The 141,477-nt window shown below is 49.2% G+C and overlaps 3 protein-coding genes and 1 pseudogene across 11 annotated transcripts; 1 reads left to right on the plus strand and 3 right to left on the minus strand.

The window, feature by feature from the left end:
* Nucleotides 1-359: 359 nt before the first annotated feature.
* PKNOX1 (PBX/knotted 1 homeobox 1) lies at nucleotides 360-59,918 on the minus strand. 6 transcript variants are annotated; one of them, XM_088023747.1, is made up of 12 exons: nucleotides 59,831-59,918; nucleotides 29,977-30,045; nucleotides 28,282-28,389; nucleotides 25,245-25,372; nucleotides 22,864-23,035; nucleotides 20,934-21,104; nucleotides 17,271-17,367; nucleotides 16,007-16,104; nucleotides 9,928-10,056; nucleotides 6,731-6,807; nucleotides 3,725-3,897; nucleotides 360-1,659 (listed from the first exon to the last, which is right to left on the minus strand). In XM_088023747.1, exons 3-12 carry the CDS (start codon nucleotides 28,330-28,332, stop codon nucleotides 1,448-1,450), a joined length of 1,308 nt encoding a protein of 435 aa, XP_087879873.1. In that variant the 5' UTR covers nucleotides 28,333-28,389; nucleotides 29,977-30,045; nucleotides 59,831-59,918; the 3' UTR covers nucleotides 360-1,447. The 6 variants fall into 6 exon arrangements, with proteins under 6 accessions (XP_087879873.1, XP_087879870.1, XP_027982262.1 ...); XM_088023744.1 differs by having other exon boundaries at nucleotides 17,271-17,370; XM_028126461.2 differs by lacking the exon at nucleotides 59,831-59,918 and adding an exon at nucleotides 58,946-59,033 and having other exon boundaries at nucleotides 17,271-17,370.
* Nucleotides 59,919-62,019: 2,101 nt separating this feature from the next.
* On the minus strand, nucleotides 62,020-62,500 carry LOC114226415 (AP-3 complex subunit sigma-1-like; annotated as a pseudogene).
* Nucleotides 62,501-85,830: 23,330 nt separating this feature from the next.
* NDUFV3 (NADH:ubiquinone oxidoreductase subunit V3) lies at nucleotides 85,831-96,932 on the minus strand. Of its 3 annotated transcripts, none has more exons than XM_028126517.2 (4): nucleotides 96,793-96,932; nucleotides 95,514-95,573; nucleotides 88,208-88,568; nucleotides 85,831-86,061 (listed from the first exon to the last, which is right to left on the minus strand). In XM_028126517.2, exons 1-4 carry the CDS (start codon nucleotides 96,838-96,840, stop codon nucleotides 85,898-85,900), a joined length of 633 nt encoding a protein of 210 aa, XP_027982318.2. In that variant the 5' UTR covers nucleotides 96,841-96,932; the 3' UTR covers nucleotides 85,831-85,897. The 3 variants fall into 3 exon arrangements, with proteins under 3 accessions (XP_027982318.2, XP_027982317.2, XP_027982319.1); XM_028126516.2 differs by having other exon boundaries at nucleotides 88,208-89,311; nucleotides 95,514-95,634; XM_028126518.2 differs by lacking the exon at nucleotides 88,208-88,568 and having other exon boundaries at nucleotides 95,514-95,634; nucleotides 96,793-96,928.
* A 12,447-nt stretch (nucleotides 96,933-109,379) lies between these two features.
* WDR4 (WDR4 tRNA N7-guanosine methyltransferase non-catalytic subunit) lies at nucleotides 109,380-131,864 on the plus strand. Of its 2 annotated transcripts, XM_028126532.2 has the most exons (11): nucleotides 109,383-109,489; nucleotides 111,407-111,472; nucleotides 112,251-112,394; nucleotides 116,499-116,655; nucleotides 117,367-117,479; nucleotides 119,709-119,769; nucleotides 123,391-123,489; nucleotides 125,238-125,302; nucleotides 126,222-126,405; nucleotides 127,324-127,393; nucleotides 129,630-131,864. In XM_028126532.2, the coding sequence occupies exons 1-11, from the start codon at nucleotides 109,401-109,403 to the stop codon at nucleotides 129,809-129,811; spliced, it is 1,230 nt and encodes a 409-aa protein (XP_027982333.2). In that variant the 5' UTR covers nucleotides 109,383-109,400; the 3' UTR covers nucleotides 129,812-131,864. The 2 variants fall into 2 exon arrangements, with proteins under 2 accessions (XP_027982334.2, XP_027982333.2); XM_028126533.2 differs by lacking the exon at nucleotides 125,238-125,302 and having other exon boundaries at nucleotides 109,380-109,489; nucleotides 126,247-126,405.
* Nucleotides 131,865-141,477: the final 9,613 nt, after the last annotated feature.

The following is a 141,477-nucleotide window of genomic DNA, read 5'->3' on the forward strand; positions in this document are numbered from 1 at the left end:
AAGACCACGTAAAGACTTGATGAAACAAGGTAGCTTGTTTTCACTCTGAGAAAGAGCCCTACTTGCAAATACATGAAAACAAAGGAAACAAAACCCAGTCTACTCTTTTGGTTTGTCTTGTCTTCCTGTCACCAGGAAAACAGAAGTCCTAAGATTATTCCAAATCTCATGTGATCAAGTCAGAGGGGGAGGGCTCTGGAAATTCCAAAGCAACAAGGGACAAGGAGTAAAAACGGACACCAGGACCAGTGGTGGGAGAGTCATGCTGTCACCCCAGTCTGGGTCACCATGTCACTTCGGGGCGATGTTAATTACGAAACAGAGCTGAGCGTGGGTTATTGGCCCTCACTCTGAGCCAGTGGGGTAGAGGACATTTTATATTAGTTTATAATAAACATTCTATGCAAACATATGGCTGACTAAAACATCCTAAAACAACACACAGCTAAGTGGCAGAGTAACCATTTAACTGTAGTCAGATTTAAATCAGACAGAAATACAGGTGGTAAGAGCTGTTAACCAATTACTGGCCACCACTTCACCTGACTTACCTAGTCCTATTTAGCAATACCTTTAGATCTATGTTCAGATCGAGTGTAAGATGCAGTCTGAGCATTTACATATTAACTAAAATTTGCAGGTATCAAAATTTCATTCAACAGTTGTTTCTTTCATAGTAGTAAATATAAATCACTACCCTGGGATGGCAGAGAACCATGGAATGCTAGCTAACTTGGGGCAGGTTCACTAAATTTGGTCGGTTCAGAACATTCCAAATCGAAATAATAAGCATGTATTGTTTCTTCTCTAGAAATTTTATCCTCAGCATAGTCATAATCCAATTCATAACGAATTTATAAAAATAGCTTTTTTATCCAATAATTCCAGCAAGGTAAAAATAGGAATTTCTTTTTATCTATAGCAAATGAAACAGGCTCACGGAATGTGCGAGAACCTAAGCGTATTCAGACCGCCGCACGCCCACCACGGAGTCACGCCTACTTTATTGTTGTGCGGTGTCCGCCTCGCGCCGGCAGCTTTAAGATGCAGAAGCTTCTTTCAAATCCATGGGCCACACAAAGAAATCAGCCCACTGAGACCTGCTTCAACCACAGAACTAAACTAAAACTGCATAATTTTTTAGAAAATGGCAACACTATTCCTTAATCTAATTAGGGGCTCACAGGGGTGTTCGTCATTCATCACATTTTTAGCGTTAAACCTTTAAAGAATTTCCTTAAAAACCCGCACACACACGCACGCACACACTTGAAAGAAGTCGCTGCACCAGCAAAGGTGCTCTTGAAGCATACTATGAAATACAAAAGTGCACTCTTCTCTATCTACATATAAAACATATTAGAAATAAAACTGTGTAAAATGTTTGCTGTGCAAACTATAAAAAGTCAGGCCAGCCCGCCCCATGGTTCTGGGCCACGCTGACCCCCTACTGCAGGGAGTCGCTGTTCTCCAGCACCAGGCCACTGATGTGGGTGGGGGCGAGTGCAGCCCCACTGTCCCCCGTGCTGTCCACAGACTCGTCCTCGCTCTGCTCCGCCATCATGACCTGCTGCACTGCCAGCGTGGCGCCATCTGAGGACAGAGACTGGAGGCTGTCCACATTCATGCTCACAGGTGTGGTGATCGTCACAACGGCTCCTGGGGCAGAAGGTTAAAATTAGCACCCACGCAGGAAGACACTTTGTGACTCGGCGGGGCACTGTTTGCTTATCTGACCTCGTATTAAGACCCCTATATATGTTTCTGGGACGTTCCACAGGGATTAGGAAACGGTCTCTAGAATCAGCCTCCGCCCTTCCTTAGCTAATACACTCTAAAAGCTCTTGGTCTACAGAAGGCCTCAGGGGTCAGGACTATAAAGAACACAGACACACAGGGCAGAAAAGAGGTGCCGCACGGAGAACAAAAGAGACCAGGAACCTCATAACATGCGGGTTATAAGGTTATAAGGTGTGCCTAACAGCGAGGGACAGAAGCTACAGGAGCATGCCGCACACACACGGGGGGCGGGGGGGGGGGCCTCGTGCGCTCATCTGTAAAGGCCTGCAGAAGTAGTGATAGGTGATGGCGGGAGACGACTGTGTCATACACCACAACCTGGGAAACACTTTCATTCATTCACTCTGGTCTGTGCACAGTGTATCATGTCACATATGCAGTGGGAGCACAGACGGGAGACTGGTCATGAGGATGGTTTCTGGAGAAGACAGGAGCCAGGATGGAGGAAAAACTCACTCTTCACTGGATAGTTCTGTCTGCACTTCTTCCTCAAAATACAGTACTGTCTTTTCCAAGGGTGGGGCGGGGAGAGGGAGAGAGAACTAACACCTTTGTAACTAATTCTTGGATTAAAAGAGAAAACTGAAAACATAAATTATTTAAATATAAATAGAAGACCACTGCATATCAAAACCCAAAGGCTGAAGCCCCAGCTTTAAATGCACACACCACAACTCAAGAAACAAAATCAAGCATGGTTGACAGCCCACCGTGAGAGGCCCGCCCCAGCCCTCCGGCCAGCAGGGCTGTGGAAAGCCGCCCGGGTACATTCGGGGGAGGACAGGCCCACACACACACATACAGGAAACAATCACGCCCTGGGAGAGAACCACCTGAGAAGATTCGAGGACACTGTCCAGGCCTCTGAGAGCTGGCTGCATGGGGGCCGGGGGCAATCTAGTCTTGCCTTGGTTTGAGTAGTCAGCCTGAGACTGAGCACCCCTGCCTGGGTCACCTTACAAGGACTAATCACAAAAGCAAGGCACAAGAGGGTCAGAGCGTCCCAAGTAAGTCACTGCTCAAAGAGAGCTCAGGAGGACTTGCCTCAGTGCAAAAGCACCAGCCCCCAGCAAGGTGACAGTCACGGGGCCTGGCATCCAATCAAGATTACCAGGCCCGCACACAGGCAGGGAGACAACCCACAGTGAGGAGCAAGCTCAGTCAGAAACCAGTGCAGGACGGCCAGATATTAGAGCCCGCAGAGAAGGACATCAAAACAGTTACTGTGACTGTTTTCTATGAGGTGGCGCCAGGAAAGGTAGCAAAGACTCTCCCGGAACTTCTGGAGATGAGCACGACAATGTCTACCCTGAACACACCCGCGGTGGGACCGGTGGCTGGTGAGCCACAGAAGAAGAGCTTAAGGAAGCCCAAAGACAGACACAGAAACCATCAAAATGGCAGAAACAAGAAACAGAATCTCAAACCCGGGAAAGCGCACCAAATGGGCAACAGGGGTCCCTGAAGGGGTGGGGGAGGGGCGACAGAACATATATCTGAAGAAATAAAGGCCCCCAAGTTCCCTAACTTCGTAGCAGCATACTGCCGAGAGAGGCCCGGTCAGCGGGACTAGCAACAGCAGGACCGGGCCGGCAGGGGCTCACTGCGGGTAAACAAATCAAGGCCCAACGCCAGGTGGTGAGGAAGGGACTGCTCCTTCCTGCGCACTGAAGTCTGAGGGAGGAGACACACAGCAAGGGGGGAACGGGAGAGAACACATCGCGGACACCGGGCCCCTGAGATGCAGGCACTGCATGTGCGACTCTGTCACGGGGCTCTGCACGTAACATCACATGCACAACACTGGAGCTGTGCCCGCGTCCCAGAGCTCACAGCATCCCAGGCAGCCAAGGCCGCCCCGCCCCCCCCACCCCGCTGCCCTCCTCGCCCGTCCCCCCCCCCCCCAAGCACCCAGGCAGCCCACCTTCCGACATGGCCAGCTCGCCGGGTGGCGGCTGTGCAGTTCCGGAGGCGATGGAGTCAGGCCAAAACCTCTGGACCGGTCTGTTCTGAGCAGTTTTCTTCTTAGTTTTTGGAGTTTCTGAACAACTAGAATCCAACATGGGCTGAAGAATCCGTCTTCTGGCATTGATGAACCTGGGCATTGAGGGCGACACAGGGACCCGGTCACCAGGCCGGCCCTCCTCTAGCCCTCCCGCTGAGCACGGCCCCCACCGCCCTGGGCGTCTCGCCCCCTCACCCAGCAAACAGCGACCCCACACAACCCCGCAGTCCCGTCCCTCCCAGCCCTCGGGGTGCGGATGGTGCCCGATGCCACTCGTGGTCACCTCCGCGTGTGCGGCTCTGGGGCCCGAGCTGCGGCCCTCGAAACCACCCCAGGTGATGGGCTAGTTACGGAGGGGCCGCTGTCCTAAACCCCTCAGCTGTGCCGGCGCTGCGACAGTGGCCCCAGGCAGCCTGGGCAGGGATGGGCAGCTGCGATGGGGACCTGACCCCGCACCAGCAGAGCGGCGGTCGCACGCGGTCGCACGTGGGAACACGCTTCATGGACGTTAAGTATGTGCACGGAAAGCCTGCCTTCTTCAGCCCTCACCCTCCCAGCACCCAGCCGGTGCCCTCGGACCTGGGAGGGCAGCGGAGCTCCGGTCCACCGCCCCCGCCAGCCAGAAGTCTGCGGCTGTTCGGACCGCACACTCGGATATGGTCACGGCTGCACCTGCCATGCCTAGGGGCAATTCTGCTTCCTCCTCTAGGACTACGAGGGAGGAGAGGTTTCACCTCTCGCTGGAGCCAAGCCTGCTCACCCCCGCAAGCTGGGCCCTGATGAGAGCAAGGAGCCATGTTCAGGGTGTAAGAGAAACACAAGCTCCTCGGGAGACTCGGGCTCTAGGCTGGTCCTGGCGGTGTGACCCCCATGCCCCACTCTCCATGCAGAGCAGAACTGGGATGCACCTGCTCCCAGGCCACTTAACATTAGCATCCCAACACTCACGGGGCACCTGGCTGGCCCAGGTGGAGCATGCCACTCGTCTCCACCGAGAGCAAGCCCGACATTGGGTGCAGAGATGACTTAAATAAAGTTCAAAAAATACAATGAAATCCTAGCATTCAGAAGCATCTTCAAGTGCAAGAGGACACATCCTCCGATGGAAACGAGGGGACCGAAGCCACAGAGCTCCAGGCAATGACCTGGTCCCAGGAGCACAAGCAAGGTGGGCACTGGAAGTCACCGGGGAGCCCTGGCAGCCCCCAGCTCAGCACTGACCCCACCACTGCCTGGGAAGGGAAGCCCGCTGCTGCTCAGCATGTGCCTCTTCAGCCTCCGCGTTCAACACTGCTAGGTGGTGGGGTGCAAGCTAATGGGGTGTTCAAGCTCAGGCCAACATGTGATTTTTGTAAACATAGAAGGAAAGTCACAAAAAGTAGTAGCAGCTACAAATATGAAAAGTTTCTAGAAATTTTATGCAAGTCATGCTAGTAAACTGTTATTAATGTAAAAATTAAAAGCCGACGTCAAACCTTCCAGATCAGACAATTCTGTTAACTTAATAGAGCCACAAGTTAGGGAGCTCAAGGAAGTTAATAGATGAAGAAAAGCAAGAAAGCTGAGCAGTAACAAAAGCATTCAGAATGTCCAAAGAAGTGACCCTAACGTCCACCCCCAATCAATCAATCGCCCATCCTTAGGGCTAAACCCAGACTGGAAGTGTCACCCGAGAAACGTGAGGAAACCGAGTGTACTAGGGCCATGGCAAATGTCGCAGCAACATAGGTGAAACCTTTGTTTTTGCTAACCCTATTTAAAAGACTTAACAGGAAATAATTCAAAGAGCATGGCCTATTTTATTGGCACCCAAAACAATGGCCCAAATGCAAGGTAACAAATATTTAGTGCAACCCAAAGCATACCTCCTGCATATACGACTGCGTATGTTGGGAGATGTTGTCGTTTACATGGGAACTTACCTGACCTTGCTCAAGTTTAAATTCTAACAGTTAAAAAGGTAGCAGTGTTTACAAGTGGTAGAATTTGTGCTTTCTTTTACGGATGCCCATTTTATAAGCCGAACCTGTTTCCCACGTCTGCGTGAGTGAGTACCAATGAGACAGATGACTGACCCACAAGTGGAAGTGCACCCCTCGACATTAGTGCCCTTCGTCGTGGTGAACAGCTGTGATCTCAGGCGAACGCACGTGCTCGGGGTCCCAGCGTCCACAGTAGTATGTGATGCCGAAATTACAACAGGATATTTCATTTAATAAAGTCGACACTGCCCCAGGCATTTCCCTCTTAGGACCCCGACTCCTGCTGAAGGGCTGCCTCCCCCCTCAGAGTTGACCAAAGTGACACAAGGTTTCCAAAGGTGGGGGAGCCGTAGGGTGGGGGGGGGCACCAGAGGTCAAGATGCCTCATCGCCACCATGCCCCACCCAGAGAAGCTCATCTACAAAAACATCATGTTTCTGAATGAACGTGGGGACTTAGGTGTAGTAGTAACACAATGGAGAAACACTTTTTTTTTTTTTGAGAGCGAGCGTGTGTGCAGGTACAAGCAGTGTGGGGAGGGGCAGAGGCAGAGGGAGGGAGAGAATCCCAAGCAGACTCTATGCCCAGTGCAGAGCCCGACACGGGGCTCGATCTCATGACCCCAAGGATCATGACCTGAGCCAAAATCAAGAGTTGGACGCACAACCAACTGAGCCACCCAGATGCCCCTGGAGAAACACATTTCTAACTGGACAAGCAGGATGTAGATGAAAAGTCTATAGTGAGCATTAAATGTTTAAGTTGGAAATGTGTGCTGATTTATTCTCAAATGTCCTGCCACCAATTATCCAGTACTCTGATAACACAGTGTTGCTAGTTAAAAGGACTCAGATAACTTTCAACCGAATCCCACTACTTATTAGCGTGTTTTCGAGGGCTCTATCATGCCGACGGCACAATTCAGAGAGCAGGCGCATCTTACCAATTGTTAACTTGGAGTAGAGTCAAATTTGTCTGAGCAGCAATCTGTTTTTTCTCATCTTCTGTCGGGTAGGGATGCTAAAAATAAAAAGAAGGTTTAGCATGAACTGAAAAAGGCACTCAAGCTTATCTAGGTAGAACAGAAACATACAAATAATCATCAGTAAAAAACTCGTTAGTAGCAATAATGCTTTCTGCCAAAACCTCTTGTCTTATGATTTCTTTTTAGAGATGCCCCAAACGGAAGGAAGTCTTTCTCCGCGCCGCTCAAGAACGCGGCAGGTGAAGCGCAGGCGAAGGCGTGGTTAGGCCGAGTGAGAAGGCTCAAAGGGGTGCCACTGCCCGCCACGGAGCTGCACTCTGCTGATCTGTCATTTAGGGACAACTTCACTGAGGCCAAGTTATGAGCCATACACTGGGGACACAGCACGGGTGTCACGCTGCACGTCCTACAGTAAATCACTGATCCTCACAGTCACTCTGTCCTACAGATGAGGAAGCCAAGGCCAGAGGGTGTACACACTCCCCATCCTCCAGCTGGGTAACAAGGGGGACGCAGGGAAGGGGCAGGGCAGGCTGCTTCCAGCCCGACACATGGGGCGACATGCTTCTGTCACAGGCGCTGAGAGAGGAAAGGGACACGGGCGTGCACGGATGGCTTTTCAGGACCCGTGCTAGGTCAGTGTGTGCAGTCTGTGAAGAGCCGAGCCCAGGGCTGGGGTGGGAATGCCTATTATATTGCTCTTTTCTTTTATGATGAAAACATTCCACTTAAAAAAAACAGAATTAAGCCAGAAATTACATATCAAAATTGACAGAAGGACCAAAGGAAATCACTTCTATCTATAGTAATAAGTGATTTCTCCATGGCTGATTACTGTCCACGTGTAGAAACCAGTAAGACAATGACTCTAAAAGCCATGTGCAACGAAATCCCTTATCTTGGACTGCCCGGGACCCCAGAGAACACTGGGGGGTGGGGGGGGGCGCAGGAGATACCATAAGTAACACTCAGTGAATGGGACAGTCGCTGCACACTATGGTCACCCCGGTGACCGCGGTGTCGTGCCATGCCGGTCTCCCCAGTGGCGTCTGTTCCTTCGGACAGACAGCGACTCGGGGTGATGCCAGCGCATATGGCCCCGAGGTAGGGATTACGGAAATGCGAATACTGTGCCTGCCGTTTAAAAGCTCATAAAATAAAAGGGGACAGGAAACCCAGTGCACTAACCAGGAAAAACCCCACCGTGCGGCAGGAACTGTCCTCCCGTGTTAGGAAGGCTGCAGGAGAGGACTGTGTTTCAAAGAAACAAGGGCCAAAGGAGGCAGAAAATGCCTCATAGGGAAAAAAAAAAAAAAGGAACATTTTACTTCAACCTACAAGCAGGGTTTACTGTTTTAGGAACTATGAAGACACGAAAGGACACCGGGAGGACGATGGCCATCCTACACTGGTCTGTGCTCCTATAGCACGGACACGCACGCGGTGGGGCCGTCCCGGGGGACAGCAGTGGGGGAGCCTGCTCTCTCACTTGCCACCCCCTGCCCGGGTCTGCCGAGCGCCCCGGGCCCGTGTACCATGGGAACCAGCTGTGTAATGTCCCAGCAAACACACCAAGTCTTCCCACCACTAGAATGAACAGCGCCGAACCATGGTGTCCGTAACGCCTTTCCCTTTCAGGACAACTTTCCGGAAGCGGCCGCACCGCTCAGAGCCAGCACTGTTCTCCCCAGACCCATGCTGCTGTGTCCTGCACGCGGGGATGGCTCGGCAGAGGGCAGAAGAGGAGAGAAGCTGGGGGTCCTAGCGCTCCAGGAGGGCCGGCCAGGAAAGGGAGAGGGGTCCTGCTCAGCGACATCACGTGCTGGTTCCAAGCCTGGAGTCGGCAGCTACCTAGGACTGCTGTCTCTCGGGGAAGGAGCCTGGCGCCAGTTAGAGAAAAGGGGGTGCCGGTCGGCAGTGACAAGGGCTAAAAGCCCAGAAGACAGGGGATGATGGAGACTGGCAGCGGCCCCGGGGCTCAGAGTCAGGGCGAGGACGGAGACCGGCGCCAGGAGCACACGCAGGCCCCGGGCCCAGGCAGCGGGCCTCCCCAAGGGTGCGTGCGGAGAAAGGGCACAAGGACGCCCCGCCGACAGCCACGGGGCACTGGGATGCAGGTGAGCAAGGCGGCCTGCGGAGGGAGCGGTCAGCAACCAGAGACACGAGTGGGGGCCAGGGGCAGGGAGGCAAAGGGGCAGAGCCGGCTGACGCAGCACAGAAGTCGGGAATAGCAGGCGGAAAGCTCCGGCCGCAAAGCTCGTTCCCGAGGCTGCCGGGCAGCTCCCCGCTAGACCCCGCTGGACCTCCTGACCTTCCGACCCTCCGGACACCCAAAGGCCTCTGCGTCTGTGCCCACACACCCCTGCGGGCTCCTCGTCCACCTGGACAGGGCCGTACGCAGCAGACAGTAGCCACTTTCCTGCCTCTGTCTCACCACATGCTCCCCTGCAAGCCAGCGTGGTCAGTCCTGACCCTGGCCACTAGCCTGGGCTGTCACCCCTGAAAGCTGCTCTGGGTCACGTGCCTCCCCCAAGTTCAGCGGCAGGAGGACTGAGGGTCTCAGCTGGGTAATAAGCAAGTCTTGCGCAGTAAATGGACGAGCAAGTGTGTGCTCCCTAAGACGGGCATCTTCACGGGGAGGGTGTGGCCATGACCCAGGTGAGTGAACAGGTGTGCAGACACTATGTGCGTGGGCCGGTGCTGTCTGCAGGCCAAACGCCGGCTCAAGGTCAACAAGCTCATGTGCTGACCCCTCTGTCCACAGCTCGATATTCAACCTTACCACATCTTCCTCTCAAATCTACTATCTAAAACGTCACTATCTCCCCAGGTTTTGCCCGAATTCCTCTTCTCTCTGCCCACTTCTCGAACCTCACCTCACTGGGTCACCCTCCGTGGCACGTGGATGATTAGCATGAGCGGAAGGTACTCTCTTGTCAGCAGCGGGGCCCTCCTGGTTAAGTCCCTGAGGCAGGGACCTCCAGAGTGTGGTCACCCTCCTCTGTCCCACACTCCACCCTAACATTGAGACAGTCAACATGGCACCGACACTCAACACCAGGCCCCCGGAGCAGACAGTACATTTTTTCCAGAAAGGAAGCCAGCAAGCAAGCATCTCAGGGCACCGTTGACTGTGGAAGCACTTGCGTTCTTACCCCTATGTGCTGAAAGAGCCAAGATCTCATCACATTGGTAGCGTGCTTCGGCAGAACGCCCCTTTTATTCTTAGATGAGCCATCATCTTGATGCAAGATGCTTAGATCTTGGTTTAACTGTAACTGAAGCTTTTAAACAATTGAAAAATAACATTAGAAGGCACAGGAAATTATGACATAGGCAAGTAGTTTACGACTTCAGATGAAGATAACCAAAGGTCTTACAGAGAAATGACATATGGCAGCAGAGATGTGTGTGCTGGGCCCCATGGGCTCACCCGTCGGGGCGCTCCCTCTGCATTCTCACTACTGACACCGCTGTCTCGCGGGCAGTGGCCCCCTCGTCCGGCAGGTGAGACAGGAGCCCAGAGGGCCTTGGGGCCACTGCCCTGCAGACATGTGAGGCCCACGGCCTTCTCGCCCACCACTCGTGTTCACCTCGCACCCTCTAGTCACGGACGTGACAACACCCGCTCTCCTAGCCTAGAGATTCCAAGCAATCAGCAAGAACGGGCAGGAAGCAGAAGGGCCGCTGACGAGAGGCGGCCACGTGGGCTGAACAGAGGGGAAAAACACAGACGCGCACACAGTGCAGACACGGGGCTCACAGGGCAAAGGGGCCAAGGCACCCGCCTCTGGCCCAGAAGCCTCCGGAGCCACCACAGACACGGCCTCCCTTGCCCCTTGAGGACAGCATGGACACATTCTGCCCATTCCCTTTCCACAGGAAAGGACACTCATAACACTTCTTAGGGGACTGTCTTTCCCACAAACGTGAGAAAGATTTGATGTCTCTAAGAGCAGGCCTCAGCCCCACAGGCCCCAGGCGCTGCACCTCACGCCCAGCTTCCCTGGGCAGATGGTGTCACCAGCGCTGAGGACACAGGCCAGGAAGAAAACCACCACAGCTCCCAGGGCCTCAGCACAGACCCGCCAGGGGCACCTCGGCTGTTGTGCATGCGTGAATTCAGAACTTACGTAGGAACCTGACTTTTATTTATAAAGGCAAGAACATCACCTTCAGTGTAATGTATCCACAGACACCCTTTTAAGGATTTGGAATGTGATTGTGGAGAGGTCACTGTATTATTTGTACTTCCTCTGGCGTGACATCATTTCAGATATATTCTCTAAAAGCCTCAACAACATCGAAACAGACACAACTTATGACTTACAGGGAACAGTAAGACACTAGCTGTAGCTAACATTTCTTAAAAGCCAAGATTATTATTAAGGGCATAAGTGTTTTTTGAAATGTATGTCTTTGTTAAAGGACTGAAAGCAAATGGTATTAAGCACCCCCTCTATGGTCGTGTTTGTGTGTACAGAAAAAAGAACAGGCAATGAACTTTTAATACTAGCTCCAAAGCACCAGGGCCAAAATTTAGCTCATCTGCCTTATTTGTCTCAATTAATATATGATGTTCTTCATGAAATTTGACATATGCCCAGTGTTGCTTTTTTCGTGCAGGGTTAAAGCAAATGTGGGCTCAAAAAGTGGGCGAAGTGACAGTTAGCTGTGTGATTCGACCTCACAGATGCTACCAAGGGGCCCGAGGGCCAACAGGGCTGCGTGAGGAAAGCCACGGCCTCTGCACGGAACAGCCGCTGCCCTGGTGAGCTCCAGCACCGCCGGGGCCTGGACGAGCGGCGGGCGGGTAAGAGCCTGGGAAACTGGCTGGCAGTCTGTTTAAGAAGCAGTGAGAACCCCCCACACGCCCTCGCCATCATTCCCTGCAGATGACTGACCTGCCCCCTGCCCTGCAGGAGACCGGGGCACACTGAGCAATGGACAGCGGGAGTGAGGGGCAAGGCCAAAGAGTGGGGTAGGGAAAGTCTACACGCAAAATGGGAGACCCCGGCCCGCCCCCGCCCTCGCAACCGGGCCTGTGCCCCAGGCAGGAAGTCTGAGAGTCCTTCTCTGGAGACACTGAGTAGAGGAGACACTCCAGAGGCCAGCCCGTGGAGAAGCTGGCTTGCCGTGGCCCGTACCTGCCACGCACCCAGTGGCCTTCCGGCAGCTCATGCTGACAGGTCCGAGGACAGCCAACTGTCCCCAAACACCCGAAGGCCTCCATCACAAACAGCAGACACCAGAGCTGAGATGCAGAGGGAACAGAGAGAAGGCTTCAACCACCCATGAAGCACAAACAGGAGCTACCTCAAGAGAAAGCACAGAGGGAACGGAAGAGTCTAAGAAATCCAAACTGAGGAGCGCCTGGGTGGCTCAGTCGGTTAAGCGTCTGCCTTCGGCTCAGGTCATGATCCCAGGGTCCTGGGATCGAGCCCCACATCGGGCTCCCTGCTCTGCGGGAAGCCTGCTTCTCCCTCTCCCACTCCCCTTGCTCGTGTTTCCTCTCTCGCTGTGTCTCTCTCTGTCAAATAAATAAAATGTTTAAAAAAAAAAAAGAAATCCAAACTGTGCTGAAGAGGTCAACCTGCATGGATGGGTTGGAAGATAAAAGATCTCTCAGAAACCAGACAATGAGAATACAAATAAAAAATGACACAAAAATGCAGAGATTCAGTTCAGAAGGTCTAATGTGCTTGGGGTGGGGGTAGGGCTATCTCAGAGACGTCAAGGAGAGGTCTCAGACTCCAGGACATGAGGTTTTCCCAGGGCTCAGCAACAGCTCGGAGAAGAGACGTGGCTGAGAGGAGAAAACAGCAGCCCGGAAAGCAGCGAGCGCTGACCTCTTCCCAAGGTGGCTAGAGCCCCCGACGCCATGCTCCCGGGCCCTGCTGACGATTTCTTCCGGAAACTGTCCTGGGAAACAGCCTGCGTCAAGTACGAGACCAAAATAAAGTCATCTTCAGGTTTGCAATGTCTCAACAGAATGTACTTCCCATGCACATTTTCTCTGGAAGTTTCCAAAGTGGGGAGTAAAGCCAAGAAAGTAGAGGATGTAGGCTCTAGAAGGGACTCCTCAAGGCGATGTCCAAGGAAAGTTTGAGAACATACCCTGTGCCCAGCCTGGATAGAGAAGAGCCCCGGAGAAGGGAGGTGGAGAGCTTCTGGGGGCCCGCGGTCCCGATGTGCCTTCTGGCAGGTAGGTGTTGGCCGTGGCACCGGGACAACAGTGAAGCACTTGCGAGCTCGGCCAGACACATCTGAACCAGAGAAGCCCTGGGATCACAGGTACACACTCAGCTCCGCAGAGACCAGGTGATGTTCATACTGACAACAGGTTGGCCGAGCTGTGTGGAGAAGCACGGGCAGGGCGGGGAAGAGCCGCCGCCGAGGGGGTGCACGGACGGAGCACAGGCCCCAACCATGACAGAGCGCCCAAACCAGGAGCTTCAGGGGTGAGTTAAGAGGGAGGATTTTTAGTGAGAAACGGTAGGAAATCAGCAGGATCAAAAAGCAGCTGCCCGAGGGGAGAGGAGGGAACAGGGTGGGAAAAGCGGTGCTTGGCTCCAAGCCTCTCAGCATCCTGCACACTGAGCTGGACACACAACCACCTGATACAAAAAAGCAAGATAAGAGTAAAACGGAGGCAAAAAACCTTGTCACAGGCCAAGTAATAGCAAAAACCTAAAATATATAAATAACAACTGTACAAATAAGACTCTCCCAGGAAAGGGGGAGGAGCTAGAGCGGGAGGAAATCCGTGAAATCCCCCTGGTTACTTCTCTCTCCTCAAAAATACGTTTTTAGAAGTAGAAACACCTTTCCATAGAGATGCCCTAGGAAGAGGCCAAATCCTGCCTCCTCCTGACAGGCCGTAGGTCAGAATGTGGCCCACGGTGGCCAATTCTCTCCTGGGGGAGAGCGGCAATGTTACCATCCGCCTCAGCTGCGCCCACAACGCAGCCAGACGACGGGGCAGGACGGGCAGGTGGGGAACGGCATGGGAGTGACCGCCACCACAGTGCTGCCATGAATGACGCTGGCCAGAGTGACCACAGGAGCCAGGACAGCAAGCAGTTTTCTCGATCAAACCAACCCTGACAGTTTCTGACACAAAAATAGACAATGTCACTGGTGAAGTTACTCTCCCCAATTACCTGAAGCCCAGTAAGAACCAATCCCCCCCCAAGAAAGAGAAAAAGGGAAGAAAAGAGCCCAGAGCAGCCCAAACAGCTACAATTAAAATCACACGTACCACGTACAGGTTTTATTCAAAGAACACCTGCACCCAGAGCCCTCAATCTGTTTACTCTTCTGTTGGAAACCCAGGGCAGCTCGTGTCTTTGGCTTCCTGTCCCTGCTGCCCTAGAAGCCGGACTCGGCAGGAGAATGACGGGGAGGGGACAGGCGCACAGTGGACTGAGCACCGGAGCAGAGACAGCTCACAGGCTGCAAGGAGGGAGCTGTGTTCACCTGTCTGCCTGACAAGGCTGGGGAGGGTCACAGGCATGTTCTGTGTCAGAAGGGGTTATGCTGAAATACAAACTCTATGTGTTTGCTAGTTAAACTAGTCCTTTCCGTCTATAAGAAAATGCAGTGAAGTAGAAAACTTTCTTTTTTCCCTTAAAGATTGATTTATTTATTTGAGAGCAAAGGGGTGGGGAGAGAGAGTGAGCATGCAGCAGGGACGGGCAGAGGGAGAAGGAGAGAGAATCCCAAGCAGACTCCCAGCTGAGCACAGAGCCCAACGCAGGGCTCAATCTCACGCCCCTGAGACCGTGAGTGACCTGAGCCGAAATCAAGAGTCAGACACTTAACTGACTCAGCCACCAGGCACCCCGGAAAACTTTCTTCTTAAGCAACAGGGCAAATAAACCTCTACTACATAAGGAAGACACCTCACTCTAAAAGCAGTTCCATGTGGTACCAGGAAGAGCTCTGCCAACCAGACACCACCTCATGCTCACAGCCGTGGTAAATAGGAAGCTCCAGGGAAAGCAGGCTGGCTGGAGAATCTAGGGACAACGCTGGTGGAGTCCAGTCCCTCCTGCACCCATTGCTGGGCCTGGTGAGACCCCATGTGCCCAGATGACAAGGCCCCCTGCCCTAGCTCGACTCTGTCCATGCAGTGAGAGGCAGTAAGTCCTGGATTGGCGGTGCCAGCCCGTGCCCCCCCCGCCCACCCTCTCGCCTCTGCTGTTTGCTTGAGGGAGACACAACATCTCCGGGGCTCGGCCTCCAAGTCGTCCGTGAGGTTGTGGGAAACATCTGTGCGGGCTAAAGACAACTAACATAAAGAATCTGTATTCCTAACTACGAGCTGACAACAGAAACATTATCTTTCGGACTTAAACCTAGCTCAATGTGGAAAACAAGGGTGAGTGTGTGTGTGCATGCGTCTCCGTAATCGACAGTGGCCTGGCAGTGGAAAACAAGGGTGTGTGTGCATGTGTGTGCGTGCGTGCTTCTCCGTGATCGACAGCGGCCTGGCCGACCACCAAGTCGACCCCGTCTCACCACATAGACACAGAGAGAGCAGTGTGACCTCAGCACAGCACAGCACAGCACATCCATGTGCTGCTTCTGCCCGTGAAGCGGCCTCCTGCGCTCTCGGAGCTGGGGTGCCTGGGGGAAGCGAGAGGCCGAGGGAGGGCAGGAGGAACACACCAGCCGCCTTGGGGCAGGGCCTCCACTGGGCAACTGGGAGTGGGGAAGGGGCAGCTCTTGCTCAGCTTTCGCACCAGGCTGTGGGAGGATGTTAAGGAAGGGCCCCAGCCAGCCTGAGGACCAGCCCGGAGTGGCGCTCTGGCCCAGCGGGGGCACAGAAGGGCCTTGCCATGGGCTGCAAGACCTGCCTGCTGGGTCTGCTGTCAACCTGCATGGCGGCGGGAAGAGCGTGTCCACACTGCCTCGAGTCTCCTGATCCAGAGACAACCACACAATCCAGTGTTCAATTGGACGACAGTGGTTGCTGAGGGGAAGGGGTCATGGATGACTTTTTTCCTGCTGCCTTAGACTTTCTGAACTTTGCAACTTTTTTACACCGAGGAAGACAAAGAGTAAACAGGAGACAAAACATGGACACTGAGATTAACTGGAGACTGCTACCGGGAAGCCAGCTCGAGACAAATGATCTTCAGGCAGAGGGAACAGATCCAGCCTGGGCCTACCGTGCCCCACGCCTGCGCGACGCACCCCCAGACCCTCCCACGGGAATGGCACACGCACCTGGGAGTTCTGGATCCTGATCGTGCCGGGCGACAATGCTTGTGTCACTACTTGGCCTTGAGGAGTGACAACTGTGACAGGCTGATACACTGTGCCACCTCAAGAAGGAAAAAATTAAAATACTCTTTAAGTCACAACGATTTAAAACCGTATTCTCAATATACTCAATATACGTATGAAAGGAATAAAACCTTTAGTCTGATGTGGTTTTTAAATTGTTTCAAATGATCAATACTTTGCTGGCTGACTTGTCACTATAAATTATTAAACAACTTCCTTGGACAAGTAGTGTTCCAGCATCTATAGTGAGGTCTGGCTCTGTGTGGGGGGAGGCACTCAGGGGAGGGCATGGTACTGTAAGGGGTGTGCGGGCCACTGTGCAGGAGGTACGGCAGTGTGCAGGGGGTGGGCACAGTTCAACAGAGCAGGGCAGTGTGCAGAGTGAGGGGCAAGGCAGTGGAGGGGACAGGGCAGTGGGGGGGGGTGGGGCAGGGCAGTGTGTCAGGGGGGCGGGCACGGTCAGGGGGCACAGTGCAAAGCGGGTGGTAAGGTGTCCCACCGCACAGGGCACAAGGGCTTATTTGGATTCTGCAAATTCCCTTTTTGTCCACCTCTGTTTCCTACTTTCCCCACAATTAGCAGTATTAAAGGACCTGGCAATTGGTGTGAACTATTTTTTATCATAGTATATATTGATCAAACATGCTTTCATCTTCCTGGGGAGGTTTCCCCTGACACTATCACATGAGGGTTTTCGTTGTAAATTTCTCTCCTCCTCACATGCCCCATTCCATTTTCATGACAACTTTATATTTGCGATGTTTGAGATGCACCAGGGAACCACAGAATCAGCACCCCTCCCGTGATGGTTTTTACTATATACAAGTAATACTAAGAATGAATTTTTATTTGTTTGTCAAACATTAATGACACAACCTAAGCTTTTCCAGGTGCTGCCAAGAGTGCAATTAACAACTATGTTATCTACAAATTACAATTGGTTTTTGCTATATATTGTCAACTCCTATATAAAACCTTTCTTCCCAAAATTTTTTGGCAGGGAAACACAATTTGCGTCAACTATTTGTTACTGGGAATTAAAACAAGAAACAGGCATTCAATTCTAAATGCTCTAGATTTTGCCACTCCTATTTCAGGAACTGGCATTAATTAGAAATTATATTTATGCACTTCTCTGTTCTAATATAAAAGGACTTCTCCACAAAAGCTCAAGGAAAGAGCATCCTTTTTTCATTGGGCTTACCTGCCACTGTCGCCATGGTTACGTTCCCCTGTTGCAGTGCAGATGCTGGAACCACGATTCCTTGGGGGCTGAGAGTGCCTGAGATGGCACTTGGAATCTGCTGTAAGTCAGAAATACAAAGTGAGGGGCTATGGGAAAACACCAGAAAACCCACCTTACATATCTGCAAACCAAGAGATCCAAGACTGACCCAGTAGCAACTATGATCATCAGTATTGAGATACTGGTTTCAATCTGGCTTCCAAAAGATTATCTTTCCTCTTGTCATCATATTAATCATCATAAAAGAGGCGAGCCCCCTGGTGTTCATGATTGTGGAGTGCTAGATCTGGGCCTGGCCTGCAGCAGGTTCCGCAGAAATGACCATAAATACCACATCAAGATTCCACCCGTCCATTCACCAAGATGGCTGGGTTGGTGGCCGGCCAGGGAGAGAGCTCCATGCTGGTGTCCAGGCACAGGGTCTGGCGCCCAGCAGACACCCAGGCATTTGAGCAGTTCAACAGCATCAGTGGGTACTGCCCAAAGACGATTACTTTGCAGGCTGCCACATCAATCTGAATGTATGTATAAAGCTCTGGTAGGTACATACAAAGTCTGCCACATTAACTTGGTTAGAATATTAATTCATCCAAATCAATAATCCAAGCTCCCACCATCAAGAACCTAAAAAAGAGGAACAAAAGGAAACCAAAGCAAGCAGAAGGGAGGAAATAATAAAGATCAAAGCAGAAATCAATGAAACTGAAAACAGAAAAACAGAGATCAATGAAAAAAGAGCTGGTTCTTTGCAAAGACCAATACATTGACAAACCTCTACAACAAAGAGACGTGACAAATTACCAACATCAGGAAGGAAACCGAGAGCACTGCAGACCCTACACACGTCAGCAGGAGAGGAAGAGTGCCACAGTCCACTCGGCACGCGGGCCTCTGAAGCTAGCGTGAAACAGGTCATCTGAACAGCCCTACAACCATGAAGGACACCGAGTTCATAACTGGGACACTCAAAAAAGACATCTCCAGCTCCAGCTAGTGTCACTGGAGAATTCTATCAAACATGTGAAGAATTAACACCAAATCTATATAATCACTTCCAGAAAACAGGAAAGGAGTCTTCATTTTACAAAGCTGTACTATCCTGGTACCAAACCTAGACAAAGACTGTAACAAAAAAGAAACTACAGACCAATATCCCCCAGTACAGACATACAAACGCTTAACAACATATTAGCAAACAGAATTCAGGAACCCATATAAAAAGAATTCTGTGCCATGACCATGTGGAGTTTATTCCAGGAATGCAAGGCTTATTCAGTATTCGAAAAATCAAGTAATGTAATCTACTACCATGTTAACAGAAGAAAGAAGAAAAATCACATAATCGTATCAATTCACCCAGGGAAAGCATTTGACAAATTCAGTATGATAGAAACTCTTAGAGAAACAGAAATGGAGGGGAACTTCCTCAACTTGATGAAGAGCATCTAGAAAAAACCTGCCACTAAAACTATAACTAACAGTGAAAGGCAGAATGTTTTCCCCTAAGATTGGGAACAAGGCAATCCACTCTCACCAATCGTATTCAAGATAGTACCAGATGTTCTAGCCAACACAATAAGGTAAGACAAGGAAATAAAAAGCAAACAGATCAGGAAGGAAGGAACAGAACTGTTCCTATCTGTAGATGACATAACTGAATAAGGAGAACATCCTGAGGAATCTGTGAAAAGGACCTCCTAGAACTAATAAATGAGTTCAGCAAGGTTGCAAGATGAAAGATAAACATACAAAATCAACTGTATCTCTAAATACTAGCAGGGACGCTAAAGTTAAAAATATAATACCATTTGTAATTGCCAAAAAACAAACAAACAAACACACACACACCTAGGTGTAATTCTAAAAATACATATGTAAAACTTGTATCACAAAACTACGAAACACCAATGAAAGGAATGACAGAGAGACGTACCTGGTCTGTGGACTGGAATACTCAACAGAGGAAAGACATCAATTCTCCTCAGAACAATACCAGGCTTAGTGCGATTCCTATCAAAATCTCAGTAACGTTTTTTTGTTGATATAGACAAGATTATTCCAAAACTTATATGGAAAGGAACTAGAATAACTAAAATAACTTTGAAAAAGAAGAATAAAGTGGGAGGAAACAGTCTACCCAAATCTGAGACTTATTCAATAGCTACAGTAACAAGATTAGCTGGTGTAAAGGCAGAGATCAGGGGAACAGAACGGAGAACACAGAAACAGACCAACAAATACACTCACCGTTGACAGTTCAGGGGAGGAATTTGAACAAATGGTGCTGGAGCACAGGACGTCCAGAGGCAAAACAAAGAACCTCAACCTAAACCCTCACACTTTATACAAAAGTTAACTCAAAATGGGCCATGGATTTAAATGTGAAATATAAAACTTTCAGGAAAACAAAACAAAACAAAAAACTAGAGAAAATCCTTGGGATCCAGGGCTGGGCAGAGTTCTTAGATTTAACACCAAAAGCACAACTCATCAAAGAAAAGTTGATAAATGGGACTTGATCAAAATTTAAAATGTTTGCTATGCAAAAGACCCTGTTAAGAGGATGAAGAGATAAGCTACAGACTTGGGAGAAAATATTTACAAACCATACAGCCCATAAAAGATTAGTATCTAGGGGCGCCTGGGTGGCTCAGTCATTGAGCATCTGCCTTCAGCTCCAGTCATGATCCCAGGGTCCTGGGATCGAGCCCTCCATCGGGCTCCCCACTTGGCAGGGAGACTGCTTCTCCCTCTACTGTCCCCCTGCTTGTGCTCTCTCACTCTGTCAAATAAATAAATAAAATCTTTAAAAAAAAAAAAAAAAAGACTCTCAAAAGTCAACAGTTTAAAAAAAAATCCAATCAGAAAATGGGCAAAGGACGTGAGCAGACCTTCTACCAAAGAGGATCTACAGACGGCAAATAAGCTCATGAAAAGATGGTCAACACCATTAGCCATCAGGGAAGTGTGAACTATGACCACAATGGAATATCACCATCAGTGTGGCTCAAGTATAGTAGTGCTTCAACATGGGTGAGCCTCAAGGACATTATGTCCACAAAGTAAGCCAAGCACAAAAGGACAAATACGGTATGATCCCCTCACGTGAGGTACCTAGACTGATCAAATTCATAGAAAGTAGAATAGTGGGAGCCAGAGGCTGGGGAGGGAAGAATGGGGAGTTAGTATTTCATGGGGATAGTGTTTCAGTCTGAGAAGATGGAAAGTTCCAGAGATAGATGGTGATGATGGTAGCACAACAGTGTGAATATGCTTAATGCCACTGAATTGTACACTTAAGAATGGTTAAGACAGTACATTTTATGATATGTGTATTTTACCACAATTCTAAGAAATAATAAAAACCCTGTTTTAAAGAAAAAGGAAAGCAATGAATGGTACTCCATCCTCCAGAAAGCTGGGATCCAGGGTCCACACATGCAGATTGAGGCCTCACCCCACTTACTGCGTGAAGCCCAGAGGGACTGTCCTTCTGGCTTGAGGATGGCCGTTATGTCAGCCCAGGCACTCCGACAGGGCTGTTGGTCTCAGGAGTCAGTACCCATCACCCCTGCAGACCTTACCATCACCAAGGAGCAGAGCAGGACCCGACATAGATACCTGGGACTGGACGGGGGAATACGGGCTTCCAGGTTCTCCGCTCAGGAGAGTCTCACTGTTCATTTTCGTTTTTAGACAAGCAATGTATCGACTGCAGAAATCTTTGCACAGTTCGTTAACCTTTTCCAGCTCAAGAAGATGAATACGCAAAACCTGGATTGCTTTTACCATCTAGAAGCAGAGAAAATGAAGATCTTCAGACAAGAAAATGGCAGCATCATGGTAAGTTGTAATTCTCAGTCATTCGCCTGAACGCCATAGAGCCTTGACCAACTGCACTGCCAATGACAGGAGGGGGATGACATCAGAAATCATGCAAAACGACAAGTCATTCCAGCACCGCAGACCTCTGGCGTTTCGCTGCATCTGGTGTGTGGGGCACAGATGTCCCCGTGCCGCCCTCAGTGAGTCACAGCACCAGGAGACAGCCCAGCCTCACCCCGGCCCCACCGCGGACCAGCTCCAACAAAGAGCAAGGTACTTACCCTCCCTCTGCTCTTATGTCTTCCTCTGTAAATGGGGAGGAATCCATACCCACCTCATAGGAGGCTCTTCATTTTGATAAAACTCCACTTATCAACTCTGCCTTTTAGGGATTGTGCTTTTGGTGTCAAGCCTAAGAACTCTTTCCCTAGCACTAGGTTAGCCCTTTTAAGATTTTTCTAAAAGTACAAAAAAAAAAAAAAAAAAAAAAGATTTTTCTAAAAGTTTTACAGTGACTTTATTAAGTCACTAAATTTCAGAGTAACCTGCCCCACAGCAGTAGACAATGATCTGTAATAAGCACCACTTGCCTGTGAATCCACAACCCCAAAGCTCAGCTCCTTCCCTGTGACCTTGGGGACAGTAATTCATATGTACTTGTGGCATGAACCAGCCAAGCAGTCGATAAAGAGTGACCACGCCCCAAGCTCTGCTAGACCCTATGCTGGAACACCAGTCAGGAGAACCTGGGTCCCCTCTGGCTGTCCCCGCAGCCACGCACTGCTGGCTGTGTGACAGAGATTCAGAGGCAGAGAGAGCTTCTGATTCTCACCCCAAAAGGGCGGGCACTGTTGGTCCCAGTTCAAAGATGAGGAGGCTGACTCCCGGTCAGACAGCGTCCTGGTAAAATCCGTTAGGCACTAAGGGTTGAATGTATAATGAGAAATTAAAAACCAACAAAGATCCGGGACATTTATTCAGGAAAAAGTTTCCTGAGACACTTTTCTGCTGATCAGGGCCCTGACTAAGATTTTGGGCTGGGGGTTAGCAGGCTCTAAAGGAAGCCCAGGGAAGGAGCGTGTCCCCTGACATGAGCTAACAGCGCTCCACCAACACTGAGGGGTGCAGCAGTGATGTTAACAAATTCTGCATTTCCTTCAGCAAGCACAGAGAACCCTGGACCTTGGGGCGCCGGACCTGGGAGGAGGGTACCCACACGAGGTTGAAAGGCCAGGGGAAGCAGTTGAAGAGTGTGGGAGCCCCCTGTTAAGACTGCCCTGCTCTGTGTTCAAGGGCCTCCTCAAGTCTGCATACAGCCTTGTCACCCACCACCACTTACTGCCAGCCTCCAGACAGAGCATAAGGGTGTGTGTCCGTGATCAAGGAAAAGCCTAGAACTGGACTGGGGCACAGGCATGCTACCTGACAGGCACAGCACATAAGCACACCAACCCCAGTGAACTTCACAGATACTTAGGAGAGAACTGAGCCCCCAGTCCCCTTGTGACACAGGCACAGATGAGCTCCTTTGATCCCTACAGTAAAAGTCACTACAGAAAGCTGGAAGACACGGGGACATTCAGGTCACACATACAGGAAGTTATTTCGTAAACTATCGGATTCTCCCCTTTAGCAGAACTACATTCTGAAGTTCTAATTAGAAGTTTAAAACTTATTGAACAGATTTTAATTTTGGGGAAAAAAACAAAACATTTCTTGTACTTACTAAATTGTCAGTTTCCGGATCTTCACAAAAGAAGGGTTTTCCTTCCTTCTCTTGCTTCCTTACAAAATTTTCAATATCTACATCAAAACTGGCAGAAGTTGTGCCTTCTGAGCCCTGCGTAGATTGTTCACATTTTTCAAACAACAAAGCTAATAATGGAAACAGTGGATGCCTGGGGGGAAAAAAAATTTAAAATGTATGTCCTACATTTGCATGAGAGTATTTTAGTACGTACGTCTGCATTCGTTTATGTAACAGCTTTGTTGAGGTATCGTTCACATACTACAGTTTATCCCCTTCAAAGTGTACAATGCAATGGTTCTACTCTGTTCACAGAGCGGTGCCACCATCCCCAAGGTCACTCTTACAGCATCTTTGTCACCCCCAAAGAAACCCTGCAGCCATCAGCTGTCACTGCCCATCTTCTCCCAAACCCCAGCTCCAGGCCACCACTACCGGCTTCCTGTCTCTATAGATTTGCTAGGGTTCTAGACATCTAAACAGAATTATACAATACATGGCCTTTGGCATCTAGCTTCTTTCACTTAGCACGGTGTTTTCCAGGCTCATCGATGTTGTAACACGTATCACTACTTCGTTCCTTTTTGTGGCTAAGTAATATTCCATGGTATGGAGAGACCAGTTTTATAGTTTTAAAATTTACATTTAGATCTATACTTTGTTTTGAGTAAACTATTTTTTTTAAGATTTTATTTATTTATTTGAGAGAGAGCGTGCGCACAAGAGGGAGGGAGAAGCAGGCTCTCCGCTGAGCAGGGAGCCCGACATGGGGCTCGATCCAGGACCTCAGGATCATGACCAGAGCCGATGGCAGATGCTTAACTGACAGAGCCATTCAGGTGCCCCTTGAGCAAACTCCTGTATAAAACATGAGATTAGGTCAAGGATCTTCTTTCAGCATATGAATGTCTAATTCCTCCAACACCATTTTTTGGAAAGACTACCTCGACTCCACTGAATTGTCGGCACCTTTGTCAAAGGTCAAGTAAACACGGTATTTGTGCAGGACAAAGTGATTCTAACCCTATCCCTTCACCCTCGTCACCACACCCTCGTTACCGTAATGCCATAGTATGTCTCAGAAGTCCAACTTTATTCTTTTTCAACACTGTTTCAGCTGGTCTAGTTATTTTGCCTTCCATATAAAATCTAGAATTAACGTGTCTATATGTACAAAACTGTCCGAAGGCTTTATATGGAATTATACTAAATCTACAAGTCGATTTTAGGAGAAAGGACATCTTTACAAAGTTGAGTCTTCCAATCCATGAGCATGGTATGTGTCCCCATTTATTTAGGTTTTCTTTGACTGCTTGCATCAGCATTTTATAATTTTTCAGCATAAAGTTTCTGCATTTTGTTAGATTTATACCTAAATTTTTTGGAGCTCTTGTAAATGGTATTGTCTTTTTTAATTTTCAGTTTCCAACTGTATATTACTCAAATAGAAATGGGATTGGTTTCTGTGTGTTGCCCTTGTAATGTGTGACCTTCTTAAACTCACCCAGTTCTGGAAGTTTTTTGGTTGAGTCTTTGGGATTTTCTATATAGACAATGATGTCGTTTGTACACAGAGCCAGTTGTGTTTCTTCCTTTCTAATCTGGTATGCCTTTTCTTTCTTTTTCTTGCCTTAACTGCCCTGGCTAGGACTTCCATTACAGTGCTGAACAAAAGGAGTCAGAGTGTACTATGCCTTATGCCCAGTCTCAGAGGAAAACAGTCTTTGGCCATTAAATACGATGAGAACTACAGATTTTTTGATGTTGCCCTTCATCAGGTTAGGAAAGTTTCCCTCCTTTACCACTTTGCTGACAGTTTTTAATCATAATTACCTGTTGATTTTTATCAAATGCTTTCCTGTGTCACTTGGTATGATCATGTTGTGCGTCTCACTGGTTGATCTTTTGACTAACGAATTAGTTTGAGTTCTTGGGATAAACTCCACTTGGTCAGTGTGTGTTCTTTTTATATGTCACTGGATTTAATATTTTATTAATGATTTTTATGTTTAAGTTCATGAGGCACACTGGTGCACACTTTTTTTTTTGTATTGTCTTTGTCTGGCTTTAGTATCAGAGTGATGTGTTGGGAGGCATTCCCTCTTCCTTTACTGGATTCTCCAGTAAAACTACCTGGGCCTGAAGATTTCTTTTTGCAAGGTTGACTAAAATGTCCATTTCCAAAACTTTTTCTTAAGGTACTAGGAATAATATCTTAATTTGACAAACTTCTCACCCCTGTGGTTATCACATCAAACCTTACTACTCTGCCTAGGTAATAGGTCTAGCATTCCATTTAACAAGGTTCTCTATTCCTGCCATTCCTGTTAAAACCCACATGTGTCACATCTCATCGCTACCTATAAATGGCCTGCTTGTCCGCATCCATTGGTGTCTGGGACCCCACGGGTGGGGGGCTCACTCCTTCCACATCAGGTTCAGAGCAGTTGGGATCTTGCTCCGTTTTTAACTCTGTTACTACTTGCATCTGTGAAAGGAGAGAATTCTGGTTACTAAACACAAAATAAACTACTACTAAGTACTCTACTCTCAAACAGAAACAGAAATGCAACAGGAGTGGTAAATTGCTAGACAGTTGGACGACTGGCAGTAATACATAAAAAATACTACCAACAAAACTCCTCTGAATTTAATATGTTTTGAAAACGGCTAAAACAAAGGTCAAATTTCCAAATCATCTTGAAAACTGTGAGGACCGGTATCCATGAAATGCTTATGATTTTCAAAAACATGCTACTACACAGCACTGAAGGGAAGTGGCACATAAATAATCTTACCATTGTCTCTGCCTGCTCTAGATGCTCACGCTGAGCAAGAGAAGTACACACGAGTGGTTCAAACTCTTATCTTGTCACAAAAACAACCCAGACCCTATATTCTAAATTCTCCCCTATCTACTCTTAAATTTCAGGAATACATAAGCTATCCAAATTTTGAGGAAAAGTCACTGTATTCAGAAGGCAAAGACCGGCTGTGTTTAAAGAAATAGTATAAAACCTAAGAGGAAGCCTTAAAGATATTATAAATTGCTTTCAACTAGCTATTTGGTTTGTAACTTAGGTGAAAAGTATTTAAATCCTTAAGCATAAAGAATTCAGTTTACAGAAAGAAATCCCAAAATGCTGCAAGAAACTTGTAATTATCTGAGAGCAGATCGCCAGCCCCCTCAGCTTCGTCAGGAACACCCCTCGCTGCCAGGACTCCGTCCTCAAGGAAGCAGCCTGGTGGGGGCCCTCGGGGAAGGGGCTTATTCCCACGCAGTGGGGAGAGCCAGCGCTGCCACGACCCTGGCACCTGACAGCCAGGGCTATCGCAGGCCCCGGGGGCCGTGTCGCAGGGGAGACCCTGGCGCCGCACTTGCCTCTCGATGGTCCAGATGGGCAGGGATGCCTCTGTGCCACTGCCTTTAGATGGTGCAGTGGGCCCGGGAGAGCACTTCTCTCTCTCTCTCTCTCTCTTTCTTAAAAAAACAAACACTAAAGCAACTAACTAAAGCCCAATCAAACACAACTTTCTGGTAGGAAATCTGACAGTATTATAAAAAAGCCTTAAAAGATTTATTTCAGGTTTTTTTTTTTTTAAGATTTTATTTATTTGACAGAGACACAGCAAGAGAGGGAACACAAGCAGGGGGAGTGGGAGAGGGAGAAGCAGGCCACCCACAGAGCAGGGAGCCCAATGCAGGGCTCGATCCCAGGACCCTGGGATCCTGACCTGAGCCGAAGGCAGACACTTAATGACTGAGCCACCCAGGCACCTATTTCGGGTTTAAAAAAAAAAAAAAAGACTGTGGAAGAAAGAGAAACCTAAATGTCGGAGAAATGGCCAAGGAAATTGGGCATATCTATACTGTAGGATAGGAAATGTTTAAAATAATGTTCACCAAGAGTTTTCCACGTCAAGGGAAAAGCAAGGCTCCTTCCCTCCCTGTGCCTGGCACTGCGCGGGACATGGCCACCTCAGCCACCTCCAGGCACAGACCTGCTGGAGGAGGAGACTCCCGGCAGGATCTGCCAGCAGGGGATCAGGGGGACCAGTGGAGGGAGGAAAGACAGGAGGCAGGTGGCAAGCGGGGAGGGACCAGGGCAGGCCAGGGAGTCTTCACAGGAAGCGATGGAAGCAAAGACCTGCAGGACCAGAGGGCCCTGGCCAAGCTGCTCCTTGAGGCAAGAGCCAAGGGAAGAGCCAGGGCCAGGGCCGCAGGGCAGGGATGCCCAGAAGCAGGGTGCAGAGGTGAGGACAAGGGCAATGCAGGGTCCTCAAGGCAGGGCTCAGCACGTGGAGAGAGGGACAACACTAGCTTTGCATTTTAAGAAACAAAATCACTTGGAAATATCCAAGGACTTCCAGGTGCAGAGAGCACCCCCATGCCTCAATTCCCCTAAGAAGCTAAGACACTTCAACATTTTTAAAAAGCCAAGAACAACAACAACAAGCCAACAAAAACAAAGTCTGTGCAACAGGAACCAAAGCAGGAATGCACAGAACTGGCCACCAAGGAAAGACACAACAGAAGAGGGAGGGAGCCTCAGGTCCCAGGCGCCACCTGCAACCTCACTGATGCAGGGCTGTGACCTCATTCGGGCCAGTCCCCCTGGTCTTGTCGCGACCCAGCTCCCTTCGAGTAGGGAGAAAAGCGGCCTCTGGGCCTTCCTCACTACAGGAAGCAGGAAGCAAAGACTGGAAGGTCTTCAACAAAACGAGCTCCAGGGCTCCACAGTCAAGAGGGGGATTGGACCCCATTCTGAACACAAAGAGCATCCCAAGACCTCAGGTGTCCCAAGAGAGGCTGCCCAGGCCTCGGCTGAGCTTCTCCCACTCCCTGCCTCCCCAGTTCCTTCAGGGCACAGAACCCGAAACACCCAGACCTTCATCGCAGCTGCAAGGAACACCAAGTCCATGGACAGTGGGAGGGCAGGCTAGAGGCTGTCGGGCACAGCCACACAACAGGAGCTGACAGCACAGCAATGATGCTGCCCCGACAAATGGGACAGGCCCCCCGCCACCCACGCCTGTGGAGGGGAAACACCGTGGTTCCTGCTCAGGTCAGCAACCGGTCATCCGCTTTCCTCAACACCCAGCTTTTCTTTAAAAGCAACAACACTCACTAGCATGGACATCAAAAAGGGAAACTCCCAATAAACTATAACTTAGGGGAGTCACAATTACCGGCAACTTGGCATCACTGGGAGAAATGATTTGAATAACACTATAGCGAGCCTTTCTAACACCAGCACATGATCAATGCATCATATCCTTAAAACTGAGCCTGCAACCTCACGCACCCTGAAGTATAAATATACAAAGCATTGGTCGTGTTTCAGTACCCGACCCATGGACTGTATTTAGAATGTGGAATAAAACTCAGGCGCTCACTTGTTGCCCATCTTGATAGCTGTCTATGCTTAATGTCTGTGTAGCCATCATGGTTAATGAGTTTTATAATAAAACATCACATCATCTTGAGTCAAAAGCAAATGGTGTCTGGGGAAACAAAAGCAGAAAAGCGTCAGTTAATAATTGCAGAGCATTCTTGGTCCCTTTATTCCCCAACATCCATATACTTTTTTAAAATGCGTATTTTCACACGGAGAGGAAAGAAGCACTCTTACTACGTTATAAGCCAACCCCCCAGCCTGATCCTGCTCACTTGGCGGCCCCGAGTTTCTATGTGCTCCGGACCTGGACTTGTTCTCACAGTTTCTGCCCACCCGGATGCATTCCCTCTAGTAACTGTCTACACGTGCAGGACACCGTCCTGGGCCCGGGGCTGCTACAGGGAGTCGGCGAGACTCTGCTCTCCTGGGGCGGCGAGGGCCAGGGGACCAGGCCACACAGAAGGGGTGCATCGGGCAGCCCCTGCACAGACTGAGGACAGGCTGTGGGGACAGAGCAGGAGCCAGCAGCTCCCCCAGCTGTGTGCTGGGGCAGCCCTTCTGGGAAGAGACCTGGCGACTGTGAGGTCAGGGAGACTGGATGGAAGGCAGGAATGACAAAGGGCACTCTCCTAACATCTGTATGTAGGAGCAGATGGAAATAATGGTTCATTTACTCGATGACAAGGCAAAGCTTCAAAGTAAGAATAATTCGAGTGGGGGCTACGCCGAGCCCCCCCCCCCATGAACACCTGCAATGTGGCACAGGAACCAGTCACTTGTTTGGCACTGGCTGCACCACTAAAGGTCACCAGGGGAAGTGATGCTTTGGGAGACCATGTTCAGTGGGAGAAATCCTGTCCAAGACTAGCAAGTCGGGGAAGGAGCGAGAAGCCTGGCTTCATATCTTAACCCACTCAGTGCACGCACCCTCCCTGAAGGCAGGTTCTCCCAGGGGGGGCCACTCCCCCCTGAGGAGTCTGAGTAACAGGGCCAAGACCGCACAGCTGGCCAGCCTGTCTCAGGAGTCCAGGGCCTCCCACCTGCCCAGGGAGCCAGCATGAGGTGGGGGCTAACATGACCTTGTGAAAAGCCAAGGGGCAAATGAGGTTACCCTCTTCCTTCAGCAAGTGCTCATGCCTCAAGTACCATCCTGTGCCCTGGGGGAGCCTGGGCTCCGGCGGAGACGGGCAGCAACCCGTCGGCACGCACGCAGGGTGTCAGGGAGGTGGTAGGCACCAACAGGTCACCTTGCACACGGGTGTCAGGAGGCGATGAGGACAACCAGGCAGGGACAGAGAAGACTGGGGGAGGGTCAGTAAAAGTGCGTGTGGGAGACACTCGGAGGCAGGAGGACCAGAAGGAGCCACCGTGTGGTGTGTGAGACGGACAGCTGGTGCGGCTGGGCAGACTGGTGAAGGAGAAGGGTAAGGGAAGGGAGCAGGACGCGCAGGCCCGGGTCCCACAGACTCTCACGGGCCACGGGGCCCCCTGTCTTGGGGACACAGGGAACCATGGGAGGGTCTGAGCAGAAGGGGGCTGTGACCGGGTCCCACAGACTCTCACGGGCCATGGGGCCCCCTGTCTTGGGGGCACAGGGAACCATGGGAGGGTCTGAGCAGAAAGGGGCTGTGACCGGGGCGCAAGGACAGGTGTGCAGCCACGGACGGGCAGGGGGGCCATGCGGGGTTCCCACCTGAGCAACCGGCAGAGCAGAGCCGCATGTCCTGAAATGGAGCAGACGGAGAGGAGCGGGTTCTGTGGCCTGGGAGGAGAAAGCAAGAGTCGGGGCATTTTAGGTTTGAGGTGCTTCTCACACACATTCCAAACAAATGAGACTGTGCCAGAAATGCAAACTCGGTGACCATCAGGGTGTGGCTGGTTCGAGGAGAGGGCTGAACGGTGTCCTCCAGGAGATCGCCAAATCCCAGCCCCTCGTCCTTGCAAATGGGACCTTCTCTAGAAAAAGGGTCTTTACGCAGGTAATTATGTGAAGGGTCTTAAGATGAGATTATCCTGGATTTAGGGGAGGCCCTAAATCCAATGACTGGTGTCCCTTAAGAGTGGGGAGAGGAAGATCTGAGACATACAGAGGGGAACGCCACGTGAAGACAGAAGCCAAGACTGGGGTGATGTTGCCACAAGCCAAGAACATCTGGAGCCACCAGGAGCTGAAAGAGATTCCAGGCTGATTTCAGGTTCTGGCCACCAGAGTCGCAGGTTTCGTCCATCGGTTTGTGGGACTTTGTTCCAGCAGCTCCAGGACACTGAGTCAGTATGTGGAGCCTCCAGCCTGGGTGAGGCCACCCCAGAGAGAGGGGGTGGACCACACGAGAGTCAGGAGGTTGGGAAATCTGGGACACCCTGCGCAGAATGGGGAGCGGCAGTCGGCAGGACAAGAATAGAACCAAGTGGTGCCGCTGACACCAGTGGAGGAGGCGGATGGAGGAGGGGACGTCGGCCACGTCACCACAGCTGACCACGGCCATGGGGACCTGCAGGGGTGTGTCCATGTGCTGGGGAGAGGAAGGGCATGACCGGAGTGGGCAGCACAGAAGCGCAGGACGTGGCCAGCCCAAGGCCAGGAAGTGAACTCGTGTGGCCTCGTTACTTAGGTTGCCCTCTCTGCCCCTGGCACCCCCATCCTGAGACGGACACAAACCGGTCACTGAGCACCTCCCAATGGTCTCTGCCTTGACCAAAAGCTGGCCGTCCTCCTAGCATCTTACCCTCCCCTCCACCCCAGGGCAGCGACTCCAAACAGCACCCCCCCACACAACCCTGAGCACAGCAGGGGCTCACGTGCAGCTCTAGTCTTACCCTCCACTGTCCACCTTTCAGAAAGGCAAATCTGTGAAAACGCCCCTGCGGGTCAAGTCCGTGGGCGGCAGCACCCCGGCCAGCCCTCCCCAACTGGAGGCTGTGCCAACAGTCAGAGGGCACCACGCTATTCTCTCCCGCAGCCTGGCGCTCCCCCAGCCTGCCAGTTCTGCTGGAACACTCTGGCCTTCTCTGGGCCTGGCCAGCTAGCGAATATGCCTCATCATCCACATGGCTGTCCCCAGAGTCTGCCCAGCAGCTCGCCCGCACCTGGCGTGCGCATCTCTCCCGGGGCCTCACATCCAGCCCGTGCTCAGTGCTGCGGTACCTCGTGGTTTCCCTCCACGCTACGCGTTCCTTAAGGGCCAAGGACCCTGTCCTGCTGCGGCCCCAACGACCAGCACCATCTCCGATCACGAAGTACAGAGCTCACCATTGACCGCATGGTCTGGATGCCCAGCTCACCCCAGCTCTGCCTGCCCCGGTGCCCACATCAATGGGCTGTGCTCTCAACCTCGTCTAATCTCTGTCACCGTCACTTTCGTGGCTGCTGGCACGAAAACTCCCGAGGCCGGGCTACGCCTGATTCAACCCCGGCCTGGAGAGAGCAGGGCAGCCACTGGCTCGCGATGCCAGTGACTGCTGAACCAGAAGAAGAGCAGAGACTTTGTGGGAGGATCCAAGTCCCCAGTCCCCGTGTCACCTGTCAGTCAATGGAAAGCCACCCTCTCTCAGTGAACATCTACAGAACAGGCAGAGAGAAAAGTAACTCCCTGATTTCTCAGCTTTACTTTCTCGGCCATGGAGACCTCGGGCCAGTGCATCTGTGCAGGGGCCTGCTTCCACATGTTTTATCTAACCCCACACAAATGCAGCAGGGGGGTGCGAGCGCCGCCTTCCAGAGCAGGCACGCCAGACCAGGAGACTCGCCCAGAAAGTGATGGGGCCAACGCAGGACCTGACTCTGGGTGACCAAGGGCTCATTTTCTCAGACCTGCACAGTGGAAATGGAGGTTTCCCTCCATCAGCCATCTGAAAGTCCGAGACTATTCAAAGCAGAAAATATTTTATAAAACTTCCATTTAAAGAATAGCTAAACTAAGGAAAAAAGACACGTCCCTCCCCTGGCTGTCTCGGCCGTGTGGGCCAAGCCCTGAGCTGCCTCTGTTAACTCCACTGATGTACACCTTCCAGGATATGGCCCAATGCCGAATCTGACTCTACAGCGGCCCGTTCTAGATCAAAACCATGCCGGCCCAGAAATACCCGTGTCAGAAGAAGTCTACATCTACTCATTTATTGGTGTCAGAACTTACACTGGCTTTAATGCAGTTATGCTAATTCCAAACAGCGGCAACTGAAGAGAAATGAGCAGGGCCCCGCGTGAGCTCCATCTGGAGGGTCTTCTCCTGGATAAACCCTGCCACGTGTGCAGGTGGCCATGTGGCCCTCACTGACTTGCCCAGAGGGACTTGGGCACAGGAAGTGGGGCCGATCCAGAGGCCCCGAGTCTCCTGCACTAACCCACTCTTCTAGAATCGATGTGATGTTCAACCACAAAGCAAAGCCCATAGGAGATGAGGCGGTACCGTGTCCACCCATATCCCTCCCCACACGCGTCAGCTGTGCCGTGTTCAACTCTGAAACCATTCTTCCTCACGTGACAGGAAGAGGCTTCCCTTCATTTAGGCACGAAGTCACAAACGACCTGATGCGCGAGACACTCTTAGCAAGAACACCTACCAAGAGCTTTCTGCAACAATCCAGTGGCTCAGATTTTAAAAGTATACTTCCTTGGGTTTTTTGTTTGTTTAGTTAAAGGATAGATAGGCAGATTTTTAAGATTGGGAAGGATGGGGACGCCTGGTGGCTCCGTCAGTGAGGTGTCTGCCTTCCACTCGGGTCATGATCCCAGGGTCCTGGGATCGAGCCCTGCATCAGGCTCCCTGCTCAGCGGGGAGTCTGTTTCTCCCTCTGCCTGCTGCTTCCCCTGCTTGGCGCTCTCTCTGACAAATAAATAAATCTCTAAAAAAAAAAGATTGGGAAAGGATGTTCCAGTTTGAGAAGACACATAAATATACAGTGAATAAATATAGGGCTGTCAGTGCAGAGAAGGGAGCAACACATAGAGACACTGGAGGGCTCAAATGAGCCCTGCTCTCCTGGAGTGGACATGGAGTTGTTCGTATGAATTCATGTGTTGAACACACACAGACATACGGAAATAGAGGCACACCTCACCTACACTCACATACACGTGGGAAGCATGTGCACACACTTCCCCAGTCCTGTCCACTGAGAGGGTTGAGAAGCAGGGACACCCAGTAGCAAAGAGTCAGTATCCAGATCTTAGTCGATAAATAGCATTCCCCAATACAAAGAATTACGGCTCCTTAGAGAAGTGGCTGATTCGATTCCAGGGCTGGAGCAGGGAAAGTATAAGATGAGCCTGAAACCTGTGCTCAAAACAATTATGGGGGAAATGACAAAAGGACAGACAAACCAGCTTATAGAAGCTCTCACTGGCCAAAAGCAGGACAACGTGAGGAATGACATATGATAGTAGTCGGGAGTAAAACAAGAATCTGTTGAGTCCAATAAAATATCTAGGAATAAACCTAACCGAAGAGATGAAAGACCTGTACTCTGAAAACTATAAAACACTGATGAAAGAAACTGAAGATGACACAAAGACATGGAAAAACATTCCATGTTCATGGATTGGAAGAACAAATATTGTTAAAATGCCTATGCTACCCGAGGCGCCTGGGTGGCTCAGTCAGTTAAGCAACTGCCTTCAGTTCAGGTCATGATGCCCAGGGACCTGGGATCGAGCCCCACATCGGGCTCCCTGCTCAGCAGGGAGCCTGCTTCTCCCTCTCCCTCTGCCTGCCACTTCCCCTGCTTGTGCTCTCTCTGTGTCAAATAAATAAAATCTTTTTTAAAAATGTCCATACTACCCAAAGCAATCTACACATTTAGTGCAATCCCTATTAAATTCCAATAGCATTTTTCACAGAACTAGAAAAAACAAGCCTAAAATTTGCATGGAACCACAAAAGAATCACCAAAGTGTTCTTTTTTTTTTTTAAGATTGTATTTATTTATTTGACAGAGAGAGACACAGCGAGAGAAGGAACACAAGCAGGGGGAGTGGGAGAGGGAGAAGCAAGCTTCCCGCTGAGCAGGGAGACCGATGCGGGGCTCGATCCCAGAACCCTGGGATCATGACCTGAGCCGAAGGCAGACGCTTAACAACTGAGCCACCCAGGTGCCCCAAGAATTGCCAAAGCATTCTTGAAAAAGAAAAGCAAAGCTGGAGGCATCACAATTCCAGACTTCAAGCTCCTTACAAAGCTGTAGTCGTCAAGACAGCATGGTACTGGCACAAAAATAGACACATAGCTCAATAGAACAGAATAGAAAACCCAGAAAAGAACCCACAACTCTATGGTCAATTAATCTTCAACCAAGCAGGAGAAAACATCCCATGGAAAAAAGACAGTCTCTTCAACAAATGGTGTTGGGAAAACTGGTCAGCTACATGCAAAAGAATGAAATTGGACCACTTTCTTACACCATACACAAAAATAAATTCAAAATGGGTTAAAGACCTAAATGTGAAACCTGAAACCATAAAAACCCTAGAAGAGAGCACAGGCAGTAATTTCTGTGTTTCTAGATGTGTCTCCTGAGGCAAGGGAAACAAAAGCAAAATTAAACTACTGGGATTCCGTCAAAAAAAAAAAAAAAGCTTCTTCACAGCAAAAGAAACAATCAACAAAACCAAAAGACAACCTACGGAATGGGAGAAGATACTTGCAAATGACATAACTGAAAAAGGATTATTATCTAAAATAGTTAAAGAACTTATAAAACTCAACACCCAAAACCAAACACTCCAATTAAAAACTGGGGAGACATGAATAGACATTTCTCCAAAGACATCCAGATGGCCAACAGACACACTACACTCATCATCAGGGAAATGCAAATCAAAACCACAATGAGATACCACCTCACACCTGTCACAATGGCTAAAATCAATAACCCAAGAAACGACAGATGTTGGCGAGGATGCAGAGAAACCCTCGTGCACTGCTGGTGGGAATGCAAGCTGGTGCAGCCACTCTGGAGAACAGTATGGAGTTTCCTCAAAAAGTTAAAAACAGAGCTACCCTACGATCCAGCAAACGCACCACTGGTATTTTACAAAAACACTAATTCAAGAGTAGTCAAGATGGAGGGGTAGGGGAGTAGGGGACCCTAATTTTGTCTTGTCCCTGGAATTCAGCTAGATAGTCATCAAATCATTCTGAACACCTGCAAAATCAACCGGAGATCTGAGAAAAGAATTGCTGCAATTTTACGAATAGGAAAGCGACCACTTTTTGCAAGGTAGGAAGTGCAGAGACATGAATCCAAGGCAATATGTTGGAAGATAAACCGCAGGAGGAAGGAGCCTCTGTAAGCAGCTATGGGAAAGTGTAAGCAGTGGAACACAAAATCATAACTTTTAGAAATCTGCCTGAAAGGCACTCACGGGGCCAAGCAGGGCGGAATTCCAGGTGGGACGGCGTGGTCTCAGGGTCCCTGGGGTCACAAAAAGAATGGGCGTGCCCAAGGGTGGCAGAGTTCCCAGGCATCGAAGCAGAAATCGACTGCGATCAGCGAGCCCAGGCGCCAGCTTTCTGCTCAGTGTTGCCACAAACTGAGAACTGCTGCAGGGTCGGGTAACCACTTTCGAAGCAAGGACCCAGCAAGCAGCAGAACCAGGGTGAGACACCCCCTTCCTGCCCCAAGAGGAGTGGCGTGGGTGCGCACCACAGGAGTGTGCAGTTTGGAGACTCCAGACGGGTCGCGTACCTGAGATAAAAACTCTAGGTCACAGGCTGGGTAAACACAGGAGAATGATTGACTGCTTTTCTGTGGGGGCTCGTGAAGAGTGGGGGGTGTGAATTTCAGCTCCAGGGCTGGAGTTCGGGGTGCCACCATTTTCATCCACATGGCTCTGGAGCTGCTTATATGACGAGCCAGGCCTCCTGTAAGCGGGGTACAACTCTGCCAGAGCAAAGACACCTGACAATCAGTGTAACAGGCCCCTCTCCCAGATCAGCAGAACTTCAGGCTAATACCAAGTTTACCGATCATACCGAACTGCAAGACTCCAACTCTTGGAGAAAACAGTATATAGCATTCGTGGTTTTTTTCTTATGTTTCTTTAGTCTTTCAGTTTTATATTTTATTTCCTTTTTAGCTATTTTCTTATATTATCAATTCTTTTTTTTAAGTCTTTTTGATTTTCATTTTTACATTTACATTCCATATGTATTTTTCATTTCTGGCTTCCTTTCGTTGTATTCAATTTTATTTTTGTATATATATAAGGTTTCCTTTCCTATTTTGGGATCTAGTTTATTGTTCTGTTTAACTCCTTGTTTGATTCTTTTTTTTGTTTGTTTCTGTTCTCTTCTGATTTGTTTAGTGTGTATTTTTCTGCTGTCATAGTTGCTATTTCTGTATTTTCTCTCTCTTTCATCTATTCATTTCTGGACATAATGACAAGACCAAAGAACTCACCCCAAAAGAGAGAACAAGAGGCAGTACTCACTGCCAAGGATTTAGTCAATATGGATATTAGTAAAATATCAGAGCTAGAATTCAGAATAACAATTATAAAGATACCAGCTGGGCTTGAAAAAAGCAGAGAAGGCACTAGAGAATCTCTTACTGGAGAAATAAAAGAACTAAAATCTAATCAGGTAAAAATAAAAAAGGCTATTACTGAGATGCAATAAAAAATGGAGGCTCTGCTAGGATAAATGAGGCAGAAAAGAGTTAATGATATAGAAGACAAAATGATGGAGAATAAGGAAGCTGAGAAAAAGATAAACAACTACTGGATCACAAGGGAAGGTTTTGAAAGATCAGTGATTCCATCAAGTGAAACAACAGTAGAATAATTGGGGTCCCAGAGGAAGAGGAAAGAAAGATGGGGCAGAAAGATTATTTGAACAAATTATAGCTGAGAACTTCCCTAATCTGGCAAAGGAAACACACATTCAAATCCAGGAGGCACAGAGAACCACCTCCCCCCTCAAAAATCAATAAAAACAGGTCAACACCTCCACATATAATAGTGAAGCTTGCCATAATAGTGAAGCTTGCAAATTTCAGAGATAAAGAGAAAATCCTGAAAGCAGCTCAGGACAAGAGGTCCTTAACCTACATGGCTAGAAACATAAGGTTGGCAGCAGACCGGTCCACAGAGACCTGGCAGGACAGAAGGACTGGCATGATATATTTACGGTGATAAATGAGAAAAATATGCAGCCAAGAATACTTTATCCAGCTAGGATGACATTCAGAATAGAAGGAGAGATAGAGGGCGCCTGGGTGGCTCAGATGGTTAAGCATCTGCCTTCGACTAATGTCATGATCTCAGGGTCCTGGGATTGAGTCCCGCATCGGGCTGCCTGCTCCTTGGGAGCCTGCTTCTCTCTCTGCCTCTCTCTCTCTCTCTGTCTCTCATGAATAAATAAATAAAATCTTTAATAAAAAAAAAAAAAAAAGGAGAGATAGAGAGCTTCCAGGACAAACAGAAACTAAAAGAATTTGTGATCACTAAACCAGATCTGCAAGAAATATTAAAGGGGATCCTTTGAGCAAAGAGAGAGCCCAAAAGTAACAAAGACCAGAAAGGAACAGAGACTATATACAGAAACAGTGACTTCACAGGTAATACAATGGCAATAAGTTCGTATCTTTCAATAATTACTCTGAATGTAAGTGGACTAAATGCTCTAATCAAAGGACACAGGATATCAGTTTGGATAAAAAAAAAAAAAAAAGACCCATTGATATGCTGTCTGCAAAGATGCCTCCAGATTGAAAGTGAGGGGGTGGAAAACCATTTATCATGCTAATGGACATCAAAAGAAAGCTGGGGTAGCAATCCTTATATGAGAGAAATGAGATTTTAAACCAAAGACTAATAAGAGATGAGGAAGGATATTACATCATAATAAAAGGGTCTATCCAACAAGAAGATCTAACAATTGTAAATATTTATGCCCCTAACATGGGAGCAGCCAATTATATAAACCAATTAATAACAAAATTAAAGAAACACATTGATAATAATACAATAATAAGGCGACTTCAGCACCCCACTCACAGCAGTGGACAGATCATCTAAGCAGAAGACCCAGGGCCAGATGGCTTCCCAAGGGAATTCTACCGAACATTTAAAGAAGAATTAATACCCATTCTTCTGAAGCTCTTTCAAAAAAACAGAAATGGAAAGAAAACTTCCAAACTCATACTATGAGGCCAGCGTTGCCTACCCCAAAACCAGACAAAGAACCCACCAAAAAGGAGAATTACAGACCAATATCCCTGATAAACATGGATGCAAAAATTCTCACCAAAATACTAACTAATAGGATCCAACAGTACATTAAAAGGATTATTCACCAAGACCAAGTGGGATTTATTCCTGGGCTGCAAGTGTAGTTCAACATCTGAATCAGAAAAGAAGTCAAACTCTCACTCTTTGCAGATAACATGATACTCTATGTGGAAAACCCAAAAGACTCCACCACAAAACTGCTAGAACTCAGAGGAATTCAGCAAAGGGCAGGATACTGACTCAATGCACAGAAATCAGGTGCATTTCTATACACTATAGATACACTAACAGTGAGACAGAAGAAAGAGAAATTATCAATCCCATCTATAATTGCAACAAAAACCGTAAGATACCTAGGAATAAACCTAACCAAAAAGGTAAAGGAAGGATCTCTACTCTGAAAACTATAAAACACTTATGAAAGAAGTTGAGGAAGACAGAAGGAGATGGAAAAACGTTCCATGCTCGGGGCGCCTGGGCGGCTCAGTCGGTTAAATGTCTGCCTTCGGCTCGGGTCGTGATCCCAGGGTTCTGGGATCGAGCCCTGCATCGGGTTTCCTGCTCCGCGGGAGGCCTGCTTCTCCCTCTCCCACTCCCCCTGCTTGTGTTCCCTCTCTTGCTGTGTCTCTCTCTGTTAAATAAATAAAATCTTTAGGGTGCCCGGGTGGCTCAGTTGGTTAAGCGACTACCTTCGGCTCAGGTCACGATCCTGGAGTTCCAGGATCGAGTCCCACATCGGGCTCCCTACTTGGCAGGGAGTCTGCTTCTCCCTCTGACCCTCTTCCCTCTCGTGCTCTCTATCTCTCATTCTCTCTCTCTCAAATAAATAAGATCTTTAAAAAAATAAAAATAAATAAATAAATAAATAAATAAAATCTTTAAAAAAAAAAAGAAAAGAAAAATGTTCCATACTCATGGATTGGAAGGAGAAATACTGTTAAAAGTCTATGCTACCCAGAGCAATCTATACATTCGATGCAATCCCTATCAAACTACCATCAACATTTTCAGAGCTGGAACCAAATAATCCTAAAATTTGTATGGAACCAAAAAGACCCTGAATAGTCAAAGGAACATTGAAAAAGAAAACCAATGCTGGTGGCATCACAATTCCAGACTTCAATCTCTATTACAAAGCTGTAATCATCAAGACAGTATGGTACTGGCACAAAATACAGACACATAGATCAATGGAACAGAATAGAAAACCCAGAAATGGACCCTCACCTCTATGGTCAACTAATTTTTGACAAAGCAGAAAAGAACATCCAATGGAAAGAAGACAGTCTCTTCAATAAATGGTATTGGGAAAATTGGACAGCCACATGCAGAAGAATGAAACTGGACCATTTCCTTACACCATACACAAAAATAAACTCAAAATGGATGAAAGACCTAAATGTGAGATAGGAAAGCATCAATATCCTAGAGAACACAGGCAGCAACCTCTTTGACCTCAGCCACAGCCACAACTTATTTTAATTTAAATTCAATTAATTAACATATAATGTATTATTTATTTCCGGGGTGCAGGTCTGTGAATCATCAGTCTTATATGATATCCAGTGCTCATTACAACATATACCCTCCCCTACGTCCATCACCCAGTTACCCCATCTTCCCCACCCCCCCCTCACGCCTTCAAAGGCAAGGGAAAGAAAAGCAAAAATGAACTATTGGGACTTAATCAAGATAAAAAGCTTTTGCACAGCAAAAGGAAACAGTCAACAAAACCAAAAGACAACCTACAGAATGGGAGAAGATATCTACAAATGCCTTATCAGATAAAAGGCTAGTTTCCAAAATCTATAAAGAACTTATCAAACTCAACACCCAAAACAAATAATCCAGTCAAGAATTGGGCAGAAGACATGAACAGACATTTCTCCAAAGAAGACATACAAATGGCCAACAGACACATGAAAAAATGCTCCACATCATTTGGCATCAGGGAAATCCAAATCAAAACCACAATGAGATAGCGCTTCACACCAGTCAGAATGACTAAAACAAGTCAAGAAACAACAGATGTTGGCGGGGATGCGGAGCAAGGGGAACCCTCTCACACTGTTGGTGGGAATGCAAGCTGGTGCAGCCACTCTGGAAAACAGTATGGAGGGTCCTCAAAAAATTGAAAATAGAGCTACCTTATGACCCAGCAATTGGTCGGTATTTACCCCAAAGATACAAATGTAGTGATCCAAAGGGGCACCTGCACCCCAACGTTTATAGCAGCAATGTCCACAATAGGCACACTATGGAAAGAGCCCAGATGTCCATCAACACAACTGGATAAAGAAGATGTGGTTCATAGACACAAGGAAATACTACTCAGCCAACAAAAATATGAAATCTTGCATCGGCAACTATGTGGATGGAACTAGAGGGCATTATGCTAAGCGAAATAAGTCAGAGAAAGACAATTATCATACAATGTCACTCATGTGGAATTTAAGAAACAAAACAGAGGAGCATAGAGGAAGGGAGGGGAAAATAAAACAAGAAGAAATCAGAGAGGGAGACAAACCATAAGACACTCTTAATCATAGGAAACAAACTGAGGGTTGCTAGAGGGGAAGGGGGAGGGGGATGGGGTAAGTGGGTGATGGGCATTAAGGAGGGCACGTGATATAATGAGTACTGGGTGTTATATACAACTGATGAATCAGTAAACTCTACCTCTGAAACTAATAATACGCTATGTATTAATTGAAGTTAAATTAAAAAAAAAGTAAAACAAAAAATTTTTAAAAACCCACTAATTCGAAGGGATACATGTACCCCTCTGTTTACAGCAGCATTATCTACAACAGCCAAGATATGGAAGCAGCCCACGTGTGCACTGACTGATGAATGGGTAAAGAAGAGGTGGTGTGTGCGTGCGCACGTGCGTGCGTGCGTGTGTGTGATGGACTATTACTCAGCCATAAAAAAGAATGAAATCTTGCCATTTGCAACAACGTGGATGGAGCTAGAGAGTATTATGCTAAGTGAAATAACAGTCAGAAAAAGACAAATACCTTATGATTTCACTCATATGTGAAACCTGAGACACAAACAAGCAAAGACAAGAAGAGAGAGGGAGGCAAACCAAGAAACAGACTCTTAACTATAGAGAACAAACCAATGGTCATCAGAGGGACGTCGGGGAGGGGATGGGGCAAACAGGGATGGACATTAGGGCGCGTACCCGTCGTGATAAGCACTGGGTGACTGAAAATAAAAGCAAAAAAGGAATCGTGAGTCCATATTGATATACATACATACATGAATAAATATTGGGGGAAAGGGAAAGCTCTAAATTATAGTAGAGTTCCAACCAATGTATAGAGGCAGATGCAATTCAATCACTGGCAACGAGGACCGGGGACAGTAATCGCTCCTTCAGGAAAGAACCATCATGGAGGCCAATACTAAGTGTGAGAAATTGGAAATGCACATGGTCTCCCAATACCCGCCACAAGATACTACTAATTATAAGGGAAAACTGTAGCTTCACAATGAAGAGACCTGGCAGAAAACATCCTAACCAAATGGTGAAAATTCACATAATCGGTAATGAGATAAAGAACTTCACAGCCCTCCCGGAAAGGACAGATAAAACTTCCGAGTAGTCCTGCCCAATCCTGAGGCTATGCTCACAAACCAAAATTGAGGGGCAATCTACAAAGTAACTGGCCAGCAAGCTTCCAAAGTGTCTACACGAGAGAGGCTGATGGACCTCTCCAGAAAGGGAAGTGACAGGTAAATATGTGTGATCCTGAACTGGGTCCTGAGCCCCAAAAATGTTATTTCCTCTTTGCTTTAAAGCTCATTAGTGAGACAACTGGCAAAAGTTACATAAAGTCAGAGTGGATAAGAGTATTTTATCAGTTACCTTCCTAATTTTGATAACTGTGCTATGGTTAATTAAGACAGTATCCTCGCTTTGAAATGCATACTGAAGTATTTAGCCTAAGAGGGGCGTCATGTCTGTAACTTACTCTCAAGTCCACGTGCACACATACGTGGATATCCATGTGCACACGTGCGCGCACACACATGGTGAAATGGGGGGGCATATATTTGGTAAAATGTTAACTCTGGGGAAGGTATATGGGAAATCTTTGTATAATTTTTGCAACGTCTCTATAAGACTGAAATTCAAAGCAAGAAGTTTTTTAAAGTTTAACACTTCCAGGGTTATAAAAAAAGATGAGGGTCTCTTCTGAGTTCAAAGGGAGTAAAGAAGGAACAACCAAATGAGCACATTACAAGCTGCAAGAGGCGTAGGGGCTCTAGGGGTGCCACATGGAGTGGACGGGAGCGATTTGAGAGACTGAGGGTTGCTACCCACACGGCAGTGCTACTCACTTGTACAGAACACCTCTGTTTTGAGGAGCAAGGGCTGCGATATTTTGGGGTGTGGTTGCAATACCCAGAACTTACTTCAAATGGTCAATAGGCACACAGACACAGCTAAACAAAGTGTGGCCAGAGTCAACAACTGTTGGAATCTACGTGGTAGGGGATCTCCGTTCTACTCTTTCAAACTTTTTGTCTCAAAATGTTAATAAATATTGGGGAAAATTCAGAATTTTGTTCAAAAACATACGGATTTTTTTTTTTAAGATTCTATTTATTTGACAGGGGGAGCACACAAGCAGAAGGAGCGGCAGGGGCAGAGGGAGAAGCAGGCCCCCCGCTGAGCAGGGGGAGCCAGATGTGGGGCTCGATCCCAGGACCCTGGGATCATGACCTGAGCCGAAAGCAGACACTTAATCAACTGAGCCACCCAGGCGCCCCCCCAAAAAATATGGATTTGCAGTCCTTCTCTCAATAAAACTGGTTAAAGCCACATAATTACTACAACCATCATAAATGGAAAATTTGACATTTGTGCCAAATGCTTTGAAAACATGTGCTTCCTCTACAATAGAATACCATGCAAGGAATTTTTTAAAAAGGGCCGGGGGGGGGGGTGGAGGTAACTCTATAACTAACACATGCTGTTGTGTAAAAACAGGGGCAGAGTAGGAAGGTGACCAACATTCCTACAGGACAGGACACCAAAGAGCTGGAGGAAAGTGCCAGCAGGTGGCGCCGTTGGCTCGTGAGGCTGAAAGGGGCGGCAAAGCCCCACAGACGGCACCAGCCCATGGAAGGGCCATCTGCAAATGTGTTGCTCCTAACTTGAGGAGCCCCTCTCCAAATTCCACTCCCCAACACAATGCTCCACCACTTCTAGGTAGGAGCGCTGACTGCTACCTGCAAGCAGGCAGGCAAACAGCTCCCAGCAGCATTCACTGGGTTCACCCTGCACGACTTCTTGCGCTCAGGAGGATGCCTCCATCCACCTGCTCAGATGCAAGCCCTTCAGGCTGCCAGCCAAGCCAGGCACGAACCACAGTCTGAGCGCCTAAGGGAAATCTAGCATTAACTGGAAAATAAACTAAAAGCATCCAACCCAAGGATGAACGGTCAGCAAGCTCATCTTTATCAAAAACTGTTTTGTTAGGCATCATGTAAAAACCAAGGCTAATTTGAGATTTGGAATCAATTAATCCCTATTTCTCCCCTCCATTACACAGAAAAATAAGTTCCCATTATGTTCAAACTCAAACAACAGGGCTAACTTAACTTTTTAACATCACACGGAGCTCTAAAATCTAACTCGAAGAATTGTCAACCCAACGTACTTATAATACCGTGGTGTTGAAGGGTTGGATGTGGTTTTTGTCTGTTTTATTTCTACAAGTTTCATCCAATAAAAAAAGGGTACATCATGTACTGAAGTTGTCACTTTGGCACCTTTTCAAGAGTTCTAGCCAGACTAATACAGATGAAGAAAACACAGTTTTCTCATCTTCACGTACAGAAATATTAAAACTCACCAGTAATCAAAGAAATATAAAATTTTAAATATTAAATTTAAACAAGAGTCTCAGGCACCTGGGTGGCTCAGTCGTTGGGCGTCTGCCTTCGGCTCAGGTCATGATCCCTGGGTCCTGGGATTGAGCCCCATATCGGGCTCTCTGCTCCGCAGGAAGCCTGCTTCTCCCTCTCCCACTCCCCCTGCTTGTGTTTCCTCTCTCGCTGTCTCACTCTCTCTGTCAAATAAATGAATAAAATCTAAAAATAAATTAAAATAAAATAAAACAAAGAGTCTCACACTTAGCTGGCAGAGATGAAGTGAAACCTGGAACCCTGAAGGAGTCCTGAGACTCAGGAACCGTGTGACTAGTCTGAAGAGCAATTTGACCACATGTACAATTTGCCATTAAAAAAATGTTAACACTCTTGTCAAAATCAACCTAAGACTATAATGTAGGTGTTGTGACCTTAAAGGCAGATCAAAGTACGAAATGTGGCCCAAATCCAATAGGCAGGCATTTTAATGTTTTTATGCATTCCTGTCCAGGCAGATGGGAAGAAGAAGTTTAGTTTTTCAGAAAAGAACAGTATTAACGGACTGGTTGAATCCCACTGACTGGTGAAGTCTCTTGTGCTCAGAGCAGGTGGATGAATCAGGGAAGGCTCCCATGGGCTGGGAAACCTTGCATGGGGGGCAGAGGGCAGGCAGAGGCCCTAACAGGGCAGGGCCTGTCTCTCATCATCCCCACCATGACCCCCCCAGCCAATGTGGGTCCCCCACAAGGAAACCGCTTCTCTGAGGCGGTTTATTTTTTTTTTAAAAGATTTGATTTATTTATTTGAGAGAGAGAGTGCACGCACAAGCAGGGAGAGTAGCAGAGGGAGAGGGAGAAGCAGGCTCCTGGCTGAGCAGGAAACCCGACGCGGGGGCTCGATCCCAGGACCCCAGGATCATGACCTGAGCCAAAGGCAGACACTTAACCAACCGAGCAACCCAGGCGCACCTGTCTTAGAGGATTTAATGATTGCCTTAGGGGTGGCATTAAGCCCTGGGGAAGATTTAGATTTTAGTATTTTTATGTTAAGCTTCAGAATAAACTATGTATTTGACCTTTAAAGTGTCTGTACTATTTAAGAAAATTTAGCAAATTAATCTTACATTTTAGCCTTGACTCTAAATTTAAAATGTATAATTAGGGCACCTGGATGGCTCAGTTGGTTCATTATCTGACTCTTGGTTTTGGCTCAGGTCATGATCTCAGGGTCCTGGGATCAAACCCCACATTGGGCTCCCCGCTCAGCGGAGAGTCTGTTTGAAGATTCTCTCCCTCTACTGCTCCCCCCATTCTCTCTCTCTCCCTCTCAAATAAATAAATAAATCTTTAAAAAATAAATAAAATGTATAATTAAGCTTCTGACTTTAGACATGATATTTTTTTATTTTAGTGAAAAGGTATAAGAGAGAAATTTACAGACTGTAAACATTCTTCATCTATGCAAGTTTATCGATTGCTAGGCACTCTTTTAGGTACTGGGAATACAGCAGTGAGCAAAACCAAGTTCTTAACTCTTCAAAGCACACTTCCTGGTAGACAGGTTTGGAAAGAACTTGAGATTCATTACATATGTAATTTTAAATTATTAGATCTAACTGGAAAGGTTTTACTTGTTTGGTCAGATATTCCAGGTGTTTGAAATGACAATTAAATTTAATACACTTAAGAATAAAAACTAGGAGGGCCCCTGGTGGCTCAGTCGGTTCAGCATCCAACTCTTGGATTCAGCTCAGGTCATGATCTCAGGGCTGTGAGACTGAGCCCCATGTGGGGCTCCACACTCAGTGGGGAGTCTGCTTGAGATTCTCTCTCTCTCTCTCTCCCCCCCTCTGCTGTCCCTTCCCCACCCCCGCTTGTGCTTCTCTCTCTCCAAAATAAATACATCTCTTTTTAAAAAAGTATTAAAACTATGGCTTAGGACGTGTAAGGGAATTTAAGTTGCAAATGGGTCTAATAACTAAAAATGATACAGTCTGGGGTGCCTGGTGGCTCAGTCAGTTAAGCGTCTGCCTTTGGCTCAGGTCATGATCCCAAGGTCCTGGGATCAAGCCCCGCATTGGGCTCCTTGCTCAGCGGGGAGCCTGCTTCTCCCTCTGCTGCTCCCCTTGCTTGTTCTCTCTCTGTCAAATAAATATCTTTTAAAAAATAAAAATTTTTAAAAAATGATATAGTCTGATCATCTTGAGTTAATCAAAGGTTACCTTAAAGTGAAGGTTAAAATTTACCAAGTTACACAGAGAATAATAAAATTTGTAAAGTCCACATAAAACTGTAAGAAAAGAACAGGCCCATAACTTTGTGGCCTGAAAAATGTCGATTTAAAATAATCTCAAGGGCGCCTGGGTGGCTCAGTCAGTTGAGCGGCTGCCTTCGGCTCAGGTCATGATCTCAGGGTCTGGGATCGAGCCCCGCATTGGGCTCTCCACTCAGTGGGGAGTCTGCTTCTCCCCCTGCCCCTGCTTGTTCTCTCTCAAATAAATATATAAAATCTAAAACTAAAGTAAAATAAAATAATCTCAAATCATCTTTCCTATGCTCAAAAGCCTCACTTCAAAGGGCATTAAAAACTCACAGCAAGAAAAGCTGGATGCTAACAATGTTTTTTAGCTACCTTAATAAAAAATGGAAACAGAACCTATATGTCATCCACAGGGGAATGGTGAAGTCAATTATAGTCACCCGTCATCAGTCATTAACAGGATGGTTACATCCAAGAGCGGCCTGGAAAGGGCTCCCAGCAACTGTCCAGTGGAAAGGGAGGGCACACATTTGCTGTGCATTCATTCAATCCACCAATATTTACCGCAGGTCGTCTCCGTGTTCTAAATGCTGGGGATGGAGATGCAAACAAAACAAGGTCCCTGCCGTCAAGACAAGACTTTATAACAATGTCAGAAATGTATTTATGGATTCATCTCGGGAAATGAGACATCTCTCTACTAAGCAGGGTCGGGCCTGGTTAGTACTTGGATGGGAGACATCTCTCTAGTACCAGGTCACCCCATCTAAGAGCATGGGGCCCCCTCCCGCATCCCCTATGAAGTTTGATGGTCTCCGTGGAGGCCCACTGTATTCCTGGTCAGATGTATTCCTAAATATCTTAGGGGTTTTCTCGCTACTGTACTTTCTGCTGGACTGCTGGATAAGAAATGCCCCCAGTTTATGCAGACTAACCTCGTCCCCGCCAACCTTGCTGGGCTGCCTCTCCTTCTGCTAGTTCACGGACAGCCTACCGTTGTTCTTGGCACATGTCATTATTTGTAAGTCATGGCACTGCAATCCCAATCAAGATTCCTGTCGTTTTTGAGAAACTCAAGCGGCCTATTCTAAAACGCATATGGGAGAATAAAGGTCCATGAATAGCTCAATTACTCTTGAAAGGCTTAAGAAATACCAACTTCCAAAATATCCTACGAGGCCACAGTAACAACCAAACATGGGTAATGGCACGAGAACAAATAAACAGGCCAATGGAACAGAAGAAATAAGACATTAGACTTGCCAGCGCCTGAAGTACCAAAAATGCACAAAACTTTGCAATTTTGAGGCTTTTACAAAAATTGTCTGAACTTGATCAATTCCTGCAAAGTGCTGGTGAAACTGGGTTTTGGCGCTACTCTCCAAGCACACTGTACCTGCCAACCACCCGCTCTCTCGGTCAGCTATATGGGCACGGTGACTCTTGATGACTGAGCTGGCGAAGGCAGAAGCACTCAAAAGATAAAATCTCTACAGATTTGGAAGAACACTGTCTCAAATCTGTGTTACAATCCTATTTATGTAGCCCATGCTAATGCACGGATGCATGGAAAATTTGTTCTAAGAGGCTCACTCTTCGTTTTGTACGAAGGGTAGAGAGGGGAAAATGAGAGAAGAAATATCACCTAAATGTCTACTCCGTATGTCAAGAACTATGTGAGGCACTTTTAAAACATATCCCCTAATTCACTGACTCTTCCCGTTGAGATGGGTGGTCTTTGTCCCCTGCTCTTGAATCTCGGCTGATCTTAGTGACTCACTTGGAACGAGAAGGCAGTGGAAATGATTTGAGAAAAGTCCTCCCCAAGACTCCAGCCCTCAGCCCTCAATCCACCGCCAGCCTGAGTCTTCCTAGCTCAGGACCCAAACACTGTGGAGCAAAGATGGGCCACTTCCACTATATCCCTTCCCAAGTTCCTGACCCATGCAGCCTTGAGCATAATGAAATGGTTGTTTTATGGGGCGATTGGATTCACACTAGTAGTTAACCAGAACACTCTGGTCGATAATTGGTAACAGGGTCCTCAGAGGTTAAACACCTTTGTGAGGTCTGTCTGGCTTTGAGGCCCTGTTTTATCTTTGACGCATTATCTCTGAGAATACAATAACCTTGTTTCTAACATAACTGTAGAACTTACAGGGAAATCAGTACGGTATGTGGTAACAACTTTAATGCCCACATGTTAATTTCATGAATCCAATCTATGAATTATGGTGTCATTCAAAATGGGAAACACTGAGCTTGGATGAAGGCAGTGATCCATGGGCAAACAGGAATGACTTTCAACCAGAGCAAGGATGTTAACGCTTGAGGCTGCCCACACGCCTAACTGCTCCGCAACATTAACGAGAGTCAAAAGACAATGACAGCGTGGTGCTTAAGTGGCACCTCCCACAGTCAAGGTTTAGAACTCAGGCATCTCCAAAATACCATAACACAAATTACTGAAAAGAAAAGAACTCATTGTTCATGCCTCATCAACACCTGTAAGAAATATACGATGTAGCAAACGTATATTGATGGCATGTGAAGGATTCTTGATACTACTCATAAGCATATAAGGGTTAAAATGCTGGGTGACAAAGACTCTAACTGCAACTGTGAAGATTATTTTCCAGAATTTCACTTTGGAGAAGAGTCATCTAACTTTGATTCAACAAGTTTACAGAAACAATCACCCCACTGATGAGGGGGTGAAGCAGCCCCCTCACATCTCCATTTCCTGACTTCCCATGGCCACTCTTCCCAAACCCCACCCCATCCTGAAGTCCATCCCCTACACTGCAGCCCCAGTGATGGGGCTCCTTAAGGCTTGCTTCTTTCCCTCTGGTTATCAATTTTCAGAATAATGTGCTGGTTCCCCAGCATTCTCCAATAGTGATCAGTGAGGCTGTTTTTAGTACATTATATCTTGTGGGTGTGAACATTTAAAAAATAAATAAGGTTTTATATAAATGTATATATTTTTTGATGTTCCAAATTATCCCATCTTTGGCCAATGCAAGCCCCTTTAGTTCCCTGCTAGAGCCTTTAACACACCCTACTAATTCTCAATAGCTTCCTTGCTTTCAGGTAAAACAAGCTACTCCACGCTCATCTTGTTCATTTTCTGCACCAAACTCTGACTTTGCCATTTATCCAAAGGGCTCTGATTCCTTTCAGTGGGAAATGACATGTAGAGACCACAATCTAGGTGCCACGGGTGCTCACTGCTACTGGCTGGCCACTGTTTCTAGGCTTTTCAGGGGACACACGAAATGTTTTCTCATTAAAATTCTTTCAAAACGAATTAACACTAATACCTACAATGCAAATTTGGGATTACAGGGTATTTACCTAACTACTTTGATTTCATACTTGTGTATCTTTTCTTTACCCTGAAAACCTTGACCATGTAACATAATGACATACATTTTTATTTAGTTAATGGTCACTACAATTTATACAAAGTCTGACCTAACACAATGGTTCCTAGTGTCTTTTTAAACAGATAAATCTTTGACTGCTTTCTCAATTTCATCTAAAGTTGCTGGTCTGTACAGGTTTTCCACCTCCAAGGTCAATTCTGGTCATTTTAGGTCTTCCTCATAAACCATCCACAACTCTTCAAATTTGTTGCCATCAAATTGTACATGGCGTATTCCTATTTAAAAATCTTCACGTGTGCAGTCATATCCCTTTTGTAAATATTGTGCTCTCATGTCTTCTTAATCAGATTTGCAAAAAGCAGAAATAGATTTGCTTCTATTTTCTTTGACTTATCTTCCTGGTTTCTTGAGTTGAAAGCTGAATGCATTTTCTTTCTCCTGATAACTGTTTCTGCCTGACCCTATGATTGTGGTATGTAGCCCTCTGCCATTTATTTATACAGTCTGAAAATAGTTTTTGATCTCTTCTTTAATCTAAGAGATACAATGAAGGGGGTCCCAACATTTTCAGGGAGTAATTCTTAGCTACCCTTTCACTCTTAGGTTCTAACTAGGGTGTATTATGGTCTGAGAACCTGGCCCATAGGGACTTACTTTCTGAAACTTGGGGTTTTTCTTTGTGGCCTGTATGTGGCCAGTTTTGTTAAATGTTCCACGTAAATGAAGAGAATCTATGTTTGTTGGGTGCAAATTCCTATACATATCTATTGGCCACATTATTTAAATCCTCTCTATGGGTGGCTCTCAACTGGAGGCAATCTGGCTCCCCGAGGACATCTGGCAATGTCTAGAAACAGAAACATTTCTGGCCATCACAAGTAGGGAGACGGGTAGCTACTGGTATCTAGTGAGCAGAGACCAGGGGTACTATTCAGTAACCTGCAGCGCATAGGATGGCTTCCTGACAAACAATGATCTGGCCCCAAATGTCAACAGGGGAAGGCTAAGAGCTCCCCATCCACATCCTTTCTTCTTTTGGGTATACCTGGTTTGCAGCTCGCAAAGAGTCACGTTAGAGTCCTCCCTTTTACATATACAACTGTCAACTTCTATTTTGGAAAGTTTTACCGTTACATCAGTTTATGATTATTAATCACACCTTTGAGTAATATGACATATTCCCCTAGTGCTCTGTAACTTGAGTCTAGCTGTGTCCAGCCTAATGTTACTAGACCTGCTTTCTTTTTGCTAGGACTGATAGTGATTCCCATCCCTTAGTTTCCTACCTCCTTGTGTTCTAGATGTATCACTTATATACAGCATTTAACTAGATTTCACTTTTCTCCTAAATCTGGAGTTATTATCACCTGGGAGATTTAAACCCTTTTATGTTAACTGTAGTTACCGATATTTTTGGGCTTATTCATGCCATCTTATATTAGTTGTTTGCTTTTATTTTTTTTAATATATTTTTTTAAGACTTTATTTATTTGAGAGAGAGAGAATGACAGAGAGAGAGAGAGCGCACACATGAGAGGGGGGAGGGTCAGAGGGAGAAGCAGACTCCCCGCCGAGCAGGGAGCCCGATGCGGGACTCGATCCCGGGACTCCAGGCTCATGACCTGAGCTGAAGGCAGTCGCTTAACCGACTGAGCCACCCAGGCACCCAGTTGTTTGCTTTTAATACACCAAGTAAACCTCCTTGTTTTCTTCTTCTCCTTTTCTAAGTTTTTATTTTTAAGTAATCCCTACACCCAACATGGGGCTCGAACTTACAACTCGGAGATCAAGAGTCACATGCTCCACCAACTGGGCCACCAGCCAGGCGCCCCTCTTCTTTCTTCTTAACACACCCTTTGGTTGAAGTGAAGTCTTCTTTGCTCCATTTCCCTCTAGTACTCTGGGGACCCCACAGCCTACCTTTGCTCTTCCGTCGCTTGCTCTCACACTACCTCAAACCAACACCAACGCCAACATCCCAGTCCAGGTCTCCAGCACCCCTCCCTGCGCCCGTGAGGTGTAAACTTAGGTTCACTGTACTTCCACACCTGAATTTGTCCTCCTTAGCAGGAGGGACTGTGACATTTTGTCCTCATAGGCTCATATACGAGTCATGTGCATACACAAGTCTGGAAAGGCAAACACATCTAGGATCATTTTACAACATTTTTTAACCCCTTAAAATGAATTTTGGGGCATTTAAAGGTTAAACTTTCTATCTGTGGGTTTCTCTTAGCTGTAAAGCTTCATTCCCAATTAATGCCATGTGACCTGTATAAACTGTACACACAGACACATTTAGTGTTCTGTATACTCACAGTATAGGATGCCTCCTTTTAATGAGGAACCACATCAGACACAGTAACACATATTATAACAATTATTCTGAACATCTGATTATTCTGACTAGTCTAGACAGATTTCAGATAACTTTAATGATGCCCTATCAAGAACATAACTAAAAAGAGAAAATATTTAAATGTTTTATTTGCACTACAATCATTTTCAGTATTATTTATTACATGAAAAAATTACATTAGAAAAACATTCTTTTAAGCTTTGAAGGCAGAGATACTGGGATAATGTTTTCTACTCCATGAACATCCAATTAACTAAATTACCCACTTGGAGGTCAATTCACATACAATAATTTTTTTAAAAAACAGGGAAAAGAACAGACATAATGATAGAGAGATTTTTAAAATTTAAAATAGGTACAGGTTACATTCTTAGAATATACTGGACTGGCATTAAAATTGAAACAGAGAAACACTTAAATAAACAATAGGTAAAGTGCATCCTCAGGCCAGTTAACTTCACATTATTCTGACATGTCAAAACATCCAGGAGAAAACAGCGGTCATAAAAGAGCTGAAGAGTATTAGTCCCCTTTTTTATACCTTTTACAAAAGAAATGCTGAAAGAGATTTGAAAACAAGCAAACAAAAAGGGGGTGGGGGGCAGAAATTCTAGAAAGAAAAAAGAAGCTCTGACAAACTAAAGACCACCCCAGCCCAGCCCCTCCGGAGCCCGGCCGGCCGCTCCCGGGGCCCCTGCTCCGTACTCCTAAGCCCGCGGGGCCCACTGGCCCTCACACCCAGCGCTCCTGAGCCCAGAGCCCAGCCAGTGCTGGGACTGCTGCCCAGAGGAGAGGCCCCTGACCATGGAACCCTCCTTGCTTTCCCAGCAGCATCGAGGGTCCCAGACTGCTCTGGGCCGGGCGGTGGCACCATGAGAATTCGACCCTATATACTGACTTCACCAGCAAAGGAAGGTTTCCCAGTGTTCAGATGCCAAGAAGAGAAGAACAACTGAGCACAGAAGCAACAGGAACTAGTCACTACAGCCGACTTCTAGATTTAGCTTCCAGCACGTAGTCACATGGAGACCTTCGTGATTCTTAATTCTGGTTTAGGAGCTATTTACATAGGCCGTGTTTTCACACTGATATCACAGACCGGTCCCAGCAGGGTGCAGTCCACCAAGGGAAATTACCCTACTTCTTCCCTTTTCTTATTCGTATTTCCCCAACAGACGTAGGCAATTTTATCCATTTCTACCCAGACTGACTTCCAGTGTTTCAGGTGAGAACTGAGTGGAAGTCAGCAAACTTTTTCTGTAAAGGGCCAGACAGTAAACTTTAGGCTTTGCAGCCCACATAACTGTCTTCATTACATATTCTTCTTTCCTGCTTTTATGACCCTTTCAAATGTAGAACGTATGGCCCCAGGGCCAAACAAGAAGAGCCCTCAGCGGGATCCTTTGCCAACCCCTGGCCTAAAGGCATAGCTGTCCAAAGAGACATGTGATACTTTAAAAATTGAACTACACTATTTTTAACCCATCTAGAATTTGCTAACTCAGTTTTGGTGACATCAAGTCGTTTGCGAATCTACATTTTTCAGCGAATCTACAAACAAGCCCGATGCTCCATCCCTCCCTGGCTGCCAGACTTAGCAAAGGGTTTGCTTTCCCAGCGGGGCAACTTCACAGCTGCTCTCAAAGGCTGCTTTATTTAACTAATGAACGATCAATTCCACTGACAGAGAAATGCCAGAAATTCTAGGGGAATTCAGGTTTATTGTCTGAGAGCCGGTTACACAGCCAGAACTGGACTACTGACAGCAGCAACAGTCGTTGAGACACTGGCAAACTACAACTCTCCCTCTTTCTGTTTTTTCGTTTTGGTTACCAGTATTTCCCAAAAACATTTAACCGAAGATCCTTTTTCAAACAAAACCTGTTTATTAAGAAAGCTAAGAAAGATATCAAGGAATCCAAGAAAATTGTCAAAATTCCATATTAAAAAAGAGAGAGAGAGAGGGATCTTTTCCCAGATACCTTTCAGGAAACTGTCACTGCGGCCCAAGGAGTTTTCATTTTGAGTGCGGGAAGTCTTCAGTGCCTACGGCTCAGAAGCTCAAGCCACCTGTCCGGCCGGCTTCCATCCTGGCTTCACATCCCCCATCCCCGGGACGTGTTCAGTCAACAACTCATACGGGGAGGCAAACATTCGTCAAGAAATCACTTTATTTTTCAAACAAGGTTTGAGGAGGTGCCTCTTGAAGTTTAATATTCAAATAAAATCAGATACTAAATCCTGTTAAGACAAACTCTGTATTAAAAAAAAAAAAGCATTTCCAAGCCAAAGGTCCAAATATCCATTAAAGTCACAGCAAAATTCCAATAACAAAGGTGATTTAATGGTATGAGCATCTGTTTTAGTAAATTCTGAGCTGGATGGTCTTAGTAGACTGCTGGTAGAATTTAAAATTACATCACACCCTTGCTTTTCAGACGGTGACTATTATCGGCATTACTAAAAACTGACACACTCAAAACTTTCACGATGGACTTGTTAAGAGTTAAGGAATGGTTTTAGGAAAAAATAAGAACCCCAACTCTTCAAAGCAAGAGCCCTTTCACACGGACAATCTTTCTTCCCAGGGCACTGTGTGCTCAGGGACAGAGCACCACAGAAATGGACCCAGGAGCACTATCCCTCTGCCCACAGCCCCTGTGATCTGACTAGCACTAAGCTTGGTAGGCCAGAGAATGATGAAAAAAACATAGGGAATATCAAAACCTAAATGCTCAAAAGGCTCTGCAACATCAGACACAGCCGTAAAGCGATACAGAAAAAAAAAAAATCACAAAATTCGTGATCTTTGATACATTTTTTTTAAATGAGAAACATGTGCGTTATATAAGTACATGGAAACATACATAATAACGCTGACTAAAAATACAACACAGAATAACTAATATGTAAATATGGATGCATATCCCATTAAACTCAGGTTCCACACAGTACATTTTGGGAAATGCTGTTCTAGATCAGTTCTCAACCAGGGGTGACTTTTGTCCCCCAGGGGACATTTGGCAATATCTGAAGATATTTTTGGTTGTCACAACTGGAAGTGGGGGTCCCAGTGGCATCTGGTGGATAACGACCAGGAATGCTGCTGACATCCCACAATACACAGGATGGCCTCCACAACACAGAACTATCTGGCCCCAAACGTCAGCAGTCTCACAGTTGAGAACCCCTGCCCTACAGAATCACAGAAGTGTTTGCGTTTATGCTGCAAAGAATTCTGCTAAAGTACATCCTGGGAGGGAGGGGGGGTACACACAAACACACAATTTAAAAGAATGCAAAGTTAAATTCCTAAACTTTTTAATGCAAAAAATTATAAACCTTGATAAAATATCTCAGACAACATGAAACAACATATACTGAGAGCTTACCAAGCTCTCATTAAGCATTATTTTTACAAAGTCCGATCAGACGATTCTGGCTGGAACCTGCATCACAGTACTCCCAATCCATAGTCCCTTCTAAGTGACCCAACCCTACCGTAGACCCTGCTGCAAAAGGGTGGTCGTGTGGAAGGCAGGAGCCCAGCCCTCCCTGAGGGTAGCACCTAGCCCAGGGGTCAGCGCCTGGAAGGTGGGTGGAGGGAAAGAGCTCAGTCACTCTGTCTGGGGTGGACCCTGGGAAACAGGAAGAGGGTGAGGCGGGTAGTGCTGGGCCCCAAGCTGCGGGGAGGAGAGAACTTGCAATCAACAGCGTGCAGAGCAAGTAGACGGTAGAGAGCAACAGTCCAGCTGAACCAGGAAGGCCGGACTTCTGCCAGAGTTCAAACCAGTTCTGTGGGCCCCAAAGCCCAGCACTAGTGGTCCCTGGGATCCAACTAGATTCCTATTTTCCTTATTCCTCGGTAACCCTCAACCCGTGGACTTGAAGTCTGCCTGCTCCCGGCCACCTTGAGACCTGACGAAACAAGCTAATCGTTCTGTACGTGTCAGTCACAGATGGCAAACGATAAAAGCATTTCCAGGGAATGTGCCCCACAGCCTCACCAGCACATGGACGGCTACATTCAGCTAGAGACTGCACAGAATAGCACATGCCTTTTGGGTGGTGGGGATCCCCTCAAGCTAAATGGTCTCCCCAGATAGGAGCATGAACAATCCGCGCCGAGCGGCTCGGCCACCTGTGACATCAGGAGACAGCACCTTGTAGCGGGCCGACTGTGTCCGATCATTTAAAGGAAGACTCAAGACAAGAAAATGAATCCGAAATTTTACTCATAAACCCTTAGTCTTGCAACCTGGTAGGTCAGTTGAAGATTTTGAAAACATTGTAGAAACTTTTCCCTAAGGAATCCTAGATTCCCTAAGGAATCGAGATAGAATGAAGAAGCCGCTCTGTCCCCTCGCCACCTCCCTCACTAAACCCCACCCTGCCCCCAGGTCCCCTCAGAACCACAGCACTTCCAAGCCACGGGTTTCCAAACTACCTTGTCAGACAGCACGTTTGCTGTGGTATCACACAGCCTTCTGTGAATGAACTTTCCAGAAACAGTAACTAAAGCGGCGGGGCTGACACCCCAAAACAAAGGATGGCTGGTGGTATGGCAGGTGTAGCCTCATTTGACAGGCTCTGCAGCCAGGCCTTGACCAAGTGACTAGGCTTCCCGGCTCTTAAATGTTGATTCTAACAATTTCCAGACTGAACTTTTTCTACTGTATTTCCACGTCCAGGACAAAATAGTAACTGATCCGGTTGTGGCATAAGACTGTGGCATAAGATGGCACTCCCCAGTTGGCTGCTACAGCTCCCTCAGCCCTGACAATGACCCCAGACCGCTATAATATATATATGTGAGTTCCCTCATCTGCATTTTTTTTATTCCCTCACCCCCTTAGCCACCATGACAGCCACCTGAGGAAGGAAAACAAGGGCACGTACACATGCCTACTAATGGATGGTGGAGAGTACACGGGCTCCTAGTGCACAGATTCTGACCCTAGCCTCCGTGAAGCTGAATGAGAAAAAACACATCTTTATTTGCAATAATCTCTGGCTGAAATTTAGCACCCATTCAATCATGAAGGAAGACATGAAATCCTGGAGTCTCAGCAGTACCTGTGACTTTTTCACCAAGAGAAACTACAGATATTTTCACAAAGCACTACAGTTACTACAGAAATTTCAAACTGTCAGTTATGCTGGTCACTGCTCCAAACGGAATCACTAAAGCCCAAACTTGACCTGTTACTAACTGATCTAACAAAGGGCAAGTAAGCAGCTTGAGCATCACTTTGGTTCAGTATTTTGGTAACTGTATTTCAATATAATATATGCGCTCTCTCCTCCATCCTATTTTCTCTAAAACATTTTGGTGAAGGGCGCCTGGGCGGCTCAGTCGTTGAGCGTCGGCTCAGGGCATGATCCCAGGGTCCTGGGATCGAGCCCTCCATCAGGCTCCCTGCTCAGTGGGAAGCCTGCTTCTCCCTCTCCCACTCCCCCTGCTTGCGTTCCCTCTCCCGCTCTGTTTTGATGAGGAGCCCAGAGGCCAGGTGAACCACAAAAAGCCCCTCAGAGGCATAGGATTTACATCACTCCAGCCGTTTCAGGCTTTCTCCCGAACAGCTTCAAATACTTTAACAATTTGCAAAACTGAAAGTTACAGCTTAGAATGTTGCTGTTCACACCAGTACCTTTCATTCATACGTAGTACCTCTCTAAAGTTGTAATACACTGACACAGAACTGTAAATGTATGTAAACCAGTGGACAAGAAGCCAACAAAATGTGTTTGCACCCCTTTATCATTTAACCCCCCAACCTGTAGACACTTAAATCCTCAGCACTGAAGGTCAATCTTTCAAGTCCTGTTTCATCCACATATTTCACCAATTCTAATTCCCACTTTTAAGTCTCCAACGTACGAAGAAGCATCCTTTCTTCTGCCTACGAAAGTGCTGCGTTAACTCCTATTATGTGGATTCACTCATTCTACCTTCACGATCCACGTGTCGCTCTCCACGCTCAGTACACTACGGAAACGAAAGGCAGACCTGAGTCAGTCGGCCACCTTCCAGATCACCGTGCGCACAAGTGCATTTGAGTGCATCACCGACAACCGTACTGGCAAACGTTTCCATTTCGCCTCGAATTCTCCCTTCGAATATTCCGAATACACCACCTGAAGCATTATATAATGTATCAACTATGTTGTATTATATAAACATAGTAAGTGTTTCCTTTTTCAGAATCGGTCAGAAAAAAGTATAAACTCACGCCCAACTAAAGCTAAGGGTGTCATTTACCCTAATGTGGGAGGTACTAACTTCCTAAGGAAAAAACAAACAAACCAGAAGGTCTTACGGAAAACTACTTCTTAGAATCCAAGTGCGCTGCCCTTGCGTTTGCCGACTACACCCCAGCTGGCTGCCCAGGCCGTCCTCCCCGAACCCCGCTCGGGACCCCCGCCCCGGCAGGCCAGTCAGCACATGGCCCGGCCCAGCCCAACTGGCCAAGCCTCGGCACCACAGGCACAACTGAGCATTTCCACGGCCGCCGGGACGAAGCAAAGCACACTCAACTTTTCCTAATTCCTGTCAAGTGACTCACGATTTCTTCTGCAGGAATGTGAAATGCCAGCGAGCGGCCAGCCCCTGCCCCGCACCTCCAGGCATCTACTCCCCCCACCCCACCCCCCCGGCCGGTCATTATAGGCCGCACATCTGCGCTAAAGTAATTCCAGGAACCGGGGCACCCTGCCCTCGGGCAGGAGGGCAGCCTCCCCGGAACCCCACCCCCACCCGAGGTCCGCCTCCATGGGGCTCCAGGCGACCCCGTGCCCCCGCCCCCCAACCCCGCTCCCGGTCAGCCGGCCCCACCCCGCACCCTGGCGGCCGCGGCTCCGAGCGCGCCCCCGCCGCCCTTCCCCCTCTGCCCCCGCCACCCCCCGTGCCGCCCGCGCGCCCCCGCCGCCCTCCCCCGGCCCCCGGCCCCCGGCCCGAGCCCCGCGCGCCCCCGCCGCCCGGCCCCGCCCCCGCGCGCCCCCAGCCCGGCCCCGCCCCCCGCGCGCCCCCGCGCCCCCGCCCGCGCAGGGGCGCGCGCCGCGCTCCGAAAGGGACGGTTAGGAGCGCGCGCCTCACAGCGGGCCCCGCGCGGCAGCGGCGGCGCCTTCCAGAAATTTCCGCGTCCCTAAACCCACACAGAAAAACAAGCGGGGCGCGCCCCCGCGGCGGCCCGGCGGACGGCGCCCCTCCCCGCGGCCTCGGCTCCCCTCCCCCACCCGCGCCCCCCTCCCCGCCCCCTGCCCCGGGCGGCGGGTCCGGCGCGGCCCTCCCGGGCGGCGGCGGCCCACGAAGACCCGGGCGGCGGCGGCGGGGCGGCGGCCGCGGCGCCTGCGGGCCGGCGTGATTGATAGGGACGGGGCGGCGGAGCGGCGGCGGCGGCGGAGCGGTTGAGTGACAGCTTACCTGGGTGCCAATCTTCATCACACTGACAAGCGGCTGCAGCAATCGGGACCCGCAGTGCCGCGCCCGCGTCCAACCGTCACGCCGACGCTGGGCCACGCGACACAGCCTCGCTCAATGGGAGGAGGGCGACGCCGACGCGCGCCGCATCAATATTCAGAGAGGGGGCGGGGCCTGTCGGGCTCGGGCCCCGCCCCGTCCCTGCTCCGCGGCGGCGCGGGGCGGGGTCGGCGCGCCGGGGGCGGGGAGCGGGGCGGGGGCGGGCGGTGGCCGGCCCCGCCCCCGCCTCGCGCCCGCGCCGGGCCCCGCCCCCAGCAGGGCGCGCCGGGGAGCGAGGAGCGGCCGGCCCCGCCGGCCTAGAGTGCCGCCTCATGACTATGCAGCTAGAGGCGTGGCCAGAGAGCACCACGCCCCCTCCGCTCGCTCTCGGGCCGGGAGGAGTTTGTGGAGCGGGTTCGGGTGGGCGGAACCACCCGCCGCAGGCCGGCGGGGAGGGCGGGCCGAACCATCGCGTCGGGAGGCGCGGGCCTCCCTGGGCGCGACCTGTGGCAGGTGGGCCCCGGCCGCCCGGCTGCCGTGGGAGCCAGTACGCGCGGTCGCCCCGCACCCTGCGCGCGTCCCTTTGTGTGCTTTCTCCGGGCGGGTGCGCACGTGCTCCCGCTGACCCCCGGGCGAGGGCTCCAGGGACCGCGGCAGGCTCGCCTCTGCTCCCGCGCTCTGCCTTCAGCACAGCCGTCCCCAGGAGACCCACGCAGGCCCTATATGCGGGCGACGTGGCCTCCCTTAGGGGGACACGGAGAGTCGTCTGCGTTCCGGGGTGGGCTTTCAAAGACTGTTGCGGTGCGCCCACAGGTCCTGCGGTGTCCTTGCCCTCCAAGACGCCGAGGGAAGGGCAAGCCTTCCCCGTACAGAGGCTGGGGATTTGTCTGCTGGCTGTTCATTTTTGCAGAAACATTCCCACCGAGTATCGGGATCGCTGTGCCGAGTCTATACACAGCTCGGAGCAGGGCCAGGATGGGAACCTGCGGCTGCAGGGTGCCTCGGCCAGGTCCAGCCTTGAGCAGCTCGGAAGACACCCCTCCTACGTGCTCAGGGCTCCACAAACACCGTGAACCACAGGCGAACTGCTATGTGGGTCTGCAGAACGGCGTTTTACAGAGAGAAGCTTGTAGCGAGGCCTGCCTGCGCGGGGGAGGGGGAGGGTGGGGAGGCCAGTGAGGCTCTGACTGGGGTGGAAAGTTGGAGGGGACCCCAAAAGTTCAGTGATCCAGACCAGCTACGGAATGTGCAGGGCCCAGTGCAAAATGGAAACGCAAGTTCCCTTGTTCAACAGCTCCTGGGGTTTGAAGACAGGGACAGTCAGTACAACTCTAGACCGACTGTGTGACTGTGCTTGTCCCCAAGCCATCCAACTGTCCCTGGCCTCTCTCCTCCCCCTAGTCCCAGTCCTGGTCTGTGTTTTTGCGTTTTGTTTTTGTTTTTGTTTTTAGATGTTATTTATTTATTTGACAGAGAGAGACAGTGAAGAGGAAACACAAGCAGGGGGAATGGGAGAAGGAGAGGGAGAGGCAGGCTTCCCGCCGAGCAGGGAGCCCGATGCGGGGCTCCATTCCAGGACCCTGGGATCATGACCTGAGCCGAAGGCAGACGCTTAATGACTGGGCCACCCAGGCGCCCCATGTTTTTGCGTTTTTGTTGTTTTGTTTTTGTTTCTAGTTACCTTGGAGTTTATTTAAACTAAGAGAAAAAGTGTAATGTTTTCATGCAATAGGTACTCAGTTCTTTAAATAACAATTCTGACAACAGAAGGCGTTATGGAATGCTGCCCTTGTGATCCATACAAAACAGCAGCATTCTGGAATGTACATCATTTAAAGATATGTCTCACACACTCTTTGAAATACAGTGGTAGCCAATACATAGAGGCATGCCTTAAGTGGGCATAGGGAGGCAGTTCAGAAAAGAAAGAGAAATATCACACTGGAACTACCCAATTTCTTCAAAATCACTGTGCAAGAAAAGAAACATTAAACTTCCATACTGATTTTATACAACCTCCATACAGTATCTTGGCTCAAATCCAAGAGCAAAAGTTAAGACTCTCCACCTCTATTTTTGGTGAACAACTACATGGTAAACTTAGATGACTTTTGCCCCTGGATTTCACCTGGGAGTGTGGCCTTTTTAATTTTTTACTTACAAGTGGGCAGATTTGGCACTTTTATACTGATGTCACCAATGTTAATATTTCTTGGGACCTGAGGAAGATTCCTGTTCTTCACAGCTGATACAGCATAGGCTGCAGCTCCCGCTAGCCAGCCTCAGATTTCTCCAGTTTATTGTGTGCATCAATTTGTGTAACAAACTCATTCGTGTTGGTCTCCAATAGCATTCCCCTCATCACTATTTCAGCAAGAATATTATGAATCTTGTCGACATGGAAAAAATTAAATTCAGCTCATAGACATTTTCAAAACACCTGCCCAGTGTTTCCACAAATACTTGAATGAGATCTAAGATGCCAAGTTCGCTTTCTGAAGAATGCACAGAGAAGACAAAATATAAGGTTGCATAATGTCTATAAATCAGTTTGTTGTCAGAGCCTCCAGGTAACGTCGGGCTGGTAGAACTTGGAGAGCCAGGCTTCCCGAGGTTGTTGAAGATGATGATCCGTCAAGGCTGAGAGGGACCTGGTGGGTACCAGGGGCCAGGGCAGGGGCGGGGTGCCTCGCCTGCCTTGGGATCTCAATGGCCATGCTTCCCCACCTGCCTCTCCCTCAAGAGTGCTCTCTGCAGGGGTTCTGGAACCTGGAGAGAGGACCTGGGTGTGTGGGGTCACACGAGAGCCAGTACAAGTCACAAGGCCCATGAGACCCAGGCCCTGCCTACCTGCCCTCTGGCCTCTGTGCTCTGGTCTTCTCACCTGTACCCCCTTGATCAATTAAGCTTTCTTCCTTTCACTTTCCTTTCTTCCTTTCTCCCTTCCCCCAGGGCTATCTCCAGGGAGGGAGGGAAGGGGAGACAAAGGGCGGGGAGGACCATCAGTAACCCCCTCCAGTTTTTGTGGCCCTGAGGCTCACACATTTGGGGGGTGGGGGGAGACTCCTTAAGAAAAATAATTCGAAATTAGTTGTGGGGCCTTGGAGGGGCCATGCTTCCTTGCTTCCCTTTGCCTCCACCCCTGGCTTCCACCCTAATGTTGAGGACCAGGTGGTTCCCAAACAAAAAGAACATTTGTAGTTAACAAGCCATTCTGATTATTCTTCTTCCATTTTTTTTTCCCCTAAAGTTTGTTACTCTTTTCCCAAGGGCCATGTTTAGGTGCGTGAAATAAAAAGCCACCTATAATTGCTCATAGAAGTGTGCAAGTGACAGCAGGCGCCATCATGCCAGGAGGCAGTGAGGAGGCTGCAGGAGGTGGGGGTGGTCACTGGAGGTGGAGAGGGGCTTTGACAGAAGCCACAGGGAGAGGTAGAAAGAACTCTGCCGAGGCGCCAGCCAGCCTGACAGAGCGGTACCTCAGGCTCAGTGGGGAGACGTAAAAGAGAGGGAAGACTCGGACCTGCCTGGCAAAGCTTATGACCTGGCGTGCGGGCACCGACACTGACAGGCCACAGAGGTGCTTACTGTGTTGCGCGGGGAGGATTTAACGTCAAGCCTGGAGGCTGCGGTGGGGGGGGGGGGGGAAGGCGGGGCTTGAGCTCTCCTTTAGCAGATGGCCAAGATCTGGAGGCATCAGTAAGAAAAATGATCAAGAAAACCACTTAAAAATAAGGGCAAGTCCCTCGGCTTATTAAGGCAGCCAGTGTGGCCGATGTGTAAACTGCCCCAGTTTGCATGGGTGGGCGGGGGGCCAGAAGGCACCAGCAGTGATGGGATGTAATGATGGGGATGAGCTTTTTAAAAATCTAAGTCAGAGGGCCCCTGGGTGGCTCAGTCAGTTAAGGGCTAAGCGTCTGCCTTCGGCTCAGATCATGATCCGGGGGTCCTGGGATCGAGCCCCGCATCAGGCTCCCTGCTCAGCGGGGGGTCTGCTTCTCCCTCTCCGTCTACCCCTCCCCCCTGCTCGTGCGCACGCTCTCTCTCAAGTAAGTAAAAAGTCTTCAAAAAAATAAAAAATATAAGTCAGACCACATCGCTGCTCAGCTCAACCCCTCAGAGAGCTCCATCACATTCAGAGTGAAAGCAGTCCTCACAGTAGCCAAAGGGGATCTACAGGACCCCCCCACCTCTGACGTCAGCTCTCCTCCCCTCCCCATCCTCCTTGCTGCTCCTCCCTCACTCCAGGCACATGGAGCCTCAGGATATTTGCACTGGCTATATACCCTCTGCCTGAAGCACTCCTCCCAGAGATACCTGCTTGGCCTCCTCCCCTGAAGTAGTTCTCAAAATCCTTTCTCAAAAGAAGTTTAAAATTGCAAACTCGGGGGGCGCCTGGGTGGCTCAGTTGGTTAAGGCGACTGCCTTCGGCTCAGGTCATGATCCTGGAGTCCCGGGATCCAGTCCCACATCGGGCTCCCTGCTCAGCGGGGAGTCTGCCTCTCCCTCTGACCCTCTTCCCTCTCGTGCTCTCCATCTCTCTCATTCTCTGTCTCTCAAATAAATAAATAAAATCTTTAAAAAAATAAAAATAAAAATAAAATTGCAAACTCGGGGCCCACTCCCTACCACCTCACCCCTCTTTCTTCCCCAGCATACTTGCGGAGCTACATGGAACATACTATGTAACTGTATAACTATGTAACTTATTCATTATGTCAACTGTTTCACCCTCGCTCTCCCCTCCCACACATACACATGTAAACACTAGAATTCACACTTCAGAAGAGCAAGATTTTTACTCTATTTTGTTTACTGATGTATGCTGGGCACCTGGACTAGTGCCTGGCAAGCTAATATTTGTCCAACGCATGAATGAATGTTTCTAAGGCCCAATGTATTGGTAATCTATTGCTTTGTAACAGATTATGTCAAACAAACAACACACATTTAACACACATGTATTACCTCACAATTTCTGCTTGTTGGAAATCCAGGCATGGCTTGACTGGGTCCTCTGCTTCAGGGTCTCACGGGTGCCAGCCAGGGCTTTTGGTGTCTGATCCAGGGAGCTGGGGGCTCACTGGAAGGCTCCACTGGGGATGGATCCATTTCCAGGCTCATATGGTTGTTGTCAGAGTTCATTTCCTTGGGGGCAGATGGACTGAGGGTCTCAGCTCCCTGCCGGCTTTTGGCCTGAGGTCACCTTCAGTTTCTTGCCACTTGGACCTCGTTATGAGGAATTCATGATCTGGCAGCTTGCTTCATTAAAGCCAGCAAGGAATAGAGTCGGCTAGGAAGACAGAAATTACATTCCTGTGTAGACTAATCCCAGGAGTGACGCCCCATCACCTTTGCTGTACTCTCTTGGTTAGAAGCAAGTCACAGGTCCTGCTCACACTCAGGGGAGGAGATCACACAAAGACATGGATGCCAGAAGGAGAGGATCCCTGGGGACCATCTTAGAGGCTGCTCACATGTGGCATTTTCTTTTTCTGTGTTAAAGAGACAGTTGTGGGGGCACCTGGCGGCTCAGTGGGTTAAGCGTCCAACTCTTGGTTTTAGCTCAGGTCATGATCTAAGCATCATGAGAAGGAGCCCAGCCTCAGGCTCCGTGATAAGCGAGGATTCTGTTTGAGAGTCTCTCGCTCCCTCTGCCCCTCCCCCGGCTCTCTCTCTCTCAAATAAATAAATAAATAAATAAATAAATAAATAAATAAATAACATCTTAAAAAAGAGAGAGAGAGACAGTTGTGGTATAATCAAAGGAGCCCTGGGCTTGCAGTCCAAAATCCTGGGTGTAAAGTCTGACTTTGCCAACCACGTAAATTCCAAGGATGCGGTTTCATTCCCTGAGATTCAGTTCTCTCTGTCTTCAATGGGGACACAGTACCTCTCTGAGAGGATTATGCAGAGGAGAAAATGGGGCTGCACCTGGAAAGTTCAGGAAAGCCCCAGGACCCCAAGATCACGAGCTGGGAAGAGCTTGTGAAGAGCTCAGGCCAGGAAGAGGGGGATCCCATAGACTTTCATTCTAAGCCTTGGTTCTCTCAGGAGAAAAATTCCAACGACGGAGTCCTAAAAGATTAGGAGACACTGTCCTCACCACCTATGCTTCCCCCTCAAGGGTCCCAGGAAAATGCAGCAGCAAAATGGCAGCCACAGCCAACAATGTTAAAAAATAATGTTGACCAAAGAAAGAATCCTGAGTCTCACACGATACACAACCAATGTGTGCCAAACGTCTTACTGAACTCAGTGATTGAGTGAGGAAACTGTGAGCTGGAACAACCAGTTCAGAGGAGAGGGTGAAGGACAGACACACTTATGGGTCAGGAATACTGGAGTGGACTCACAAATTGTGCAAAACTGGCTTGGCAGGGGGGCGCAGGGTGAGGGTTGCCCCCACCATGCCATGGTTTTCATGTCCATGGGCAAGTCATTAGCATCGGTGACTTTTCATGTGTCTGTTGGCCATCTGGATGTCTTCTTTGGGAAAATGTCTATTCATATCATCTGTCTTTTTTTTTTTTTTTTTTTTTAAGTAGGCTCCACACCCAGCACGAAGCCCACTGTGGAGCTTGAACTCACCACCCTGAGATCAAAACCTGAGCTGAGATCAAGAGTCAGACACTCAACTGACTGAGTCACCCAGGTGCCCCATCTGTCCATTTTTTTATTAGATCGTTTTTTTGTTACTGCATTTTATGAGTTCTTTACACATTTTCAGTATTAACCCCTTATCAGATACATGATTTGCAAATATTCCCTCCCATTCCATAGGTTTTCTTTTCATTTTGTTGATGGTCTCATTTCCTGTGCAGAAGCTTTTTAATCTGATGTAGTCTCAATAGTTTATCTTTGCTTTTGTTGCCTTTGCTTTTGGTGTCTGATCCAAATATTCATTGCCAAGACTGATGTCAGATAGCTTACCACATATGTTTTCTTCCAGGAGTTTCATGGTTTCAGGGCTTGCATTCAAGTCTTTAATCCATGTGAATTTTTGTGTATGGTGTAAGATAGTGGTCTAATTTCTCCCTCCCTCCCCCTTCCTTCCTTCCTTCCTTCCTTCCTTCCTTCCTTCCTTCCTTTCTTTCTTTCTTTCTTCTTCCTTTCTTCCTTTCTTCCTTCCTTCCTTCCTTTTTCTTTCTTTCTTTCTTTCTTTCTTTCTTTCTTTCTTTCTTTCTTTCTTTCTTTCTTTCTTTCTTCCTTCCTTCCTTCTTTCTCTCTCTCTCTTTCTTTCTTTTTCTTTCTTTCTTTTTCTTTCTTTCTTTCTTTCTTTCTTCCTTCCTTCCTTCCTTCCTTCCTTCCTTTCTTCCTTTCTTTCTTTCTTCCTTCCTTCCTTCCTTCCTTCCTTCCTTTCTTCCTTTCTTTCTTTCTTCCTTCCTTCCTTCCTTCCTTCCTTCCTTTCTTCCTTTCTTTCTTTCTTCCTTCCTTCCTTCCTTCCTTCCTTCCTTTCTTCCTTTCTTTCTTTCTTTCTTTTTCTTTCTTTCTTTCTTTCTTTCTCTTTCTTTCTTTCTTTCTCTTTTTCTCTCTCTTTCTCTCTTTCTCTCTTTCTCTCTTTCTTTCTTTCTTTCCTCTTTCACTGTCCAGCTTTCCCAATTGTATATTCTTGCCTCCTTTGTCATAAATTAATTAATCTAATATGCATGGCCTTATTTCTGGGCTCTCTATTCTGTTTCACTGATCTGTGTGTCTGTTGTTATGCCACTACCATACCGTGTTTTTTTTTAAGATTTTATTTATTTACTTGACAGAGAAAGACACAGTGAGAGAGGGAACACAAGCAGGGGGAGTGGGAGAGGGAGAAGCAGGCTTCCCGCCGAGCAGGGACCCCGATGTGGGGCTCGATCCCAGCACCCTGAGATCATGACCTGAGCCAAAGGCAGACACTTAATGACATACCGTTTTGATTAGTATAACATTGTAATATAGTTTGAAATCAAGGAGGGTGTTACCTTTGGATTTATTCTTTCTCTCTTTTTTTTTAAAGATTTTATTTATTTGACAGAGAGATAGAGAGCACAAGTAGGCAGAGGAGAGGGAGAAGCAGGCTCTCTGCTGAGCAGGGAGCCAGACGTGGGGCTCGATCCCAGGACCCTGGGATCATGACCTGAGCTGAAGGCAGCCACTTAACTGACTGAGCCACCCAGGCGCCCCTGGATTTATTCTCTCTCGAGATTGCTTTGGCTATTCAAGATCTTCTGTGGTTCCATACAAAATTTAAGATTGTTCTCTTCTGTGAACAATGCTATTGGGATTTGAATGGGGTTTGCATCTGATAGGGCATGAATCTTGCCTGTTTATTTGGGTGATACGGATATTTTACAGGAGCACAGAATGTCTTTCCACATCTTTCTGTCTTCTACAATTTCTTTCATCAATGACATAGTTTTCACTGTAGATTTCTTTCTGTTCTAAGGCTGAATAATATTTCGTTGTCTGGATATACTATATTTTGCTTATCCATTCATCTATCAGTGGACACTTGGGTTATTTTCACCCCTTGACTATTGTAAATAATGCTTCCATGAACATGGGTATACAGAAGAATTTTTTAAATTTGTTTTTAAGGGGCGCCTGGGTGGCTCAGTTGGTTAAGCATCTGCCTTTGGCTCAGGTCAAGATCTCAGGGTCCTGGGATCGAGTCCCACGTTGGGCTCCCTGCTCAGTGGGGAGCCTGCTTCTCCCTCTCTCTCTGCCCCCCCCCCCCCGCTTGTGCACTCTCTTTGTATCAAATAAATAAAATCTCTACAAAAAACTGTTTTTAAGAGCATGGATATACAAATATCTGTTCCAATTCGTGAGTCCCTGATTTCAATTCTTTTGGGTATATACCCAGAAGTGGGATTACTGGATCATATGGTAGTTCTATTTTTAATTTTTTAAGGAACTGCCATCCTGTTTTTCACTGTGGATACACCATTTCACATTCCCATCAGCAGTGCACGAGGGCTCCAATTTCTCCAAATCCTTATCACACTGGTTGTTTTCTGGTTTTGTCTTTGTAGTAGCCATTCTAGTGGGTGTGCAATGATATCAATGATTTTTTAAAGACCACTTGGTTCTGAGCTTCTTTAGTGCTCTCTCTTTCCCCTCCTACCTTCTGAAATACTCCAGAGGTTAAATTTATAAGATAGGCATTTCCTAAATATGAAGAATTGGGAAATTTAGACTTACATTCCCCAGAGCAGCTGGAACAAGGCCCTTCACCCCGTCCTGAGCTCTCCCAGCCAGAGACTGCCCCACCGCTCCTCCTGCAGGCTTTAGCCTCAAGAACGCATACGGCATTCGAGAGTAAAACCAAGAAATCGCTTTTAAAATATTTTTTATTCATTTATTTAAGATTTCATTAAGAAAACTATTCCATATTACTCTCTACTAAGATAGTGTATTTTACGAAAAATACTTCTAAAAAATAATTAGTAAGAAGAATAAAATTGTTTCAGATTCTTGCAAGTCTCTTTAACGTGTAGCTTAAGAGAAGCCGGCTGGATGTTCGTATCTGCTTCTGTGTTCAGTCTGTCATGGTATATTGTTTTAGCTGACATGTGTGAAGAAATTTGGCCTCGTGGAGACATGTAGCTGGAAGGCGGAGGAATATTTATATAGACACTCCACCAAAACCTAGACAGAGATGTTTCTGAAAGGTGCGTGGAGCTTCATGCTGTTAGCCTAAAATCCACTGGTCTCTCCGGCACTTCAGATGGACCTATTACCCACTCCGTCACACGGCCACTCCATCATTTAAAAAACATTAATCCACTGAGTTGTACAGATACTACAAGTGTTGATACATTTCACTAGACGGTATAAAAAATCACCACCTGCCTCATCAGAAACATCTTCAAGTACTGGGACGTGATCAAGTTCACAGCGACAGATACAAGTTTTTCAGAATTTTAATTTTTATCAAAGCTTGAACGTTACCATTTGGGAGCAAATACTGTCCATTGGTTGCCTTGAAGTGGCGAACTTACTTTGTTCATTTTTAAGAAAATGTCTGCTGAATCCCTAAGCCTAATGAGCAAAAGTTTGTCTGACACTTGTTACTTCAATTAAGCGTGGTGTTCCATGAAGAAACAGCAGCTAACGCAGCGCAGACCCTCCAACAAGCTTTCCTGCACGCAGTCCCAGTACTTGGCTCTGCAGCAGAGGAAGCTGGCGTGCACGGTCCATTTCCTCACACAGAATCTTAAAAGTTGCGTATTCAGTGGTCAAGCCTTACTACAGTTAATGAATAAATTCTGTTTCATCAGGACATCCTTGGAGAAACCATCCTGTTCTGATGACAAGTGGGAGCAGATGCAGAGAACATGGCAAGCAGTGACAGGTGATGCCACTGCCTGGATGCGCCGAGGAGCCCGTGATTTCACCCGCTGTTGCTCCTGAGCCAGCATGGCGCCTGTAGCATCTCGGTGTCGCTATAATCATAGTTCTGAGCACACAGACCCCCTGAATGGGTCCTGGGGAGTCCTCGTGGCCACAGACCACACTTTCAGAGCAGCGGGTGGGACTTTTTTTTTTTTTTAAAGATTTTATTTATTTGAGAGAAAGAGAGAGCACAAACAGGGGGAGGGGCAGAAGGAGAAGCAGACTCCCCGCTGATTGTGAGGCTCCACACAGGCCTCGATCCCAGGACCCCGGGATCATGACCTGAGCCGAAATCCGACACTTCACCAACTGAGCCACCCAGGCGCCCCAGCTGGTGGGACTTTAGTGTCACCCAGAAGAGTGACGTTGTTTGAATTGATTTCTAATTTTTTTTTTCAGCAGGATCTCTTTTCAGGGTTTTCTTTTCGTCATTGACATGGCTCACTTGCTTACGAATCTGTCATTGGGAGCCTGCAAGCTGCAAGGTCCTGTGCTGGGTGTCACACGCCACCCTCAATCTCGCCTGCTTTTCATTCTAATCGGTGTTGAGTTTTTAGGCACCACTCCAGGGTCACACGCAGCCCACGCCAGGGATTGTTCCAATACTGTCATGTCGTGTCTGCTCCAGCAATTCTCCAACTGACCCGATTCTGTAATCTGATAGAAGCCGGCTCTTCAAAGAGATCACTTCTTGATGAAGTCAATGAACAGTCGAAACACGATCACCAACATTAGGATGGAGCGAGCCAGTGAGGGCACTCCGGTTTCAAGGAATTCAAAAGGATTTTAAGTCATCCAGGGCATGTTCTCACCCTTCAGTGGAACTAAACTACCATCGGTGATAGAGAGATAACTAAAAATCCCCAAGTTTTTGGAAACTACTTCCCACACTTATGATGAACTACACGTAACATGAAGTTTGCTGTTTTGAGTCTTTGTAAGCAGGCAGTGACCTTGAGCGCACCATGCTCATTGTGGTGCCGACATGACTGCCTCCTCCATCCCCAGAGCGCTTCCATCCGGCGGAGCAGAGGCTCTGTGCTCCCTGCCCCTGGTACTCCCGGTCCTCCTTTCTGTCTCTGTGACTCCTCCAGGCACCTCATACGAGTGGAATCATGCAGCCTTCACCCTGTCGTGACTGGCTTATTGCACTTGGCATGGTGTCTGCAGGGTTCACCCACATTATGGCATGGGTCAAAATTTCCTTCCCTTTTAAGGCTGAATAATATTCTGTTGTATGTTTAAAAAGAGACAGAGAGCGAGAAAGAGGATTTCTTGACTAGGCCAATGATCAGTCAAAACATAATAACCAAAGGCAGGGCAGACCATGCTACACAACAGAAGCAGGCTGGGGTCCTGGACACACAGCCAGACGTGCACACGGCCCACTTGAAGGGGGGCTGCTGACGTGTGTAGACGGGTGGAAGGAAGCACAACAGGCAGGAACTGTGAAATGACACAGGGTGTGCAGCTGGCTCCAGGCACGGGCTTAGCTGCCCTGGGGTGGGGTGGTACTTCCTCAGCTTTGGAACCTGTGATGATTAGTGTCACATGTCAACTTGGCTGGGCCATGGGGTCCAGATGTTTGGTCAAACACCAGTTTAGATGTGGCTGTGATGGTTTCTTTTAGATGTCATTAACATTTAGATCACGGGTGCCTGGGTGGCTCAGTCGTTAAGCGTCTGCCTTCAGCTCAGGTCGTGATCTCCGGGTGTTGGGATCGAGCCCCGCATCGGGCTCCCTGCACCACGGGGAGCCTGCTTCTCCCTCTCCCACTCCCCCTGCTTGTGTTCCCTCTCTCGCTGTGTCTCTGTCAGATACATAAAATCTTAAAAAAAACCCAAAAAACATTTAGAGCCGATTACCCTGCATATGTGGGTGGGCCTCATCCCATCAGTCGAAGGTCTTGAGAGCAAAGACAGGTCCCCCCGGAGGAAGGAATTCTACCAGCAGACAGCCTTTGGCCTTGGACTCAAGCTGCAACATCATCTCTCTCTCTCTTTCTTTTTTAAGATTTTATTTATTTATTTGAGAGGGGGTAGGCAGGGAAGGGCAGAGGCAGAGGGAGAGAATCTCAAGCAGACTCTAGGCTGAGCCTGGAGCCCCATGTGGAGCTTGATCTCACAACGCTGAGATCATGACCTGAGCTGAAATCAAGAGTTGGATGCTTGGGGCGCCTGTGTGGCTCAGTTAGTTGGACGTCTGCCTTCAGCTTGGGTCATGATCCTGGGGTTCTGGGATCAAGCCCCGCATCGGGATCCCTGCTCAGTGGCGAGTCTTCTCCTCCCTCTTCCTCCCCCTGCTTGTTCTCTCTCTCTCTCTCAAGTAGATAAATAAAATCTTAAAAAAAAAAAAAGAGTTGGATGCTCAAGCGACTGCACCACCCAGGTGCCCCGAGCTGCAACATCATCTCTTACCAGATTTTCTAGCCTGCTGGCCTGCCCTGCAAGTCTCAGACTTGTCAGCACTTGCAGTGGCATGAGCTGATTCTTTAGAACCCATCTATCTCTATCTATCTATCTATCTATCTATCTATCTATCTATCTATCTATCTATCATCTCCATCTATTGGTTCTGTTTCTCTGGAGAGCCCTAACTGATACAGTACCCCTTTTCATTTCTATCTAGGCCTTTATGATGGCACATTGAGGCCACCAGGAGAGCAGGCAGGCACCATGAACTGCCAAGGCTGCTGTGGGATGGTCCTGGAAGGCCTGTGTCCAGGTTAGCCACTCACCCACCCATGCTTCTTCTGGGAAGGATTATGCAATTGAGGGTCAGCCTCAGAAAACGTGCCTTCAAATCCTGCCTCTTGCTTCCTGTCTGCCCACAATGGGCGGTGTGAAGTTGCCCTCCTGCTCGTGCAGGTCCCCAGAGCTCAGGCACTGCTGCCTGGAGGAGGACTGGGGGACACAGAGGTGGCGGCCTCACTGCAGGCCCCCCTCCTGCTGTCCTGCCCACCAGCTGGCCGCTCGGGCCCTTGCAGGGATCCAGATCGACTGTTTTCGTCTGCGGAGGCTGCGGATGGATGCCCAGGGGATGAGGGAGATGGAGCTGACGCACTGCCCTCCTGCACTTGGGACAGCCCAAAGTTAGCACAACGAGGCACATCATGCCCAAAATTTTCCTTTTTCTTCTTGCCCCTCCTTCTTGGCTGTTTTCCTGATCTTGCTAAAATGAACGTTTACTGTCTCTTGAGACATCAGAGGACAGAGCTGCTGTTTCTGTAACAAATTTTCAGTGAGAAAAAAGGAAAGAACAAAGCCTGGGCTGGACCCGTGGGCTGGTCTGACAGCACGCCTTCCATGGTGGCTGTGTGTCTGTCCGGCTTGCTGCTCATCAGGCTACATGGCCCGCTTCTTCCCTTGCCTCCCCATTATTACATATCTCAAACACGTACTTTTGTTAGGTGCAAATAGTAGTCAGATTCCGTGGAGAGATTCTGTTTCCAGAAAACAGAATGTGCTCACAGAGTTCTAGAGCTGGAGGGAAACTCTCTGGGTCCTTTTATGGGGAGAAACCCGTCTAGACAAGTTCAAGGCACAGTAAAGACGGAGTCCAGGTCCTCCTCCTGGCTAGTGCTCTTCACGGTTAACTGGGCGTCCCCTTTCCTACTTTTGTTCAGTATGAACCAGGGACACATGCTCTTGCCTAATAAGGATCTTTAGAAGGTTTGTTTAACACCAGGATGGAATCATTTATAATTAACCTAGCTTTTGCTAATTACATGTAGAAGTTTGCAAAGTCTTTTTAAAGGTTATTTCTTACCGGGGCGCCTAGCTGGCTCGGTCGGAAGAGCGTGCCATTCTTGATCTCAGGTCATGGGTTTGAGCCCCATGTTGGGGGTAGAGATTACTAAAAAAAAAAAAAAAAAAAAAAGGTACTTCTTACGGACTTAAAGATCCCGTGTAAGCCTTATTTCCACAATCTTATTCTCTCAAGGCCAAAGGGTATGCTAACAAAGATAAGCTTCCACTCCCCGTCTCCTTAAAACAATCAGCAATCCTGAATTACCAAACACTGCTGTATACTCAGGCTTGTTCTATGTTTAAAAAAGAAAAAAAAATTCGGGAGGCCTGGAGCTATGGAATAACTTTGCATACATTTTTCTTCCCACTTTCAGCAACATCCATATTGCCTTTCTTCATGACTGTCATTTCTCCAAGCAGTTCTGGATCCCGGCTGCTGAAGCCCAGCTGAACACCCGCGTGCGCTCCCCTCCTCAGCCAGCGCCGTGGTCTGTGCAGACCAGCAATCACCCAGGTCTTTGAGGGGTGCCCCTGACATCGTGAGGAGGCATTCTTTTCCTTTCAAGATGTTTCACACCAGATAATTCTCTTTATACTACTACAGAAAGCTCTGGGGTTTGTAGGAAGCCAGCTGCGATGTCTTCTCAAATGCGCATCTTCCAAGTAGGGACGCGTTTGTCAATCTTTACTAATGTGCAAACCTTAACAGCCCGCATCTCAGGGCTCTGCCATTGCGTGCACCCCAGATGCACTTTTCACAACCTCGACTTCGAGTTATGACAGGCACAGTTTCCTAAAGGTATCGGCTTTTCTCACTGGCTCAGCAATTCTCCAAACTGGGAAAAACCACCACATGTCGACCTGAGTCCGCTGGTGGAAATCAACCAGCTTCTCCAGCAGCATCTTTTCATTCAGCCTGCTCATCTGCCTCTGGGAACCGGTCATTTATAAATAAAAATTTATTATTTATTATTTATGAGCCTGGAAATGTGACATATTTGGAGCTCCAGAAATAAATTGTCAGCTACTGGGCAACATATTTTTGATATATTGCAGATTTACTTCCTATGTCACTGATTTGCCCAGTTTGTCATACTAAGACGAAATCCTCCGCGTAGCATCCAAGGCTTTGGAAGTTTTATCTTCGTGTCTCATAGCCGTTCTTCCCCTGGGTCCTAATCTATTTTCTGTCTCCTTGTCAATGATACCTCCAGGGGTGATACAATCATTTGAGGGCCACAGAGCAATAACTCAGAATGTATTTACATGGTGTCCTTCTCCAAGAGGCAAAGGTACTCTGAGGACAGTGCTGAACGTTCTGGCATTCCTGCGCAGTAGACACGGGAGGGCATTATTATTATTATTATTATTATTATTACTATTTTACCTTTTAGTTTGGAAATTTTCACATGCACAAAAACAGAGAGAAAAGTATAATGAACCTCTGCGTACTCATCATTCAGCTGTAAAATTATGGGCAGTAGGAGAAAGTGGTATCAATTCCATCTTATGGGGACGTAGAGGCACTGCGAAGTGCAGGACCTCGCCTGAGTCCATGGGGGAAGACAGGAACCAGGAGTGGGTCTCCCTCCACCCCAACACCCTGCTCTTCAGAACAGAAGCAAACTGTCCCACGAAATGATCTGCTTAGTTACATACACAGCTTGTCACCAACTACATGATGTCAGCTGTGACAAAGATATTCAAACAGATTAAGAACATAGATTTATCTCAGTCTATAAATATTTAAATAAGTTAAAAGATGGGGCGCCTGGGTGGCTCGGTTGAGCGTCTGCCTTCGGCTCAGGTCATGATACCGGGGTCCTGGGATTGAGCCCCGCATCGGGCTCCCTGCTCCGCGGGAAGCCTGCTTCTCCCTCTCCCACTCCCCCTGCTTGTGTTCCCTCTCTCGCTGTGTCTCTGTCAAATAAATAAATAAAATCTTAAAAAAAAAAAGTTTTAAAAAAAGTAAGTTAAAAGAGTTTACTCCAAACATGGAGTCATAAAGAATAAATGTGGGACCTTCTGGTCACCTGCACCTCTGAGCAGACCCTACTTGGTTTTGTTGTTCCATTGAGAATGCCCGCATCCCCGCCAGAATTTACAGCCAACACCATCTCCCCCGAAGAATCAGATGTCTGGGTTTTCTCCTGACCAATTTTTGAGCTCTGGGTACCCATGGGTGCCCGTCAGGGGAGCACTGCCAGACACGTCCTCGGCCTCTGGCTTCCCACGGGGCTGTGGCTTTCACGTGGCCCCTCTGGTCCCTGGCTGTGCCACTGGGAAGCTGGTGTCGCGTAACAGGAAGAATTTGGCAGGTCTCTGTCACGGGTTCCTGGGAGGGGGCCTCCAAACCGTCAGACCACACCTGAGTTTATGCTATGGAGGTGACCAATGACCCCTACAAAGCTTCAGGATGTGAGCCCTTCCTGCCAGAGAGATCAACATGGACTAGAGGGTTGGGACTTTGAGCCAAGTGATACCAGGTGGAGCTTCTGATCTCCAGGGAGGAGAGGGGCTGGAGATTGAGCTCCGCCATGTGACCAGCGATCCCACAGGCCCCCTTCCCAGCTGGGAACCCAGGGATGTGCCGGGAGGATGGCGTGAAGCTCTGCATTCGAGGCCCGTCCGGACTTTACGGTATCCTTTATGGTAAAACTATAACCACCATTACAGTGCTTTCCTAAGTTCTGTGAGGCGTTCTGGCAAATGGTTGAACTGGAGGGGGTGGGAGGTTTCTCGAATTTGTAGCCAGTCGGTCAGAAGCATGAGAGGCCTGGAACCCCCGAAGTGCAGTTGGTGTCTGGAGTGAGGGCAGTTTGGGGTGCGGGGGCTGTGGAGTCTGCACTAAGCCCGGGAGCCGGTTCTCAGGATCACACTGCCTGTCCCAGCAGGAGCACCCCGAGCCAGCGTAGTGTGCACTGTGGGCTGGTCAGCGGTCGGGCCTGCACCCGGCCCCGGGTCTCGGCGCAGCTCCCCGGGGGCCTGGTCAGAGTGGGAGCACGGACTGGGGATGGTTCAGCTGCTATGGCGCGTTTCCCTGTGCTGCTGCTTTATGTTTTCAAACAGGTGTATTCGATTTTATTATGGGACAACATACACACTGTTAGAAGCTCAAATATAGAAGCAAATAAATAACAATATAAGAATGGAAATACTCTCAATGTCCCTGGAGGTGCCCACTATCCCTTGGAAGAGGTGCCCCTTCCAGACTCTCCAAGGCACTCCAACAGTTTTAAGGAGGAAGGCTGGTCCTGGGTCCCCAGGGAAGACAGAGGTGCCGGCGCCTGCAGGTCTGTTCACCCTCCTCCCTCCTGCTCTGGACCTGAGTGCCGGCTGCTCCCTGGGCTCCCTCCTTCCGGCTTCCAGGTGGGCTGGCCAACGGGAGGTTCTGCCAGATTTCAGAGGGTAGGAGGAAAGTAAGGTGGTGCTCAGGCCCAGGTCCCCATGGGTGCAGTGTCCCTTGCCCCACTGCCACGCCTCTGGCATTTGTCTGCCCCCTTGGCTTCTGGGAACTGCTCCCTCCTCTTGCCCTCTCTGGATGGACTCCCAGCTCTTGATCACCTTGTGTTAAGAACTAACACCACAGCATCCCTTGGCCACAGCCCCAAGCCAGCACCCCGACAAAGTGTTTTCAGATGCCTGAAGCCGAGGGCGCTCTGTATGCCCCTGGCCCTGGCCAGCTCCCAGGAATGGGGAGGGGCAGCAGAAAGCAGCCCATGCTGGTGAGAGGTGGTGGGGGCCCTTTGGGAGCAGGGGCCACCTGCCCAGCACTGAGGGTTGTCACAGAGACGCCCCAGGGGTTCTGGTCAGACCAGGTCCAGGTGAGAGGACAGGCCAGCGGAGGCCCCTGAGGAGAGGAGGCAGGGGCCAGGTGCCCTCGGGCCTCTGTCCTCAGGCCCTCTGTCCCCGAGCCTGTGCTGGTGGGCCACTGGGATTTGTCCTGGGGGGAAGAGCAGACTTTGTAGATAGAAGCAGACTCAGGTAAATCACTGGAAAGACTTTTGAAGACAATACGTTTTTTTCGAAAGCAGCTCGAAAACAGCCTTCTGAACATGCCCAGTCAGGTCTTCTGTCCTCACCGGCTCCTCCCCATTCCGCCTTTTATTGGTCTGTCATCATCACCCCTGCTGACAATGAATGGTTTCCTCCCTGGGAATATCACAAGGACCGTAGTCGCTGCCAGAATCCTTTGGCACGAAACTCCTCTCTGAGTCAGAGCCTAAGGCCATTAGTGAGGGGAGAACAGCTGCGGGGTGCACATCTGCGAGTCATTTGAAAATTTTATGAATAATAAAAACTATCCATTACACAGACTTATACATTATATATTAACCTGAAACCTCTACGATTACACTATCAACAGTCTCCTTTGGCGTATGCATTTTTTTCTAATGACACTCTAACTCCAATAATAAATTCGAATATCTAAAACGTTGTTCTCCAGTAACACTACATAAAATGTCCTACTCTGCACTGTCAGCTCTTTAAGAACAACAATAATAAATACAGCATTCGCTGAAAAGACAAGAGAGAAATGGAAACCCCCAGAATGCTAAGAGCATGGAAAGAGAATTATGGTTTTAGGTTAAATAACCAAAAGACTGGGGGGAAAAATACAGAGAACGTCAAAAGCTGCTGAAAAATAAGCCTTAAAAACAGTTCAAGCACCATGAGCTCCGTGAGCTGCACCCCCTGAGTGCAGATGACCTTAGTTTGCAACCGTGTGTGTCTGCTGATAGCAGCGGGATGCTTTAGAGAAGGGACGAAGGGGGGACCCGAAAGGCAGGAGAAAGAAAGGGAACTGCTTTAAGAACCGTGCAGGCCAAGGCAGGGGCTCCTCCTGCAGAAGCACCTCGCTGAGGGCAGCGTGGAATGGTTCTGCTGCATCCCACAGCCACCGGAGCCTCGCTCGGGCCCTTCCTGCGCGCGGGTCTCAGACGGGGTCCTGGTCAGTTTTCAGGAATGCCTTTGCCCCCTTTCTTCTTCTCGTAAACTCTGTAGTTAACATTTTCACACTCAGAAAACAGCACTTGGTGGCACAAAGCTTTGCATATTTCCAGGCATTAAACCTACATTCTTATTTTGTACCAGAACATCCTTTCTCTTCTGATTTCTCCCTTATTCCGGCTGCAGTGACTTGCCATATGTTCCAAAGAAGATGGTGTTTTATTTTGGCTTCCCCTGGCTGGCTTGGAGCTGAGGAGGGGATATTTTAAGCCCCACACTTAAAAATAAAAACCTTGGCAAGGCTTCCGATGAACTAAAAACTTCAAGAGATACTTGCAACCTGGGCTCTGATTAGCTTGGATTTTGTGAGATTTCAAAACCAGGGAAAGAAAGAGAAAAAGAAAAGAAAAGAAAAGAAAAGAAAAGAAAAGAAAAAAGAAAGAAAGGAAAAAGAAAGAAAGAAAGAAAGAAAGAAAGAAAGAAAGAAAGAAAGAAAGAAAGAAAGAAAGAAAGAAAGAAAGAAAGAAAGAAAGAAAGAAAAAGAGCTAGTGGGTGCCAACGTGGAAGGATTGGTCCTGCCCCGGGGGGAGTCCTCAGCCACTTGGCGCTCCTGCCAAGGGAGTCCAGGCGGGGGTCAGGCCTCGACTGCCGGTGACAGAGCTGAGAAACCTCCCTCCTCTCTTCCCACCTTCGCCCCTTTCATGCGTTTGCAAGCTGCTGGGTGCCTGAGACATTAGACTGGCACGCCTGCCCCTGGCTATGTTCTGTCCCCCGATTTGAACCCCCTGCTGCGTCCCTGCTGGGCTGGGGATCCAGCAGGTGGGGGCGACAGGAGAGACATTTCATCCTCTTTGGGTACGAAAAGCTGCTTCTTCACGGAGCCCAACAGCCTGCCTTCTGGGATGCCTGTCCCACGGTCTTCACCTCCACCCACAGTGGCCGAGGAAGGCGGTTTGTTGCCAACATTCCTGTTTGATTCCCACTGTGACTTAGGTTAGTACTGGATTTGCAAGCGCCCAACCCTGGATAAATGAGAGGTATCTGTACTATGCTATAGGATGCACGGCCCAGGGAGTTCGGAGGGAATGAGTCTGCACCCCTCATCTTCCGCTGTACTCTGCCGGCACAGTTGAGGCCCTGGAGGGCCCACCCCTGTCCCCCCCCAGCAGCCTCCTCTCACTATGGGAGGCAGGCTGACTTTTCACCCATGTAGCAGCTGACCTGGCTGAATCAGCCCCGAGATGTATACGTTTCTGGGGCACCACGTAAAGCAGCACCTCCCAATGTTGGAGGAAGCCCCCGGAATTAGGGCACCCTGACCCCATGGTGGAGCTGTCCTCCCTGGCCTCACATATGTATTTCTGTTGAGAATAAAGTGAGCTGTGACCCCTGGATGTTTCAGCCTGTGGCAGGGTGCTGTGCATCCGGGGCCGCGGGTGTGAGATCGGCGGTCAGAGTGGCTCTTGCATCTCCTGTTAGGGAGAGGGTGAGGAGTGCCCAGACAGCCGAGCAGACACGGAAGAACCCTCACGGCACTGTCCGTCGGCCACAGAGCTCGAGTAGCATCCAATATCTGCAGAAAGCATGCGGGGAACACCAGCCCAGGGGCATCTTCTGCCATTTCGCCACAAGGAAGCATGTGTGCTCACTGACCGAGTCTGGGCTGCGTGTGGTCTGTGATTTCAGGGAGACGGGGAAAAGTCCACACTGACTTCTGACAGATCACGGTAACATCCTCAAGTAAAAGGCACAGAATCGGGGCCCGTGGAATGTTTTGTGGGTTCTCCAGACTTGTGGGGGAAACAGCATTCATTTTTGCCAACTGAGAATTGAATCCGCATTCACTTTTTTTTAAGATTTTTTTTTTAAGATTTTTTTATTTATTTGACAGAGAGAGACACAGCGAGAGAGGGAACACAAGCAGGGGGAGTGGGAGAGGGAGAAGCAGGCTTCCCGCCGAGTAGGGAGCCCGATGCGGGGCTCGATCCCAGGACCCTGGGATCATGACCTGAGCCGGCAGACACTCAACCGACTGAGCCACCCAGGTGCCCCTCCATATTCACTTTTGATGTGGGGCAATCTTGCCTGCTGTCGCTCATTCCTTCCTACGTGTCCAGGTTAGATGTAGATCAACATCATAAGGGAGTGCTGTGGCTTTTAGTGTGAAGATGCCCTTGGCCATCACTAAGCCCTGAGTGTGAGCAAGTGGGACACTTATTCCTGCCCCGTGGGGGCATTCCCCACGGGAAGTGGGGCTACGGAGACAAGCTTCAGGCCAAGGCTTCCCACGGTCACCCAGTGTCACATTTGCAAATGCAGATCCCAATCACTGCAGACCACCTCCTCTCTCCACTCCAGCGTGGTCAGGCCCATTTGCCCTGTCTGGTGTTGGAGTGGCTGGGGTGTGTTGGGACCTGCCTGCCCGGGGGTGTACACTTAGTCTGGGCTTAGTGGGGTGTATTTATGGGTGCACACTGACTCCCCTGGGTAGCGAAGCTGCTGATAGCTGTCTGGTGTGGGAATGGTTTCCGTATTCCTGGTTCCCACTGAGTGGACTCGCCAGGCACTCCAATGTGAAGGTGGTGACCAGAGGGGATAGCGTGGTATGAACACATATGTGATCGCAAACACGGCTATGACCATGTCACGTGACCAGGAATGCGCAGCATGGCTATGAACGTGTGGCATGGCCACAAATGTGATGGGGCAGTGTCCTGAGACCTTGGCACCAGAAGTACCTGGGCGGGGGCGCGGAATGTGTGCGCAGGTTTTGAAGCACATGGAACAGAAGCTACTCAGTAGAAAATCCTTTTTAAAAAAAAATTGGGGGGGGGGCGCCTGGGTGGCTCAGTCGTTAAGAGTCTGCCTTCGGCTCAGGTCATGATCCCAGGGTCCTGGGATCGAGCCCCGCATCGGGCTCCCTGCTCAGTGGGAAGCCTGCTTCTCCCTCTCCCGCTCTCCCTGCTTGTGTTCCCTCTCTCGCTCTATTAAATAAATAAAATCTTAAAAAAAAAAGAGGCCTCCAAATTCTATGAGCTTCAGGCCCCACAAAACCTGAATCCATCCTTGATAATTGGTCTAGACTTTTTTTTTTTTTGCTGTTAATTTTCATTGAACCCCTTCTAACCTTAAGTAATATGCATCCATGGATATAGGAACTAACTGAAAAAAAAAAGTTCCAATACATTTCACTAAGAAATGCATGTCCAATAAAATTGACTTTTTAAGTTTAGCAATGTTCATTAAAATTCGAATTTATTTATAAATAGGTTGATAAGATTTGTAAACAAAAGCTTTAAGAAAAATTAGGTTTTTATTAAGATTGAATTTTTGTGTCTCCCCCCTATGTTGACACCCTAAACCCCAATGTGCTGGTGACTGGAGGTGGGGCCTTTGGGAGGAAGCTAGGGTTGGATGAGGTTCTGAGGGTGGGGCCCTCAAGAAGGTTAGGCTCCCATTAAGAGAGACTCTAGAGAGCTTGCTCACGCCCATTCCCTGCAGTGTGAGGACACAGGAAGAAGGTGGCCATCCACAAGCCATGAACAGGGACCTTATCTACTGCCTCAGCCAGTACCTTGATCTCTGATGTCCAGAACTGAGAGACAACACACTTCTGTTGCTGAAGCCCCCGGTCATGGTGTTTTGTTATGGCGGCCGAGCTACCTAACACAGAGCCCAAGCTTCATGATTCAGCCCCCATCGTTGCTGTGTGTCCCCTCTCAAACCGTGGCCTGCAGCAGGATCCTCGTCCGGGTCTTTGCATATTTCCATCCCAACACCTTTAAGACCACCCTGGGGACTTCCTGGTCACCTGTCAACATCTGGGGTGGACATCTTGTCCCACAGAGCTTTCTCTGATCAATACCCAGCTTCCTCTCTTCCCCAGACAGCACCTCTGCTATTAGTCTCCGCACATCACCTCGCATGACTTTCCATGTGCCTCCTTCCCGAGGCTGGGGCTTGGGAGAGGTCTTCACTGTCTTTGAACCCATGGCCCAGACCCAGGCCTAGCATACGGTGGGCATTTAGACCAGTGCTGGTTACAGGCCCAGGAGAGTGACATCGCTCTGGAAGGAACCCCACGTTAGCAGTTAATTCTTACACCTTAGTCTGTGTTTCAGATCCTTTCTAGAATAATAGACGGGTGGAGGGAAAAGGGACGGTGGTCAGGGAGAGGAGGCGGTAGAAGCTGGGTGCTGAGCACCTGATACATACCAGCGATCTGAGTGTCTAGCCCGCCCTTGTGTTAAGTTAGCCTCTGGAAGCCCCTTCAATACTGTGGCCCCTCGGAAACCCCTGCTCTCTGCCATTGCGAAAGGCCTACAGCTGAGAATGGGTTTCACATTTTTGAAAGGATTTTAAGAACACAAGACCGCACAGCAGTGACTGCATGGGGCAAGCCCCCAAATATTCCCTCTCCTGCCTTCACAGAAAACCTGCCGGCTCTGCTTTCCAGGAAGACACGCCCCGTGTCAGGCCTGAGGGTGCAGTAAGCTCTGTGGTGCTGGTGAACTCATTTTACAAACGTCTGATGGCTTCCCACGTGCAAGGTATGGGGCCGCTGCAGGATGGCGCTGGGTGGCCAGCTGTGAGCTGAGGAGCACCTCCTTGGGTTCTGGATGCTAGCTGAGAGACAGGCAGAGCACCAACCATTCACACATGAAGAAGCACATGCTTGGAAGCAGAATCAGAAAAGCCACACAATCATCTGCTGGGTTTATCAACCAGCTGCCAGTCAACATTAGGACAAGAATACGTGATAAGCGAGGGCTGGACTTCTGCTGTAGGTACTATCCTCTCAGTCCAAGGGTGTTTATTTTAATAGGTGGAAGAGAGCAAAAATCCAGAAAGATGCCACAGTTCAGGTGACAGGGAAAATCCAAAAGGAAATAAAATAATTACTTTAACTCAAACCTATTAAACTGGTTTAAGAGCCTTGTGGAGGGGTGCCTAGGTGGCTCAGTTGGTTGAGCGAAGGCTTTTTGGCTTCAGCTCAGGTCATGACCTCAGGGTCATGGGATCGAGCCCCCACCCCCCTGCTCAAGCTCCTTAGGCTCCTCGCTCAGGGAGAGTCCGCTTGGATTCTCTCTCCCTCTGCCCCTCCCCCCCGCTTGCTCTCTCTTTTTCTCAATAAAATCTTAAAAAATGAAAAATGAAAAAAAGAAAAAATTTAAAACCTTGCGTAAACTGATGCAATACAAATGTTTGTGAATCACATCATTCATGGGATCGGTTTCTGGAAATCCATCTTAAGGAAACAATACAGAACACGGCATGAGTTATGGTCACACAGACGTTTCCGGCAGGGCTGAGAGAGCAGGGTAACAGCCTGGGTCCAGCACCTGGGCTCCGAGGGCCACCGTCGCACTACCAGTGGACGCACCACAGCGGGTCCTACACACACATCCGTGGTCAGCGCCCCTCGTGTTGGCTCTCCAGGGTTTTTGGAGGTCGGAGAGGGAACCAGCTCCCGGAGAGACTGGAAAATGACCAGGGAAAAACTGCATGCAAATGAAGATACACTCCTACTCATCGTTCGGTCAAGAGTGCCGGCCCCCACGGCGGGAGCAGGCCAGGGAAAGGCACCGTGGCTCTGCACTCCACCTCCCCGCCGCACGCCCCACGCGCGTCCCTGTGGCCAGTTTGTGAAGCCGGCTGGGACACGAAAACACCCCGCAGGAGAGCAAGCTCTGTGCCGTAGGGCGCCGTCCACCCGCAGCCCCCACCAGCGGGCAGGCGTGGGAAATGTTAGTAACGGAGTGCGGGTAGGGTGGCAAGGTGGATTCCCGGTATTTCCCGTTTCCCTTCTATTGGGTAACATGGTTTTACTACTTTTACAATTAAAAAATGTGATGAGAATCTCACCGAGGTGCTGAGCCCGCAGAAGCAGTAAGACGGAGGCAGATGATCACAACAGTAGTCTTCAATTTCGCTGTTCTTACCGGGACTAACATAAGCAATGCGGGATTACAGAAATGTGAGACGCGATTACAAATACACTATATTGTTTGCTGTAAACGGACTAGAGGTCAAGGACCAGAATTCAAACGAAGTGAGATAATGTAGTTTGGGGACATCAACAAGGGCCGCCGGAGAACAAAGCGGACCGTGAAAATGACACGGATTCGAGGAGGGGGCGGGGCTTCCCCTTCCGGCGGAGCTGTGCTGCCCTAACCCGCCCATCTTCCACGTCCGCTCTTGCGGTCGGGGAGTAACCTCACCTCCACCTGTAACTTTCTCCCAGATGGTTTATTTCGTCCCCACACGGTGCGAGTGCAGACACACCGCCCGACGCACACCTGAGCCTGTTCACACCACTTACACCCCCAGGCATGTGAGTGACGTTACCATGAGCGTCGGAAGGTCACTCAGCCAACCCAGAATCCCTGTGTAGCCACAATAGCTCAGAGTCTGCGGTGGCCATCTGGGGACAGAGCTGCTCTACTGGACCCTACAAAACTTTCACCTCCCTAATCCCACCGCTGAAAACTTCCCTGAGTTTACATCTCAAACTTAATTCAGGTGAACAGAAGGACTCTGTTCCTTCTCTAACAATAAAGTGCCATATTTAATGTTTAATTCCTTTGCAGTACAGTAGTTAAAATTAGTAAAACTCCTAATTTTGCTTTATCAAGAACTAGGCCTACCAAATTAGAAGTTATCATTACATTTCTCAACACCTAGCTGGTGAAGCAGATTAACGTTAAACTGGCCAGGGACACAACACAGTGGGATCACAGTGATGGAAACTGCCTACAATTCTCTGAGGTTATGGATCATGGGAGAAAAATCCTTGTGTACAGATGTTTCTAAATGCATGCTGAATAAACAGAGAAGTGTTGTTAATTCACTGTTCACGGTAAAAGGGACACCGATTATACACGTCAGGCCTCATGACTGGAGCGGATTTTATTTCTGCTGCCCAGACACCGGAAGGTTTACTCTCTCAAGGGAGCGCTCAGTGGCGAGGTGACTCCCGTCCTGAAGAGGGCTGAGGCATCCTGAACTTGGACAGGTCCAGGTTGAGGTCTAAGAAGGTGTACGGGGTGTAGTCATGGTGCTGGAGGTTCCTGTACGTGGTGTTATCGAATGGCTCGGCAAGGCCAGCGGCTTGAGCAGGCTCTGTAGGGAAAAGCAAGGCCTGTGAGAACACGGGACAGAAAGTGCCTCCGCAGGGCACAGCTCACAGACACCTGCGCACCCAACATTCCTCACACACCCTGCCTGAAATAAACTAATTAGAAAAGCCTGTGAAAGCAAAAGGATCTTCAGAAGCCAAATCAAGGAAAATTATTCTAAATCACACAGCCTTCACAATGGGGGCAATGGGATGGTTCTTACGATGTGTCCTAATACCTGACTTTGTATACTTTTAGGTCCTGTACTTGACAGAATTTTGAAAATGCCTATAACAGTTATGAAGGGACTATCAGGCCACTTAAAGATGCAAGAAAAAAAAACAGATCTATTAGAAATAAACCATTTACAGAAAGCAGGAGCTTTAAGTTAAGCCTGTTAAGTCTCTGGATACAAGAAAATTAGATAGACCCTGTTGTAATAACATAACAACCAACTTAAGGGGAAATGGAAATGAGGTGTATAGTTTTCAACTTTTTCTGAAAAAGTTGTTGGTATACTTTAGATTCAGATTAAAATATACAAACTAGATTTTATTTCTTTTCGTGGACAAAGAATGTTTGGTAATGGTAGAACTAAAAGTGTGTGGTTGAAGCAAAAGAAATGCAGCTCTCCTGCCCCAGGCCAGGCGGTAAGAGGCGGGAGGTGTGGCTTGTGGGGGTAGCGGGAGGGCCGGGTGATGTGCCTGCTGATCCTAGACTTCTGCCACCGGGACTCTCCCAACTTCTACATGGGCTGCACAGAAAATAACGTAAATAGTTTCCCTATTTGAATTCATATCAAAAGCTTTGTTTTTATGTGTTCAGTTGTATTAAACAAAAACGATGTCTTATTCAGACCTGACATCTTCCCAATCTCAAGGAGCAGAGACTCCCAATGCGGGGTAGCGACATCTTCAAAGCAGATACAGGGATGGTGTTAACTGAAGGGCAATGTGGGTTCAAAAAACTTGTATGAAATCAATCCCGCCAGAGGGCAAGGGGCCAGGCGGCGGGAGCAGGAAGACACAGGGACACCCGCCAATGGGCTGTGCTCCAGGGCGGTGGCGGCCTTAGCCTCCAAAGGGCATAAGGGATGCGGGCAAAAGAACACGTTCGTGAAAAATTAGAAGCAAACTGTTTTCAAAATGGTTTGCAAGTGAAAACCCTGTCATCATCCTGAAGGTTTGGGCTTTCCTCTCCAGTTCATAGCAGAATGACTGAAGCAGTACAATCAGGAAATGCGGTTCTTGATGTTTTGACCAGTCTGGCAAGCATGGGGACTTTTGCATATTAATGAAAGAGGGAGAAAAATGGAGGGAAGAAAACACATAAATTCTGTCCACATAACCAGTAACCAGTAACAATGATCACGTAACATCAAGCAAGGGGGAGGCTTTAGGAAGACTACGGAGCAAACAGGAAGGGGCCGGGTTTGTTAGTAATGCATTTTACAGGCATTCTGCGGAGCCAGGCTCTGAACCCGGAGCCCGCCCTCCCTGCGTCGCCAGGACCCACCGACTGCACACGCCCTCTATAACCGTGCACCGCCAGAGGGCAGCATAAAAGGAATAAAATACTAAACGTTTATGACAGCAAAATAGCCCTTCCTAAAAACTCAGTACGAAAAAACAAAGCAGCCCACGGTGTTTTCCGGGTGAATCAGAGAAGGAAACGTCAGCCAGTGGAAATAAGACGGAAGCGGCTCCGGGCTGCCCCTGGGTCTCTCCCTGCTCTAATTCCTAACACGTGGATTGCCTCTCACTAAGGAATGTGAAGGCAAGGCTCTGAGCAGCAGCCCTTCAGACCCTCCCAGCAGGGCGAGCACGGCCCAAGGGAGTCACCCGGGACCCCTTCCGCGGAGAAGAGGCTCGGCAGGGTCACGAAACGGACCCGTGGACCGCCTCCAAAGTTAAGGGAGGTGCCGGGGGGCAGAAATGACCCAACGCTCCCACTTCCCCTGCAGAGTAAGCGGAAAGTGCCCCAGGGGCTGTGCTAAGGTGTGCAGTATTCACAATCACGACCGCCGGGACGGGCCGGCTTCTACCGCGGGGGCTGACTACCTGGAAGCTTCTGCACACCGCATGGGCCTTCAGCGGCCCGCCACCCGCACAGAAAAGGAGGTTCTCAAGGGAGCACAAGTCAAGCTGTACCCTGTGTGTCATCCGGCTCTTCCAGGCGAGGCACCGACTCTACAGCCATCTCGTCTTTTCCCTCAAGCTCCAGCCCTGTGGTCTTTTCCTCGAAAACGCCTTCCTTTGGAACAGGACCTGGCTTCAGAGGTCGTCCTGGTACCTGGTCTTCCAAAATCTCTTTAGCCTTCAGGATTCCTCCTGTTACCAGCTTTCTGGAACTTTCCTTGTCAACGGGGGGAAATGCCACCTCTCCACCATGTTCCAATACCTGTTTTTCCAAATGCCTTTCTCTGGTCGCAGGAGGTGAGTGCAGCTGTCCTGCCGCTCTAATTTCTTTGGTTCCTTCAGACAGCTGCACGGGCGCCGGGCTGCCAGCCAGCTGTGTAGACGATACGGATTTTGTATGGTCAGGTAAGACTTGTTTAACTTTAAGTGGCATTTGACTTCCTTTATCTTTTTCACTTGATCTAAATATTTTCTCCATTTGTTTTTCCTTGACATTTTGCTTCATAAACTCTTTATCTGCTTGTAACTTGGGTGTTGTGGTTTTTGGTTTAGTGTCTTTTCTGTCCTCTAATGGCTTCACAGTGGGCCCTTTCTTCTTTGCCTGGCGGGGTCTCTCTGGAGGGCTGAGGTCTGGCTGTCCCTGCCGTGCCTGGGTCTTCTCTTTGGCTGAGGTTGCAATTTTGGAGGCTCTGTTTTCAAGGGAACGGGAGGCCTGCGGTTTGGGAAGCCCTCCTTTGCCCTTGCTCGTCATCTGAGGATCAACCTTGGAGGCGCCACCCTCCTCATCAGACTCTGAGTCGGAGGAGCTAGATGAACAGGATGATGAATCGTCTGTCCCTCCCCTGTTCACCTGAAGAGCTTCTGAATCCGAACCCTGTTTTCTGAATGGAGGCAGAACTTTCTGAGGAAACTCTACCAAAGTCTTTCTTGACAAAAACTCTGGAACCCCTTCATCTGTGAATAGCATGCTATCATCGGGACTGGGGCGAGGGCTAGCTACCATCCCGCCCTGATTCACAACTGATGGGTAAGAACTGGGTGAAGACAAGTTTTTGGACAATTCAGCTGCTGTTGGGGTGGCTAGTAGCTTGCCCCTCTCCTTTGGTTCCACTACATCTAGGAAATGGCATAAAGAGGAATATTATTTTCAATATTTTGTAAAACAATCTAAAGTCATCAGTAAGTCACAGACATTTCATTACTAACAGCTTGTTATTATAATATCTTCAATGTAATTATCCTAAGAAATGTTCCACGGGAATGCATTCTTAGGTCAAAGCCAAGCCACATGACAAGAGAACAGTAAGAAATGTATGTTTTTCTTTGCAGCTGAAAAATTTAAAAACAGGGATTTTTACCAACAGAAGTAACAAACTTGTCTCCACTTTTCACAATGAGAGCTTCTTTTGATCATTTTTAAACTACTATTTCATCCAAATTTCAAACGGTTAAACTATAAGATATTTCCAAATGACTACTGCAGGTTTTAGAAATGTGTAATTTCTTGGGGTGCCTGGATGGCTCAGCTGGTTAAGCGACTACCTTCGGCTCAGGTCATGATCCCGGAGTCCTGGGATCAAGTCCCACATTGGGTAGCCTGCTTCTCCCTCTGACCCTCTCCCCTCTTATGCAGTTTCTCTCTCTCTCTCAAATAAATAAATAAAATCTTTAAAAAAAAATGTAATTTCTTAAATCTTTAAAAAATTGATGCTTCTCAAATATTAAGAAAGTCATCCATACCGGATGAGCCTGAACTTTCTGAACAAAACAGCAGAGCAGAACAGGGACAAGAGCCTGGTTTGCATCATTTGGGTGTGTGCATGCATGTGTGTGAGCGCCGGGGGGGTCATGGGGTGGGAAGAATTTCATTCAAATGAACGTGCCCCATGGGGAAGAGAAGTCCTTCAAAATCACAAGTCATTTGGGGACTTCTTTAGCCAGAGAAAACTATTACATGACCAAAAAAGTCTAAAATAACTTGATGTGTGTATCATTGGAAACAACAGGTTTTAAGCTGAAAAAAAAAAAAAAAGAATAATTGCTAATATAAAACCCTTGCATTTTATAGAGTCAATTATTAAAAAAATAAAATTGCATAGTACATTGATTAGAACCAACTTCATTCAATTTTCTCAGGTGGTAAATCTTTTCTAACCATACAGATTTGAGGAAAAATATAAGACAAGTGTTTCTAAGTTAAAATTACTTTCCAAATCTAAAGCAAATCTTAAAAATACATTACAGATGAGCAAACTCCAAATGCAGAGTCTATTTTCAAGTGTAGGAGTGTATTTGATACTGAAGAGATTTCAATCCTACTTCTCTCAAGTGGAAAAAATGTATTCCTAACTTCACTGTCTTACCAGTATCCACAACAGGTTCTCACTGTTTTCTGAGCTCAGGGACCTGCACGTGACAGAATGACAGGAAATGATCACAGAAAATGGAGGAGTAACCACAAATCAGAAATGGGCCACAGAGAGGAAAATGGGCAGTGTGAAAGGGCAGGACGGCACAGCCAGAGCAGAGTGACTGTTCACACCTACCACCTGCACCACCACCTCCACCATCACCTCCCCCTCCGCCATCATCTCCCCTAGCACCAGCGGCGCCAGCAGCACTACCTCCTCCATGCCACATCTGAGGCTGTGGCCACCTACCAGCCCAGAATCTGCATTCTGAATGCCGAGCAGGTGTTGATGCAGCTCTCAGAACTCACACAGAACTCCAGGATCACATTAAACATAAAAATGAGGCAAAGGAGTGTACATGCAGTTGAACTTTCTCTCTCTCCAAACTCTACCTGAATCAGCTCAGAAACTCCTAGTGGCCCTCACACCCCCCAGCCTGCTCACCTCTATCATTCATCCATGTTTAATGTGGAATCTAAATTTTCCAAGTATGAAAAATTAAGTTAAAATAAGGCGCATCTTAGATAGGCTGCTTTGAATAGAAAAGTTACAATGCCTAAATCTTCCCAAATATGTTGTGGAGATTTAAAAAACTGCAAATAAGTTATCAAAATCACATTATAGGTTGGTTTATCATCTACTGAAAATGGAAAGAAAATTTCAAATGGGATCAACAGTGATATCATTTAGAAATTCTGTTTGAAAAGGAAATTTCTATTATATGAAATAAGAATGTTTTAAGGTTTTTTATTCATGCTAAATTATTGGAAGAATTTCACAGAAAGGGTAATAGACTAAAACAGAGTAATGCATTTTGCCTTTTTTTTAGATTTTATTTATTTATTTGACAGAGACACAGCGAGAGAGGGAACACAAGCAGGGGGAGTGGGAGAGGGAGAAGCAGGCTTCCCGCAGAGCAGGGAGCCCGATGCAGGGCTCGATCCCAGGACCCTGGGATCATAACCCGAGCCGAAGGCAAACGCTAAACAACTAAGCCACCCAGGTGCTCCGCATTTTATTTTTTTTTTAAAAATATTTTATTTATTTGAGAGAGAAAGAGAGCAAGAGAGCATGAGCTGGGGGGAGGGGCAGAGGGAAAGGGAGAAGCAGACTCCCACTGAGCAAGGAGCCTGATGTGGGGACTTGATCCCAGGACCCCGAAATCATGACCTGAGCTGAAGGCAGATGCTTCACCGACTGAGCCACCCAGGTGCCCCTGCATTTTGCTTTTTAATGACAGCCAATTTCTCTCCTTCTGCAGCCCGGACCCAGTGTCCTCTTGTGACTCAGAAGGAAGTTGCCGCAATGATCTGGAGCTGCCACTAGTAACTGCTGTTCCAGAGTCTGCGCCCAACCATGCAGCGCAGAATGAGGTCACCCGAAAACAGCCCTCTCATGTAGAGGAACGAGGGCTCTCACTTTATGACCCTACTGGTTTGTTTACATGAAGTCTCTTCTATCTAGAGGCAGGGTGCCCATACACTCTATGTTTTAGTTTGATGCTGACCTTCCTTGAAAATCATATGAAAGCACAACGCTACTTAAATAAGTCTAGCCGCGGAGGCCTGTCTCACAGCACAAGCCAGGGACTTTTGTGGACTGTTTCTACTCTGTCAGAGATCATATAAATGACCATAACAGCCTACGCACAATAAAGGCCTACAAACTCTAGTAACAACACCGAGAGAAGTCCTACTGCTTCTCTATCTCCTCTCAAAACAGAACTTAACATTTCCCGAATCTCTTTTCTGCTCAGTTGAAAAGTGAGGGCATGACCTTCAAGTTTTTAGTGGTCTCCCTATCAAAGCTTTTTTTTTTTTTAAGATTTTATTTTTAAGTATAACCTCTACACCCAATGTGAGGCTTGAACTTACAAGCCCGAGATGAAGAGTCGTGTGCTCCCTGACTGAGCCAGCCGAGCATCCCTAGTGGTCTCCTTATTAAAGCAAAAATGACTATTGGTGTTTGAAATGGATTAGCCACCTTAGAATTCTTCCGTATCTTCTCACTGGGTCACAAAACTAATCTTGGAAACAAAGCATATTCAAAAACAAACGCACATTTTGACAACATGAAGGAATCAGTTACTCAAATTTTATATGCTAATTAAAACTTTTTTTTAGATGTACAGGGCTATAAAGTTTGTTGTTTTTTTTAATGAATACATGAGAATCTAGATTTTTTTCAGAGGCAAGACAGCACAGTGATTAAAACCACAGACAGTGAGGCCTTACTACCTGGGTTCATGACCAGCTCCGCTGCAGATGTATGTGTGACCCTGAGCAGCTCACGGCTCTCTTCCCTCTATTTTTTCATCTACGTTGCAGGGATACTACTAGCATCGACTCACGGGGTTGTGAGGACCAGACAAGAGACTATATGGAGTGCTTGGAACAGTGGCTGGCACCGTTGGTTAGGATTAAATACAAAGAATCCCTATTTCCAGAGATTCCTCACTTTTCAAACTGAAATAAGGACTTGAAATGGATAATTAACTTTGGCTTCCTGACAGATTCTTTAAAAAGCGACACAGAAGTTATTTAGTCAATGATTTAATACTGATTGTGGCAGAACTCAGCCCAGTGCCTGGATTCAAAGGAACATCAAAGCCAGGGAGCCAGGTGGTTCTGCGGGAGGGGGGACCTACCAGGAGACCCTGGACTCATATCTGCACTGGTGGGTCCCCTCAGGAAGGAAGCATGTGCCACAAGAAGCTGGAGCTCCAGACAGAATGAGGCAGAAGGCGTTCTGTAATACCCGGGTCCTGACTCTGAGGCAGACCCTTTGACTAGAGATGGGACCCCAAGGATGAGTGCTTAGGGACCGGTCTGCACGCAGGCAACTTCTGTTAGAGCTTGGACAGGGGTTTAAGCTGGCAATGTGCCACTAGCAGGCAAAAAGCATTTGTGCATCTGACACTCAACTGATCTTTTAAGTACTGACACTTCGGATAGACATGGAGACCTGCACACGTCAATTTAGAAGCATCTTCATACACGGATTAAAATTATTATTTTTTTATAATGATAGTTTTTGTCTTTTTTTTTTTTAAAGATTTTATTTATTTATTTGACACGGAGAGAGAGAGAGACAGCGAGAGAGGGAACACAAGCAGGGGGAGTGGGAGAGGGAGAAGCAGGCTTCCTGCCGAGCAGAGAGCCCGATGTGGGGCTCGATCTCAGGATCCTGGGATCATGACCTGACCTGAAGGCAGCCGCTTAACGACTGAGCCACGCAGGCGCCCCTAAAATTATTGTTAAATTATGGGATACAAATGTAATGTGCATTAGAGACAGTGTGGTTCTGGATCCTGTCTTCCCACCTGGAAGCACTCTATGATGGACACAGCATGCACGCGCATCTCTCGCTGGCCCCACTCTGGCAGGGAGGTGCTGCGTCCAGGGGCGGAAACGACACAGGTCCAAGCCCAACTCCCAGCTCAGTGCACCCTTCTCATAACTGCACCCAGAACTGTCCCATGACCCAGCACCCCGTTCCACTCACATATCCATTAGTTCAGTGTCGTAAACCCGGGAGGTAGGAGTGCAGACACAAGACTAAAGTTCACCAAAGGCAGCGGTAACGTCAGTAATGAGAGGCAACTAATCATCAGTAAACACTGAAAGAGTGTCAAAAACGTGCCAGGCATAATGCAGAGCTGAACTGACATTCTGGCTGTAAACGTTTTTTTAGGAGTGATCATGGCCTTCTGGTTTCATTAAAAAAAAAAAAAAAAAAAGAAAGAAAAAGAAAGAAAGAAAGAACACTGGATTTAAAACTGGACTGAGTTAAACAGAGTTCGCCTGAGCTGAATTCAGGCCTCCAGGGAACGAGCCACCATCAGGAAGGGGTGTTTCCGCAATCGATGGGGCATGAAAGGCAGTCAGGGGCTAGCACACTCAACAGGGCCAATATTTTAAATGCTACCGATGGTTTTGTGTGCACTCCAAGGAGGGATAAAACAAAAAATATCTCAGCACTTTCAAATATTCAAACTGAGGAAATGGTAAATGATGAAAATAAGACAAACTCAAATTATCATTCTGAACCACACATAAAAGTCAAGGGTTTGCAGAGACTGTACATACACATCTTTCATTTTTTTATTTTTTTTAAGATTTTGAGTAATCTCTACACCCAATGTGGGGCTCAAACTCACAACCTGGAGATGGAGAGTCGCATGCTCCAGGGACTGAACCAGCCAGATGCCCCTATAATCAGTTATTAGTAATGAACAGGGAGTAGAAAATAAAATTCCCAAAAGTATTTAAAATATACTGTCGCACTTTCTATTTTCCTTCCACGAGGATATGCTATATTGGTATTCAGGAGGGAAAAGAAAGTAAAAACCAGCAATAACAATCAAAATGACTATGAAAAGAGCTGGAAACAGATCAGACATCATGCTTCATCAAAGTAAGTTGTAATGGAGAACGGTGCCTGCCCTTAACTCCCTCTCCACGGTCATAAAAAGATGCCTGCAACTCTGGACCATGGCCAACCAAAGTCTGGGAAGCCACATATGAGTTTCAGAGACACTGAGAAAAGCCACAACTGGGGGAAGAAAAGCAAGGTGGGGTTCAGAGCTACCACGGGAGTGTGGGATCTGTACTTGGGCCCTCTAAACGCCCCCGCCTTTGCACTCTGCATCCCCTTGCTGCGTGTTAGAGTATGGCACTTAGAAAACACAAGCAGAACTGGTTCAGGGCTAAATATTGAGTCAAAAGGCTGTTACACGACTGATACGTTTGGTCTAAAATCCATCACAGATCTTATGTCTATAATCTGGACACTGCTGGAAATGAAGATTTAAATTACGTAGTTAGTAAAACTTTTCATGCTTGGAAAGCACATTGATTTATTTGCTTTGCATTCTCTTTCCCTTATGACTATCATTAAAATCTTACTTTTTGGTGGACTTTGCCTCTTGGAATTCGGTGGCAGTCCCTTTTCACTCTTCCCTGATTCTGCAGAAAGAGAAACCGTGGAAGCAAGTCCTCGAAACACTCGTGCTTCTAGGAGCATAGTCTGACAGAAGAATTAACAAATATGGACATTTTAGAGTAATGCCATTTAGAAGCTGTTACAACACAGAAATACTATGTGTTATTACTAAGCATTCATATGGTATATTTCTCACAGTTATTACAATTTCCATAACATGTGTTATGGAAATTTTGGAAAATACAAAAAAAGCTGCAAAAAAACCCCCACAGGACAGTCATTATTAACTATGTAACTCCAAGAAAAGTCAAAACAGAGCTTCTCCCGTGCACACTTTTTGTAGTCCCCAATTACCTATTAAACAAAAAATACTGATTTTTTTTTTTTTGTAAAATGTTTTCCTATACTTAGAACGCTAAGTAGAAGAAATACTATTTGGCTGTTAATAATGATGTAGACGAATAGTAACTGCTTCTGAACTGTTTATATCGTAAGTGGCAAACACCTTATAAACTGATAATTCAGTTAGCATGTATTTACTAAAAGCTGCTGTGTGCTGAGCACTTTTCTAGAAGCTGGATAAAGAACAGAGGTGCCTCTCCTATGTATGTGAAGGTAAAAATATGTTTTCTATGTTTATGACCGCAAGTACGTGTCTATGTGTACCCATGAGAGCTGAAACAAACATTTGGAAGCAGGTATTTCAAGGACTAAATCGTGGACTCTCTGAAACAGATAACCCCCAACTATCTATACTCTCCTTTACAATGAACAGTTAGTGCTTTTGTAATAAGAGCCGTTTAAAATTTTAGTTAAGTGGCCTTACATTTTTTTCTATATGGAAAAAGCAAGCCCTTCTTCCTTCCTCTTTTCACAGACGGGGTAATGTAAGCTGACTTCCCAGTGGCTGCCCGGTAGGTCACCAGGTGAACCCGGTACCTGAAAGTTCCCCCCTCTCCCGGCTGAACAAGAGGTGAAGACGCTGTCCTTAACGGTTCTGACACCTGGGAGCCCTCGCACCTGCCCTGTGGCCCCGGCCCCGCGCGCCTGGCGCTCCCCAGGTGGTCGGGGTCCGCCAAGGGGCTGTGGCCGGGCTCAGTGCCCGCTCGCCGGCCCCCCAGGCCCGCCCCACGGCCACTTGCTCCGGCCCGGGGTCCTCTCCTGCACCCGGGAGGCGGGTCAACGGCCGGAGACGGCCCTGGCCCTGCACGGCCTCCCCCCGCCGGCCCGGCTCCCCTTTACCTTCAGCGCCCCGGACCGTCCTTGCCGCAGCATAAGCGAGGCCGCCATGACGGTGACACGGGGGAACGCCGGGCGAGGGCCGGACGGGCCGGAGGTCGCACCCGGACTGACGCCACCGCTGCGCGCGCTCCACAGCCGAGCTTCCGCCCCTGGGCCGAGGGCACCAATCACAGGCAGGCACGGGGGCGGGGCGGAGCGGGGCAGAGGCAGGGTTCTGCGGGCGCATCCCAGCAGCCTCCGGGCTTCCAGCTCGGCGCCCCAGGCCACGCCCCCAGGTGGAGCTGCCAATCAGCGGCGGGGCGGTTCTCGCCCGAGCAGCCCCGGGGCTGGCTGCGCGCGTGGCGGTGGGAGTGAACTTGCGGTGTCGTTGTCTCCGGAGGGCGGGCGCGACGTTTGCCAGTGTCTCTTCCCCAGGTGCACAGACTTCAGACCGGGCCCTGGCGATCTCTGGCCCTGACCCGAAGTCGTCGGTTTGGTGGCCCCGCGGCACGTTAGATGCGGGCCTCAGCGCTCGTCCGGCCTCTCTCGGCTGCCACTGGGCGGCGTCAGGTCGGACCCATCCTGCGATGCACACGGTCAGCAGTGGTCACCGCTGTTCATTGCCCATCCTGCCGGCCACCTCGGGCGGGACCGTGGGCACGCCTTGAGCGCATGACAGCACCGGTGCCGGAGCTAGGCGTGTCAGAAATGCAAGCTTTATTTTACCTGAATGTTTATGGCTTGCAGTGCAAAGACTTCCCCCAAAGTAAGGCGTAATAGCGGAGCAGGCGTAGTTACTGACCCCTCGCTCCGTTATTGATCGTGTCCCCCTACCCCCACTCCTGCCTTGTCCAGTGCTTCCTAGAAGATGAACGTGCCCGCTCCTCTGACTCCACTCGGGCTAAGTGACTTATTCGGGTGGCAAGATAAATGGGCAGAAACAGGTCCCCCCAGACCCTTATCAAAGGGGACTCTGGAGCCCTGTGAATGCAATGCGCCCTGCCACCAGTCATCCAGGGAGGCAGAGGGACAATCTGAGGTCTTAGGATAATAATGAGAAAGTGGTCCTTGGTCTCTCCAGGAGAAGGGAAAACCTTGATAACAGAATTATCCTTTAAAATTTTTTTTATTTATTTGAGAGAGAGAGAACAAGTGGGGGGGGGCAGAAGGAGAGGGAGAAGCAGGCTCCCCGTTGAGCAGGGAGCCAGACACAGGGCTCTGTCCCAGGACCCTGGAATCATGACCTGAGCAGAAGGCAGACACTTAACCCAGTGAGCCACCCAGGTGCCCCAACAGAATTATCCTTTACTCAAACCAAATTCACTCTGTTGTCTCCAGTGGAAAGTTCAGGCTTGCGTTGTGAAGCCTCAAGAATAAAATGTCAGCTTCAAGAATAAAACGAAGAGGCCAACCCCATTAGGACCAGTGTGGTCACCAGCCAGAGTGGCTCGAGGAGAGGGCACATAGGTTGAGGGGAGCCCTGGAAAAGAGACACAGTGAGTGGGGGTAGCCATGCTGGCGGTTTTCAAAGAAGCAACACGACTGTGTGTGAAGCTAACTGTGGCAACAAGGTGGAAGACCACTGTCTGAGCCTGGAGGGAGCAGGACCTACTAGGAAGCTAATGTACTGAGGTAGGGCAGTCGAGGTGGTCCTACACTACATTAGAACAAAGGGAACAGAAAGAACAGGGCTAAGTGCAAGAGGCAAATATAAGGTTTTGCAGAAAAATCAAAGAGGCAGAGGCCACAGAGAGGGTCCCTGTTTTCATGAGTATTTGTGGAGAGGGGAGTAGATTGTGTTTTCTAATCAGGTGGAAAACTGTAGACTAGATTTCATTTCTCCTGCACCCATCACCTTGCCTAGCAAGTACTAACTCAGCAGTTTTTAGACAAGAACCTCAAAAACTTATGTTGGCCTATATTTCCTTATTAATCACATAAAGGTCTATCTAAATTACTCCAGATCCCCCTTCAGTCTCCTAAGGGCAAAATGCACTTCTTTTCAAGATAACTAGAAAATGGAGCATCACTTGGACCCAACCCTGAACTCAGAGGTGTTTAGGCCAAAAAGGAAAATAAAAATATTCAGGTTCCTGCCATCTTCACACATGCCCTAACTCTGCATTCTTGTCTAAGACATACATTCCTTTTAAGCCCCAAAGGAAATGTATTATGCCATTTTTCTAAGTAAATTAACACAACTTAATTATGTATTTCAAATGAAGCATGGTTTTTATCCTTTTTGTTTTTTCACAAAGCTTTCAATAACACTGTGGTTTTAAAATGTTGTTGTTTTAAAGATTTATTTGTTTATTTTAGAGAGAGAGCATGAGTGGGAAGGGCAGAGGGAGTGGGAGAGAGATTCTCAAGCCAACTCCGTGCTGAGCACAGAGCTCAAATTGGGGCTCAATCACTGAGATCATGACCTGAGCCAAAACCAAGAGTCAGATGCTTAACTGAGCCACCCAGGTGCCCCTAAATACTGTTTAGGACAGCCATATATAGTATGCTTTACTCTTTTTTTTTTTTAAAGATTTTATTTATTTATTTGACAGAGAGAGACAAAGCGAGAGAGGGAACACAAGCAGGGAGAGCGGGAGAGGGAGAAGCAGGCTTCCCGCTGAGCAGGGAGCCCGATGTGGGGCTTGATCCCAGGACCCTCGGATCATGACCTGAGCCAAAGGCAGACGCTTAACAACTCAGCCACCCATGCGCCCCAGTATGCTTTACTCTTAATAAGATAATTTTCTTTTTAATAAGAGAGAATAAAAACAGGTAGCTAGCTCAGGGGGTGCCTGGGTGGCACAGTGGGCTAAGCATCCGACTCCTCGTTTCTGCTTGGGTCATGATCTTGCCATCAAGGGATCAAGCCCCTAGTCAGGCTCCATGCTCAACAAGGAGTCTGCTTTGGGTTCCCTCTCCCTCCTCCTCTCCTTCTCCCCCTGCTCATGCACGGGCTCTCTCTCTCTCTCTCTCTCTCTCTCTCTCTCTCTCGTAAATAAATAAATAAATATATTTAAGAAAAAAACAGCTCGGCAAATAGGAAATTTAAAAGCTTTTTTTTTTTTTGTCAAGACAAAATAAGGAAAGTTAAAGTGAAATTGAATATGTCTAAGCTAGGTTTTTTTATTATTATTATTTTATTTGTTTGTTTTTTAAGTAGGCTTCATGCCCAGCACGGAGCCCAGTGCTGGGCTTGAGCTCACGACTCTGAGATCAAGACCTGAATTGAGATCAAGGGTCACACTTAACTGACTGAGCCACCTAGGCACCCCTAAATTATATATATATATATTTTTAAGATTTATTTGAGAGAGAGAGTGTGCAGGGGGAGGGGTAGAGAGAGGAGGTCGAAGCAGACTCCCTGCTGAGCATGAAGCCTGACTTGGGCTTCTGTTCCACAACTCTGAGACCATGACCTGAGCAGAAATCAAGAGTCCGATGCTCAACTGGCTGAGCCACCCAGGAGCCTCTAAACTATCTTTTAAAACACAGAGAGTGACTTCTGTCTCTGGGAGTATCTGGCCACTAGATATTATGAAAAAATGCTGGGCTACAGAGTATTTTGCAATGCTGGGTAAAATATCACAAGCATAATTTCAAATGATCGGTTCTGTTCGCATGTCCAGATCTGTGCTCTTGTCCATGATTGCTGTGTCATGATGGTCTTGAAGCTCATGAGTTTCTGGGCCCTTATCTGTGGGAATTCCCAAGCCCTGGGGTCAGTGTGCATTCCTCCTGAATTGATTTGGTGTTTGTGTCCACCAGGCTCTTTTCAGTGCTGCCTATCTTGGTCTAGTGTGATCATTTTTTTCATCGTTTGGAATGTGCTGGACCACAGGAAGTGTGTGTTTCCAGGGACTAAAACACAAGCAAGAAACCACAAGAAGTCACATTGCCCTGGGAGCATTTGCTGATCTCAGTAAGTTAAAGTCTTGGTTTAACTGATGTCAAGACGACTTTGGAGCCATGAGCACTGGGAGTGGGCTGGGAAGCACAGGAGGAAGCCCTTGTAGAGCTGCCCCTCAGTGGCAGGGTGAACATGGGCAAAGCCACCTGCTTGCAAAAAATGTCACAGGAAATGTGTCTATCTCAGCCTGGGCACTGGGTGGGGCAAAAATGTCTCAAGGCCTACCCTCTCTTGAATTTGGGGTTAACATACACACATACTTCCCATGGCGCAGGACATTCCAATCTATATTAAAATTGAAAACTGTGTTTAGCAAAAGGCAGTATAGAAAGTAGAAAGACAGGCCACAAACTGGGAAATCATTTAACTCATAATGAATCGGTATCCAGAACATAAAGTTTCCTACTCACTAACAACGATGAACCACCCAGAAGAGGTTAGTGACTACCTCTGGAGGGGGTGGAGGGATGGATGAGGTCCATATGGAAGGGAGAGCCTTGGGACTTGTCTTCTTTTAGTAATGTTTGTTTGTTTGTTTCTTACGGTGTGCTATGGGCACAGGAATGTCTGCTCTTGTGTATTTTTGATATGTATGAAATATTTCATAATGCATTTTAATGAGTAAAAAAGCCATGAGTGGTTTATTTGGTGCCCCAAAGTTACATGGTAGTTTTAGAGGCCCACTTTTTGATGGAAAAGATATAGATTCCAATACTACTAGAAAGTCTATCTTCCCGTATACTGAAATGATGAAAAGGTTTGTCTGGCAAGATCCTGTGTATATGAACCTACATATATAACCCAGCTCTATGCCTTCATCAAGTGGGCCATTACTGGAGCCTAGCCTACATTCTAATGGCCAAACATCACTACCAAGTACGGGTGAAGAGCTGAGTGCTGGCATGGAGTGAGAACTTAGTTGTTAGAATAGCACTGTCCTCAAAATACAAATGTATGTTGTATTAGTTTGTTAGAGCTACAATAACAAAGGACCACAGCCTGGCTGGCTTAAGACAACAGAAAGGTGTTATCTCACGGTTCTGGAGGATATAGTCCTAAATGAGGGTGGCAGCAGGAAGAGCATCCCCTGGGACCCTGGGTAGAATCCTCCCCTGCCTCTCCCGAGCTTCTGGGGGTGGCCACCGATCCCTGGCATTCCCTCCTTTAGAGCTGCGTTGCTCCAATCTCTGCCTGTCTTCATATGGCTTCTCTTTGTGTGTCTTTCTTCTGTGCATGTCTGTCTCTGTGTCTCAATTTCCCCTTTTTATAAAGACACAAGTCATACTGGATTAGGGCCTGCTCTGATGACATCATTTGAACTTGAAATCCTCTGTAAAGACTATCTCCAAATAAGGTCACATTTCAAGTACCAGGGGTTAGGATTTCAACTTGTCTTTTTTGGGGAAAATGTAAATCCACCTACAACATGTCAAAACCACATCAGATGGGAAAATACAAGTGACTTTATTTTTTTAAGGAAATTCTTTTTTCTCCAGCTCCATTGAAATATAATTGATATATATAATGTTGTGTAAGTTTAAGGTATACAGTGAAATGACTTGGTATATATCAAGTACATATTCAATATATATTGAATATATTCGTATATACATGGATATCAAGTATGTATTTATATATGTCAATATGAACATCTATATATCTATCTATCTAGGAATGTCCTGGACAGTCTCTTGTTACCTTCCTTTGTGGAGTGATGATCTTCCACAGTGGTAAGCTCTGATTCCCTTCTGTTTCTCCTTTGTGAATCTGCTGTAGGTTTTTGCTTTGTGGTTACCATGAGGCTTAAATAAACCCACCTTATAGATACAACAGTAAGTTTTACGCTGATTACAACTTGACCGCATACAAAAACTCTACCTTTCCACGTCCTCCCCTGGATGTTTTTGCTGTTACAGTTTACGTCTTCATGTTCTCTATATTCATACACAAATGATCGTAGCTGCAGGTATTTTGGATTCTATTGTCCTTTAACCTTTATACAGAGTTAAGTGGTTAACACACCAGAGTATTAGCAGGATCCAGAATCTGGCGCTGCCCCCGCACCCTTACCGTGTGCTGTATGTTCTCCTGTGGATACACATTACTGGTTAGCGTCCTTCCATATCAGCTGGAAGAACTCCTTTCTGTGTTTCTTGCAGAGCAGGTCCAGTGGGGTTGAACTCCCTCAGCTTTTGTCTGTCTGGGATAGTCTTTATCTCCCCTTCATTTCTGAAGGGCAGCTTTGCCAGGTGAGGATTCTCGGTTGGCAGGGTCTTCCTTTGACCGTACCGTACTGTTCTGTCCCGGCCTGTAAGGCTCCTGGGGAGAAATCTGCTGATTGCGTGATGGGGGTAGCTTGTAACTTACAAGCCTCTTTTCTCTTGCTGCTCTTAAGATTCCCTCTTTGTCCTTGATTTTTGGCAGTTTTATTATAATGTGTCTTGGAAAGAATCTCTTCAAGTTGAGTTTGGTGACCCATGAGCTTCGGGACCTTGGGTGTCCAAATCTCTCCCCTGATTTGGGAAGTTCTCAGCCATTATTTCTTTTAAATAAGCTTTCTGCCGCTTTCTCCCGCTCTCCTTCTCTGGACCTCCAGTAAATCACAGACTGCTTCTTCCGTTGGTATCCCACAGGTCAACTGGGATTTCTTCACTCTCTCATCCTGTCTCCTTTGTCCTCCTCTGACTGGATGATGTCCAAGTTCCTGTCCACTTCACGGATTTTCTTCTGCTACATCCATTCTGCCGTGGGTGCTCTCCATTGCACTTTTCATTTCATTCACTGTATTCTTCAGCTCCAAAATTTTCTGTTTGGTTCTTTTTTATATATTTCCATCTTTGCTAGGCTTTTCATTTTGTTCATATATTGTTTTCCTGATTTTGTTGAATTGTCTTTTTTGTTCGCTTGTTTTCTTGTAGCTCATTCCTGAAAACAGCTATTTTGAATTATCAGGTAAATCACAGGTCTCCAGATCTTTGGGTTGGTTGCTAGAAGGTTCTTATGAGGGCGCCTGGGTGGCTCAGTTGGTTAAGCGACTGCCTTCGGCTCGGGTCATGATCCCGGAGTCCTGGGATCGAGTCCCACATCGGGCTCCCAGCTCGGCGGGGAGCCTGCTTCTCCCTCTGACCCTCTCCCCTCTCATGCTGTTTCTTTCTCTCTCTCTCTCTCTCTCTCAGATAAATAAATTAATTAAAAAAAATCTTAGAAGGGTGCCTGGGTGGCTCAGTTGGTTAGGCAACTGCCTTCAGCTCAGGTCATGATCCTGGAGTCCTGGGATCGAGTCCCGCATCAGGCTCCCTGCTCAGCGAGGAGCCTGCTTCTTCCTCTAACCCTCCCCCCTCTCATGTACTCTCTCTCTCTCTCTGATTCTCGCTCTCTCAAATAAATAAATAAGTCTTTTAAAAAAATCTTAGAAGGTTCTTATGATCCTTTGGTGGCATCATGTTTCTTTGATTTTGCATGTTCCTTGATTTTGCATGTTCCTTAAAGTCTGGTGCTGCTGTGTTCACATCTGAAGTTGCCATCCCCTCCTCTGGACTTTACTAAGTGCCTTTGGGAGAGAAATACCTTCCCTCAGCCCTGCTAGGGATTCTGGGGTGATCTCAGACGTCCGGTGGATGTGTCTTCTCCTCATTTCTTGCTCCCTCTTGTGGCTGATGCTTAAGCTTGTATGCCTTCTCTCCACCCCACAATTAACTAGGTTGAATGCTGATAGCCTCCCCTTTGTTTCCCCGAGGTGGCGCTCAAGCTGGTGATCTCTCCCTGGCCCGCGGATTTGGACCCATTATTTGTGCGTGCTCACTAGCTGTTTGTCGAAACTCACTTTTACTGCCTTTGGGAGTGCACACAGGGAGCTGGTCACAGTGTTGGAGTGTGTGGGGGTGAGGTGCATGGAGTGCTGGGGGTGCCAGTGGCCAGTTGGGGGAATCTGCGAGCAAGGTGTCCCTAGTGGCTCATGGGCAGGCTTTTTTTTTTTTTTAAAGATTTTATTTATTTATTTGAGAGAGAGAGAATGAGAGATAGAGAGCACGAGAGGGAAGAGGGTCAGAGGGAGAAGCAGACTCCCCGCTGAGCAGGGAGCCCCACGTGGGACTCGATCCCGGGACTCCAGGATCATGACCTGAGCCGAAGGCAGTCGCCTAACCAACTGTGCCACCCAGGCGCTCTGGGCAGGCTTTTTGATGTGAGTGTTGGGGTTCCTTTTTTGCCCCTGAGAGTTCTATTTGCTGCTCTCCTAGCTCTTCCTGCCCCCAGTACTCATGACCCATACTCTGTAAGAGGCTAGAGAGACACAGGTATCTTTGGCAGCATCTCACATAGCTGGGGAAGTCAGGTGCTCACTCACATGCCTCGCTTTCCCCTGCGGGAGAAATCCTGGGCTGAGGAGCTCGCTCTTGACGCTAAGGTGTAGGGCCCTGGGGGAGGGATGATATGGGTAAAGTCACACTCTTCCTCTTACCCTCTCCAATGCACCCAAACTCATATTTTTTTTTTTTTGTTCTAACGATGTGCTGGAATTTGTCTGCTGGAAACCTGGACTCCCACAAAAGCTCTTTCCTTTGTGGGGGGTATTGTCTAAGATGGTGTTTTCCAGGGGTTCCCAGACCATGGCCAAGAGGGGGTGGAGCCACTTCATAGGCCACGGCAAGCTTCACAGCTGGGACCAAAGTCTGTGTGCCTATTACCGGACACATGGGTGGGCGAGACTCTGCCTGGGTTCCTTGGTGTGTGGGGCTGGGTCCCCCAGTTCCCAGAAAGGCACTCTGTCTGTGGATGGATGCTGAACTGCTGTTGAGTGGGGGGACGTGGCGAGGGGTATCTTATTCAGCCACAATGCTGACATCCCCACAAAGTGTTTCAGGGAACTGCATTGAGCAAAGTACCACCTCCAGGGGACTGGACAGTTTAAAGTGAAAAAAGGCCTCTGGGCTCCCAATTTGCTAAGGTCAGTAAGAGTTTAAGAGTTGCTCAAAGGGCATATTTTTCAGAGTGAGCAAGAGCTGCTGGAAAAGGAGGGATCTCCAGGAGGGCAGAGGAAGAGTCGTGCTGGGGTACAGCCTGGGGAATGTTCCCAGCAGGCAGAACTCAACCTCATCAGGGAGTACTCTCTTTTCCTATGGTCCTGTGAACATTCTCCCTATGGATTTAGGAATTGCTGTGCACCAGTGATTGCTCTGTGCACCCATTCTTCCTTTTTCCTTTTTTCTAAAGATCTATTTATTTATTTATTTTAGAGAGAGAGCGTGTGTGTGCACAGGCTGGAGGGGCAGAGGGAGAGGGAGAGAGAATCCCAAGCAGACTCCATGCTGAGTGTGGAGTCCAACACGGGGCTCGATCCTATCACCCCGAGATCACAACCTGAGCCAAAACCAAGAGTTGGACGCCTAACCGACTGTGCCACCCAGGGACCCCCATTCTTTTCCTTTTCAAATGGAAGTATTCGCTGTGGTGGTCCTTTCCCCTTTGACCAGTGTATGCTGTGTGGGGGGCAGATAATTGATATTTTTAGTTTATCCATCTGTGGATCAAGAGGAACTGCACCTGAGGAGCCGCATTCAACCTAGTATAGATTATGAGACCCTGCACTTTGAGCCTGGTACTGGGATTGGGTGAGACTTCCGGGGATCTTGGGAGGAAGTGAGGTTTTTTTTTTGGTGGAGAAATGTGAATAATTGGGGCCAAAGGATGGACTGTAGTAGATCTGACCACAAAAATGGCCTCAATTCTCCACCCCTCCCTTTCCCCAGGCCCTTTGTAATGCAACTTTGATGCTCCTATCACCAAGAGGGGGTTTATTTCCCCCGCCTTTGGACCTTGTTGCCCTTGTGTCTTGCGTTGGCCAATAGGATGTGTCAGAAGCAACAGTACACTGGTTCTACACCTGGACCTCACAAGGCCTGTGGGTTTTTTCCTGTCTGTGCCTACCATGTAGGTAAGCCCCAGTACCCTCCTGGAGGATGACATGGAGTGGAGACAAGTTGTCCCAGGCCGTCCTAGACTGGCTAGTTCTCTTCCAACCAGGTGGCAGGCCACAGACACATGAGCAAAGACAGCCAACTAAGACCAGCCCAAATGGCCAACCCACAGAATTGTGAGCTAAGTAAATCATTACTGTTTTAGGCTACACAATTTGTTGTTATATAGTATTTGTTATGTATTTATTACGTATTACTGTGACAACAGAAAATGGATACGGTTACTAAAAGTTACTAACTGCAGCTACTATCAACACAGCTGACTCCTTTGAGAAAATCACCAAGGGAAATGGGACAAAACCTAAGGGCTCTCCCATTTTATCCAAGCTGTAAACGGTGAACATGCCCTCATCATTTTGTAAATTTCAGAGAGGTAAAAACTTGGTTACAACTTTAGTAGCTACATTAGCAAATTAAAAAAAAAAACCCAAATTATACAGAACTGAAATTTGAGTTGTGGGTTTGGGGTAATATACTAAGAACATTAGATAGTAAAATATCAACACATCATATTGATGCTGAAATAGTTTACACATATATATAAGAGTAATGACAGGTAAAGAGGCCTCAGACAACATGTTCGTGGACCTGCGTTAACATCTGATAGCCCACACAAGATGAACTGAAGTAGCACCAGAGGGGCCACAAAAGGGAAAATTGTGAAAATAAAAATAAGCTTAACACCATTTCAATTCAGACTGGATTAAAATTACAAAGAAAAGGCTTGGGTTATCCTGGACTTTGCTGAGAAAAAGATCTTTAGGCAAATAAATCTTGTTGGCACAAGTCCTATGAGAATTCAGAGCGTGAGGCACATGGCTCATGACCTCAAAAAGATCAGAATGACTAGGCTGTGTTTACGTCTGATGATCAAGCACAATTCTTTAAGTTTTCATTTATGCATGCTCCGCATCTTGTGATATAATGCATGAGTTCCCTTAAATCTGTTATTCAGTCTCCACAGTTTTTCAAAAATTGTACTTACTTCTCTAGGTTGTAACTTATAACACGAAGGCAAACTTCAAGGTCAGTTCAAATAGGTATATTATAATTTTATCTGTTAGAATGTGTGTCACGGAGTATTTTCTAAGATGTAAATGACGACTGTAAAGGAAGTTGAATTTGTTCACGAGCCTAATGATGACTGGCCCCTGCCTAGGATCTCTGTGGTCTTAGTATTACTATCCTGCCCAGGATAGAAACCGTAAACTCACTGGCATGCCTGAAAAACACCCCGGACCATGCATATGGACTTCCACTGTGCCAGCCAGATTAGTCTAATAGAGATGTTCGCAGATTCATTTTCAGAAACCTTGGGAAGTCTCCTGCTTCCACTGTGGTACTGCCCAGCAGCAACCCCTCTGTGGATACAGCAGCCGCCCTTGATTTTGGGTATAAATTCATCCTTAGGTCATACAGGAGGTGGGGTCAGGGCCAGCATTCTCCAAACTTCCTACGCCTCCTGCTGATCATCATTCCTTCACTCTTCCGTAACAGTAGCTGCTCCTTTAAGACAGTTACCCGTTCCATTCATGTACTTAGCAAATATTGATTGAGCACTGACTTCTTGCCAGGTATTGTGCTGCAATGGGATGACCATGAGCTGCAAAATTAGGCATTTGTAGTCTGGAGAGACATTAAACAAATAAACATGAATATAAACAATGGAAAGGCAGGGAAAGCTTCCCTGACTGATGATGCCACTGTAATGAAATTGAATGACTGGAATTAACTAGTTACAGTAAATAGATGAGGTGCCAGGGAGAGCATTTCAGGCAGAAAGAATGGCATGTGCTAAGGCCCTGGGGTGAGTGCATTGTGCCAGGGAATGAAAGGTTAGTTCTGGGTACAGCACAGAGAATGAAAGGGCCTGCTGGGGAAAGAGGCTGCGGAGTAGATGGGAGCCAGACCACAGGCAGTTCGCTAGAGCATGATTAGGACTTGGGTCTTTGCCATGAAAGCAACGAGAAGCCACCTGTTGGTTTTAAGCAGAGGGATGCAATGATCAGATTTGTGTTCTGCAAGGATCTCTCTGGCTTCGGTGTGGCAAGCAGATCTGTGGGGGACAAGGGCAGCTGCGGGGATCAGCAAAGCTGCGGGACTGCTGTGGTTTGGATGGTGGCGGAGGCCACGGAGATGGAGAGAAGGGGCGTGCAGCAGAGGGATTTAAGTGACTAGATGAACAGGATGGGGTGGGTGGGCGGCGTGTCTTGAGAAGTCATCTTGTTCGAACTCCATGAACAAAGGAACACGGGCAAAGAGCTATCCCTGGGGGTGGGAGAGACTTGGGGCGCCTGGGGCGGACCTCCGAGGGCAAGCTGCGTAGGCTCCCTTCCAGCGCCTGAGCTCTGAGCCACCCCGGACAGGTGCAGGGTCAACCCCACCCACCTCTTGCAGAAACGCTTACTAAGAGCCCAACAGTTACCAGCAGGACCACATCGCCCAGCTGCAGCGGAGAAAGATCCAGAAGCGGCCCTGCCCAGTGTGGAGGAAAAGAGCAATGCTCAGCATGCGTTCCCACGTGGGCGTGTATTCCCACCGCACTAAACCGGCCACCTACGGAGAAGACGCCACCAAGAGGGCGAAGGTGCAAAGCACCTTCTGCGCATGTCCGGGGCCTCGGCCACCGTGGGGGCGGGCCGAGTGGCGTCACCTCGCGGCGCCTGCGCGCGACGTCATCGTGCGGCGCCGCCAGGAAGAGGGGCTCGGCGGTGCACGTGGTGGGAGGCGCGGCGGGCGGGGGCATGGCGGGTTCCGCGGGGCTGGCGCTGTGCGGGCAGACGCTGGTGGTGCGGGGCGGCAGTCGGTTCCTGGCCACCTCCACTGCGAGCAGGTGAGGGGTCTGGGCCTGCAGCGGGAAGCCCAGGCTGCGGGCGCGCGTCGGGGCCTGGAGAAACAGATTCCCTCGCGCCGCCAGGGCGGAGCCCGCCCCGGGGAGACCCCCCCCCGGCGCGCCCCGCCGCCGCCCTCTCCTCCTCGGCCGGGCCGCGTGCCCGCGCCTTCTCTCAAGACCCGACCCCGGCGCGCTCCTCGCCGGCGCCCGCGGGTCCCGCGTGCTCGGCCCGGTGGGTGCCGGGAGCTTCGGGACGGTCACGTGGGGAGACGCGGGCCAGGCCCCGGGCACCGCGCGGTCTCTGGGTCGGCGGCTACCCCCTCGGGGGCGCGGGGAGGAAGGCGGCCCCTGCCCTCGGGGAACGGGTTGGGCCTGAGTCCCGGGCGCACTTCCTCTCCGGGCGTGGCGCCTGCCCCCCCCCCCCCGCCCGCCTCGCCTCGCTCTAGGTCTTACACTCCCCCCCCCCCCCCCGTGCCCCTGCACAGGGTTCTCCTTTAGCTTTCCCCAGTTTCATGTTCTTTCTCACACAGCACTCTGGATTTTTAACAATAAGTGTTGATCGAATAGTCTTGGCCCATGGTCAGTTTCGGCCCCTTACTCCTTTCCCGGGTAGTTTGGATTCATACTTGAAACGGACCATGTGTCTGTCAAATGTAAATACACTCTCTGCTCTTTGCTCAAAGCGGGGTTTCAGAAATCCAACTCAGTGTTAGATTTAGTTTTCACAAAACATTTACTCACAAACTTGTATATTCCAGATTATTTTTAGAGGCTCATGGTATCTAACGCATGCCACTGGGAGACATAGGTTTATTAGACTTGATATTACATTTGATACAGATCGAATGTAATAAATCCATCATTTTTTTAAGATTCATTTTTATTTATTTGAGAGAGAGAGAGAGCATGAGCAGGGAGGAGAGGGAGAAGCAGATTCACCGCTGAGCAAAGAGCCCCACTCAGGACTCCATCCCAGGATCCTGGGATCATGACCTGAGCTGAAGGCAGATGCTTCACCGACGGAGCCGCCCAGGTGCCCCCATCATTTTTTTTTTTTTAATATGATTCTCCTGTGTGCCTCTTGAGGAAATAGAATGGTGGTGGCAAAGTTTCTGACTCAGAACTACTCATTCCAACACCACAGTGTTCCTTGGGAAAAGAGTCTGAGCGCAGTTATTTTAAAGGCTAGGAGTTTGTACAAGATATCTGGTCTCTGCCAAGCACTGGAAGGGAGAAGATGGGCATAAACTGCAGAGAGCTTAGGGTCTGACTCCAGTACTGTCAGGTGCTTGGCAGCCATGGGAGCTTTCTTGGGTAGTTGAGACATTTTTAAATGGTGGCAGTTTTAAATTGGGATGCAGGAGCCTCACCAAAAAACATCAGAACATAATTTCTTCTTCTTTTTTTAAAGATTTCATTTATTTATTAGAGAGAGAGAGCGAGAGCAGGAACACAAGCAGGGGGAGTGGGAGAGGGAGAAGCAGGCTTCCCGCTGAGCAGGGAGCCCGATGTGGGACTCGATCCCAGGACCCTGGAATCATGACCTGAGCCGAAGGCAGACGCTTAACGACTGAGCCACCCAGGCGCCCAGAACATCATTTCTTCTAACATAACCATCTTGCGTTGATTTTCTTGGGAGTAAAACATTATGTATTACTTCATATTGAGTTTTTCTCATTTGTTTTACTTAACAGATTATCTGGTATGGAACCATGCCCGTTGTGTATGGCAAATCTAAAAAAGATTAGGCAACTAAAGCTCCTTAGCCTTTCTTTGAAGTACTGTACCCAGACAATTTCTTGTCATGGATAAAACCCTTCATTTATTGAGTATGAGCATATTTGTGCTCCAGGAAAAAAAAACCTCACATTTTTATTCATGAAGTGCGCCTTTTAAAATCTTTCTGTTTTTCCTTAGTGATGATGACGTCCTCTTCACGTATGATTGCAGCACTGCAGAAAAGAAGTTGGAAGAGAATAAAGGGTGAGATGATGGGGCAACCTCTTCAGGCCTGATCATGGTTTGGACTAAGTGGGCCAGGGTAGCCTAAGAAGTAAATTGTTGTGTCATCAAGTAAGTTGCTTCTGCACCGAATTCTTCGTTACTATTTATACTGTCCTGCGGATGAACCAGGACATCAGCAAAGAAACGTGGAACTAACTTTAAATTTGGCGTTAAGAATAGTAGGATTTTTCTGAGTAATTCTAGTTTCTGTCAGTAACTAACTCTTGTGGGCATCTTGAAATAATGCAGTGTAACTTTAAATGCGTTGAAGTTAGCTTTAGTTAATTGAAAGATAAGGAAAGAGTGTGATAATTTTGTATGGTGCCTTTTTCTAGTAGAATTGGTCTTATGGTTCAGTTTTTTTAAATATGATTTAATCCTTGGGACGCCTGGGTGGCTCAGTCGTTGAGCGTCTGCCTTCGGCTCAGGTCATGATCCCGGGGTCCTGGGATCGAGTGTCTCCCCCCCCCCCCGTGAGGGAGTGGGCGATGTGATCTCTGAGGGTCTTTCTGGCTCAGCTCTTTGGATTCTGGTGTGTGTGCTGAGAGATTTTTCTGTTCAGTTAGATTTATTCCTTAAAAATTACAGCTGTTTTGAACCTCTCCTTGTCTGCTTAATATGCGTTTGTATTCTGGCTACATGAACCTCATGCCGTTCGCGGTCTTTGCTCATGTTGTGAATGAACAAGGCCAACCTGGAGGAATGCAGCCTTGTTGACTCAGGTGGTCCCTAATCGTCCTTGTGCTTTCTTTCTCAGGGAGGACGGGCAGCCCGTGGATAAGGGGAGTGACATGATTCTGGCGTCCACCTTCTCCAAGTCTGGCAGCTATTTTGCTTTAACTGATGACAGTAAGCGTCTGATTCTTTTCCGTACAAAACCATGGCAATGTCTGAGTGTCAGGTATGAAATGCTAACGTTGAATAATTACCATGTTGAACGCACAGCTTACACTTGCATGCCCGCAGCAGTGACAGTGATGTAGTGAACGAGCAACTAACACGTAGTCTCAGCCACGTGCCACGCACTGTTGTCAGTGCCTTACATGTGTTAACTGACTAAACCCTTGAAACAACCCTGTGTAAGGGGGTGGGGGTGTTGTTCTCACCCACATCCCTGGTGGGAGTCTGGAAGCTGATCCCGATTGGTCACCTCAGAGGGCAGAGCTGGCCCCTGCCCCTGGTCACTCTGGCTCCAGAGTCGGTGCCCTTGGCCACTATGCCACCCTGCTTTCCCGTGTTCCTCCAGCCTCGTGCTGGCAGAAATGAAGAAAATCAGCAGGCTTAGGAGAGGAGGTGGGTGATGCTGATACTAGGCCCTGGGCAGGTATAGATTTGTCTTACTCGGACAGTGTCCTGATAGTAAGTTCTTTATTTCCTCAAGCGGGTGAGGGCTGGAATTATGATGTCTGTGACTGGGATGGAAACACCCACATGGAGCAGAGTCAGCCTTCCCCTCATCCTTGCCTCCCTGAGGCTGCACGGCTTAACTGTCCCTAGAGAGTGAGAGAGATACATGCAGGTTATAATGTTAACGTCTAACTACCTAAGAACCAAGGTTAAGGATTTCACTTTGTAGCTGGCTCACACCTGTATCGGGGAGAGCTATGCTTTTTGGATTCCTCTTGCATCTTATTTTCTAAGAGAAGAGTAAAAAGGCAAATTGCAGATGGCAGTCTATATTAGTATGTGCACCCCGCTAAGGGGTAGCACTTCATCCTGAACTTGGGACAAGGGGACACCACACAGCCTGCCAACAGGCCCCTGCATCCTGTGGTGGAGCTTGCACCTTGACTGAAGGACGAGCGCCCAGGGCTCGTGGCGGGGCTCTGGCCGTTCTCCGAGGGCTCCTGGCATTGTGCAGGATCTGGAAGGAGGAATCTAGACTTCTCTGGACTGTCAGCGCGTCCCTGTGGCTGTCAGGCTATCGGGGAATGCAGGGCAAGGCCTCTGGAGCGTAAGGCTCAGGATGGGTGTTCAGGCACAGAGCCCTGTGTGTATATGTCTGGTTCCTTCTGCATTGTGGTCTCTGGGTGTCTGAGGGGAAGATGCTGTGTTTTTGTTTGTTTTGTCTTTTGAAGGTGGCGTGTTGGCGATTGTCTTCACGTAGAGATCTAGGAACACTCAGGGTGGGCAGTTACACTTCAGCAAACAGTGGCTGGCCCTTGCATTTTTTTCCCTGTTTAATTGTATTTTTCGTCCTGGTTTTTACATTGATACCAGCAGAATAGCTTTGTGTCGGAAACCTCTGCGTTAGGTGTGCAGGGCCTCGTGTTGCCTATGGGAGGTACGTTGTGCGTGTAGATGTTGCTTGCAGGACCCTGGATAACTCCCATCCCGTCTGTGTTAAGCCACTGAATGAAGGGGTTGGGCCAGATCACGTCACAGGTCTAGGGGTTGCCTTTCTCACGTTGCCTTGTCCTGTGGATGTATGCTGACCTCAACGTAAGATGCGCTGCTGCCTGGTCCAGTGGCCTTTAACACTTGGCGGGAGGCACAGACAGATGGACCCCTTCCTCAGAAAAACACCCATCCTCCATGCATCTGTTGTTCCGTTCAGTGTGGGGGTGTCCTGGGCTCCCGACATCCACATTTGACCAGGAGTTGCTCACAGCTCGGAGCTCTCCAGTGGCTTTAATGCTTCATCATGGAGGGTTTTAAGGAATAGCCCAGATGGAAATAGTGCGTAGCAATGATTGGTTTCAAGGTTTCAGTTTACAGTGACAGAGGCCCAGAACCAGGGCTAGGTTTTCTGAACTAAAAGTAGGACACTTGTGGTGACAATGATATTTTCTTTTGTGATGTGTGCGTTTATTAGTGAGAAATCTTACATAGGAAATCATACCAGTTCAGAAAATGCCTGTATTGAAATAATACAAGTATGTGGAAAGACAGAGCCCCAGGAAATGAGATTGTTCTGCCCAAAGCTGCCTGGCTGCTGGAGGTGTGTGGTGTCGGGGAGCTTGTTATTCTCGGTGCTCTGCAGGGCCTGGTGGCCCATAGGCCCCTATGCACTGAGTTTGTTGAACAAGTGTGGCTCGTTGGAGGGGGGCTTGGGTGGGGGATTTTAGGGCTCAGCTACCTGACCAGCAGTGCGCTGCTTGGTGGTGGCAGAGGGGAGAGGGTCAGGCTGGCCCTGGGAGGCATGAGGATGGGAACGCTGGGCTGTGAACCCCGTGACTCTGGGGGGGGCGGGGGAGTGCAGATCCCGAAGAATGGTGAGGCCCACGCCTTCTGCTGGGGCAAAGTGGCCAGCCCAACTACTGTTCGGTCTCATGACCTGCCCGCCCACGTCTGTGACCTGACCCCTCAGACCCTCACCCCCACCTGCTCTGTTCAGCCAGGCAGCGTCCTAGAATCCTTGCCAGGACTAACTTGGCCCGAGAAGATTAAAGTTCCCCCACTGGTAGAAGACAAAGGGACAAGATTCGGGACTGGGCTGGGGCTGGGGGGGGGGGGGGCGGTGCCCGTGTGAGTCCACGCCCGATACTCGTGCGGGACTGGCCTAGGCCACTGTCTGGACTGGTGGCCACGTGGCGTGTGAGGGGCCATCTGAACACATGGTGGCATTTCAGGGACCGCGTGCTCAGAGAGTGGGTTAGTCTTGCCTGCAGCCCCGTGCTCTTCTGTTGTGTTCTCCAGGTTTATGTCCCTCCTTCTCGTCTTGTCCACTGTCCACGGCTCAGGTACGCGCAGGAGGAGCTTCGGCCGCTGTGGGCGGCGGAGTCCTGGGACGCGGCTGCCGGCCCTCAGCCCTGCGTTTTCTGTCCTTCTGCCCCTCTGCTCCTGAGAACCCGGGAGGTCTTTGTGCGGTCCTCGTGTTGGAGATGTGGCTTCTTCAAGCTCCAGTTTCTATTTACTGTGACGTGGGGGGCCCCAGCTGCAGGGGGCCGGGGGCCGTGTGCACAGACACTGACTGGCTCTTGTTGGAAAGTGAGTCCCCTTCTGCCCCCTCTGGTGACAGAGGAGGGCGAGGAGAGCCACAGAGTTAGGTAACGCAGACAAGCCTGGGGTTCGTGTGTGAAGCAGGGTCACGCGTGGTATCTAGCGTGGGATGAAAAGTGCAGGGTCTTGCCTTGCGGAAAGCGCGTTCTGCTGTAGAGATGCCGGTAGCAAGGAGGTGAACCGTGAGAGCACCAGCGGCGGGAAGCTGCGTGGGCCCTGCTCCCCACCAGTAGTGAGACCCCGGAGGAGTAGGTGTGTGTGTGGCGGGAGCTGTAACTGTTTCTTAGGCTGGCGTGGTATGGAGCCAGCCGGCAGATGTGGCAGATCTTGTGAATCTGGACCGAGGGTTTGAATTCAGGAGTGTGGTAACTGTCACATAGCCGGAGCTGGGACGCAGACGTCCCCAGCAGTGCATGCTGTTCGCAGCGGCTCGCCCTACTCCGGAGTCGTCCCAGGGTAAGGGACGGCGAGTGCTGCGCCTGCCGACAGGTGTGTCGCCCCATCCTCAGGGGTGTTGTGCATGAGCAGCACGTGGGATTCCCGCTCGGCAGGCCCCCCCCTCTACCCCCCCGCCCCCCGGGCTGGGGCGTGGACTCTGCAGTCGTGGACGGGAAGAAGCTGCCCGGGTAGGAGGGCCCTACGTGGTGAGTGTGCTTCTGGTTCTGATCAGAGCACACTGGGTGTTTACGAAGCTGGCCATTTTCTTCCCCAGAACGCCCAGTAGAGGTGCCGGGGGTCAAGAGGCAGTTCTCCCAACATTTTATCATGACAGTTTTCAAACACACAGCAGATTTGAGAAGATGTCATACTGGACACCTAGATGTCCACCACCCGGATTCTGCTGTCACAAAAGCAAAGATATTCCAAAATAGAATTGGTTTAAGGCACTGGCTTTGTTTCTGTTCTCTTAATTGCTTTATGTTTTTGGCACTGCCTTTGGTGACCGGAAGGGGAGACAGGTGGTGTGGAGCTGACACACCAGCAGAAAGGCCAGCCTGCAGGTCTGTCGGCCCATCTCATGCTGACCTGGGCAAGCCGATGGTGGGTGTCTCTTGCCTTCCAGGACCGTGGTGAGGAGGTGCACGGCCCTGACGTTCATGGCCTCAGAGGAGAAGCTTTTGGTGGCCGACAAGTCTGGGGACGTTTATTCCTTTTCAGTGCTGGAGCCACAGGGATGCGGCAAGCTTGAGCTTGGGCACCTGTCGATGTTGTTGGATGTGGTACGTGGGTGATGGGCCTAATTAAGTCTGCTACGGTCAGCTAGGGGCAGGGGCAGGGGCAGGGGGTCTGATGGGGAGGTGAGGCCAGGGCTGTGATCCCAGCTGTCGGGGTTTGGGTTCTGTAGCAGGGACGGCTCTGCAGATCTGTGAGCGGGAGTTCGTGAGAATGGAATTCAGGATGGTGAGGCTGACGGTGAATGTCCATGGGCCACTTAGGAGGTGGCGGGGTGGCTCTGGAAGTAAGGGATGGCCTGGGTTTGGGTGACGAGGTAGAGGAGGCGTGTGGGAAGGGCAGGCACCATCTCAAGGCCTAAGCTTGTCCTCGTGCTTTACGGGCCTCACTCAGTGTCCTTCCAACCCGAGCCAGGAGCTGTTTCCCCCGAGAGGCCCGGTGAGGGCTGGGGGCAGCCAGTGGGAGGTGGAGCTGGGGTGGGACCCGACGAGAGAGGCCAGGATAACAAGGGAGGGGTTCTTGAAGGACAGCCCCCGAGGACTCCGTGACTGGCTGGCCACGGGGACACTTAAAGGAGGAAGGAGAGGAAGGCGAGCAGGTGCTGGAGGCCGAGGGGTGGGGCTGCGTTTAGATGGGTGTCTGGACGAGGCTGTGGCACCGTGTAGACCTGGGGACGGGTCCTGAGGGGGTGGGGGGGGCGGGCCAGCTCTGCCCCGCCCCCCCCCAGCAGGTCTGTCCTTTCTAACCCCCGTGTGCAGGCCGTGAGTCCCGACGACCGCTATGTCCTCACCGCCGACCGGGACGAGAAGATCCGGGTCAGCTGGGCCGCGGCGCCGCACAGCATCGAGTCCTTCTGCCTCGGGCACACAGAGTGAGTCCCCTTCCTGCCCGCCAGGAGGAAGCTCAGGCTCGAGGGACAGGTGGGCCGCTCAGCTTGGGCAGCCGGTGGTGAAGCCAGGGCTGCTTGCTCCCTGGCGAGGCCCCATTCGGTGCGGGCTTCTGCCCAGGGGCCGTCAGGACCCCCGCCTCCTCCTTCCCGTCCCTTCCCATGGGTTTCGGGGAGAGGTTTTCTTGTTGGCACTGAGGTCTGACACCCCAGGGCGTGGTCGCCACACACGGTGGGCGTGCTGCCCACGGGAGCCAGCGTAGGGCTCAGTGTGAGAGGCCTTCCCTCTAAGCCCGCCGCCTCCCGCCGTTAGTACTCACCAGTGGTTTCCGTGTTGGCCTCCGGGCGAGGGCTTGTTTCCGGAACACTCCTTCCTCAGCGTAGACCCTGTCAGTGCCTACAGTGGTTAGCGGCCGGTAGGGGGGTGAGTGCCGGGGGGAATATACTTCGGTAATTTGAACGTCCAGGACTTATATTGCCTCCGAGCCTGGGCAGTGGTCCTTCCTTTATGACCTTTTTTCTGGCAAGTGAGCTCTCTTTCAGTAACTGAATTTTGATATTTTGCAAGGGAGGCATTTCTGAGGAACACTGCTCTTCTCGGGCTTCTTGGGCTCAAGGCTAATTACAGAGGAGAGGAGAAGCCTTTCGTTTCATTTGCTAAAATGTTTTAACACTGCATTATTGGAGGCAGTGGAACATACTGGAGAGACTTAATTTAATTCTGAGATTGCTCCTTTCTTTGGTTTTGAACGGAATGTAAAGTGATCTCTGAAGGTCGCTGGTGGTCTAGTTTGTAGCTCCGGACGGCTGATGGGGGCTTTGATTCAGCTCTCTAGTAAGCCAGCATCCAGACTTATGACCTGTAAGCCCCGTGGCCCTCTCTCCAACGCTGTTTCTCACTGGGGTCTCCTGCTCCCCACCCACCCCCACCCGGCACACTCCTGTCTCAGGGCCTTTGCACGTGCTGTTCTTACTGATGGGCATGCTCTCCCCACAGGACGCTGCACTCCCCTCCACTTCTTCAGTGTCTGGCTAGATGCCACCTGCCTTCTCGGGAAGGCCCCCCCCTTGTCCCACCCTGCTCTCCTTTTCTCCTATAGCCTGCACTGTCCAGACAGGAGTCCCGAGTCCTGAAGTCTGAAGTGAGATGTGCCGTGTACAAGACCTGATTTTGAAGATTTCATACAAAAAAAGCCACAAAAACAGCTTGTTACTAATTTTTCATTTAGGTTGTGTGTTAGGTAGTAATATTCTGGATAAAGTTAAGGAAGAAGAGTGTCAGTTATTTTCATCTGTGTCTGTTTCTTAACGTGGTCACTTGCAAATGTAAACGGCGTGGCCGGCACTGTGTTTATGTTGGGCGGCACTCTTCGAGGCCTCCGCTGGCCCGTCTCCTGCCCGCGCCCTGGACGGCGGCCCTTGCAGCTGCGCCCAGTGCTGTCGCCAGCCCTCAGCACCCCTGGCAGGTAGTAGGTGCTCAGGAGGTAATTCCATGAGTGAATAAGGAGTAAAAGTAGGTGTTTAAGAATCTCGTGTAAAATCTGTGGAAACTGGTTTCTCTCCTTCCTCTTGAGTCGTTGAGGTGACTCACGGCCTCTGTAACGGCTGTCCTGCGTCAGGGGACTGCTTGGGCCATCCGGTCACGGGCATCCCCGGGAGCCATGTGCTAGTGGTCACGTTATCATTGGGAGAGAAGCCGGGAAGGCTGCCCCCCTTGCGGGGCTAGAGGCTGGCTCATAGCCTGCGGTCCCCGGGTGGCCTTCTGGGGACCGCTGGGTGCGGGACTGCCCCGGGGTAAAGGACAGGAGGTCTGAGTCAGTCCGCTGGCCAGTGTTTCTGCTCGCCCTCCGCCCCTGCTCTGTCCTGCAGGTCTCTGCCCGAGGCTTCTTGTCGTCACGGACCTGCAGGGAAGGTCTTGGGCTGTGAGCAGGGCAGCTGGAGTGAGCAACACAGATGTTCATGGATCTTTCCAGTAGCGTGGCTGGGGCCCGCTCCTGCTTGGGGGTTGTGGCTCTTGGGGCCTGGAGAATGGCACGGTGTGCTCCTCATGCTTGCTCAGTGCTGTCTAGCTACACGTGGGAGCCATGGCAGTTTTTGTTGGGGGTCAGGGGTTTGGGGGGAGAAGGCTTCTCTCCGAGATGACAGATGGCCTAAGCAGACGTCACAGCAGCTCCCTGGAACTCGGCTCCCCCTTTGCTTCTCTCTGCCCTGTAGGTTTGTGAGCCGCATCTTCGTGGTGCCCGACCACCCCGAGCTGCTATTGTCCTCCTCTGGGGTAAGTGCTTCGCTCTGCCGTGTGCGCGTCTGGGTGCCTTTCAGCAGGGGAGCCACGTGGGGGGATGGGTCTGCCAGCCACGAGCTCTTTTGTTCCCATTTGTGGTTCTTTGACTTGGTGGCTGTCCACTAGATGGTGCTTGTTTTCCGAATTTTGGAGCTGCCTGTGGCTGGCTTCTTGCTTAGGGCCTTCCATTCAGGAGCCACATCTGTAACAGCATCGTGATCTCTGTTTTAGCAGTCAGGTGGGAAGGTGGGAATACCCCTTCTGAATTCCGGGGGACCTGCGTTCTATCCAGTTACTGCTGTGCTTGCTCTTCACCCCAGCCTGGCGGGGCCTCTGATTGGTAACGAAAATTTCTATGTCCTGGCAGTTGGGGCTCGAAGCCTTGGTGGTTTAGTGATCAGAGACTTGGCTCTAAGGAATAATCTTTAAAAGGTTCATTGAACTGTAGTTTTTGCCAAAGCGAAGGGTTTGAATTACTCATGGTGTCTCATTTTTTTCTTTTTTTCTATAAGCTCTGTTCTGTTCCTCCTCCTGTCTTTCCTGCCCCTTAGTGTTTTATGGGACTCAGGTGCCTGGCAGTGGGAGGTGGGGGGGAGGGGGCTGCACGGGAGGCGCCTGAACCTCCTAAGAGTTAGGGTTTCTGGGTGGGAAGAGCGGCCTCCCTAGCGTCCCGCAGACATCTGGCCACTGTCTGTCTGTGTTTCATTCCTTCGCCACGTTTGTGTTCTCACAGTTTCTGCTGTCCCGTGTCCTGTTCTTCACAGCAGTGCGTGGTCCTGCAATAGCAAACAAGAAAATAGATATGGCTGGAGTCCCCAGAGGTGGCCCGTTTTTGTGAATTTTGCTGTACCTATGCCTTCCAGTCTTTTTCATGATAAAAAAAAATATTCAAGCGCCTAGAAAAGTAAAATGAACAACTTTGATTTTAGCACTAGCTTGGCAAGTTCGGGCATTTTGCCTGTGATCTGTTTGAAGATGTAGGAGGGATAGTTCTTGAGCAGCGGGGGTGCGTTGCCCGCCGTGTGCCCCACACCTTGCAGAGTGTGCTTTTCATTTTCATTAGAAGCACTGTACTTGTAAAGTGAAATTCTGCTGTTAGGCCGACAGGAAAATGGCTGTGGCTCCCAACGCCCCTATAAGGTGAGCCCTTGGGCCTCACAGCCTTCTTAATGGCCGCCCCGTGTGTACAGAGAACTTGAGCAATGGAGAAACAGGAACACGCATTTTCTGTGTGCTCTCCCGCCCTCTATGTGCCTGTTGTTGCCTTTCCTGGTGGGCTGCACCTCCGGTAGCACCCCCACCCCCATATTCATATTCATCCTCTCTGTGTCCGTGTCTGTCTGTCTGTCTCTTCTGTCTTTCGGAGCAGTGCCTCTGAAGGTGGAGGGAGGGTGTTGTCATAAGGCTGCTGTCCTGGGTCCTGGAAGTGCCCTTTAACCCCAATGACAGGTGGGTGGGCAGGCATAGAGCTCAAGGTGAGAGTTCCTCCCAGGGATTTGGAAGGCGAGGGGCCGGTGTTTTCTCTGGTTGGTTTCTGTACTTGGCTTTCTCCCCACTTTCACTTGAAAAGTCTGAGGCCGTTCTGAGTTTGGGTCCTTTCGGTGGGATCTGTTCCCCCTTTCCTGGACGTTTTGGGGGCCTTCTTGCTCCTGTGCTCTGACGTTGGGGGAGATGGGGGCCGGGCGCTGGAGGCCAGCTTGCAAGGTCAGTGGCCCCTGCGATTCAAGGTTCTTGGTACCGGGGGTGTTCTCACTCGGGCGCTTTTCCTTGAATCTGTGTAGTGGGATGTTGGGCTCTGTTGGTTGCCTGCTTCTTTTTCTTTCCTCTGGCCTCTGTCTCATGTCCTACTTCTGCTTTTTGGAACAGCGTCCTGTGGGGATTTCATTTCTGCTGTTCCCGGTAATTGTCAGGAGCTTTTTCTTGTCCTCCAAGTGTCCTTTTCTTTTTTCAAGATTTATTTATGTGACAGAGAGACAGAGAGAGAACGTGCGAGCACAAGCAGGGGAGTGGCAGAGGGAGAGGGAGAAGCAGGCTCACCAGGCAGAGAGCCCCGTGCGGGGCTCGAGCCCAGGGTCCTGGCCCCGTTGGTGTTGGTCCTGAGTGCAGGATCTTCGATCTCCCTGAGCTCATGTGTATGTTTCCTTGCCCCTGTGTGGCGTCCACCTTTCCTAGTGGAGGTTTCCTGCGGATGTCTGGTGGTTGCATCTGTCCATATGTGATGGGGACAGGGTACTGACCAGCATGGTGGAGGCTGTCTCTGGGAGCCCAGGGTGTTGGAGTTGGGCACCCACAGGCCATCTGGAGCAGCCCTCTCCTGGTGGTTACCTGGCTCAGTCTTCACCTTTCTGGGCGTCAGGCCTGTCCCCATGTTCTGGGAGGTGACTGGGGAGGGCCGGTGGTGCCCCTTGGCAGGGATCTGGAGTCCCTAAGACTGTGGGCTCTCGCTCCCTGGCCGCAGACGGTGAACCCGCGGCTCTGCAAGCCGCAGGGGTGGGGAGTCCGGCCGCGCTGACTGCCCCCGGGGTGGCCATGCTGCCGCGGGCCTGCTGGGCCCAGCCGCTGTGTGGTGGCCTCCTGCGGCCAGTCCCCCCGCCTTCGTCTGCTCCCAGGCGGCCTCACCATTGTCTTGTCTCCTCACGTCTCTGTCCTCAAGGCTTCACGCTTCGGGAACATCCCTTTCCCGTCCCTGCGGAGGGAGGTCGGGTCGGGGTGAGCGGGCCTTTGCCTCCATGTTTGTCTGTAGTTTCCTGGCAGGTGTTCGTGCTCATGCCCAGTACCCGCACACCCTGGCTCTTACACTTTGGGGGAATTGCTTTTCTTTTCTCCCAGTCATTTAGGAACTCCGCGTGGGCTGTGTCAATGCCGTCTCGTTGGTTTGCTCAGAATCTGGGCTTCACGTGCACATGGGCCTGTGCACGCCTGTTGTCAGCGATGGGCTCTGGTGCACGGGGTGGGGGTCCATGGGATGGAGGTCCCCGGTGTGCCAGCCAAGCGGACGAGCCAGCTAGGCTCTGTTTCCCTCCCTGTGTGTCCTGAGTGTTTCCAGATACGCAGTTCTTTCTACGTCCTGTCCTTCTAGTGAGATCTGTGACGAGCAGTTGTTAATATGAGCTCTCTCATGTTGATGCTTATTTTTGGAGCACTGAGGCTCTCGGTACACATGCCAGTTTCTTTATCTGCGCCAGTTCACAATCTCACGGGTAACAGGCGGACGCCCACTTTTCACCCCTTCCTGAACAGGGAAGCGGGACAGTTGTCGTGCTCAGCAGCCCCACCCACGTGTCTCCTGTGCAATGTGTGACCCTTGAAGCGCGCGTGTGTGTGCGCGCATGCCCACGCGCGTGTGTATCCTCCTGGCGTGAGTAGGGCAGCCGCGGTCTTTGACGTCCTACACGTGAATGAGGCAGGTTGTCTCGTGTCTTCTGCCCGTTCTGCTGTGTGGGGGTCACGGGTGTTTTGCTAACAATTGGAGTGGCCGCACAGTCATCCCTCAGAACAGAGCGCTGTGGCGCTGGCTGCCGCTGAGCAGTATGCCAGCCCCTGCCGGAAGCCCCCACACTCAGAGGCTGGCCTGCCCCCCACACACGCATGCTGACCTGTCTGCGCTGTGTGCAGGACCGCACCCTGAGGCTCTGGGAGTATCGGAGTGGCCAAGAGCTGCACTGCTGTCACCTGACCAGCCTGCGGGAGCCGGCGGAGCCGTGGGCCGACAAGGTAATATCACGCTTCTGTCTCGGGTTTGTCGGGGCTTATAGGGCACCTCTTCAGTCACTGGGATCCTGCGAACAAAACCACTTTTGTGTTGGAAACATTTTTTTGCCGTCAGCACAGACGTCTTCCAGCTTGGGAGAGATCGTGTACTTCAAACTCTAAAGGTGTTCAGTCCTGTAAGTGGGAAATAACTTCTGTTACCTTATTTGTGTTTGGACAACCACGGTACAGAAGTGCCTCCTCCAGTCCTGCTTGGAAATGGAAAAGACAGTGGTGCTTGAGCAGAGAGCTTCTCCAGGGGTTTATAGCCAGTCAGGGAGCTGAGCGCCGTTCCTGCATTTCTCCCTTTGCCTGTCATGGGTCAATCTCGATGACCACTCTCTTACCCCTGGGATCCCACACCCACCAGCCAGTGTGTCCCCAGGTCAGGTCACCTGGGCCTTTGATTGTGAGAGATTTTCCAGGGAAAATATGTGGGTTGCCTTTTGGGGGTACTCTGGATTCTGTCGCCGTGGACACCTAGCTCTGTGATGCTCCTGGGCTCATGCCCTGCACCGCTGAGGTCCAGGTTGGTCACCCGAGGATGGCCCCACCCGTTTTCCTATAGAGTCCCCCCTGGGCCTGGCAGGGAGGGAGCAGTCTGCTGACGTGGCTCTCCAGGCCTGCAGAGCTGGCCCTCTGGGTGGTTTCTTGATGACCAGGTGTCCTCGCTGTTATCAGGGGAGCTTTGCACTTTCCCCGGGAGCCCCTGTGTGGCCCCCCGCCAGCCCGCAGGAGACCTGGGCCAGAGTTGAGGGGCTCATCTGCCTCATCCTCGGGTTGGCTGCTCTCTCTCCTCCCCCCTGAGACTGCTCTGTAGCCACTGCCCTTACTCGGCCTCAGAAGTGGGCAGGCCAGGCCTGACCATGGGCCAGAGCCTCAAGGACCCTGGGGCTGTGGTGACCCAGCCAAGTGGCTGCCTGGGCCCCCAGGTCAGCAGACTCTGCTGCTCTGGCTGCTGGCTCATGGCGCCTCTTCTTGGGTGTCTGCAGTCCTGGTGCTCCCCCGCCCCGAGCCCATGGCGCATGGATACCTGATTTGTTCTAGTAACTTTTTCACATTCATGCTCTCACTTAATCTCCTGGTGCTCAGGGATAGTGAGTTGACTTTGGTCTCTTTCTCCGAGGACGGGGTTGGGAGTGTGAGGCAGAGAGGGAACCATGAACCAGCAGGTGTCTGACCTTGGGCCTGGCACCCATAGGCTGCACGAGCTGTGGATGGCCCTGCCTCTTGGGTTCCTCGTTTCCTTCTCAGCAGCCCTCAGGGGCATGGCCCCTGCCCCTCGGGCTGGGCTTGGTGAACATCACCCCTTTTCTCCCACCTCTCCTGACTGGCATCTGGATGGTCCCACTCCGGGATGTGTGGACTTTGCACACGTAATTGTGTCTTGTTAATGATCCCTTGGGTTCTTTGTCACCTCCTGTCCTTGCTTCTTGACCAGTCTGTTGGCTTTGGAGACATTGAGGGAAGGCCAGAGCCACAAGAGAGGCTTCTATCTGCCGTGGCATGTTGGAATTGTGAAACGGGTAGTTTGCTATGCTTTCTTTTCTCGGATTTCCAGAAAGTTCCAAGACTGGTTTCTTGTTTTTCTTCCTTGACCGTAGTGGCAGCTGTCAAGACCTTGCTGTGTCTGATCTCACTTTGAACAGAAGAGTCCCGAGTCGGGTCCCTGACAGGCAAACGTGCTGTTATGTTACTCCTTTTTCTTGCAGAGGTTCGCCACATCCAGGATCACTTACTGGTGCCAGGAGGGCTGCGTGGCACTGCTGTGTGACTGGTGGGTGAGCTCACGCGCTGGCGGCTTTACTTCAGGGTCCCACACACCTGCCGTGCGGGAGGGAATAACATGGGTGGTTCCAGTGACCCCGTGGGCTGTCTCCTTGTTGGGAGGCTTTAGACGCTTTTATTTGTACAACCTGTCCCTGCAGTGAGTTTCACTCTGGGAGGATGGCTGTTGCCTGAGGGGTGTGGGTTCCTTTCCTTAGAGTGGAGTGGCGCTCTTTTACTTGCTGTTTATATTCCCTGGTCTCCAGTTGGTCTTTATGCATGATAAAGTCCCACCTGAGGGTGAGAGCAAAGTTGTAGAATACGCTTCAGTCAGCCCCACCTGAGGGCTGGTCCCGATAGAGCCCGCACACCCGACCTGGGGCAGGTCACAGTAGGACCCACCCGAGGGCTCGTGGTGTTGAGGAGGAGGATTTCGGGAGTGCATGCCACCCAGCGGGTTCTGGAGCGTTGTTTATGTGCTGGGTAGGTATCTGGTGTTTCTGCCCGTCTAGTTTGTCCTCACAGCAAGCCTGCAGAGGGCATCTTAGTTTGTTTTAAAATAAGGATGCAGGTTTAGAGCCAGGAGGCGCCTGCACCCAGTGCCCAGCGCCGTCTGCTACTGTAGCTGGGACAGTCCCCCCTCCCCCACGACTTGTTCCTTTGTCCTGTACCGGCTCCCTGTCATAGTGGGACCAGCTAACCTGGAGCTTACTGACTTAGACCTTTATATGATGTCTCGGTTCCTGTGGCTCTTGGGTTGGGTGTATCTGGCTGAGTCTCGTGGGCTTAGAGTCACGATGGTGGTGGCGGCTGGGTCTTGTGTTTGGGGCAGAGCCGGGCACAGTGCTGAGCTGCTCTCTGTTGTCCAGTGATACCCACATGGGCCTCGTGGTAGTTGTAATAATTTTTCTCTCTTTCTTTGCGGAAAGTATTCCTGTTGTCTACATCTTCCAGCTCGATGCCCACAGACAGCAGCTGGGTTACAGACAGCAGCTGGCTTTTCAGCACAGAGTGTGGGACATTGCTTTCGAGGAGGGCCAGGGACTGTGGGTCCTGCAGGACTGCCGGGAAGCCCCCCTTGCGCTCTGCAGGCCTGTGGACGGCTGGTGGCAGGTAAGACGTGTTGGGCCCCTGCCGCCCCTAAGCCTGGGGTGGGGGTGGGGGGGGGCAACAGCTGTGCCCACTTTCAGCTTGATCATGTCTTGGTGCTTGGGGCTGCGTCCTTGGGGGGTGGTGGCCAGAGGACTTGTGCCGGGGGTTCAGGGAGCAGGGGTGCCCGGCCAGCTCATCTAATGTCATGATGCTTGCAGTGTTTCTTTGCGGGATGGTCTCCCTCATAGGCCTATTTTTTCTTGTGATTGTCCTGGTCACACATCTTTTTAGCAGAGAAACCAGCAGTTGGTGTGATTTGGCTCTGTGTCCTTGACATTGGTAGGCTTAGCATGGCCTTGTATCTGGGGCATGGAATCAGGAGTAGAGAGGCATGTGGGCTGTGGGCTGAGCGAGCCTCTCCTCCCTGGGTGACGTGCAAACCTTAACCCCTTCTCTGAGCTGCCTCCCCTGTCTGTAAAGCGGGGCTGTCCCCTGCCTGTCCGGGATCTCCTGCGACACTGGGGGGAGGGGATCCGATGAAGCCCACCAGAGCACTGTGCAGATTGTCTCGTCCTTTACACGTGCTCACTTGACTGAGGGCTTTGGTGGTGCCCCTGAACCTTTTGGGTATTTTTGTCTAAAAAGTAGTGGTGACCAGAATGCCACTAGCTGGTACGTGTCCCCTGTTGGGCTTCTCAGCCAATGGTACGAGGACGAGCCGGCGTGTGGACCCCTGGCGGCCCACACATCGTGGGTCTTTGTCATGACGTGATGTGACTGCTGTGTCTGTCGCAGCGGGATGGCTGGCCAGCTTTGCCTGGTGCTCCCGAGGGCCTGGCAGCCTGGACCACGCCCGGCAGGTCTGGGGTGCCTCTGGCGGCGGTGCTGGGGCTGTAGTCCTGTGTCTTTCTGATAAGCGTTTTCCGTTTGTCTTCTCAGGCTGTTCCTGAAAATGCCGCCTTAAAGAAGGTCTCCGCCTGTCTTCGGGGGAATTGGGCCATGCTGGAAGGTGAGAGTGTGTGCACAGCCTGCTTTTTGGGATGATGTCCAGAATTGGCCACGGACAGGGCCAGCTTACAGGATACCATACACAGTAGGAAGCCACTTCTGTGGGCGAGAGTCCAGGATGTGTGGCATGTGCCTGTATCCCCGTCCACAAGGGCGGCAGCTGGTCGGGGCACTGAGGAGCTGACCCGCACCTGGGCAGTCCGTGTCAGGATGATTAAGCTTGATGGGAACCAGGGTCAGAGTTGGAGTACTGTCCACCTCTCTGCCATCAGGGCTGTGTGTCGCAGGTCCCCTGGGAGGGGCTGGTAGTGGTGGGCCTCCAGGTGGAGTGGCAGGGCGATTCACGGGCCCTGAATATTGGCTCTGAGCAGCCACACGTGTGTGTGTGGTTCCTGGCCACGAAGTCAGGTGTGGGGACAAACAGTGGACTGCCTGTGGGTCTCCGTGGGCCAGGGTGGGTCCCAGTAGGAACACCAGGCCAAGGGAAGAGGAGAGGCAGTAGTGGGAAGGCAGGACCCCTCCCCCGCCCCCCGCCGCCTTGTGGTGCTGCAGTCTGTGAGGGTGGCCAGGCGATCAGAGCCACGTGGTCCTGGTCAGCGGAAGGGCCTAAGGTGAGCGCTGGGTGCTGCCCTCACTTAGTCCTCCTGCCTGAGAACGTCAGAATGAGGAGACCTTGTTCCATTTTCTTTTTCTTAAAAGATTTTATTTGAGAGAGCGAGTGAGTGCACGAGAGAGAGAGCATGAAGAGGGAGGCAGAGGGAGAAGCAGGCTCCCCACTGAGCAGGGAGCCCGACGCGGGGCTTGATCCCAGGACCCTGGGACCATGACCCCAGCTGAAGGCAGACGCTTAACCATCTGAGCCACCCAGGTGCTCCGACCTCATTCCATTTGTCTCGGTAGAGGAAGGCAAACCTTTAGTTACGCAGCCTCTAGCGACCCCGTGATGTTCTTGGGCAGAGATTTGAAGCAACTGTCAGAAGGATGAATGGTGACCCAGCATTGGGAGTCAGACTCCTTCATTTAAGTACACAAATTATTGTCCAGAAGACATCTTTCAAAAGTATTCCCCAGGGAGAAGTCAGAGTTCCTCGGAATTCAGGACATTCAAACATAAATTCCATTTCTGTTGACAGCTAGCAGTGATCTAAATGTCTCATGGAAGGCATTCTCGAGGTGATTTGTTGGTTCTGAGTTCCGGGGTTAATTTCCTTCCTTTTAGGGTGGAGGGACTAGGGCGGTGACAGGGCTCCGCCCTCCCCAGCACTGTATGCATTTGCTTCAGCAACACTGTCGAATGGATCCATGGCAGGACTGTGTCAGGGACACTAGTGAGCCTGCTCCCCACCTGGCACATGCCGCCCTCCCTGCCGGGGCCTGGGGCCAGCATGCCCTGCTGTGGGTTGCCCGGGAGGGCCAGCCCGGGGCGGGCTTAGCTTCCCTGAGCTTCTGCAGATAAAACGGCCCGTTCACAGCGCAGGGGTTGGGGGAGGGTGCAGGGGGAGAGAGCGTGGGGAAGGCGGGCCAGCTGAGCTTGAAAGTCATAGGAGGGGTAGGGAAGCCGGAGCGAGTGGGGAGCTCACCGTGCAGGGCACAGGCGGGCACATTGCCGATGGTCCCTGTGGAGTTTCTGGCCAGGTTGAGGTCGATCCCCTGGGGCTGGTCTGTGGTCATCATGCCCCTGAACTCTTGACATTTAGATCAATCCTCATCTGTTACATTGCTGTGTAACAAGTAACCTGCCCTCAGTGGGTGAAAACAACGCCACTTTTTATCTCGCTGTTTCTGTGGGTCCTGAGGCTTAGTGTCCCAGCGCAGTCCTGAGAGGACCACTTCCCCGGGGGTGAGGTCTGATTCCAGGTGCACGAGCAGTTGTTGGCGGCGTGCTGGTCCCTGCAGGCTGCTGGGCCGAGGGCCTCACTCCCTTGCTGGCTGTTGGCCGGAGGCCGCCCTCAGACCCCAGCACAAGGGCCCCTGTGGGGCGGCTCTCAGCGTGGGGGCAGCTCCACCAGCACGACCGTGCAGGCCACAGCCCTTGTGCCTCGTCTCCCAGCGGTGACCCGGCTCTGGTGTGTTAGAAGCAGTTTTAGGTCCGGCTGCGTGACCACCAGGAGATGGGCCTCGCGGGCGCGCCTCGGAACGGGCGGTGCAAGTCTCCCGGGAGCCCCCGCCGGCCCGGGGCCCCGCCGGCCCACTGGTTCCCGTCCTACCTGGGTTCTGTCCTCGTTCCTCTCGTGCAGGTGCGGCCGGCGTGGATGTGGGCTTCAGCGGTCTCTACAAGGCCACCTTTGACAACGTGACGGCCTACCTGAGGAAGAAGGAGGAGAGGCTGCAGAAGCGGCGGCAGAACCCGCCCCCGGGGCCCAATGGGCAGGCCAAGAAGACGAAGCCAGGGGAGGCGTCCCTGAGGTGCTCGTCCTAGCTGCGCCGAGTGCGTTCGCCCCCTCCCGGCCGGAGGCCCCCTTTAGGAGGCAGAAGGGGGATGTCGCTTCCGACCCACGCTTGGTGACAGTCCGGTCCGCACCAGCTCAGCACACACGTGGGCCGTCCCGGAGAACGGGTGGGTGTCCTGGGCTCTAGAACTTTCTTCCACTGTGCAGAGGCTCCCCTGCCTGGCGTCTTGGGCGCCCCCTGGCTGAAGGGAAGCCGTGCTGCGTGTGACTCAGCTAGAGAAACTACAAGTGAGTAGTGCAAGTGCCTGGAAGCACTGTTTCTTCATGTTGGAGGAAATCGGAACACGCTGTGGTGGCTGTCGGTGTCGCACTGTTCCCGTAACGCTGGACGCCTTTTCCTCCGGCAAGATGCACATGCCGAACGTGTTTGTGGCAGCGTGATAGACACGCTCTGTCCCCGGGTCTCCCTCTGGACGGTGTCCTGCGCTGTCCAACACGGGGGCCGCTGGCCATGGGGTGGAGGACTCCGTTCCTCCGTCAGCACCTGCGCTGCCCCCGTGCTGGGTCCCTGCGTGGCGAGAGGTGCCCGCTCAAGAAGTGCGGCTGCTGCCGATGTGATGCGGGCTCGGTGGGGGCGCAGGGCCCAGCCTCGGCTTCTTTCGGGGTGTGCGAGGACCCGGGAGCCCTGGCTGTAACGGAGTTCTGCAGGGAAATGGTCGAGGCCGTCACGCGCGGGTGTGATTTCCCTGTGAGCTCCGTGCACACGATGCAGACACCGGGGGTGTCAAGCGAATTCTAATCACTGCTCAATAAAGATGAGCTCGTGCAGCTTCTGGACACGTGTAGCCCCAGCATCGGGAACTGATTTCAAAATACACTGAGCAAAACCGTTTTTGATGCGTGCACTGTTTGTGACTGAAACGTTGACCCCCTAAAATGAAGAAGCATTTCTTTGGTGGTTGGGCTTCGTAGTTGCCTCTGCTGCTTTGGTTATCTGTGCTTCTGCCCGCTTCCCAGTGAGTGGTCTCGAATACGGAAAACCCGTGTGTGTCCGCGATGACCTCGGTGAGGGGTTTTTTGGGATACGAGAAACAAATGCTTTTGTGTATCAGAAGTGAGAATGCTTTAGCTTTTCCTAAGTGCCTTGTTTTGCTGTACACATCGATCCGAAAACAGTGCTGTGTTTGAACTGCTCAGGGTCCCTTCCCACAAGGGCAGAAGTGTTTTGTTCAAGGAGCAGAGGGGGTGTGCCTGGGGCAGGACGGGGTGCTGGGGCCCAGGTCCTCCTGGTAGGAACCTCGTTAGCACTGCCCTGGGCACAGGCAGAGTTCTCTTTGACAATCTGCTTTGAAATTCTTGGCTTTAGGAGAAACTTAGGTTTGGTCTTTTTGGTGTCTTGTAAAGTGGCCTGCAGGCCTGGTTTTGTACGGCCTATGAGCTTGGAATGGCTTTTATGTTTTTAAATGGTTGAAAACAAATCAAAAGAAAAAAAGTATTTCACGGTGTGTGACAGTCATATGCAATTCAAATTCCAGTGTCCTTAAATAAAATTTTAGTGGGACACAGCCAGCCTGTTTGTTAGGTACCATCTCCGTCTGTTTTGTGCTCTAACAGCAGAGTGGGCCAGTTGCCACAGAGACCAAATGGCCGGCAGAGTCCAGGGTATTTATGATCTAGCTCTCACGGAGAAGTTTGTCAATCCTTCTTTAAGATCCCTTTTAAATACGTGTAGTGTGTTTTTTTTTTTTTTTAGGATTCTATGTATTTATTTGAAAGAGAGAGACACAGCGAGAGAGGGAACACAAGCAGGGGGGCTGTGAGAGGGAGAAGCAGGCCTCCCACTAAGCAGGGACCCCAATGCAGGGCTCGATCCCAGGACCCTGGGATCATGACTTGAGCCGAAGGCAGATGCTTAACGACTGAGCCACCCAGGCGCCCCATTAAAAGACAGAACAAACCCTATTCTTCTGTGTTCACGTTGATCTTCTTTCTCACCAAACGTTCATTCGTGTTCTCTGTGGGCAGGTGTCTTTGTAAAACAGGGCCAGGTTGGGAGGGGTCCCTGGGTCTCCTGGCTGGAGCTGGGGGGTGTGTAAGGCGGGGCCTCTTGCACTTAATGGTGAGACTCAAACATGCCTGTCAGTACGAGGCTGTGCCGAGCAGCCCATCAGGATCAGAACGGAGTAGGAGGGGGACCACGGGCATCACCATCTTTCCTGTGGTTGCTTTCAAATTGCTTTCATTCTTTTTTTTTTTTTTTTAAGATTTTATTTATCTGACAGAGGGACACAGCCAGAGAGGGAACACAAGCAGGGGGAGTGGGAGAGGGAGAGGCAGGCTTCCCGCGGAGCAGGGAGCCCGATGCGGGGCTCGATCCCAGGACCCCGGGACCATGACCTGAGCCGAAGGCAGACGCGCAACGACTGAGCCCCCCAGGCGCCCCTGAATTGCTTTCATTCTTGTCACGGTCACGCGTGCACGTGGTGGAGACCGAACTCTCTTGGCCACAACCAGTTGTGACAGTGACCCGCTCTGTGCCCTTCTCCCCATCCCCAGTCTGTCTCCCACCTGCTGCTTTCAGCTCGTTTCTCGTGTTCATCGTGGTACAGCCCACGTCCTCCGCGAGCCCCAGGACTGCCGACCGCAGAGATCACGCCGGCCGATGGGCCGTGCTCCGTTGGCCCGTCGGCGCCTCTGTCCTGTCTGTTCCAGGGCACGCCGACTCGGGCCCGGCCACAGGTGGGGGTGGGAGGAGGGAGCACGGCACCCCCTGCCACCGCAGCAGCCTTCCCGGGGGGCGGCACCCGTTTGGGGCAGAAGTGGCCTCCTGGTCCCGAAACCCTGTCCATGCCTCTGGAATGAGTCCCTCCCTAAGGTGAGGGAGCCGTGTTCTCGGGGACCCTGACTGGTAACTAGTCCATACCCGGAGGCCCCCAGCTGCCTCAGACGTTTTTTTTTCGGTTGGTCGCTCTGAACCCCGACCTGTGATGACTGCTCGCTGTGTTTGAAGGCTTTTACGTCTCATGCCCACTTTCTCCCGTGACTGACTCGCTGAGCTCAAAGCAGAGCCTTTTGTTTGTGGTTTCATAGCTGCTGACCAGCTATGGGAGCCAAGGATTGAGCTTCCTCACACACCTTTTTATTTAATTTTACTTATCTCCTATTTTCCGTTTTTTCTTCGTTTTTGTGTGTTTTACATTTTGGGGAGATTCCTTGGGTCTGTTTCAATTCATTTATTTAGTTTTTAAAAGATTTTAAGTGAGCTCTATGCCCAACATGGGGCTCGAACTTACAACTCTGAGATCAAGAGTCACACGCTCTACCGACTGAACTAGCCAGGCACCCCCCAGCTCATGTGTTGACTTAAAAAATCTGGTTGTCGTGGGGCGCTTGGGTGGCTCACTCAGTTGGATAAGCATCCGACTTTTGATTTCGGCTCCTGTCACGATCTCGGGGTCGTGAGATGGAGCCCTGTGTCGGGCTCTGTGCTCAGCAGGGAGTCTGCTTGAGATTCTCTCTCTCCCTGTCCCTCTGCCCCTCCAGTCGCACGCGCCTGCATGCGTGAGCACTCACGTGTGTGCACCCTCTCTAAATAAATAAAATCTTTTAAAATCTGGTTGCCCTGTTTCTTAATTCTCAGCACGTTCTGGTCTGCGTGCATTTTGATGTAGCTACAGCTGGAAGGTGCATGTAGAATGCACCAACTAGACGGCCACCAGCTGAATGCACGTGTGTGCCGTGCCCACCAGAAACAGCTGAGGGGCACCTCCCCCCACTCCCCCAGGCCAGGCCAGCAGGAGGCTTGCCTTGTGTTGCTTCAGGCCACTTTGGCTCAGCTCCTCTGGTGACAGTCATCTGCACTGGGGCTTCGGGTGCTAGATGGTTCGCTCTAGTTGCGTAGTGTTCCCACAGCAGCATGTCCGTTCTGTCAGTGCGCTTTGGAATAGTTTCCAGATTTTGGCTGCGGTGAACATTCTGGTCCTTAATATGTAAACATTTCTGTTAGGTACCTACTCAGGAGAACTGCTGGCTCTTCTGTAGATGTTTCGTCTCGATGGTACTGCCTGGCCTTGTTACTTCAGACCCTCCGCTGTGGACTGTAAAATTCGGTGCGTTCTCAACACTCAGCATTTGGGTGGTGGTGGTGGTCAATTTTGCAAAGGCACAAACTCGGGAGTTATGGCCCTGGGGTGTGGGAGCCGGTGAAGCTGCCCACCTCGCATCCAGACTGAAATTTGATCTTGTTCTCTGCAAGGGCACCTTAAAGAAACGCTTGGATCCCCTGCTCCGGGGGGCTGTCAGCCACAGGCGATGAGGATGCTCAAGCAGCCCGTGAAGAGGCTGACAGGGCCAAGGAGCCGAGGTCTCTTGCCAGTAGCCAGCATCGACTGGCCGGCCTGAGCGAGCCGTTCCGGAGGTGCCTTGCTCTGATGCCGATCTAGAACGCTGTTGAGTTTCCTACGGCACTTGCCTGAACCCTGGATGTGTTGACATATGTTTTTCTAACTTCCCTTGTGATTTCTTTGATCTGTGGATTATTTGGAAGTGTCGTTGAGTTTTATAAACATTGAATTTTTCCGGATTTTTGTTGTTACGGATTTCTTGTGTTAATTCCATTGTGGTCTCAGAGTATACTTTGATTTCACTCCTTTTAGATTTGTTGAGCCTTGTGTGCCGTACAGCACGGTGGTTATCACGCACATACTTGACAGGCGTGCGTGTTCTGTAGTTGTTGGCCGGAGGGTGCTCACGTGGCGTGGTTGGGTCCAGTTGGTGATGGTCTTGGTTGTCCTTAGCTGGACGAACACTGTCGTCCTCCTGATTTTTGTGGTCTTCTATCGATTACTGAAATCCGTATTTAAATGTTAAGTGTGGGTTTGTCTAGCTTTCTGTGTCCCACTGGGTTTTGCCTCATATATTTAAAAATTCTGACATTAGTGCCTCCTCACCGAGGAGGGTGACATCATCTTGTTGAATGACCTCTTCACGGTTATGAAACGTCCCTTTTCATCCCTAGGTCTGTCTTGTTCTCAGGTTTGGATGATTGATGCTAACACAGACGCACATTTTGTCAGTGAGTGTTAGTGGGACCTCTTTCCCACCCCTTTGCTTTTCTCCGATGTGTGGATTTATATTTAAAGTGGGTTTGTTGGGGCGCCTGGGTGGCTCAGCCGGTTAAGAGTGTGTGACTTCCACTCAGGTCATGATCCCGGGGTCCTGGGATTGAGCCCCATGTCGGGCTCCCTGCTCAACGGGGCGTCTGCTCCTTCCTCTCCCTCTGCCCCTCCCTCCTGCTCGTGCTCTCTCTCTCTCTCTCTCTGTTTTGCTCACACACTCTCTCAAAGAAAGAAATAAAATCTTAAAAAAAAAAAGTGGGTTTGTTGCAGACAACACGTTTTTATGTCCAAAATACTGGATTTCAGTGCAAAAACGACCTGAGCCACATAAGTGATTTAGAAATTTCCAGTAGTCACTCTGAAAATTTTCTAAAAAGCAGGTGAAATTAATTTTGAGAACGTAGTTTATTTCACAGAACACAGCAAAAGTATTTCAACATGGGCTTTATATAATTCCTCATGAACTATTTTATTTTCTATTTCTAATGTTAATTGTTGGAAATCTGGTGTGTATTTCATGCCCTAGCGCCCTTCCAGCTTTGATGAGCCGCGTCTCAATGCTTGGTGGCCCCCCCAGCCGGTGGTGTTCCAAGGGGACGTAGGCCATTTATGTGCAGTTAACCTTCACTGCTGTGGGGTCTGCTGTCATCTTGTCTCTTGTTTTCTCCTTGTCCCGTGCATTTTGTTGCCTTCTCTTCTTTCCCAGCTTCCTTTGGTATGAACCGAATGGTTCTTTGATATCCCATTTTATTGCACTCTTGGGTTTATTAACTATAGACCTGCTTTCTTTTTTTAGTGATTAGCGTTGAACTGTGCAGCTTTCACTTTTCATGGCCTGCCTTCGAAGGATACTGTACCACGTTCCCCTCCTGTTCTCCGGCTGTCGAAGTGTGTGGCAGGCCCAGCACCGCAACCTTAGAAAGGCCAGCTGGCCGGTGGGGCCCTCAGCTGGCGTTGCCCGGTGGTTGCCCGGACCAGGGGGAGACCACCCCCCCGACCGAGGAGTGGCTCCCGCCCAGGCAGTCTGGGGCGGCACAGGTGTAAAGCACCCGCCTTCCTCCGGCAGTCTGGAGTCTTCGTGCGTGGCAGGCGGAGGCTTAGTGAAAGTGCCGGGCACCAGGTCTCATGTGCGCTTCTGGCCACAACGCTTCACCCTTGTCGCCTGTCTCTGTTGGCACGAAGCACATCGCGTGTCCACCGTTGGCATCTGTGCCGCGTGTCCCCAGACTTCCATGTCATGTGCCTTTTCCCCGTGCTGGCGGTGCTCTTTGTCCTTCTCTGTAGTCAGTCCCAGCCATCAGCGTGACGATGGGCTGAGCCCTGGGGTCCTCCCAGGGAATTGCAGGCCGTGCTGTGTCTCAGGGACCCCGAGACCGTCACACGCTTAACTCCATTTATGTGTAAAACGTGCAACACACCGTAATGATCTTTGCTCTGTACCTGTCCTGTCCCCTACAGCGGGTGGTCTCGTGTGGAGCTATGTAAATGAAGTAATGAAAATTCTCTATTTTTTTTCTAATTTTTTTTGTTATGTTAATCACCATACATTACATCATTAGTTTGTGATGTAGTGTTCCATGATTCATTGTTTGTGCATAACACCCAGTGCTCCACGCAGAACGTGCCCTCCTTAATACCCATCACCAGGCTAACCCATCCCCCCACCCCCCTCCCCTCTAGAACCCTCAGTTTGTTTTTCAGAGTCCATCGTCTCTCATGGTTCGTCTCCCCCTCCGACTTACTCCCCTTCATTCTTCCCCTCCTGCTATCTTCTTCTTTTTCTTTTTTTTTTTTTTAACATATGTTGCATTATTTGTTTCAGAAGTACAGGTCTGTGATTCAACAGTCTTGCACAATTCACAGCGCTCACCGTAGCACATACCCTCCCCAATGTCTATCACCCAGCCACCCCATCCCTCCCACCCCCGACCACTCCAGCAACCCTCAGTTTGTTTCCTGAGATTAAGAATTCCTCCTATCAGTGAGGTCATAGGATACATGTCTTTCTCTGATTGACTTATTTCACTCAGCATAACACCCTCCAGTTCCATCCACGTCGTTGCAAATGGCAAGATCGCATTCCTTTTGATGGCCTCATAATATTCCATTGTGTATATATACCACATCTTCTTTATCCATCCATCTGTCGATGGACATCTTGGCTCTTTCCACAGTTTGGCTATTGTGGACATTGCTGCTATAAACATTGGGGTGCACGTACCCCTTCGGATCACTACACTTGTATCTTTGTGGTAAATACCCAGGAGTGCAATTGCTGGATCGTATGGTAGCTCTATTTTCAACTGTTTGAGGAACCTCCATACTGTTTTCCAGAGTGGCTGCAGCAGCTTGCATTCCCACCAACAGTGTAGGAGGGTTCCCCTTTCTCCACATCCCCGCCAACATCTGTCGTTCCCTGACTTGTTAATTTTAGCCATTCTAACGGGTGTGAGGTGGTATCTCATGGAGGTTTTGATTTGGATTTCCCTGATGCCGAGCGATGTGGAGCACTTTTTCATGTGTCTGTTGGCCATTTGGATGTCTTCTTTGGAAAAATGTCTGTTCATGTCTGCTGCCCATTTCTTGATTGGATCATTTGTTCTTTGGGTGTTGAGTTTGATAAGTTCTTTATAGATTTTGGATACTAGCCCTTTATCTGATATGTCATTTGCAGATATTTTCTCCCATTCTGTCGGTTGTCTTTTGGTTTTGTGGACTGTTTCTTTTGCTCTGCAAAAGCTTTTTATCTTGATGAAATCCCAATAGTTCATTTTTGCCCTTGCTTCCCTTGCCTTTGGCGATGTTTCTAGGAAGAAGTTGCTGTGGCTGAGGTCGAAGAGGTTGCTGCCTGTGTTCTCCTTTAGGATTTTGATGGACTCCTGTCTCACGTTTAGGTCTTTCAGCCATTTGGAGTCTTATTTTTGTGTGTGGTGTAAGGAAATGGTCCAGTTTCATTCTTCTGCATGTGGCTGTCCAGTTTTCCCAACACCATTTGTTGAAGAGACTGTCTTTTTGCCATTGGACATTCTTTCCTGCTTTGTCAAAGATGAGTTGACCATAGAGTTGAGGGTCCATTTCTGGGCTCTCTATTCTGTTCCATCGATCTATGTGTCTTTTTGTGCCAGTACCATACTGTCTTGATGATGACAGCTTTGTAATAGAGCTGGAAGTCCGGAATTGTGATGCCGCCAGCTTTGCTTTTCTTTTTCAATATTCCTCTGGCTATTCGGGGTCTCTTCTGGTTCCATACAAATTTTAGGATTATTTGTTCCATTTCTTTGAAAAAAGTGGATGGTATTTTGATGGGGATTGCATTGACTGTGTAGATTGCTCTAGGTAGCATTGACATCTTCACAATGTTTGTTCTTCCAATCCATGAGCATGGAACGTTTTTCCATTTCTTTGTGTCGTCTTCAATTTCTTTCATGAGTATTTTATAGTTTTCTGAGTACAGATCCTTTGCCTCTTTGGTTAAATTTATTCCTAGATATCTTATGGTTTTGGGTGCAATTGTAAATGGGATCGACTCCTTGATTTGTCTCTCTTCTGTCTTGTTGTTGGTGTATAGGAATGCCACTGATTTCTGTGCATTGATTTTATAGCCTGCTACTTTACTGAATTCCTGTATGAGTTCTAGCAGTTTTGGGGTGGAGTCTTTTGGGTTTTCCACACACAGTATCATATCATCTGCAAAGAGTGAGAGTTTGACTTCCTCTTTGCCGATTTGGATGCCTTTGATTTCTTTTTGTTGTCTGATTGCTGTGGCTAGGACTTCTAATACTATGTTGAATAGCAATGGTGAGAGTGGACATCCCTGCCGCGTTCCTGACCTTAGGGGAGAAGTTCTCAGCTTTTCCCCATTGAGAATGATATTCGCTGTAGGTTTTTCATAGATGGCTTTTATGATATTGAGGTATGTACCCTCTATCCCTATACTCTGAAGAGTTTTGATCAAGAAAGGATGCTGTACTTTGTCAAATGCTTTTTCTGCATCTATTGAGAGGATCATATGATTCTTGTTCTTTCTTTTGTTGATGTATTGTATCACGTTGATCGATTTGCGGATGTTGAACCAGCCTTGCAGCCCAGGGATAAATCCCACTTGGTCATGGTGAATAAATAATCCTTTTAATGTACTGTTGGATCCTGTTGGCTAGTATTTTGGTGAGAATTTTTGCATCCATGTTCATCAAGGATATGGGTCTGTAATTCTCCTTTTTGATGGGGTCTTTGTCTGGTTTGGGGATCAAGGTAATGGTGGCTTCATAAAATGAGTTTGGAAGTTTTCCTTCCATTTCTATTTTTTGGAACAGTTTCAGGAGACTAGGTATTAATTCTTCTTTAAATGTCTGATAGAATTCCCCTGGGAAGCCATCTGGCCCTGGGCTTTTGTTTGTTGGGAGATTTTTGATGATTGCTTCAATTTCCTTAGTGGTTATAGGTCTGTTCAGGTTTTCTATTTCTTCTTGGTTCAGTTTTGTTAGTTGATACATCTCTAGGAATGCACCCATTTCTTGCAGGTTATCTAATTTGCTGGCATAGAGTTGCTCATAATATGTTCTTATAATTGTTTGTATTTCTTTGGTGTTGGTTGTGATCTCTCCTCTTTCATTCATGATTTTGTTGATTTGGGTCCTTTCTCTTTTCTTTTTGATAAGTCTGGCCAGGGGTTTATCAATCTTGTTAATTCTTTCAAAGAACCAGCTAGTTTCGTTGATCTGTTCTACTGTTCTTTTGGTTTCTATTTCATTGATTTCTGCTCTGATCTTGATTATTTCTCTTCTGCTGGGTTTAGGCTTTCTTTGCTGTTCTTTCTCCAGCTCCTTTAGGTGTAGGGTTAGGTTGTGTATTTGAGACCTTTCTTGTTTCTTGAGAAAGGCTTGTATTGCTATACACTTTCCTCTCAGGACTGCCTTTGCTGTATCCCAAAGATTTTGAACAGTTGTGTTTTCATTTTCATTGGTTTCCATGAATTTTTTTAATTCTTCCTTAATTTCCTGGTTGACCCATTCATTCTTTAGTAGGATGCTCTTTAGCCTCCATGTATTTGAGTTCTTTCCGACTTTCCTCTTGTGATTGAGTTCTAGTTTCAAAGCATTGTGGTCTGAAAATATGCAGGGAATAATCCCAATCTTTTGGTACCGGTTGAGACCTGATTTGTGACCTAGGATGTGATCAATTCTGGAGAATGTTCCATGGGCACTAGAGAAGAATGTGTATCCCGTTGCTTTGGGATGGAATGTTCTGAATATGTCTGTGAAGTCCATTTGGTCCAGTGTGTCGTTTAAAGTCTTTATTTCCTTGTTGATCTTTTGCTTAGATGATCTGTCCATTTCAGTCAGGGGGCTGTTAAAGTCCCCCACAATTATTGTATTGTCAATGTGTTTCTTCGCTTTTGTTATTAATTGCCTTATATAATTGGCTGCTCCCACGTTCGGGGCATAGATATTTACAATTGTTAGATCTTCTTGTTGGATAGACCCTTTAAGTAGGATATAGTGTCCTTCCTCATCTCTTATTACAGTCTTTGTTTTAAAATCTAATTAGTCTGATATAAGGATTGCCACCCCAGCTTTCTTTTGGTGTCCGTTAGCATGGTAAGTGGTTTTGCACCCCCTCACTTTCAATCTGGGGGTGTCTTTGGGTCTAAAATGAGTCTTGCAGACAGCATATCGATGGGTCTTGTTTTTTAATCCAATCTAATAGCCTGTGTCTTTTGATTGGGGCATTTGGCCCATTTACATTCAGGGTAACTGTTGAAAGGTATGAATTTAGTGCCATTGTATTGCCTGTAAGGTGACTGTTACTGTATATTGTCTGTGTTCCTTTCTGATCTGTGCTGCTTTTAGGCTCTATCTTTGCTTAGAGGACCCCTTTCAATATTTCTTGGAGGGCTGGTTTCGTGTTTGCAAATTCCTTTAGTTTTTGTTTGTCCTGGAAGCTTTTTATCTCTCCTTCAATTTTCAATGAGAGCCTAGCTGGATATAGTATTCTTGGCTGCATATTTTTCTCGTTTAATGCTCTGAAGATATCATGCCAGTCCTTTCTGGCCTGCCAGGTCTCTGTGGATAGGTCTGTTGCCAGTCTAATGTTTCTACCATTGTAGGTTACAGATCTCTTCTCCCGAGCTGCCTTAGGATTTTCTCTTTGTCTCTGAGACTTGTAAGTTTTACTATTAGATGTCGGGGTGTTGACCTATTTTTATTGATTTTGAGAGGGGTTCTCTGTGCCTCCTGGATTTTGATGCCTGTTTCCTTCCCCACATTAGGGAAGTTCTCTGCTATAATTTGCTCCAATATACCTTCTGCCCCTCTCTCTCTTTCTTCTTCTTCTGGGATCCCAATTATTCTAATGTTGTTTCGTCTTATCGTATCGCTTATCTCTCGAATTCTGCCCTCGTGATCCTGTAGTTGTTTCTCTCTTTCTCAGCCTCTTTATTTTCCATCATTTGGTCTTCTATATCACTGATTCTCTCTTCTGCCTCATTTATCCTAGCAGTTAGTGCCCCCATTTTTGATTGCACCTCATTAATAGCCTTTTTGATTTCGACTTGGTTAGATTTTAGTTCTTTTATTTCT

This window comes from Eumetopias jubatus, unplaced genomic scaffold, assembly GCF_037043125.1.
Source record: "Eumetopias jubatus isolate StellerSeaLion01/CBP00866 unplaced genomic scaffold, mEumJub1_p1.0 scaffold_1, whole genome shotgun sequence".
Lineage (NCBI taxonomy): Eukaryota > Metazoa > Chordata > Mammalia > Carnivora > Otariidae > Eumetopias > Eumetopias jubatus.

Bases quoted from the DNA above. Each gene is read 5' to 3' on its own strand.
- PKNOX1 (XM_088023744.1), bottom strand. From the start codon at position 28,332: ATGATGGCTACACAGACATTAAGCATAGACAGCTATCAAGATGGGCAA. The intron at 6,808-9,927 runs GTAAGAACGCAA...TTTTATTTTTAG, and splicing joins GGCTCTTTCAGCACATAGGG to CATCCCTACCCGACAGAAGA. The intron at 1,660-3,724 runs GTGGGCTGCCTG...CTTCTGCCCCAG, and splicing joins CGAGCTGGCCATGTCGGAAG to GAGCCGTTGTGACGATCACC.
- NDUFV3 (XM_028126516.2), bottom strand. From the start codon at position 96,840: ATGGCGGCCTCGCTTATGCTGCGGCAAGGACGGTCCGGGGCGCTGAAG. The intron at 89,312-95,513 runs GTAAGATTTTAA...GCCATTTCCTAG, and splicing joins GAGGCAAAGTCCACCAAAAA to ATGTAGTGGAACCAAAGGAG. The intron at 86,062-88,207 runs GTACAGCTTGAC...TTTTCCCTACAG, and splicing joins AGAGCCGGATGACACACAGG to AGCCTGCTCAAGCCGCTGGC.
- WDR4 (XM_028126532.2), top strand. From the start codon at position 109,401: ATGGCGGGTTCCGCGGGGCTGGCGCTGTGCGGGCAGACGCTGGTGGTG. The intron at 109,490-111,406 runs GTGAGGGGTCTG...GTTTTTCCTTAG, and splicing joins GCCACCTCCACTGCGAGCAG to TGATGATGACGTCCTCTTCA. The intron at 111,473-112,250 runs GTGAGATGATGG...TTTCTTTCTCAG, and splicing joins AAGTTGGAAGAGAATAAAGG to GGAGGACGGGCAGCCCGTGG.